We start from the raw sequence: 144179 nt of genomic DNA, 5'->3' as shown, positions 1-144179 counted from the left end.
TTGACCTAACAATCATAGATGATTGTAAAGTGATTTTTCATGCGTAACAGGCTATATTTTTGTAAAAAATGACTTATGGATTGGAAGTCAAGACTTAGTTAATAATCGCCCGCCTCCCCCTTTTCCCGACGATTGCAAACCCTTATATATAAAAATGAAAAAGTGCTTATGATCCCTAAAAATTACAGACACTCTTTGCAATTATCTCTCTCTACATTTGTGCATTGTGCATTTCCATTTTAGATGTACACTTTTTCCTTAAATCAGAACTTTGAGGTTTCGCTCTCCCTTCATCCCGTAAACAGAAAAGGCAAATAGATCACAACAAAATAAAAAGTTTATAGATGATGTGTGGAATAAATTTAAAACAATAACTAATTTAAATAAAAAATATTTATTCACACACCACAAATGAACACAAAAATTTTGTTATCCAAGTTTGGGAAATTCCATTAGTCTAGCCCTAATAGCTTGGAATTTTACCTGAAGAATCTTTTTTCTTCACATGTTTGAAAAATGGATATGCATGCTTGAAACATGGTAAAGATTCAAATGACCTATGGATCCAAAGCTTTTAAATAGAGTAACAAGCGCTCATTAAATTCTCAAGTGAACATGCAGTGGGATATTTGCCCGAGTCAAACAAGCCATTATTTTGCCCATTTTCAAAAAGTTGACCTAACGAGCATAGATGATTGTAAAGTGATTTGTCATGCGTAACGGGCTATATTTTTGTAAGAGATGACTTATGGAATGGAAGTCAACACTCAGTTAAAAATCGCCTGCCTCCCTCTTTTCCCGACGATTGCAAAACCTTAGATATAAAACCGAAAAAGTGCTTACGATCCCTAAAAATTACAGACACTCTTTGGAATTATCTCTCTCTACATTTTTGCATTGTGCATTTCCATTTTAGATGTAAGCTTTTTTCTTAAATCAGAACTTTGAGTTTTCGCTCTCCCTTCATCCCGTAAACAGAAAAGACAAATAGATCACAATAAAATAAAAATTTTGTAGTTGATGTGTGGAAAAAATTTAAAACAATAACTAATGTAAATAAAAATATTTATTCACACACCACAAATGAACACAAAAGTTTTGTTATCCAAGTTTGGGAAATTCCATTAGTCCAGCCCTAATAGCTTGGAATTTTACATGAAGAAGATTTTTTCTTCACATGTGTTAAAAATGGATATGCATGCTTGAAACATGTTAAAGATTCAAATGACCTATGGATCCAAAGCTTTTAAAGAGAGTAACAAATGCTCATTAAATTCTCAAGTGAACGTGCGGTGGGATATTTGCCCGAGTCAAACAAGCCATTATTTTGCCCATTTTCAAAAAGTTTACCTAACAATCATAGATGATTGTAAAGTGATTTCTCATGCGTAACGGGCTATATTTTTGTAAGAAACGACTTCTGGATTGCAATTCAACACTCAGTTAAAAATTTTCCGCCACCCATTTTTCCCGACGATTGCAAAACCTTAGATATAAAAACTAAAAAGACCTTACAATCCCTAAAAATTACAAACATTCTTTGGAATTATTTCTCTCTACATTTTTTCATTGTGCATTTCCGTTTTAGATTTACACATTTTTCTTAAAATCAAAACTTCTTTTTTTCGCTCTCCCTTCACCCCGTAAACAAAAAAGGCAAATAGATCACAACAAAATGAAAATTTTATAGTTGATGCACGAAAAAAATTTAAAACAATAAAAAAGTAAATAAAGAAAATTTATTCACACCCAACAAATGAACACAAAAGTTTTGTTATCCAAGTTTCGGAAATTCCACTAGTCCAACACTAATATCTTGGAATTTTACATGAAGGAAATTTTTTCTACACATGTTTTAAAAATGGATTTGCATGCCAGAAACATGTTAAAGATTCAAATGACCTATGGATCCAAAGCTTTTAAAGAGAATAACAAACGCTCATTAAATTCTCAAGTGAACGTGCGGTGGGATATTTGCCCATTTTCTAAAAGTTGACATAACAATCATAGATTATTGTAAAGTGATTTGTCATGCATAATGGACTATATTTTTGTAAGACAAGACTTATGGATTGGAAGTCAGCACTCAGTTAAAATTCGCAAGGCTCCCTCTTTTCCCGACGATTGCAAAACTTTACATATAAAAATGAAAAAGTGCTTACGATCCCTAAAAATTACAGACACTCTTTGGAATTATCACTCTCTACATTTGTTCATTATGCATTTCCATTTTAGATGTACACTTTTTTCTTAAATCTTAACTTTGAGTTTTCGCTTTCCCTTCATCCCGTAAACTGAAAAGGCAAATAAATCACAAAAAAATAAAAATTTTATAGTTGATGTGTGGAAAATATTTAAAACAACAACTAATGTAAATAAAAAAATATTTATTCACATACCACAAATGAACACAAAAGTTTTGTTATCCCAGTTTGGGAAATTCCATTAGTCCAGCCATAATAGCTTGGAATTTTACATGAAGGAAATTTTTTCTACACATGTTTAAAAAACTGATATGCGTGCTTGAAAAATGTTAAAGATTCAAATGACCTATGGATCCAAAGAATTTAAAGAGAGTAACAAACGCTCATTAAATTCTCAAGTGAACGTGCGGTAGGATATTTGCCGGAGTCAAACAAGCCATTATTTTTCCCATTTTCAAAAAGTTGACCTAACAATCATAGATGATTGTAGAGTGATTTGTCTTGCGTAATGGGCTTTATTTTTGTAAGAAATGACTTATGGATTGGAAGTCAACACTCAGTTAAAAATCGTCCACTTCCCCCGTTTCCCAACGACTGCAAAACCTTATATATAAAAACGAAAAAGTTCTTACGATCCCTAAAAATTACAGACACTCTTAGGAATTATCTCTCTCTACATTTGTGCATCGTGCATTTCCATTTTGAATTTACACTTTTTTCTTAAATCAAAACTTTGAGTTTTCGCTCTCCCTTCATCCCGTAAACAAAAAAGGCAAATATATCACAACAAAATAAAAATTTTGTAGATGATGTGTGGAAAAAATTTAAAACAATAACTAATGTAAATAAAAAATATTTATTCACACACCACAAATGAACACAAAAGTTTTGTTATCCAAGTTTTTGAAATTCCATTAGTCTAGCCCTAATAGCTTGGAATTTTACATGAAGGAGATTTTTTCTACACATGTTTTAAAAATGGATATGCATGCTTGAAAAATGTTAAAGATTCAAATGACCTATGGATCCAAAGAATTTAAAGAGAGTAACAAACGCTCATTAAATTCTCAAGTGAACGTGCGGTGGGATATTTGCCCGAGTCAAACAAGCCATTATTTTTCCCATTTTCAAAAAGTTGACCTAAAAATCATAGATGATTGTAGAGTGATTTGTCATGCGTAATGGGCTTTATTTTTGTACGAAATGACTTATGGATTGGAAGTCAACACTCAGTTAAAAATCGCCCACTTCCCCCTTTTCCCAACGATTGCAAAACCTTATATATAAAAACGAAAAAGTTCTTACGATCCCTAAAATTTATAGACACTCTTAGGAATTATCTCTCTCTACATTTGGGCATTGTGCATTTCCATTTTAGATGTACACTTTTTTCTTAGATCAGAACTTTGAGTTTTCGCTTTCCCTTCATCCCGTAAACAGAAAAAGCAAATAGATCACAACAAAATAAAAATTTTATAGTTGATGTGTGGAAAAAATTTAAAACAATATTTAATATAAATAAAAAATATTTATTCACACACCACAAATGAACACAAAAGTTTTGTTATCCAAGTTTGGGAAATTCCATTAGTCCAGCCCTAATAGCTTGGAATTTTACATGAAGGAGATTTTTTCTACTCATTTTTTAAAAATGGATATGCATGCTTGAAACATGTTAAAGATTCAAATGACCTATGGATCCAAAGCTTTTAAAGAGAGTAACAAACTCTCATTAAATTCTCAAGTGAACGTGCGGTGGGATATTAACCCAAATCTAACAAGTCATTATTTTGCCCATTTTAAAAAATTTGACCTAACAATCAGAGATGATTGTAAATTGATTTATCATGCGTAACGGGCTATATTTTTGTATGAAATGACTTATGGATTGCAATTCAACACTCAGTTAAAAATCCTCCGCCACCCACTTTTCCCGACGATTGCAAAATCTGAAATATAAAAATAAAAAGAGCTTACAATCCCTAAAAATTACAGACGCTCTTCAGTATTATCTCTCTCCACATTTGTGCATTGTTTTTTTCCATTTTGGATGTACACTTTTTCTTAAATCAAAACTTTGAGTTTTCGCTCTCCTTTCATCCCGAAAACAAAAAAGGCAAAAAGCTCACTTCAAAACAAAAATTTTATAGTTGATGTATGGAAAAAATTTAAAACAATAACAAATGTAAATAAAGAAAATTTATTGTCACAACACAAATGAACACAAAAGTTTTGCTATCCAAGTTTGTGAAATTCCACTAGTTTAACCCTAATAGCTTGGAATTTTACAAGAAAGAGATTTCTTCGACACATGTTTTAAAAATGGATATGCATGTTTGAAACATGTTAAAGATACAAATGAGCTATGGATGCAAAGATTTTAAAAAGAATATCAAACCATCATTAAATTCTCAAGTGAACGTGCGGTGGGATATTTGCCCGAGTCAAACAGGCCATTATTTTTCCCATTTTCAAAAAGTTGACCTAAAAATCATAGATGATTGTAGAGTGATTTGTCATGCGTAATGGGCTTTATTTTTGTACGAAATGACTTATGGATTGGAAGTCAACACTCAGTTAAAAATCGCCCACTTCCCCCTTTTCCCAACGATTGCAAAACCTTATATATAAAAACGAAAAAGTTCTTACGATCCCTAAAATTTATAGACACTCTTAGGAATTATCTCTCTCTACATTTGGGCATTGTGCATTTCCATTTTAGATGTACACTTTTTTCTTAGATCAGAACTTTGAGTTTTCGCTTTCCCTTCATCCCGTAAACAGAAAAAGCAAATAGATCACAACAAAATAAAAATTTTATAGTTGATGTGTGGAAAAAATTTAAAACAATATTTAATATAAATAAAAAATATTTATTCACACACCACAAATGAACACAAAAGTTTTGTTATCCAAGTTTGGGAAATTCCATTAGTCCAGCCCTAATAGCTTGGAATTTTACATGAAGGAGATTTTTTCTACTCATTTTTTAAAAATGGATATGCATGCTTGAAACATGTTAAAGATTCAAATGACCTATGGATCCAAAGCTTTTAAAGAGAGTAACAAACTCTCATTAAATTCTCAAGTGAACGTGCGGTGGGATATTAACCCAAATCTAACAAGTCATTATTTTGCCCATTTTAAAAAATTTGACCTAACAATCAGAGATGATTGTAAATTGATTTATCATGCGTAACAGGCTATATTTTTGTATGAAATGACTTATGGATTGCAATTCAACACTCAGTTAAAAATCCTCCGCCACCCATTTTTCCCGACGATTGCAAAACCTGAAATATAAAAATAAAAAGAGCTTACAATCCCTAAAAATTACAGACACTGTTCAGTATTATCTCTCTCCACATTTGTGCATTGTGTTTTTCCATTTTAGATGTACACTTTTTCTTAAATCAAAACTTTGAGTTTTCGCTCTCCTTTCATCCTGAAAACAAAAAAGGCAAAAAGCTCACTTCAAAACAAAAATTTTATAGTTGATGTATGGAAAAAATTTAAAACAATAACAAATGTAAATAAAGAAAATTTATTCTCACAACACAAATGAACACAAAAGTTTTGCTATCCAAGTTTGTGAAATTCCACTAGTTTAACCCTAATAGCTTGGAATTTTACAAGAAAGAGATTTCTTCGACACATGTTTTAAAAATGGATATGCATGTTTGAAACATGTTAAAGATACAAATGAGCTATGGATGCAAAGATTTTAAAAAGAATATCAAACCATCATTAAATTCTCAAGTGAACTTGCGGTGGGATATTTTCCCGAGTCAAACATGCCATTATTTTGCCCATTTGTAAAAAGTTGACATAATAATCATAGATGATTGTAAAGTGTTTTATCATGCATAACGGGCTATATTTTTTGCAAGAAACGAATTTTGTATTGGGAGTCAACACTTAGTTAGAAATTCCCCGCCTCCCTCTTTTCCTGACGATTGCATAATCTAAGATATAAAAACGAAAAAGTGCTTACAATGCCTAAAAATTACAGACACTCTTTGGAATTATTTCTGTCTACATTTGTGCATTGTACATTTCCGTTTTAGATGTATACATTTTTCTTAAATCAAAACTTTGAGTTTTTCGCAGTCCCTTCATCCTGTAAACAAAAAAGCCAAATAGATCACAACAAAATGAAAATTTTATAGCTGATGTACGAAAAAAATTTAAAATAAATAAAAAAGTAAATAAAAAAAATTTATTCACACACAACAAATGAACACAAAAGTTTTGTTATCAAATTTTGGGAAATTCCACTAGTCTAACACTAATATATTGGAATTTTACATGAAGGACATTTTTTCTACACATGTTTTAAAAATTGATTTGCATGCTAGAAACATGTTAAAGATTCAAATGACCTATGGATTCAAATATTTTAAAGAGAATAACTAACGCTCATTAAATTCTCAAGTGAACGTGCGGTGGGATATTTGCCCGAGTCAAACAAGCCTTCATTTTGCCCATTTTCAAAAAGTTGACCTAACAATCATAGATGATTGTAAAGTGATTTGTCATGCGTAACAGGCTATATTTTTGTAAGAAATGACTTATGGATTGGAAGTCAACACTCAGTTAAAAATGGGCCGCCTCCCCTTTTCCCGACAATAGTAAAACCTTAGATATAAAATGAAAAATTGCTTACGATCCCTAAAAATTACAGACACTCTTTGAAATTATCTCTCTCTACATTTGTGCATTGTGCATTTCCATTTTAGATGTACATTTTTTTCTTAAATAAGAACTTTGACTTTTCGCTCTCCCTTCATCCCGTAAACAAAAAAGGCAAATAGATCACAACAAAACAAAAATTTTATAGTTGATTGTGTGGAAGAAATTTAAAGCAATAACTAATGTAGATAAAAAATATTTATTCACACACGACAAATGAACACAAAAGTTTTGTTATCCAAGTTTGGGAAATTCCATTAGTCCAACCCTAATAGCTTCGAATTTTAGATGAAGGAGATTTTTTCCACACATGTTTTAAAAATGGATATCCATGCTAGAAACATGTTAAAGATTCAAATGCCCTATGGTTCCAAAGGTTTTAAAGAGAATAACAAACGCTCATTAAATTCTCAAGTGAACATGCGGTGGGATATTTGCCCGAGTCAAACATGCCATTATTTTGCCCTTTTTCAAAAAGTTGACCTAACAATCATAGGTGATTGTAAATTGATTTGTCATGCGTAACAGGCTATATTTTTTTAAGAAATGACTTATGGAATGGAAGTCAACACTCAGTTAAAAATCGCTCGCCTCCCTCTTTTCCCGACGATTGCAAAACCTTATATATAAGAACGAAAAAGTGCTTACAATCCCTAAAAATTACAGACACTCTTAGGAATTATCTCTCTCTACATTTGTGCATTGTGCATTTCCATTTTAGATGTATAATTTTTTCTTAAATCTGAACTTTGAGTTTTCACTCTCCCTTCATCCCGTAAACAGAAAAGACAAATAGATCACAACAAAATAAAAATTTTATAATTGATGTGTGGAAAAAATTTAAAACAATAACTAATGTAAATAAAAAATATTTATTCACACAGCACAAATGAACACAAAAGTTTTGTTATCCATGTTTGGGAAATTCCATTAGTCCAGCCCTAATTGCTTGGAATTTTGCATGAAGAAGATTTTTTCTACACATGTTTTAAAAATGGATATGCATGCTTGAAACATGTTAAAGATTCAAATGACCTACGGATCCAAAGCTTTTAAAGAGAGTAACAAACGCTCATTAAATTCTCAAGTGAACGTGCGGTGGGATATTTGCCAGAGTCAAACAAGCCATTACTTTGCCTATTTTCAAAAATTTGACCTAACAATCATAGGTGATTGTAAAGTGATTTGTCACGCGTAACGGGCTTTATTTTTGTAAGACATGACTTATGGATTGGAAGTCAACACTCAGTTAAAATTCGCCCGCCTCTCCCTTTTCCCGACGATTGCAAAACCTTATATATAAAAATGAAAAAGTGCTTACGATCCTTAAAAATTACAGACACTCTTTGGAATTATCTCTCTCTACATTTGTGAATTGTGCATTTCCATTTTAGATGTACACTTTTTTCTTTAATCAGAACTTTGAGTTTTCACTCTCCCTTCATCCCGTAAACAGAAAAGGGAAATAGATAATAACAAAATAAAAATTTTATAATTGATGTGTGGAAAAAATTTATAACAATAACTAATGTAAATAAAAAATATTTATTCACACACCAAAAATGAACACAATAGTTTTGTTATACCAGTTTGGGAAATTCCATTAGTCCAACCCTAATAGCTTGAAACATGTTAAAGATTCAAATGGCCAATGGATTCAAAGCTTTTAAAGAGAGTAACAAACGCTCATTAAATTCTCCAGTGAAAGCGCAGTCGGATTTTTGACCGAGTCAAACAAGCCATTATTTTGCCAATTTTCAAAAAGTTGACCAAACAATCTTAGATGATTGTAAAGTGATTTGTCTTGTGTAACGGGCAATATTTTTTTAAGAAATGACTTATGGAATGGAAGTCAACACTTAGTTAAAAATCACCTGCCTCCGTTTTTTCCCGACGATTGCAAAACCTTAGATATAAAAACGAAAAAAGTGCTTACGATCCCTAAAAATTACAGACACTCTTTGGAATTATCTCTCTCTACATTTGTGCTTTGTGCATTTCCATTTTTGATGTACAATTTTTTCTTAAATCAGAACTTTGAGTTTTCGCTCTCCCTTCATCCTCTAAATAGAAAAGACAAAAAGATCACAACAAAATAAAAATTTTGTAGTTGATTTGTGGAAAAAATTTAGAACAATAACTAATGTAAATAAAAAATATTTATTCACACACCACAAATGAACACAAAAGTTTTGTTATCCAAGTTTGGGAAATTCCATTAGTCCAACCCTAATTGCTTGGAATTTTACATGAAGAAGATTTTTTCTACACATGTTTTAAAAATGGATATGCATGCTTGAAACATGTTGAAGATAAAAATGACCTACGGATCCAAAGCTTTTAACGAGAGTAACAAACGCTCATTAAATTCTCAAGTGAACGTGCGGTGGGATTTTTACCCGAGTCAAACAAGCCATTATTTTGCCCATTTTCAAAAAGTTGACCTAACAATCATAGATGATTGTAAAGTGATTTGTCATGAGTAACGGGCTATATTTTTTTAAGAAATGACTTATGGAATGGAAGTCAACACTCAGTTAAAAATCGTCCGCCTCCCTCTTTTCCCGAGGATTGCAAAACCTTGGATATAAAAATGAAAAAGTGCTTACGATCCATGAAAATTACTAACACTCTTTGGAATTATCTCTATCTACATTTGTGCATTGTGCATTTCCATTTTAGATGTACACTTTTTTATTAAATCAAAACTTTGAGTTTTCGCTCTCCCTTCATCCCGAAAAGAAAAGACAAATAGATCACAACAAAATAAAAATTTTGTAGTTTATGTGTGGAAAAAATTTAAAACAATAACTAATGTAAATAAAAAATATTTATTCGCACACAACAAATGAACACAAAAGTTTTGTTATCCAAGTTTGGGAAATTCCATTAGTTCAGCCCTAATAGCTTGGAATTTTACATGAAGAAGATTTTTTCTACACATGTTTTAAAAATGGATATGCATGCTTCAAACATGTTAAAGATTCAAATGACCTACAGATCCAAAGCTTTTAAAGAGAGTAACAAACGCTCAGTAAATTCTCAAGTGAACGTGCGGTGGGATATTTGCCCGAGTCAAACAAGCCCTTATTTTGCCCATTTTCAAAAAGTTTACCTAACAATCATAGATGATTGTAAAGTCATTTGTCATGCGTAATGGGCTATATTTTTGTAAGAATTGACTTATGGATTGGAAGTCAACACTCAGTTAAAATTCGCCCGCCTCCCTCTTTTCCCGACGATTGCAAAACCTTATATATAAAAACGAAAAAGTGCTTACGATCCTTAAAAATTACAGACACTCTTTGGAATTATCTCTCTCTACATTTGTGAATTGTGCATTTCCATTTTAGATGTACACTTTTTTTTTAAATCAAAACTTTGAGTTTTCACTCTCCCTTCATCCCGTAAAAAGAAAAGGCAAATATATCACAACAAAATAAAAATTTTGTAGATGATGTGTGGAAAAAATTTAAAACAATAACTAATGTAAATAAAAAATATTTATTCACACACCACAAATGAACACAAAAGTTTTGTTATCCAAGTTTTGGAAATTCCATTAGTCCAGCCCTAATAACTTGGAATTTTACATGAAAGAGATTTTTTCTACACATGTTTTATAAATGGATATGCATGCTTGAAACATGTTAAAGACTCAAATGACCTATGGATCCAAAGCTTTTAAAGAGAGTACAGAACGCTCATTAAATTTGCAAGTGAACGTGCAGTGGGATATTTGCCCGAGACAAACAAGCCATTATTTTGCCCACTTTCAAAAAGTTTACCTAACAATTATAGATGATCCTAAAGTGATTTGCCATGCGTAACGGGCTATATTTTTGTAAGAAATGACTTATGGATTGGAAGTCAACACTCAATTAAAAAACACCCGTTTCCCCCTTTTCCCGATGATTGCAAAACCTTATATATAAAAACGAAAAAGTGCTTACGATCCTTAAAATTTACAGACATTCTTTAGAATTATCTCTCTCTACATTTTGGCATTTTCCATTTCCATTTTAGATCTACGCTTTCACTTCATCCCGTAAACAGAAAAGGCAAATAGATCACAACAAAATAAAAATTTTATAGTTGATGTGTGGAAAAAATTTAAAACAATAACTAATGTAAATAAAACATATTTATTCACACACCACAAATGAACACAAAAGTTTTGTTATCCAACTTTGGGAAATTCCATTAGTCCAGCCCTAATAGCTTGGAATTTTACGTGAAGGAGATTTTTTCTACTCATGTTTTAAAAATGGATATGCATGCTTGAAACATGTTAAAGATTCAAATGACCTATGGATCCAAAGCTTTTAAAGAGAGTAAGAAACTCACATTAAATTCTCAAGTGAACGTGCGGTGGGATATTTACCCGAATCTAACAAGTCATTATTTTGGCCCATTTTCAAAAATTGACCGAACAATCATAGATGATTGTAAATTGATTTATCATGCGTAACGGGCTATATTTTTGTATGAAATGACTTATGGATAGCAATTCAACACTCAGTTAAAAAGCCTCCGCCACCCATATTTCCCAACGATTGCAAAACCTGAGATATAAAAATAAAAAGAGCTTACAATCCCTAAAAATTACAGACACTCTTCAGAATTATCTCTCTCTACATTTGTGCATTGTGTTTTTCCATTTTAGATGTACACTTTTTTCTTATATCAAAACATTCAGTTTTCGCTCTCCCTTCATCCCGAAAACAAAAAAGGCAAAAAGCTCACTTCAAAACAAAAAATTTATAGTTGATGTATGGAAAAAATTTAAAACAATAGCAAATATAAATAAATAAAATTTATTCTCACTACACAAATGAACACAAAATTTTTGTTATCCAAGTTTGTGAAATCCCACTAGTTTAACCCTAATAGCTTGGAATTTTACAAGAAAGAGATTTCTTCGACACATGTTTTAAAAATGGATATGCATGTTTCAAACATGTTAAAGATGCAAATGAGCTATGGATGCAAAGCTTTTAAAAAGAATAACAAACCCTCATTAAATTCTCAGGTGAACTTGCGGTGGGATATTTTCCCGAGTCAAACATGCCATTATTTTGTCCATTTGCAAAAAGTTGACATAATAATCATAGATGATTGTAAAGTGATTTATCATGCATAACAGGCTATATTTTTTGCAAGAAACGACTTTTGGATTGGGAGTCAACACTCAGTTAAAAATTCCCCGCCTCCCCCTCTTCCCGACGATTGCAAAATCTGAGATATAACAATAAAAAAGTGCTTACAATGCCTAAAAATTACAGACACTCTTTGGAATTATTTCTCTCTACATTTGTGCATTGTGCACTTCCGTTTTAAATGTACACATTTTTCTTAAATCAAAACTTCGAGTTTTTGGCTGTCCCTTCATCCTATAAACAAAAAAGGCAAATAGATCAGAACAAAATGAAAATTTTATAGTTGATGTACGAAAAAATTTTAAAATAATAAAAAATTAAATAAAGAAATTTATTCACACAGAACAAATGAACACAAAAGTTTTGTTATCCAAGTTTTGGAAATTCCACTAGTCCAACACTAATATCTTGGAATTTTACATGAAGGAGATTTTTTCTACACATGTTTAAAAAATGGATTTGCATGCTAGAAACATGTTAAAGATTCAAATGACCTATGGATTCAAATCTTTTAAAGAGAATAACAAACGCTCATTAAATTCTCAAGTGAAGTGACCTAACAAAAAGTTGACCTAACAAACGCCCATTTTCAGAAAGATGACCTAACAAACATAGATGATTGTAAAGTGATTTGTCATGCGTAACACGCTATATTTTTGTAAGAAATTACTTATGGATTGGAAGTCAACACTCAGTTAAAATTCGTCTGCCTCCCCTTTTCCCGATGATTGTAAAACCTTAGATATAAAAACGAAAAAGTGCTTACGATCCCTAAAAATTACAGAAACTCTTTGGAATTATCTCTCACTACATTTGTGCATTGTGCATTTCCATTTTAGATGTACACTTATTTCTTAAATCAGAACTTTGAGTTTTCGCTCTCCCTTCATCCCGTAAACAGAAAAGGCAAATAGATCACAACAAAATAAAAATTTTATAGTTGATGTGTGGTAAAAATTTAAAACAATAACTAATGTAGATAAAAAAATATTTATTCACATACCACAAATGAACACAAAAGTTTTTTTATCCAAGTTTGGGAAATTCCATTAGTCCAGCCCTAATAGATTGGAATTTTACATGAAGGAAATTTTTTCTACACTTGTTTCAAAAATGGATATGCATGCTTGAAACATGTTAAAGATTCAAATGACCAATGGATCCAAAGGTTTTAAAGAGAGTAATAAACGCTCATTAAATTCTCAAGTGAACGTGCGGTGGGATATTTGCCCAAGTCAAACAAGCCATTATTTTGTCCATTTTCAAAAAGTTGACCTAACAATCATAGGTGATTGTAAAGTGATTTGTCATGCGTAACGGGCTATATTTTTGTAAGAAATGACTTATGGATTGGAAGTCAACACTCAGTTAAAATTCGCCGGCCTCCCCCTTTTCCCGACGATTGCAAAACCTTATATATAAAAACGAAAAAGTGCTTACAATCCCTAAAAATTACAAAAACTCTTTGGAATTATCTCTCTCTACATTTGTGAATTGTGTATTTCCATTTTAGATGTACACTTTTTTCTTAAATCAGAACTTTGAGTTTTCGCTCTCCCTTCATCCCGTAAGCAGAAAAGGGAAATAGATAACAACAAAATAAAAATTTTATAATTGATGTGTGGAAAAAATTTAAAAAAATAACTAATGTAAATAAAAAATATTTATTCACACACCAAAAATGAACACAAAAGTTTTGTTATCCCAGTTTGGGAAATTCCATTAGTCCAGGCCTAAAAGCTTGGAATTTTACATGAAGGAGATTATTTCTACACATGTTTTAAAAATGGATATGCATGCTTGAAACATGTTAAAGATTCAAATGACCAATGGATCCAAACCTTTTAAAGTGAGTAACAAACCTCATTAAATTCTCAAGTGAATGTGCAGTGGGATTTTTGCCCGAATCAAACAAGCCATTATTTTGCCCATTTTCAAAAAGTTGACCTAACAATCATAGATGATTGTAAAGTGATTTGTCATGCGTAACGGGCTATATTTTTTTAAGAAATGACTTATGGATTGGAAGTCAACACTCAGTTAAAAATCGCTCGCCTACCCCTTTTCCCGACGATTGCAAAACATTATATATAAAAAAGAAAAGTGCTTATGATCCCTAAAAATTATAGACACTCATCAGAATTATCTCTCTCTACATTTGTGCATTGTGCTTTTCCATTTTAGATGTACACTTTTTTCTTAAATCAAAACTTTGAGTTTTCGCTCTCCCTTCATCTCGAAAACAAAAAAAGCCAAAAGCTCACAACAAAACAAAAATTTTATAGTTGATGTATGGAAAAAATTTAAAACAATAAAAAATGTAAATAAAAAAAATTTATTCACATAACACAAATGAACACAAAAGTTTTGTTATCCAAGTTTGTGAAATTCCACTAGTTTATCCCTAATAGCTTGGAATTTTACAAGAAAGAGATTTCTTTGACACATGTTTTAAAAATGGATACACGTGTTTGAAACATGTTAAAGATGCAAATGAGCTATGGATTCAAAGCTTTTAAAAAGAATAACAAGCCCTCATTAAATTCTCAAGTGAACTTGCGATGGGATATTTTCCTGAGTCAAACATGCCATTATTTTGGCCATTTGCAAAAAACTGACATAATAATCATAGATGATTGTAAAGTGATTTATCATGCGTAACGGGCTATATTTTTTGCAAGAAATGACTTTTTGATTGGGAGTCAACACTCATGTAAAAATCCCCAGCCTCATCCTTTTCCCGACGATTGCAAAATCTGGGATATAAAAACGAAAAAGTGCTTACAATCCCTAAAAATTACACACACTTTTGGGAATTATTTATCTCTACATTTGTGCATTGTGCATTTCCGTTTTAGATGTACACATTTTTCGTAAATCAAAACTTCGAGTTTTTCGCTCTCCCTTCATTTCGTAAACAAAAAAGGCAAATAGATCACAACAAAATGAAAATTTTATAGTTGATGTACAAAAAAAATTTAAAACAATAAAAAAGTAAATAAAGAAAATATATTCACACACAAAAAATGAACAAAAAATTTTTGTTATCCAAGTTTTGGAAATTCCACTAGTCCAACACTAGTATCTTGGAATTTTACATGAAGGAGATTTTTTCTACACATGTTTTAAAAATGGATTTCCATGCTAGAAACATGTTAAAGATTCAAATGACCTATGGATCCAAAGCTTTTAAAGAGAATAAAAAACGCTCATTAAATTCTCAAGTGAACGTGCGGTGGGATATTTCCCCGGGATATTTCCCCGAGTCAAACAAGCCTTTATTTTGCCCATTTTCAAAAAGTTGACCTAACAATCATAGATGGTTGTAAAGTGATTTGACATGCATAACGGGCTATATTACCCTAAGAAATGACTTATGGATTGGAAGTCACCACTCAATTAAAAATGGCCCGCCTCCCCCTTTTCCCGACGATTGCAAAACCTTAGATATAAAAATGAAAAAGTGCTTACGATCCCTAAAAATTAAAGACACTCTTTGGAATTATCTTTCTATACATTTGTGCATTGTGCATTTCCATTTTAGATGTACATTTTTTTCTTAAATCGGAACTTCGAGTTTTCGCTCTCCCTTCTTCCCATAAACAGAAAAGGCAAATAGATCACAACAAAATAAAAATTTTATATTTGATGTGTGGAAAAAATTTCAAACAATAAATAATGTAAATAAAAAATATTTATTCTCACACCACAAATGAACACAAAAGTTTTGTTATCCAAGTTTAGGAAATTCCATTAGTCCAGCCCGAATAGCTCGGATTTTACATCAAGGAGATTTTTTCTACACATGCTTTAAAAATTGATATACATGCTTGAAACATGTAAAAGATTCAAATGACCTATGGATCCAAAGCTTTAAAGAGAGTACAAATGATCATTAAATTCTCAAGTGAACGTGCGGTGGGATATTTGCCCGAGTCAAACAAGCCATTATTTTGCCCATTTTCAAAAAGTTGACCTAACAATCATAGATGATTGTAAAGTGATTTGTCATGAGTAACTGGCTATATTTTTTTAAGAAATGACTTGTGGATTGGAAGTCAACACTCAGTTAAAAATCTCCCGCCTCCCCCTTTTCCCGACGATTGCAAAACCTAATATATAAAAACGAAAAAGTGCTTACAATCCCTAAAAATTACAGACACTCTTTGGAATTATCTCTCTCTACATTTGTGCATTGTGCATTTCCATTTTAGATGTACACTTTTTTCTTAAATTAGAACTTTGAGTTTTCGCTCTCCCATCATCCCGTAAACTGAAAAGGCAAGTAGATCACAAAAAAATAAAAATTTTAAAGTTGATGTGTGGAAATAAATTTAAAACAATAACTAATGTAAATAAAAATATTCATTCACACACCACAAATGAACACAAAATTTTTGTTATCCCAGTTTGGGAAATTCCATTCGTCCAACCCTAATAGCTTGGAATTTTACATGAAGGAGATTTTTTCCACACATGTTTTAAAAATGGATATGCGTGCTTGAAACATGTTAAAGATTCAAATGACCTATGGATCCAAAGCTTTTTAAGTGAATTACAAACGCTCATTAAATTCTCGAGTGAACGTGCTGTGGGATATTTACCTGACTCTTACAACTCATTATTTTGCCCATTTTTAAAAATTTGACCTAACATTCATAGATGATTGTAAAGTGATTTATCATGCTTAACGGGCTATAATTTTGTATGAATTGACTTATTGATTGCGATACTACACTCAGTTAAAAATCCTTCGCCACCCATTTTTCCTGACGATTGCAAAACCTCAGATATAATTACTAAAAGGAGCTAACAATCCCTAAAAATTATAGACACTCTTCAGAATTATCTCTCTCTAAATTTTTGCATTGTGCTTTTCCATTTTAGATGTACACTTTTTTCTTAAATCAAAACTTTGAGTATTCGCTCTCCCTTCATCCCGAAAACAAAAAAGGTAAAAACTTCGCGACAAAACAAACATGTTATAGTTGATGTATGGAAAAAATTTAAAACAATAACAAATGTTAATAAGGAAAATTTATTCACACAACACAAATGAACACAAAAGTTTTGTTATCCAAGTTTGGGAAATTCCATTAGTCCAGCCCTAATAGCTTGGAATTTTATATGAAGGAGAATTTTTCTACACATGTTTTAAAAATGGATATGCATGCTTGAAGCATGTTAAAGATTCAAATGACCTGTGGATCCAAAGCTTTTAAAGAGAGTAACAAACGCTCATTAAATTCTCAAGTGAACGTGCAGTGGGATATTTGCCCGAGTCAAACAAGCCATTATTTTGCCCACTTTCAAAAAGTTCACCTAACAATCATATTTGATTGTAAAGTGATTTGTCATGCGTTACGGGCTATATTTTAGTAAGAAATGACTTATGGATTGGAAGTCAACACCCAGTTAAAATCCGCCCGCCTCCCCCTTTTCCCGACAATTGCAAAACCTTATATATAAAAACGAAAAAGTGCTTACAATCCCTAAAAATTATAGACACTCTTTGGAATTATGTCTCTCTAAATTAGTGCATTGTGCATTTTCATTTTAGATGTACACTTTTTTCTTAAATCAGAACTTTGAGTTTTCGCTCTCCCTTCATCCCGTAAACAGAAAAGGCAAATAGATCACAACAAAATAAAAATTTTATAGTTGATGTGTGGAAAAGATTTAAAACAATAACTAGTGTAAATAAAAAATATTCATTCACACACCACAAATGAACACAAAAGTTTTGTTATCCAAGTTTGGGAAATTCCATTTGTCCAACCGTAATAGCTTGGAATTTTACTTAAAGGATATTTTTTCCACACATGTTTGAAAAATGCATATGCATGCTTGAAACATGTTAAAGATTCAAATGACCTATGGATCTCAAGTCATTATTTTGCCCATTTTCAAAAATTTGACCTAACAATCATAGATGATTGTAAAGTGATTTATCATGCGTAACTGGCTATATTTTTGTATGAAATGACTTATGTGTTGCAATTCAACACTCAGTTAAAAATCCTCCGCCACCCATTTTTCCCGACGATTGCGAAACCTGAGATATAAAAACTAAAAAGAGCTTACAATCCCTAAAAATTACAGACACTCTTCAGAATTATCTCTCTGTACATTTGTGCGTTGTGGTTTTCCATTTTAGACATACACATTTTTCTTAAATCAAAACATTGAGTTTTCGCTCTCCCTTCATCTCGAAACCAAAAAAGGCAAAATGCTCAAAACAAAACAAAAATTTTATAGTTGATGTATGGAAAAAAAGTAAAAAAATAACAAATGTAAGTAAATAAAATTTATTCACACAACACAAATGAACACAAAAGTTTTGTTATCCAAGTTTGTGAAATTCCACTAGTTTAACCCTAATAACTTGGAATTTTATAAGAAAGAGATTTCTTCTACACATGTTTTAAAACTGGATATGCATGTTCGAAACATGTTAAAGATGCAAATGAGCTATGGATGCAAAGCTTTTAAAAAGAATAACAAACGTTCATTAAATTCTCAAGTGAACTTGCGGTGGGATATTTTCCTGAGTCAAACATGCCATTAATTTGCCCATTTGCAAAAAGCTGACATAATAATCATAGATGATTGTAAAGTGATTTATCATGCGTAACGGGCTATATTTTTGTAACAAATGACTTTTGGATTGGGAGTTAACACTCAGTTAAAAATCCCCCGCCTCCCCCTTTTCGCGACGATTGCAAAATCTGAGATATAAAAACGAAAAAGTGCTTACAATCCCTAAAAATTACAGACAGTCTTTGGAATTATTTCTCTCTACATTTGTGCATTGAGCATTTCCGTTTTAGATGTACGCATTTTTCTTAAATCAAAACTTCGAGTTTTTCGGTCATCCTTCATCCCGTAAACAAAAAAGGAAAATAGATCACAACAAAATGAAAATTTTAAAGTTGATGTACAAAAAAAAATTGAAACAATAAAAAAGTAAATAAAGAAAATTTATTCACACACAACAAATGAACACAAAAGTTTTTTTATCCAAGTTTGGGAAATTCTACTAGTCCAACACTAGTACCTTGGAAATTTCCATGAAGGAGATTTTTTCTACACATGTTTTAACCATGGATTTGCATGCTAGAAACATGTTAAAGATTCAAATGACCTATGGATCCAAAGCTTTTCAAGAGAATAACAAACGCTCATTAAATTCTCAAGTGAACATGCGGTGGGATATTTCCCCGAGTCAAACAAGCCTTTAGTTTGCCCACTTTCAAAAAGTTGACCTAACAATCATAGATGGTTGTAAAGTGATTTGACATGCGTAACGGGCTACATTTTTGTAAGAAATGACTTATGGATTGGAAGTCACCACTCAGTTAAAAATCGCCCACCTCCCCCTTTTCCCGACGATTGCAAAACCTTGGGTATAAAAACGTAAAAGTGCTTACGATCCCTAAAAATTATAGACACTCTTTGGAATTATCTCTCTATACATTTGTGCATTGTGCATTTCCATTTTAGATGTACACTTTTTCCTTAAATCGAAACTTTGAGTTTTCGCCCTCCCTTCTTACCATAAAAAGAAAAGGCAAATAGATCACAACAAAATAAAAATTTTATACTTGATGTGAGGAAAAAATTTAAAACAATAAAAAAGTAAATAAAGAAAATTTATTCACACACCACAAATGAACACAAAAGTATTTTTATCCAAGTTTGGGAAATTCCATTAGTCTAGCCCGAATAGCTCGGATTTTACATCAAGGAGATTTTTTCTACACATGTTTTAAAAATGGATATACATGCTTGAAACATGTTAATGAATCAAATGACCTATGGATTCAAAGCTTTTAAAGAGAGTAAAAAACGCTCATTAAATTCTCAAGTGAACGTGCGGTGAGATATTTGCCCCAAGTCAAACAAGCCTTTATTTTGCCCATTTTCAAAAAGTTGACCAAACAATCATAGATGATTGTAAAGTGATTTGTCCTGAGTAACGGGCTATATTTTTGTAAGAAATGACTTGTGGATTGGAAGTCAACACTCAGTTAAAAATCGCCCGCCTCCCCCTTTTCCCGACGATTGCAAAACCTTGTATATGAAAATGAAAAAGTGCTTACGATCCCTAAAACTTATAGATACTATTTGGAATTATATCTCTCTTCATTTGTGCATTGTGCATTTCCATTTTAGATGTACACTTTTTTCTGATATCAGAACTTTGAGTTTTCGCTTTCCCTTCATCCCGTAAACAGAAAAGGCAAATAGATCACAACAAAATAAAAATTTTATAGTTGATGTGTGGAAAAAATTTAAAACAATAACTAATGTAAATAAAAAATATTTATTCACACACCAGAAATGAACACAAAAGTTCTGTTATCCAAGTTTGGGAAATTCCATTTGTCCAACGTTAATAGCTTGGAATTTTACATGAAGGAGATGTTTTCCACACATGTTTTAAAAATGGATATGCATGCTTGAAACATGTTGAAGATTCAAATGACCTATGCATCCAAAGCTTTTCAAGAGAATAACAAACGCTCATTAAATTCTCAAGTGAACGTGCGGTGGGATCTAACAAGTCAATATTTTGTCAATTTTCCAAAATTTGACCTAACAATCATAGATGATTGTAAAGTGATTTATCATGCGTAACGGGCTATATTTTTGTATGAAATGACTTATGGATTGCAATTCAATACTCAGTTAAAAATCCTCCGCCACTCATTTTTCCCAACGATTGCAAAACCTGAGATATAAAAACTAAAAAGAGCTTACAATCCCTAAAAATTACAGGCACTCTTCAGTATTAGCTCTCTCTACATTTGTCCATTGAGCTTTTCCATTTTAGATGTACACTTTTTTCTAGAATCAAAACCTTGAGTATTCGCTCCCCCTTCATCCCGAAAACAAAAAAGGCTAAAAACTCACAACAGAACAAAAATTTTATAGTTGATGTATAGAAAAAATTTAAAACAATAAAAAATATAAATAAAGAAAATTTATTCACACAACACAAATGAAGACAAAAGTTTTGTTATCCAAGTTTGTGAAATTCCACTAGTTTAAACCTAATGGCTTGGAATTTTTCAAGAAAGAGATTTCTTCTACACATGTTTTAAAAATGGATATGCATGTTTGAAACATGTTAAAGATGCAAATGAGCTATGGATGCAAAGCGTTTAACAAGAATAACAAACGCTCATTAAATTCTCAAGTGAACTTGCGGTGGGATATTTTTCGAGTCAAACATGCCATTATTTTGCCCATTAGCAAAAAGCTGACATGATAATCATAGATGATTTTAAAGTGATTTATCATGCGTAACGGGCTATATTTTTTGCAAGAAATGACTTTTGGATTGGGAGTCAACACTCAGGTAAAAATCCCTCGCCTCACCCTTTTCCCGACGATTGCAAAATCTGAGATATAAAAACGAAAATGTGCTTACAATCGCTAAAATTTACAGACACTCTTTGGAATTATTTCTCTCTACATTTCTGCATTGTGCATTTCCGTTTTAGATGTACACATTTTTCTTAAATCAAAACTTCGAGTTTTTCGCTCTCCCTTCATCCAGTAAACAAAAAAGGCAAATAGATCACAAGAAAATAAAAATTTTATAGTTGATGTACGAAAAAAATTTACAACAATAAAAATGTAAATAAAGAAAATTTATTCACACACAACAAATGAACACAAAAGTTTTGTTATCGAAGTATGGGAAATTCCACTAGTCCAACACTAATATCTTGGAATTTTACATGAAGGAGATTTTTTCTACACATGTTTTAAAAATGGATTTGCATGCTAGAAACAAGTTAAAGATTATAATGACCTATGGATCCAAAGCTTTTAAAGAGAATAACAAACGCTCATTAAATTCTCAAGTGAACGTGCGGTGCGATATTTACCCGAGTCAAACAAAGCCATTATTTTGCCCATTTTCAAAAAGTTGACCTAACAATCATAGATGATTGTAAAGTGATTTGTCATACTTAACGGGCTATATTTTTGTAAGAAATGACTTATGGATTGGAAGTCAACACTCAGTTAAAAATCGCCCGCCTCCCCCTTTTCCCGACGATTGCAAAACCTTATATATAAAAACGAAAAAGTGCCTACAGTCCCTAAAAGTTAAAGACACTCTTTGGAATTATCTCTCTCTACATTTGTGCATTGAGCATTTCCATTTTAGATGTACACTTTTTTCTTTAATCAGAACTTTGAGTTTTCGCTCTCTCTTCATCCCATAAACAGAAAAGGCAAGTAGATCACAACAAAATAAAAATTTTAAAGTTGATGTGTGGAAAGAAATTTAAAAAAATAACTAATGTAAATAAAAAATATTCATTCACACACCACAAATGAATACAAAAGTTTTGTTATCCCAGTTTGGGAAATTCCAATCGTCCAACCCTAATAGCTTGGAATTTTACATGAAAGAGATTTTTTCCACACATGTTTTAAAAATGGATATGCATGCAAGAAACATGTTAAAGATTCAAATGACCTATGGATCCAAAGCTTTTAAAGAGAATAAAAAAATCTCATTAAATTCTCGAGTGAACGTGTTGTGGGATATTTACCCGAATCTTACAACTCATTATTTTGCCCATTTTTAAAAATTTGACCGAAAAATCATATATGATTGTAAAGTGATCTATCATGCGTAACAGGCTAAAATTTTGTATGAATCGACTTATCGATTGCAATTCAACACTCAATTAAAAATCCTTCGCCACCCATTTTTCCCGACGATTGCAAAACCGGAGATATAAAAACTAAAAAGAGCTAACAATCCCTAAAATATATAGACACTCTTCCGAATTATCTCTCTCTACATTTTTGCATTGTGCTTTTGCATTTTAGATGTGCACTTTTTTCTTAAATCAAAACATTGAGTATTCGCTCTCCCTTCTTCCCGAAAACATAAAAGACAAAAACCTCACAACAAAACAAAAATTTTATTGTTGATGTATGGAAAAAATTTAAAACAATAACAAATGTAAATAAATAAAATTTATTCACACAACACAAATGAACAAAAAAATTTTGTTATCCAAGTTTGGGAAATTCCACTAGTCCAGCCTTAATAGCTTGGAATTTTATATGAAGGAGACTTTTTCTACACATGTTGTAAAAATGGATATGCATGCTTGAAACATGTTAAATATTCAAATGACCTATGGATCCAAAGCTTTTAAAGAGAGTAACAAACGCTCATTAAATTCTCAAGTGAATATTTGCCCGAGTCAAACAAGCCATTATTTTGCCCATGTTCAAAAAGTTGACCTAACAATCATAGATGATTGTAAAGTGATTTGTCATGCGTTATAGGCTATATTTTAGTAAGAAATGACTTATGGATTGGAAGTCAACACCCAGTTAAAATCTGCCCGCCTCCCCCTTTTCCCGACGATTGCAAAACCTTATATATAAAAACGAAAAAGTGCTTACGATCCCTAAAAATTATAGACACTCTTTACGATCCCTAAAAATTATAGACACTCTTTGGAATTATCTCTCTCTAAATTAGTGCAATGTGCATTTTCATTTTAGATGTACACTTTTTTCTTAAATCAAAACTTTGAGTTTTCGCTCTCCCTTTATCCCGTAAACAGAAAAGGCATTTAGATCACAACAAAATAAAAATTTTATAGTTGATGTGTGGAAAAAATTTAATACAATAACTAATGTAAATAAAAAATATTCATTCACACACCACAAATGAACACAAAAGTTTTGTTATCCATGTTTGGGAAATTCCAATCGTCCAACCCTAATAGGTTGGAATTTTACTTAAAGGAGATTTTCTCCACACATGTTTTAAAAATGCATATGCATGCTTGAAACATGTTAAACATACAAATTACCTTTGGATCCAAAGCTTTGAAAGAGAATAACCAACGCTCATTACATTCTCAAGTGAACGTGCGGTGGGATATGTACCCGAATCTAACAAGTCATTATTTTGCCCATTTTCAAATAAATGACCTAACAATCATAGATGATTGAAAGTGATTTATCAAGTGTAACGGGCTATATTTTTGTATGGAATGGCTTATGTATTGCAATTCAACACTCAGTTATAAATCCTCTGCCACCCATTTTTCCCGACGATTGCAAAACCTGATATATAAAAACTAAAAAGTGCTTACAATCCCTCAAAATTACAGACACTCTTCAGAATTATCTCTATCTACATTTGTGCATTGTGCTTTTCAATTTTAGACGTACACTTTTTTCTTAAATCAAAACTTTGAGTTTTCGCTCTCCCTTCAACTTGAAACCAAAAAAGGCAAAAAGCTCACAACAAAACAAAAATTTTATAGTTGATGTATGGAAAAAATTTAAAACAATAATAAATGTAAATAAAAAAATTTATTCACACAACACAAATGAAGACAAAAGTTTTGTTATCCAAGTTTGTGAAATTCCACTAGTTTAACCCTAATGGCTTGGAATTTTTCAAGAAAGAGATTTCTTCTACACATGTGTTAAAAATGGATATGCATGCTTGAAACATGTTAAAGATGAAAATGAGCTATGGATGCAAAGCGTTTAAAAAGAATAACAAACGCTCATTAAATTCTCAAGTGAACTTGCGGTGGGATATTTTCCCGAGTCAAACATGCCATTATTTTGCCCATTTGCAAAAAGCTGACATGATAATCATAGATGATTTTAAAGTGATTTATCATTCGTAACGGGCTATATTTTTTGCAAGAAATGATTTTTGGATTGGGAGTCAACACTCAGGTAAAAATCCCCCGCCTCACCCTTTTCCCGAGGATTGCAAAATCTGAGATATAAAACGAAAATGTGCTTACAATCGCTAGAAATTACAGACACTCTTTGGAATTATTTTTCTCTACATTTGTGCATTGTGCATTTCCGTTTTAGATGTACACATTTTTCTTAAATCAAAACTTCGAGTTTTTCGCTCTCCCTTCATCCAGTAAACAAAAAAGGCAAATAGATCACAAGAAAATAAAAATATTATAGTTGATGTATGAAAAAAATTTACAACAATAAAAATGTAAATAAAGAAAATTTATTCACACACAACAAATGAACACAAAAGTTTTGTTATCGAAGTATGGGAAATTCCACTAGTCCAACACTAATATCTTGGAATTTTACATGAAGGAGATTTTTTCTACACATGTTTTAAAAATGGATTTGGATGCTAGAAACAAGTTAAAGATTATAATGACCTATGGATCCAAAGCTTTTATATAGAATAACAAACGCTCATTAAATTCTCAAGTGAACGTGCGGTGGGATATTTACCCGAGTCAAACAAGCCATTATTTTGCCCATTTTCAAAAAGTTGACCTAACAATCATAGATGATTGTAAAGTGATTTGTCATACGTAACGGGCTATATTTTTGTAAGAAATGACTTATGGATTGGAAGTCAACACTCAGTTAAAAATCACCCGCCTCCCCCTTTTCTCGACGATTGCAAAACCTTATATATAAAAACGAAAAAGTGCCTACAGTCCCTAAAAGTTAAAGACACTCTTTGGAATTATCTCTCTCTGCATTTGTGCATTGTGCATTTCCATTTTATATGTACACTTTTTTCTTTAATCAGAACTTTGAGTTTTCGCTCTCTCTTCATCCCGTAAACAGAAAAGGCAAGTAGATCACAACAAAATAAATATTTTAAAGTTGATGTGTGGAAAGAAATTTAAAACAATAACTAATGTAAATAAAAAATATTCATTCACACACCACAAATGAACACAAAAGTTTTGTTATCCCAGTTTGGGAAATTCCAATCGTCCAACCCTAATAGCTTGGAATTTTACATGAAAGAGATTTTTTCCACACATGTTTTAAAAATGGATATGCATGCAAGAAACATGTTAAAGATTCAAATGACCTATGGATCCAAAGCTTTTAAAGAGAATAAAAAAAGCTCATTAAATTCTCGAGTGAACGTGCTGTGGGATATTTACCCGAATCTTACAACTCATTATTTTGCCCATTTTTAAAAATTTGACCGAAAAATCATAGATGATTGTAAAGTGATTTATCATGCGTAACGGGCTATAATTTTGTATGAATCAACTTATCGATTGCAATTCAACACTCAATTAAAAATCCTTTGCCACCCATTTTTCCCTACGATTGCAAAACCGGAGATATAAAAACTAAAAAGAGCTACAATCCCTAAAATATATAGACACTCTTCCGAATTATCTCTCTCTACATTTTTGCATTGTGCTTTTGTATTTTAGATGTGCACTTTTTTCTTAAATCAAAACATTGAGTATTCGCTCTCCCTTCTTCCCGAAAACATAAAAGACAAAAAGCTCACAACAAAACAAAAATTTTATAGTTGATGTATGGAAAAAATTTAAAACAATAACCAATGTAAATAAATAAAATTTATTCACACAACACAAATGAACAAAAAAGTTTTGTTATCCAAGTTTGGGAAATTCCACTAGTCCAGCCCTAATAGCTTGGAATTTTATATGAAGGAGACTTTTTCTACACATGTTTTAAAAATGGATATGCATGCTTGAAACATGTTAAATATTCAAATGACCTATGGATCCAAAGCTTTTAAAGAGAGTAACAAACGCTCGTTAAATTCTCAAGTGAATGTGCGGTGGGATATTTGCCCGAGTCAAACAAGCCATTATTTTGCCCATGCTCAAAAAGTTGACCTAACAATCATAGATGATTGTAAAGTGATTTGTCATGTGTTATAGGCTATATTTTAGTAAGAAATGACTTATGGATTGGAAGTCAACACCCAGTTAAAATCTGCCCGCCTCCCGCTTTTCCCGACGATTGCAAAACCTTATATATAAAAAGGAAAAAGTGCTTACGATCCCTAAAAATTACAGACACTCTTTGGAATTATCTCTCTCTAAATTAGTGCAATGTGCATTTTCATTTTAGATGTACACTTTTTTCTTAAATCAAAACTTTGAGTTTTCGCTCTCCCTTTATCCCGTAAACAGAAAAGGCATTTAGATCACAACAAAATAAAAATTTTATAGTTGATGTGTGGAAAAAATTTAAAACAATAACTAATGTAAATAAAAAATATTCATTCACACACCACAAATGAACACAAAAGTTTTGTTATCCATGTTTGGGAAATTCCAATCGTCCAACCCTAATAGCTTGGAATTTTACATGAAAGAGATTTTTTCCACACATGTTTTAAAAATGGATATGCATGCAAGAAACATGTTAAAGATTCAAATGACCTATGGATCCAAAGCTTTTAAAGAGAATAAAAAAATCTCATTACATTCTCAAGTGAACGTGCTGTGGGATATGTACCCGAATCTTACAACTCATTATTTTGCCCATTTTTAAAAATTTGACCAAAAAATCATAGATGATTGTAAAGTGATTTATCATGCATAACGGGCTATAATTTTGTATGAATCGACTTAACGATTGCAATTCAACACTCAATTAAAAATCCTTCGCCACCCATTTTTCCCGACGATTGCAAAACCGGAGATATAAAAACTAAAAAGAGCTAACAATCCCTAAAATATATAGACACTCTTCCGAGTTATCTCTCTCTACATTTTTGCATTGTGCTTTTGCATTTTAGATGTGAACTTTTTTCTTAAATCAAAACATTGGGTATTCGCTCTCCCTTCTTCCCGAAAACATAAAAGACAAAAAGCTCACAACAAAACAAAAATTTTATAGTTGATGTATGGAAAAAATTTAAAACAATAACAAATGTTAATAAATAAAATTTATTCACACAACACAAATGAACACAAAAGTTTTGTTATCCAAGTTTGGGAAATTCCACTAGTCCAGCCCTAATAGCTTGGAATTTTATATGAAGGAGACTTTTTCTACACATGTTTTAAAAATGGATATGCATGCTTGAAACATGTTAAATATTCAAATGACCTATGGATCCAAAGCTTTTAAAAAGAGTACCAAACGCTCATTAAATTCTCAAGTGAATGTGCGGTGGGATATTTGCCCGAGTCAAACAAGCCATTATTTTGCCCATGTTCAAAAAGTTGACCTAAGAATCATAGATGATTGTAAAGTGATTTATCATGCGTTACAGGCTATATTTTAGTAAGAAATGACTTTTGGATTGGAAGTCAACACCCAGTTAAAACCTTATATATAAAAACGAAAAAAGTGCTTACGATCCCTAAAAATTACAGACACTCTTTGGAATTATCTCTCTCTAAATTAGTGCATTGTGCATTTTCATTTTAGATGTACACTTTTTTCTTAAATCAGAACTTTGAGTTTTCGCTCTCCCTTTATCCCGTAAACAAAAAAGGCATTTAGATCACAACAAAATAAAAATTTTATAGTTGATGTGTGGAAAAAATTTTAAAGAATAACTAATGTAAATAAAAAATATTCATTCACACAACACAAATGAACACAAAAGTTTTGTTGTCCATGTTTGAGAAATTCCATTTGTCCAACCCTAATAGCTTGGAATTTTACTTAAAGGAGATTTTCTCCACACATGTTTTAAAAATGCATATGCATGCTTGAAACATGTTAAACATACAAATGACCTATGGATCCAAAGCTTTGAAAGAGAATAATAACAAACGCTCATTACATTCTCAAGTGAACGTGCGGTGGGATATGTACCCGAATCTAACAAGTCATTATTTTGCCCATTTTCAAAAAAATGACCTAACAATCATAGATGATTGGAAAGTGATTTATCAAGCGTAACGGGCTATATATTTTTATGAAATGGTTTATGTATTGCAATTCAACACTCAGTTATAAATCCTCCGCCACCCATTTTTCCCGACGATTGCAAACCTGATATATAAAAACTAAAATGAGCTTACAATCCCTCAAAATTACAGACACTCTTCAGAATTATTTCTATCTACATTTGTGCATTGTGCTTTTCCATTTTAGACGTACACTTTTTTCTTAAATCAAAACTTTGAGTTTTCGCTCTCCCTTCAACCTGAAACCAAAAAAGGCAAAAAGCTCACAACAAAACAAAAATTTTATAGTTGATGTATGGAAAAAATTTAAAACAATAACAAATGTAAATAAATAAAATTTATTCACACAACACAAATGAACACAAAAGTTTTGTTATCCAAGTTTGGGAAATTCCACCTGTTTAACCCTAATAGCTTGGAATTTTACAAGAAAGAGATTTCTTCTACACATGTTTTAAAAATGGATATGCATGTTTGAAACATGTTAATGATGCAAATGAGCTATGGATGCAAAGCTTTTAAAAAGAATAACAAACGCTCTTTAAATTCTCAAGTGAACTTGCGGTGGGATATTTTCCCAAGTCAAACATACCATTACTTTACCCATTTGCAAAGGGCTGACATAACAATCATAGATGATTGTAAAGTGATTTATCATGCATAACGGGATATATTTTTGGAAGAAATGACTTTTGGAATGGTAGTCAACACTCAGTTAAAAATCCCCCGCCTCCCCCTTTTCCCGACGATGGCAAAACCTGAGATATAAAAACGAAAAAGTGCTTACAATCCCTAAAAATTACAGACACTCTTTTGGAATTATCTCTCTCTACATTTGTGCATTGCGCATTTCTATTTTAGATGTACACTTTTTTCTTAAATCAAAACTTTAAGTTTTTCGCTCTCTCTTCATCCCGTAAACAAAAAAGGTAAATAGATCACAACAAAATGAAAATTTTATAGTTGATGTATGAAAAAAATTTAAAACAATAAAAAAAGTAAATAAAGAAAATTTATTCACACACCACAAATGAACACAAAATATTTGTTATCCAAATTTGGGAAATTCCACTAGTCCAACTCTAATAGCTTAGAATTTTACATGAAAGAGATTTTTTCTACACATGTTTTAAAAATGGATATGCATGTTTGAAACAAGTTAAAGAATCAAATGACCTATGGATCCAATGCCTTTAAAGAGAATAACAAACGTTCATTAAATTCTCAACTGAACGTGTAGTGGGATACTTACCCGAGTCCAACAAGTCATTATTTTGCCCATTTTCAAAAAGTTGACCTAACAATCATAGATGATTGTAAAGTGATTTATCTTGCGTAACGGGCTATATTTTTGTAAGAAATGACTTATGGATTGCAATTCAACACTCAGTTAAAAATGCCCCGCTGCCCACTTTTCCAGACGATTGCGAAGCCTGTGATATAAAAACTAAAAAGAGCTTACAATCCCTAAAAAATACAGACACTCTTTGAAATTTTCCCTCTCCACATTTGTGCATTGTGCTTTTACATTTTAGATGTACACTTTTTTTCTTAAATCAAAACTTTGTATTTTCGCTCTCCCTTCATCCCGAAAACAAAAATGGTAAAAAGCTCACAACAAAATGAAAATTTTATCATTGATGTATGGAAAAAATTTAAAACAATAAGAAATGTATATAAAGAAAATTTTTCACACTCCACCAATGAACACAAAAGTTTTGTTATCCATGTTTGGGAAATTCCACTAGTTTAACCCCAATAGCTTGGAATTTTACAAGAAAGAGATTTCTTCTACACATGTTTTAAAAATGGATATGAATGTTTCCAACATGTTAAAGATGCAAATGAGTTATGGATGCAAAGCTTTTAAAGAGAATTACAAACGCTCTTTAAATTCTCCAGTGAACTTGCGGTAAGATATTTACTCAAGTCAAACTTGCCATTATTTTGCCCATTTGTAAAAGGCTGACATAACATTCATAGATGATTGTAAAGTGATCTATTATGTGTAACGGGCTATATTTTTGTAAGAAATGACTTTCGGATTGGGAGTCAACACTCAGTTAAAAATCCCCCGATTCCCCCTTTTCCTGACAATTGTAAAACCAGAGATATAAAAACGAAAAAGTGCTTACAATCCCTAAAAATTACAGACACTCTTTGGAATTATCTCTCTCAACATTTGTGAATTGTGCATTTCCATTTTAGATGTACACTTTTTTCTTAAATCAAAACTTTGGGTTTTTCACTCTCCCTTCATCCCGTAGACAAAAAAGGCAAATAGATGACAACAAAATGAAAATTTTTTAGATGATGTATGGAAAAATTTTACAACAATAAAAAAATTTAAAAAAGAAAATTTATTCACACAACAAAAATGAACAAAAGTTTTGTTATCAAAGTTTGGGAAATTCCACTAGTCCAACCCTAATATCTTGGAATTTTACATGAAGAAGATTTTTTGTACACATGTTTTAAAAATGGATATGCATGCTAGAAACAAGTTAAAGATTCAAATGACCTATGGATCCAAAGCTTTTAAAGAGAATGACAAAAGCACATTAAATTCTCAAGTGAACGTGTTGTGGGATATTTGCCCGAGTCAAACAAGCCATTACTTTGCCCATTTTCAAAAAGTTGACCTAACAATCATAAATGATTGTAAAGTGATTTATCATGCGTAACGAGCTATATTTTTGTAAGAAATGACTTATGGATTGGAAGTGAACACTCAGTTCAAAATCCCCCGCCTCCCCCATTTCCCGACAATAGATAACCTTCGATATAAAAACGAAAAAGTGCCTACATCCCCAAAAAATTACAGTCATTCTTTGGAATTATCTCTCTCTACATTTATGCATTGTGCATTTCCATTTTAGATGTACACTTTTTTCTTAAATCAGAACTTTGAGTTTTCGCTCTCCCTTCATCCCGTAAACAAAAAAGGCAAATAGATCACAACAAAATAAATATTTTATAGTTGATGTATGGAAAAAATTTAAAACAATAACAAATGTAAATAAATAAAATTTATTCAACCACCACAAATGAACACAAAAATTTTGTTATCCAAGTTTGGGAAATTCCACTAGTCCAACCCTAATAGCTTGGAATTTTACGTGAAGGAGATTTTTTCTTCACATATTTTAAAAATGGATATGCATGCTTGAAACATGTTAAAGATTCAAATATCCTATGGATTCAAAGCTTTTAAAGAAAATAACAAACGCACATTAAATTCTCAAGTGAACGTGCGATGGGATATTTACCCTAGTCTAACAAGTCATTATTTTGCCCATTTTCAAAAGGTTGACCTAACAATCATAGTTGATTGTAAAGTGATTTATCATGCGTATCGGGCTATATTTGTGGAAGAAATGACTTAAGGATTGCAATTCAGCACTCAGTTAAAAATCCCCTGCCTCCCCCTCTTCCTAACGATTGCAAAACCTTAGATATAAAAACTAAAAATAGCTTATAATCCCTAAAAAATACAGACTCTCATTGGAATTATCTCTCTCTACATTTGTGCATTGTGCTGATCCATTTTAGATGTACACTTTTTTCTTCAATCAAAACTTTAAGTTTTCGCTCTCCCTTCATCCCGTAAACAAAAAAGGCAAAAAGCTCACAACAAAATGAAATTTTATAGTTGATGTATGAAAAAAATTTAAAACAATAAAAATGTAAATAAAGAAAATTTATTCACAGACCACAAATGAACACATAAATTTTGTTATCCAAGTTTGGGAAATTCCACTAGTTTAACCCTAATAGCTTGGAATTTTACAACAAAGAGATTTCTTCCACAAATGTTTTAAAAATGGATATGCATGATTGAAACAGGTTAAAGATGCAAATGAGATATGGATGCAAAGCTTTTAATTAGAATAACAAACGCTCATTAAATTCTCAAGTGAACTTGCGGTGGGATATTTACCCAAGTCAAACATGCCATTATTTTGCCCATTTGCAAAAGGCTGACATAAAAATCATAGATGATTGTAAGGTGATTTATCATGCGTAATGGGCTCTATTTTTTTAAGAAATGACTTTTGGATTGGGGGTCAACACTCAGTTAAAAATCCCCCGCCCCCTTTTCCCGACGATTGCAAAACCTTAGATATAAAAATGAAAGAGTGCTTAAAGTCCATAAAAATTACAGACCCTCTTTAGAATTATGTCTCTCTCCATTTGTGCATTGTGCCTTTCAATTTTAGATGTACAATTTTTTCTTAAATCAAAACTTTGAGTTTTTCGTTCTCCCTTAATCCCGTAAACAAAAAAGGTAAATGGATCACAACAAAATGAAAATTTTATAGTTGATGTATAGAAAAAATTTAAAACAATAAAAAAATTAAAATGAAGAAAATTTATTCACACACCACAAATGAACACAAAAGTTTTGTTATCCAAGTTTGGGAAATTCCACTAGTCCAACCCAAACTGCTTGGAATTTTACTTGTAGGAAATTGTTTCTACAAATGTTTTAAAAATGGATATGCATGCTTGAAACATTTTAATGATTCAAATGACCTATGGATCCAAGGCTTTTAAATAGAAAAATAAATGCTCATGAAAGTCTCAAGTGAACGTGCGGTGGGATATTTACCCAAGTCTAACAAGTCATTAGTTTGCCCATTTTCAAAAAGTTGACCTAACAATAATAGCTGATTGTATAGTGATTTATCATGCGTAACGGGTTATATTTTTGTAAGAAATGACTTATGTATTGAAATTAAACACTCAATTAAAAATCCCTCGCCTCCCCCTTTTCCCGATGATTGCAAAACCTTAGATATAAAAACTAAAAAAAGCTTACAATCCCTAAAAAGTACAGACAATCTTTGGAATTATCTCTCTCTATATTTGTGCATTGTGCTTTCCCTTTTAAGATGTACACTTTTTTCTTAAATTAAAACTTTAAGTTTTCGCTCTCCCTTCATCCCGAAAAAAAAGGCAAAATGCTCACAACAAAATGAATATTTTATAGTTGATGTATGGAAAAAAATCAAAAGTTCAAGTTTTTCGCTCTCCCTTCATCCCGTAAACAAAAATGGCAAATAGATGACAAAAAAATGAAAATTTTATTGTTGATGGCCGGAAAAAATTTAAAACAATAAAAAAAGTAAGTAAAGAAAATTTATTCACACACCACAAATGAACACAAAAGTTTTGTCATCCAAGTTTGGGAAATTCCACTAGTTCAACACTAATATCTTGGAATTTTACATGAAGGAGATTTTTTCTGCACAAGTTTTAAAAATGGATATGCATGCTAGAAACATGTTAAAGGTTCAAATGACCTATGGATCCAAAGCTTTTAAAGAGAATAACAAATGCTCATTAAATTATCAGGTGAACGTGAGGTGGGATATTTTCCCGAGTCAAACAAGCCATTATTTTGTCCATTTTCAGAAAGTTGACCTAACAATCATAGATGATTGTAAAGTGATTTTTCATGCATAACGGGCTATATTTTTGTAAGAAATGACTTACGGATTGGAAGTCAACACTCAGTTAAAAATCCCCCGCCTCCCCCTTTTCCAGACAATTGCAAAACCTTAGATATAAAAACGAAAATGTGCTTACGATTCCTCAAAATTACAGACACTGTTTTGAATTATCACTCTCTACATTTGTGCATTGTGCATTTCCATTTTAGATGTACACTTTTTTCTTAAATCAGAACTTTAAGTTTTCGCTCTCCCTTCATCCTGTAAACCGAAAAGGCAAATAGATCACAACAAAATAAGAAATTAAAACAATAACTAAAGTCAATAAATAAAATTTATTCACACACCACAAACGAACACAAAAGTTTTGTTATCCAAGTTTTGGAAATTCCACTTGTCCAACTCTAATAGCTTGGAATTTTACTTGAAGTAGATTTTTTTTACACATGTTTTAAAAACTGATATGCATGCTTGAAACATGTTAAAGATTCAAATGACCTATGGATCCAAAGCTTTTAAAGAGAATAGCAAACGCTCATTAAATTCTCAAGTGAACGTGCGGTGGGATATTTGCCCAAGTCAAACAAACCATTATTTTGCCCATTTTCAAAAAGTTGACCTAACAATCATAGATGATTGTAAAATGATTTGTCATGCGTAACGGGCTATATTTTTGTAAGAAAAGACTTATGGATTGGAAGTCAACACTCAGTTAAAAATCCCTCGCCTGCCCCTTTTCCCGACAATTGCAAAACTTTAGATATAAAAAATAAAAAGTGCTTACGATCGCTAAAAGTTATAGACACTCTTTGGAATTATCTGTCTCTACATTTGTACATTGTGCGTTTCCATTTTAGATGTACACTATTTTCTTAAATGAAAACTTTGAGTTTTTGCTCTTCATTCATCCCGTAAACAAAAAAGGCAAATAGATCACAACAAAATAAAAATTTTATAGGTCATGTGTGGAAAAAATTTAAAACAATAACTAATGGCAATAAAAATTTTTATTCACACACCACAATTGAACACAAAAGTTTTGTTATCCAAGTTTGGGAAATTCCACTTGTCCAACCCTAATAGCATGGAATTTTACATGAAGGAGATTTTTTCTAGACATGTTTTAAAAATGGATATGCATGCTTGAAACATGTTAAAGATTCAAATGACCTACGGATCCAAATATTTTACAGAGAATAACAAACGCTCATTAAATTCTCAAGTGAACATGCGGTGGGATATTTGCCTGAGTAAAACAAGCCATTATTTTGCCCATTTTCAAAAAGTTGACCTAACAATCATAGATGATTGTAAAGTGATTTGTCATGCGTAACGGAATATATTTTTTTAAGAAATGACTTATGGATTGGAAGTCAACACTCAGTTAAAAATCCCTCGCCTTCCCCTTTTCTCGACAATTGCAAAACCTTAGATATTTAAAAAAAAAAGCGCTTATGATCCCTCAAAATTACAGACACTCTTTGGAATTATCTCTCTCTACATTTATTCATTGTGCATTTCCATTTTAGATGTACACTTTTTTCTTAAATCAGAACTTTGAGTTTTCGCTCTTCCTACATTTCGTAAACAGAAAAGGCAAATAGATCACAACAAAAGAAAAATTTTATAGTTGATGTGTGAAAAAAGTTTAAAACAATAACTAATGTAAATGAAGAAAATTTATTCACACACCACAAATGAACACAAAAGTTTTGTTATCAAAGTTTGGGAAATTCCACATGTCCAACCCTAATAGCTTGGAATTTTACATGAAGGAGATTTTTTCGACACATGTTTTAAAAATGGATATGCATGTTTGAAACATGTTAAAGATACAAATGAGCTATGGATGCAAAGATTTTAAGAGAATAGCAAACGCTCATTAAATTCTCAAATGAACTTGCAGTGGGATATTTACCAGAGTCAAACAATCCATTATTATGCCCATTTGCAAAAAGCTGACATAACAATCATAGATGATTGTAAAGTGATTTATCATGTGTAACGGGCTATAGTTTTGTAAGAAATGACTTATGGAATTGGAGGCAACACTCAGTTAAAAATCCCCGCCTCCCCCTTTTCTAGAAGATTGCAAAACCTAAGGTATGAAAATGAAAAAGTGGTTACAATCCCTAAAAATTAAAGATACTCTTTGGAATTATCTCTCTCTAAATTTGTACATTGTGCATTTCCATTTTAGATGTACACTTTTTTCTAAAATTAAAAGTTCGAGTTTTTCGCTCTCCATTCATCCTGTAAAAAAAATGGCAAATAGATCACAACAAAATGAAAATTTTATTGTTGATGTACAGAAAAAATTTTAAACAATGAAAAACTTAACAAAGAAAATTTATTCTCACACCACAAAAGAACCCAAAAGTTTTATTATCCAAGTTTGGGAAATTCCACTAGCCCAACACTAATATCTTGGAATTTTACATGAAGGAGATTTTTTCTACCCTTGCTTTAAAAATGGATATGCATGCTAGAAACATGTTAAAGATTCAAATGACCTATGTATCAAATGCTTTTAAAGAGAATAACAAACGCTCTTTAAATTCTCAAGTGAACATGCAGTGGAATATTTGCCCGAGTCAAACAAGCCATTATTTTCCCCATTTTCAGAAAGTTAACCTCACAATCATAGATGATTGTAAAGTGATTTGTCATGCATAACAGGCTATATTTTTGTAAGAAATGATTTATGGATTGGAAGTCAACACTCAGTTAAAAATCCCGCGCCTCCCCCTTTTCCCAACGATTGCAAAACCTTAGATATAAAAACAAAAAAGTACTTACGATCCCTAAAAATTATAGACAATCTTTGGAATTATCTCTCTCTACATTTGTGCATTGTGCATTTCCTTTTTAGATGTACACTTTTTTCTTAAATCAGAACTTTGAGTTTTCGCTCTCCCTTCATCCCGTAAACAAAAAAGGCAAATAGATCACAAAAAAATAAAAATTTTATAGTTGATGTGTGGAAAAAATATAAAGCAATAACTAATGTCAATAAAGAAAATTTATTCACACAACACAAATGAACACAAAAGTTTTGTTATCCAAGTTTGGAAAATTCCTCTTGTCCAACCCTAATAGCTTGGAATTTTACATGAAGGATAATTTTTCTACACATGTTTTAAAAATGGATATGCAAGCTAGAAACATGTTAAAGACTCAAATGTCCAATGCATCCAAAGATTTTAAAGAGAATAACAAATGCTCATTAAATTCTCAAGTGAATGTGCGGGGGGATATTTACCCGAGTCTAACAAGTCGTGATTTTGCCTATTTTCAAAAAGTTGACCTAACAATCATAGATGATTGTAAAGTGAATTATCATGCGTAAGAGTCTATATTTTAGTAAGAAATTACTTATGGATAGCAATTCAACACTCAGTTAAAAATCACCCGCCACACCCTTTTCCCGACGATTGCAAAACCTGAGATATAAAAACTAAAAAGAGCTTACAATCCCTAAAAAATACAGAAACTCTTTGGAATTATCTCTCTCTACATTTGTTCATTGTGCATTTCCATTTTAGATGTACACTTTTTTCTAAAATCAAAACTTTGAGTTTTCGCTCTCCTTTCATCCCAAAAACAAAAGGCAAAAAGCTCACAACAAAAATGAACTTTTATAGTTGATGTATGGAAAAAATTTAAAACAATATCAAATTTAAATAAAAAAAATTTATTCACACAATACAAATGAAGACAAAATTTTTGTTATCCAAGTTTGGGAACTTTCACTAGTTTAACCCTAATAGCTTGGAATTTTACAAGAAGGAGATTTTTTCTACACATGTTTTAAAAATGGATATGCGTTCTTGAAACATGTTAAAGATTCAAATGAGCTATGGATGCAAAGCTTTTAAAGAGAATAACAAACGCTCATTAAATTCTCATGTGAACTTGCGGTGGGATATTTACCCAAGTCAAACAATCCATTATTTTGCCCATTTGCAAAAAGCTGACATAACAATCATAGATGATTGTAAAGTGATTTATCATGCGTAACGGGCTATATTTTTGTTAGAAATGACTTTTGGATTGGGAGTCAACACTCAGTTAAAAATCCCCGCCCTCCCCTTTTCCCGACGATTGCAAAACCTAAGATATAAAACGAAAAGGTGCTTACAATCCCTAAAATTACAGACACACTTTGGATTTATCTCTCTATACATTTTTGCACATTTACAGTTTTTTCTTAAATCAAAAGTTTGATTTTTTCGCTCTCCTTTCATCCCGTAAACAAAAAAGGCAAATAGATCACAACAAAATAAAAATTTTATTGTTCATGTACGGAAAAAATTTAAGCCAGTAAAAAAATTAAATAAAGAAAATTAATTCACACACCACAAATGAACACAATTTTTTTGTTATCCATATTTTTGAAATTCCACTTGTCCAACAATAGTATCGCAGAATTTTACATGAAGGAGATTTTTTCTACAAATGTTTTAAATATGGATATGCATGCTAGAAACATGGTAAAGATTCAAATGACCTATGGATCCAAAACTTTTAAAGAGAATAACAAACGCTCATTAAGTTCTCAAGTGAACGTGAGGTGGATTATTTGCCCGAGTCAAACAAGCCATTATTTTACCCATTTTCAAAAAGTTGACCTAACAATCATAAATGATTGTAAAGTTATTTGTCATGTGTAACGGGCTATATTTTTGTAAGAAATGACTTATGGATTGGAAGTCAACACTCAGTTAAAAATCCCCCGCCTCCCCCTTTTCCTGACGATTGGAAAACCTTAGATATAAAAACAAAAAAGTGCTTACGATCCCTAAAAATTACAGACACTCTTTGGAATTATCTCTCTCTACATTTGTGGATTGTGCCTTTCCATTTTAGATGTACACTTTTTTCTTAAATCAGAACTTCAGTTTCCGCTCTCCCTTCATCCCGTAAACAAAAAAGGCAAATAGATCACAACAAAATAAAAATTTTATAGTTGATGTGTGGAAAAAATTTAAAACAATAACTAATGTCAATAATGAAAATTTATTCACACACCACAAATGAACACAAAAGTTTTGTTATCCAAGTTTGGGAAATTCCACTTGTCCAACCCTAGAAGCTTGGAATTTTACATGAAGGAGATTTTTTCTACACATGTTTTTAAAATGGATATGCATGCTTGAAACTTGTTAAAGATTAAAATGACCTATGGATCCAAAACTTTAAAAGAGAATAACAAACGCTGATTAAATTCTCAAGTGAACGTGCGGGGGATATTAACTCGATTCTAACAAGTCTTTATTTTGCCCATTTTCAAAAATTTGACCTAACAATCATAGATGATTGTAAAGTGATTTTTCATGCATAACGGGCTATATTTTTTTAAGAAATGACTGATGGATTGCTATTCAACAATCAGTTAAAAATCCCCCACCACCCCCTTTTCCCGATGATTACAAAACTTGAGATATAAAAACTAAAACGAGCTTACAATCGCTAAAAAATACAGAAACTCTTTGGGATTATCACTCTCTACATTTTTACATTGTGGTTTTCCATTTTAGATGTACACTTTTTTCTTAAATCAAACCTTTCAGTTTTCGCTCACCCTTTATCCCGAAAAGAAAAAAGGCAAAAAGCTCAGAACCAAAGGACAATTTTATAGTTGATGTATGGAAAAAATTTAAAACAATAACAAATATAAATAAAGAAAATTTACTCACACAACACAAATGAACACAAAAGTTTTCTTATCACAGTTTCGGAAATTCCACTAGTTTAACCCTAATAGCTCTGAATTTTACAAGAAGAAGATTTCTTCTACACATGTTTTAAAAATGGATATGCATGCTTGAAACATGGTAAAGATTCAAATGAGCTATGGATGCAAAGCTTTTAAAGAGAATCACAAACACTCATTACATTCTCAAGTGAACTTGCGGTGGGATATTTAACCGAATCAAACAATCCATTATTTTGCCCATTTGCAAAAAGCTGACAAAACAATCATAGATGATTGTAAAGTGATTTATCATGCGTAACGGGCTATATTTTTGTAAGAAATGACTTTTGGATTGGGAGTCAACACTCAGTTAAAAATCCCCTACCTCATCTTTTCACGACGATTGCAAAACCTGAGATATAAAGACGAAAATGTGCTTCCGATTCCTAAAAATTACAGACACTCTTTGGAATGTCTCTCTCTACATTTGTGCATTGTGCATTTCCATTTTAGATGTACACTTTTTTCTTAAATCAGAACTTGAAGTTTTCGCTCTCCCTTCATCCCGTAAACAGAAAAAGGCAAATAGATCACAACAAAATATAAATTTTATAGTTGATGTGTGGAAAAAATTTAAAATAATAACTAATGTCAATAAAGAAAATTTATTCACACACCACAAATGAACACAAAAGTTTTGTTATCCAAGTTTGGGAAATTCCACTTCTACAACTCTAATAGCTTGGAATTTTTCTTGAAGGAGATTTTTTCTACACATGTTTTAAAAATGAATATTCATGCTTGAAACATGTTAAAGATTCAAATGACCTATGGATCCAAAGCTTTTAACGAGAATAACAAAGGGTCATTAAATTCTCAAGTTAACGTGCGGTGGGATATTTGCCCGAGTCAAACAAGCCATTATTTGGCCCATTTACAAAAAATTGACCTAACAATCATAGATGATTTTAAAGTGATTTGTCATGCGTAACGGGCTATATTTTTGTAAGAAATGACTTATGGATTGGAAGTCAACAGTCAGTTAAAAATCCCCCGCCAACCCCTTTTCCCGACGATTGCAAAACCTTAGATATAAAAACAAAAAAGTGCTTACGATCCCTAAAAATTATAGACACTCTTTGGAATTATCTCTCTCTACATTTGTGCATTGTGAATTTCCATTCTAGATGTACACTATTTTCTTAAATAAAAACTTTGAGTTTTCGCTCTCCCTTCATCCCGTAAACAAAAATGCCAAATAGATCACAATAAATTAAATTTTTATAGTTGATGTGTGGAAAAAATTTAAAACAATAACTAATGCCAATAAAGAAAATTTATTCACACACCACAAATGAACACAAAAGTTTTGTTATCCAAGTTTGGGAAATTTCACTTCTCCAACCCTATAGCTTGAAATTTTATATGAAGGAGATTTTTTCTACACATGTTTTAAAAGTGGATATCCTAGTTTGAAACATGTTAACGATTCAAATGACCTATGGATCCAAAGCTTTTAAACAGAATAACAAACGCTCATTAAATTCTCAAGTGAACGTCGGGGGGGGGGGGGATATTGCCCGAGTCAAACAAGTCATTATTGTGCCCATTTTCAAAAAGTTGACCTAACAATCATAGATGATTGTAAAATGATTTGTCATGCGTAACGGGCTTCATTTTTGTAAGAAATGACTTATGGATTGGAAGTCAACACTTAGTTAAAAATCCCCCGCCTCCCCTCTTTTCCCGACGATTGCAAAACCTTTGATATAAAAACGAAAAAGTGGTTACGATCTCTAAAAATTACAGACACTCGGAATTATCTCTCTCTACATTTGTGCATTGTGCATTTCCATTGTAGATGTACACTTTTTTCTCAGATCAGAACTTTGAATTTTCGCTCACCCTTCATACGGTAAACAAAAAGGGCAAATAGATCTCAACAAAATAAAAATTTTCTAGTTGATTTGTAGAAATTTTTTTAAAAAATAACTAGTGTCAATAAAGAAAATGTATTCACACACCACAAATGAATACAAAAGTTTTGTTATCCGAGTTTGGGAAATTCCACTTGTCCAACCCTAATAGAATGGAATTTTAAATGAAGGAGATGTTTTCTACACATGTTTTAAAAATGGATATGCATGCTTGAAACATGTTAAAGATTCAAATGACCTATGGATCCAAAGCTCTTAAAGAGAATAACAAACGCTCATTAAATTCTCAAGTGAACGTGCGGTGGGATATTTACCCGTGTCTAACAAGTTATTATTTTTCCCATTTTCAAAAAGTTAACCTAACAATCATAGATGATTGTAAAGTGATTTGTCATGCGTAACATGCTATATTTTTGTAAGAATTGATTTATGGATTGGAAGTCAACACTCAATTAAAAATCCACCGCCTCCTCCATTTTCCGAGGATTGCAAAACCTTAGATATAAAAATGAAAAAGTGCTTACAATCCCTAAAAATTACAGACACACTTTGGAATTATCTCTCTCTACATTTGTGCATAGTGCATTTCCATTTTAGGTGTACAATTTTTTCTTAAATCAGAACTTTGAGGTTTCACTCTCCCTTCATCCCGTAAAAAAAAAACGCAAATAGATCACAAATAAATAAAAATTTTATAGTTGATGTGTGGAAAATTAAAACAATAACTAATGTCAATAACGAAACTTTTTTCTCACAGCACAAATGAACACAAAAGTTTGTTATCCATGTTTGGGAAATTCCACTTGTCCAACCCTAATAGCTTCGAATTTTACATAAAGGAGATTTTTTCTACACATGTTTTAAAATTTGATATGCATGCTTGAAACATGTTAAAGATACAAATGACTTACGGATCCAAAGATTTTAAAGAGAATAACAAACGCTCATTAAATTCTCAAGTGAACGTGCGGTGGGATATTTATCCAAGTCCAACAATCCATTATTTTGCCCATTTGCAAAAAACTGACCTAACAATCATAGATTATTGAAAAGTGAATTATCTTGCGGAACGGGCTATATTCTTGTAAGAAATGACTTATGGATTGTAATGCAACACTCAGTTATAAATTCCCCGCCGCCCACTTTTCTCGATGATTGCAAAACCTGAGATATAAAAACTAAAAAGAGCTTACAATTCCTAAAAAATACAGACACTCTTTGGAATTATCTCTCTCTACATATTTGCATTGTGCTTTTCCATTTTATATGTACATTTTTCTCTTAAATCAAAACATTGAGTTTTCGCTTTCCCTTCATCCCGAAAACAAAAAAGGCAAAAACCTCACAAAAAAATGAAAATTTTATAGTTGATCTATGGAAAAAATTTAAAACAATAACAAATTTAAATAAAGAAAATTTATTCACACAACACAAATGAACACAAAAGTTTTGTTATCTAAGTTTGGGAAATTCCACTAGTTTAACCATAATAGGTTGGAATTTTACAAGAAAGAGATTTCTTCTACACATGTTTTAAAAATGGATATGCATGTTTGCAATATGTTAAAGATGCAAATTAGCTATGGATGCAAAGCATTTAAAGAGAATAACAAACGTTCATTGAATTCTCAAGTGAACTTGTGGTGGGATATTTACCCGAGTCAAACAATCCATTATTTTGCCCATTTGCAAAAAGCCGATATAACAATCATAGATGATGTAAAGTGATTTATCATGTGTAACGGGCTATATTTTTGTAAGAAATGACTTTTGGATTGGGAGTCAACACTCAGTTAAAAAGCCCCCACCTCCCCCTTTTCCCGATTATAGCAAAACCTGAGATATAAAAACAAAAAAGTGCTACAATCCCTAAAAATTTCAGACACTCTTTGGATTTATCTCTCTCTACATATGTGCATTGTGCTTTTCGATTTTAGATGTATACTTTTTTCTTAAATCAAAACTTTGAGTTTTCGCTCTCCCTTCATCCCGAAAACAAAAAAGGCAAAAAGCTCACAACAAAATGAAAATTTATAGTTGATGTATGGAAAAAATTTAAAACAATAATGAATGTAAATGAAGAAAATTTATTCACACAACTCAAATGAACTCAATAGTTTTGTAATCCTAGTTTGGGAAATTCCACTAGCTTAACCCTAATAGGTTGGAATTTTACAAGAAGGAGATTTTTTCTGCACATGTTTAAAAAATGGATATGCATGCTTGAAACATGTTAAAGATTCAAATGAGCTGTGGATGCAAAGCTTTTAAAGTGAATAAAAAATGCTCATTAAATTCTAAAGTGAACTTGCGGTGGGATATTTACCCGAGTCAAACAAACCTTTATTTTCCCTTTTGCAAAAGGCTGATATAACAATCATAGATGATTGTAAAGTGATTTATCATGCGTAACGGGTTATATTTTTGTAAGAAATGACTTTTGGATTGGGATTCAACACACAGTTACAATTCCCCGGCCTCCCCCTTTTCCCGATGATTGCAAAACCTAAGATACAAAAACGAAAAAGTGCTTACAATCCCTAAAAATTACAGACACTCTTTGGAATTGTCTCTCTCTCTATATTTGTGGATTGTGCATTTCCCTTTTAGATTTGCACGTTTTTCTTAAATCAAAACTTCCAGTTTTTGGCTCTCCCTTCATCCCGTAAACATAAAAGGCAAATAGATCACAACAAAATAAAAATTTTATTGTTTATGTACGAAAAAAAATTAAAACAATAAAAAAGTAAATAAAGAAAATTTATTCAAACGCCACAAATGAATGCAAAAGTTTTGTTATCCAAGTTTGGGAAATTTCATTACTCCAACACTAATATCTTGGAATTTTACTTGTAGGAGATTTTTTCTACACATGTTTTAAAAATGGATATGCATGCTATAAATATGTTAAAGATTCAAATGACCTATGGATCCAAATCTTTTAAAGAGAATAACAAACGGGCATTAAATTCTCAAGTGAACGTGCGGTGGGATATTTGCCCAAGTCAAACAAGCCATTATTTTGCCCATTTTCAAAAAGTTGACCTAACAATCAGAGATGTTTGTAAAGTGATTTGACATGCATAACGGGCTATATTTTTGTAAGAAATGACTTATGGATTGGAAGTCAACACTCAGTTAAAAACCCACCACCTCCCCCTTCTCCCGACGATTGCAAAACCTTGGCTATAAAAACGAAAAAGTGCTTACGATCCCTAAAAATTACAGACACTCTTTGGAATTATCTCTCTCTACATTTTTGCATTGTGCATTTCCATTTTAGATGTACATTTTTTCTTAAATCAGAACTTGAAGTTTTCGCTCTCCCTTCATCCTGTAAACAAAAAAGGGAAATAGACCACAACAAAATAAAAATTTTATAGTTGATGTGTGGAACAAATTTAAAATAATAACTAATTTAAATAAAGAAAATTTATTCACACACCACAAATGAACACAAGTTTTGTTGTCCAAGTTTGGGAAATTCCACTTGTCCAACCCAAGTAGCTTGGAATTTTACATGAAGGAGATTTTTTCTACACATGTTTTAAAAAAGGATATGCATGCTTGAAGCATGTTAAAGATTCAATTGAACTATGGATCCAAAGATTTTAAAGAGAATAACAAACACTCATTAAATTCTCAAGTGAACGTGCGGTGGGATATTTTCACGAGTCTAACAAGTCATTATTTTCCCATTGTCAAAAATTTGACCTAACAATCATAGATTATTGTAAAGTAATTTATCATGCGTAACGGGCTATATTTTAGTAAGAAATGACATATGGATTGTAATTCAACACTCAGTTAAAAATCCCCCGCCACCCCATTTTCTCGACGATTCCAAAACCTGAGATATAAAAACTAAAAAGAGCTTACAATCCCTAAAAAATACAGACACACTTTGGAATTATCTCTCTCTACATTTGTGCATTGTGCTTTTCCATTTTAGATGTACACTTTTTTCTTGAATCAAAACTTTGAGTTTTCGCTCTCCCCTCATCCGGAAAACAAAAAAGTCAAAAGCTCACAACAAAATGAAAATTTTATAGTTAATGTATGGGAAAAATTTAAAACAATAACTAATGTAAATAAAGAAAATTTATTCACACAGCACAAATAACCACAAAAGTTTTGTTATCCATGTTTGGGAAATTTCACTAGTTTAACCCTAATAGCTTGGAATTTTACAAGAAAGAGATTTCTTCTACACATGTTTTAAAAATGGATATGCATATTTGAAACATGTTAAAGACTCAAATGAGCTATGGACGCAAAGCTTTTAAAGAGAATAACAAACGCTTATTAAATTCTCAAGTGAACTTGCGGTGGGATATTTACCCGAGTCAAACAATCCATTATTTTGCCCATTTGAAAAAATCTGATATAAAAATCATAGATGATTTTAAAGTGATTTATCATGCGTAACAGGCTATATTTTTGTAGAAATGTCAGAATCAACACTCAGTTAAAAATCCCCCGCCTCCCCCTTTTCCCGACGATTGGAAAACCTGAGATATAAAAACGAAAATGTGTTTACAATCCCTAGAAATTAAAGACACTCTTTGGATTTATCTCTCTCTACATTTTTGCATTGTACATTTCCATTTTAGATGTACAGTTTTTTCATAAGTCAAAACTTCGAGTTTTTCGCTCTCCCTTCATCCCGTAAACAAAAAAGGCAAATAGATCGCAACAAAATGAAAATTTTATTGTTGATGGACGAAAAAAATTTAACACAATAAAAAAATAAATAAATAAAATTTATTCACACACATAAATTAAAACAAAAGTTTTGCTATCCAAGTTTGGGAAATTCCACTAGTTTAACCCTAATAGCTTGGAATTTTACAAGAAAAAGAATTCTTCTACACATGTTTTAAAAATGGATATGCATGTTTGAAACATGTTAAAGATGCAAATGAGCTATGGATGGAAAGCTTTTAAAGAGAATAACAAACTCTCATTAAATTCCCAAATGAACTTGTGGTGGGATATTTACCCGAGTCAAACAATCCATTATTTTTCCCATTTGCAAAAAGCTGACATAACAATCATAGATGATTGTTAAGTGATTTAACATGCGTAACGGGCAATATTTTGTAAGAAAAGACTTTTGGATTGGGGGTTAACACTCAGTTAAAAATCCCCCTCCTCCCCCTTTTCCCGACAATTGCATTTCTATTTTAGATGTACATTTTTTTCTTAAATCAAAACTTTGATTTTTTCGCTCTACCTTCATCCCGTAAACCAAAAAGGCTAATAGATCACAACAAAATGAAAATTTTATTGCTGATGTACGGAAAAAATTAAAAATAAAAAAAAAGTAAATTAAGAAAATTTATTCACACATCACAAATGAACACAAAAGTTTTGTTATCCAAGTTTGGGAAATTCCACTAGCCCAACACTAATATCTTGGAATTTTACACGAAGGAGATTTTTTCTACAGATGTTTTAAAAATGGATATGCAAGCTAGAAACATGTTAAAGATTCAAATGATCTATGGATCCAAAGCTTTTAAAGAGAATATCAAACGCTCATTAAATTCTCAAGTGAAGGTGCGGTGGGATATTTACCCGAGTAACACAAGCCATTATTTTGCCCATTTTCAAAAGGTTGACCAAACAATCATAGATGATTGTAAAGTGATTTGTCATGCGTAATGGGCAACATTTTCGTAAGAAATGACTTATGGATTGGAAGTCAACACTTTGTTAAAAATCCCCAGCCTCCCCCTTTTCCCGACGATTGCAAAACCTTAGATATAAAAACGAAAAAGTGCTTACGATCCCTAAAAATTACAGACACTCCTTGGAATTATCTCTATCTACATTTGTGCATTGTGCATTTCCATTTTAGATGTACACTTTTTTCTTAGATCAAGACTTTGAGTTTTCGCTCGCCCTTCTTATGGTAAACAAAAAGGGCAAATAGATCACAACAAAATAAAAAATTTCTAGTTGATTTGTAGAAAATTTTTAAAAAAATAACTAATGTCAATAAAGAAAATTTTTCACACACCACAAATGAACACGAAAGTTTTGTTATCCAAGTTTTGGAAATTCCACTTGTCCAAGCCTAATAGATTGGAATTTTACATGAAGGAAATTTTTTCTACTCATGTTTTAAATATGGATATGCATGCTTGAAACATGTCAAAGATTCAAATGACCTATGGATCCAAAGCTCTTAAAGAGAATAACAAACACTCATTAAATTCTCAAGTGAACGTGCGGTGGGATATTTACCCGAGTCGTAAAGTGATTTGTCATGCGTAACAGGCTATATTTTTGTAAGAATTGACTTATGGATTAGAAGTCAACACTCAGTTAAAAATCCCCCGCCTCCTCCTTTCCCGACGATTGCAAAACCTAAGATATTAAAATGAAAAAGTCCTTACGATCCCTCAAAATTATAGACACTCTTTGGAATTATCTTTTTCTACATTAGTGCACTGTGCATTCCCATTTCGCTCTCCCTTCATCCCGTAAACAAAAATGGCAAATAGATCACAAGAAAATAAAAACTTTTATAGTTGATGGGTGGAAAAATTTAAAACAATAACTAATGTCAATAAAGAAATTTATTCACACACCACAAATGAACACAAAAGTTTGTTATCCATGTTTGGAAAATTCCACTTGTCCAACCCTAATAGCTTGGAATTTTACATGAAGGAGATTTTTTCTACACATGTTTTAAAAATTGATATGCATGCTTGAAACATGTTAAAGATAAAAATGAGCTATGGATCCAAAGATTTTAAAGAGAATAAAAAACGCTCATTAAATTTTCAAGTGAACGTGCGGTGGGATATTTACCCGAGTCAAACAATCCATTATTTTGCCCTTTTGCAAAAAGCTGACCTAACAATCATAAATGATTGTAAAGTGATTTATCATGTGTAACGGGCTATATTCTTGTAAGAAATGACTTATGCATTGCAATTAAATACTCAATTATAAATTCCCCGCCACCCCCCATTCTCGACGATTGCAAAACCTGAGATATAAAAACTAAAAAGAGGTTACAATCCCTTAAAAATATAGACACTCTTTGGAATTATCACTCTCTATATATGTGCATTGTGCTTTTCCATTTTAGATGTGCACTTTTTTCTTAAATCAAAACTTTGATTTTTCGCTGTCCCTTCATCCTGAAAACAAAAAAGGCAAAAAGCTCACAACAAAATGAAAATTTTATAGTTCATGTATGGAAAAAATTTAAAAAAATAACTAACATAAAAAAAAAAGACAATTTATTCACACAACACAAATGAACACAAAAGTTTCGTTATCCATGTTTTGGGAAATTCCACTAGTTTAACCCTAATAGCTTGGAATTTTACAAGAAAGAGATTTCTTCTACACATGTTTTAAAAATGGATATGCATGTTTGAAACAAGTTAAAGATGAAAATGAGCTATGGATGCAAAGCTTTTAAAGAGAATAGCAAACGCTCATTAAATTCTCAAGTGAACTTGTGGTGGGATATTTACCCGAGTCAAACAATCCATTATTTTGCGCTTTTGCAAAAAGCTGACATAACAATCATAGATTATTTTAAAGTGATTTATCATGCGTAACGGGCTATATTTTTGTAAGAAATGAATTATGGATTGGGAGTTAACACTCATTTAAAAATCACCTGCCTCCCCCTTTTCATAACGATTGCAAAACCTGAGAAATAAAAACGAAAAAATGCTTACAATCCTAAAAATTAAACACCCTCTTTGGAATTATCTCACTCTACATTTGTGCATTGTGCATTTCAATTTTAGATGTACACTTTTTTCTTAAATCAAAACTTTGATTTTTTCGCTCTACCTTCATCCCGTAAACAAAAAAGGCTAATAGATCGCAACAAAATGAAAATTTTATTGTTGATGTACAGAAAAAATAAAAAAAATAAAAAAAGTAAATTAAGAAAATTTATTCGCACACCACAAATGAACACAAAAGTTTTGTGAGCCAAGTTTGGGAAATTCCACTAGTCCAACACTAATATGTTGGAATTTTACACGATGGAGATTTTTTCTACACATGTTTTAAAAATGGATATGCATGCTAGGAACATGTTAAAGATTCAAATGATCTATGGATCCAAAGCCTTTAAAGAGAATAATAAACGCTCATTAAATTCTCAAGTGAACGTGCGGTGAGATATTTGCCCGAGTCAAACAAACCATTATTTTGCCCATTTTCAAAAGGTTGAGCTAACAATCATAGATGATTGTAAAGTGATTAGTCATGCGTAACGGGCTACATTTTTGTAAGAAATGACTTATGGATTGGAAGTCAACACTTAGTTAAAAATCCCCCGCCTCCCCCTTTTCCGGACGATTGCAAAACCTTAGATATAAAAATGAAAAGTGATTATGATCCCTAAAAATTACAGACTGTCCTTGGAATTATCACTCTCTACATTTGTGCATTGTGCATTTCCATTTTAGATGTACACTTTTTTCTTAGATCAGAACTTTGAATTTTCGCTCGCCTTCATATGGTAAACAAAAAGGGCAAATAGATCACAACAAAATAAAAAAAATTTAGTTGATTTGTAGAAAAATGTTAAAAAATAACTAATGTCAATAAAGAAAATTTATTCACATGTTTGGGAAATTCCACTTCTCCAACCCTAATAGATTGGAATTTTAAATGAAGGAAATTTTTTCTACACATGTTTTAAATATGGATATGCATGCTTGAAACATGTTAAAGATTCAAATGACCTATGGATCCAAAGCTCTTAAAAAGAATAACAAACGCTCATTAAATTCTCAAGTGAACGTGTGGTGGGATATTTACCCGAGTCTAACAAGTCATTATTTTGCCCATTTTCAAAAAGTTGACCTAACAATCATAGATGATAGTAAAGTGATTTGTCATGCGTAACATGCTATATTTTTGTAAGAATTGACTTATGGATTGGAAGTCAACACTCAGTTAAAAATCCCCCGCCTCGTCCTTTTCTTGATGATTGCAAAACCTTAGATATAAAAAGGAAAAAGTGCTTACCATCCCTCAAAATTACAGACACTCTTTGGAATTATCTCTCTCTACATTTTTGCATTGTGCATTTCCATTTTAGATATACATTTTTTTCTTAAATCAGAACTTTGAGGTTTCGCTCTACCTTCATCCCGTAAACAAAAAAGGCAAATAGACCACATCAAAATAAAAAATTTTATAGTTGATGTGTGGAAAAAATTTAAAACAACAACTAATGTCAATAAAGAAATTTATTCACACACCACAAATGAACACAAAACTTTGTTATCCATGTTTGGGAAATTCCACTTGTCCAACCCTAATAGTTTGGAATTTTACATGAAGGAGATTTTTTCTACGCATGTTTTAAAAATTGATATGCATGCTTGAAACATGTTAAAGATACAAATGACCTATGGATCCAAAGATTTTAAAGAGAATAACAAACGCTCATTAAATTCTCAAGTGAACGTGCAGTGGGATATTTACACGAGTCAAACAATCCATTATTTTGCCCATTTGCAAAAAGCTGACCAAACAATCATTGACGATTGTAAAGTGATTAATCATGCGTAACGGGCTATATTCTTGTAAGAAATGACTTATGCATTGCAATTCAACACTCAGTTATAAATTCCCCGCCACCCCCTTTTCTCGATGATTGCAAAACCTGAGTTATAGAAACTAAAAAGAGCTTAGAATCCCTAAAAAATACGGACACTCTTTGGAATTATCTCTCCCTACATATGTGCATTGTGCTTTTTCATTTTTTTTGTACACTTTTTTCTTAAATCAAAACATTGAGTTTTCGCTCTCCCTTCATCCCGAAAACAAAAAGGCAAAAAGCTCACAACAAAATGAAAATTTTATAGTTGATGTATGGAAAAAATTTAAAACAATAACAAATGTAAATAAATAAAATTTATTCACATAACACAAATGAACACAAAAGTTTTGTTATCCAATTTTGGGAAATTCCACTAGTTTAACCATAATAGCTTGGAATTTTACAAGAAAGAGATTTCTTCTACACATGTTTTAAAAATGGATATGCATGTTAGAAACATGTTAAAGATCCAAATGAGCTATGGATGCAAAGATTTTAAAGAGAATAACAAACACTCTTTGAAGTCTCAAGTGAACTTGCGGTGGTATATTTACCCGAGTCAAACAATCTATTATTTTGCCCTTTTGCAAAAAGCTGACATAACAATCATAGATGATTGTAAAGTGATTTATCATGCGTAACGAGCTATATTTTTGTAAGAAATGACTTTTGGATTGGTACTCAACACTCAGTTAAAAAGCCCCCTCCTCCCCCGTTTCCCGTTTATTGCAAAACCTGTGATTTAAAAACGAAAAAGTGCTACAATCCCTAAAAATTACAGACACTCTTTGGAATTATCTCTCTCTACATATGTGGATTGTGCTTTTCCATTTTAGATGTACACTTTTTTCTTAAATATAAACTTTGAGATTTCGCTCTCCCTTTATCCCGAAAACAAAAAAGGCAAAAAGCTCACAACAAAATGAAAATTTTATAGTTGATGTATGGAAAAAATTTAAAACAATAACTAACGTAAAAAAAAAGAAAATTTATTCACACAACACAAATGAACACAAAAGGCAAATAGATCACAACAAAATGAAAATTTTATTTTTTATGGACGGAAAAAATTTAAAACAATAAAAAAATTAAATAAAGAAAATTTATTCACACACCACAAATGAACGGAAAAGTTTTGTTATCCAAGTTTGGGAAATTCCACTAGTCCAACACTAATATCTTGGAATTTTACATGAAGGTGTTTTTTTCTACACATGTTTTAAAAATTGGATATGCATACTAGAAACATGTTAAAGATTCAAATGACCTATGGATCCAAAGCTTTTAAAGAGAATAACAAACGCTCATTCAATTCTCAAGTGAACGTGCGGTGGGATATTTCCCAAGTCTAACAAGCCATTATTTTGCCCATTTTCAAAAATTTGACCTAATAATCAGAGATGATTGTAAAGTTATTTATCATGTGTAATGGGCTATATTTTTGTAAGAAATGACTTATAGATTGCAATTCAACACTCAGTTAAAAATCCCCCGCCACCCCCTTTTCCCAACGATTGCAAAACCTAAGATATAAAAACTAAATGAAGCTTACATTACCTAAAAAATATAGACACTCTTTGGTATTATCACTCTCTACATTTGTCCTTTGTGCTTTTCCATTTTAGACGTACACTTCTTTCTTAAATCAAAACTTTGAGTTTTCACTCTCCCTTCATCCCGAAAACAAAAAAGGCAAAAAGCTCACAACAAAATAAAAATTTATAGTCTATATATGGAAAAAATTTAAAACAATAACAATTGTAAAAAAAGAAAATTTAATCACACAACACAAATGAACACCAAAGTTTTTTTTATCCATGTTTTGGAAATCCACTAGTTTAACCGTAATATATTGGAATTTTAAAAGAAATAGATTTCTTCTACACATGTTTTAAAAATGGATATGCATGTTTGAAACATGTTAAAGTTGCAAATGAGCTATTGATGCAAATATTTTAAAGAGAATAACAAAAGCTCATTAAATTCTCAAGTGAACTTGCGGTGGGATATTTACCCGAGTCAAACAATCCATTATTTTTCCCATTTGCAAAAAGCAGACATAACAATCATAGATGCTTGTAAAGTGATTTATCTTGCGTAACAAGCTATATTTTTTTAAGAAATGACTTTCGGATTGGGAGTCAACACTCAGTTAAAAATCCCCCGCCTCCCCCTTTTCCCGTCTTTTGCAAAACCTTAGATATAAAAACGAAAAAGTGTTTACGATCCCTAAAAATTACAGACTCTCTTTGGAATTATCTCTCTCTACATTTATGCATTGTGCATTTTTATTTTAGATGTAAACTTTTTTCTTAAATCAGAACTTTGAGTTTTCACTCTCCCTTCATCCCGTAAAAAAAAAGGGAATTAGACCACAACAAAATAAAAATTTTGTAGTTGATGTGTGGAAAAAATTTTAAACAATAACTAACAAGTCATTAATTTGCCCATTTTTAAAAATTTGACCTAACAATCATAGATGACTGTAAAGTGATTTATCATGCGTAACGGGCTATATTTTTGTAAGAAATCACTTATGGATTGCAATTCAACACTCAGTTAAAAATCACCCGCCACCCCTTTTCCCAACAATTGCAAAACCTTAGATATAAAAACAAAAAATTGCTTACGATCCCTAAAAATTATAGACACTCTTTGGAATTATCTCTCTCAACATTTGTCCAATGTACATTGCCATTTTAGATGTACACTTTTTTCTGAAATCAGAACTTTGAGTTTTCCCTCTCCCTTCATCCCGTAAACAAAAAAGGAATATAGATCAACACAAAATAAAAATTTTATAGTTGATGTGTGGAAGAAATTTAAAACAATAACTGGTATCGATAAAGAAAATTTATACACACACCATAAATGAACACAAAAGTTTTGCTATCCAAGTTTGGGAAATTGCACTAGTCCAACCCTAATAGCTTGGAATTTTACATGAAGGAGATTTTTTCTACACATGTTTTAAAAATGGATATGCATAGTTGAAACATGATAAAGATTCAAATGACCTATTGATCCGAAGATTTTAAAGAGAATAACAAACGCTCATTAAATTCTCAAGTGAACGTTCGGTGGGATATTTACTCGAGTCTAACAAGTCATTATTTTGCCCATTTTCAAAAATTTGACCTAACAATCATAAATGATTGTAAAGTGATTTATCATGCTTAACGGGCTATATTTTTGTAAGAAATGACTTATGGATTACAATTCAACACTCAGTTAAACACCCCCCCCCCCCCCCCCCCCTTTTCCCGACAATTGCAAAACCTGTGATATAAAAACTAAAAAAAGCTTACAATCCCTAAAAAATACAGACACTCTTTGGAAATTATCTCTATCTACATTTGTGCATTATGCTTTTCCATTTTAGATGTACACTTTTTTCTTAATTCAAAACTTGGAGTTTTCACTCTCCCTTTATCCCGAAAACCAAAAAGGCAAAAAGCTCACAAGAAAATGAAAATTTTATAGTTGATGTATGGAAAAAATTTAAAACAATTACAAATGTAAGTAAAGAAATTTTTTTCACACAACACAAATGAACACAAAAGTTTTGTTATCCAAGTTTGGGAAATTCCACTTGTTTAACCCTAATAGCTTGGAATTTTACAGGAAAGAGATTTCTTCTACACATGTTTTAAAAATGGATATGCATGTTTGAAACAAGTTAAAGATGCAAATGAGCTATGGATGCAAAGCTTTTAAAGAGAATAACAAACGCTCATTAAATTCTCAAGTGAACTTGGGGTGGGATATTTACCCGAGTCAAACAATCCATTATTTTGCCCATTTGAAAAAAAAGCTCACATAACAATCATAGATGATTGTAAAGTGATTTATCAAGCGTAACGGACTATATTTTTTTAAGAAATGACTTTTGGATAGGGATGTAACACTCAGTTAAAAATCCCCCGCCTCTCCCTTTTCCCGACGATTGCGAAACCTGAGATATAAAAACGAAAAAAGTGCTTAAAATCCCTAAAAATTACAGACACTCTTTGGAATTATCTCTCTCTATATTTGTGCATTGTGCATTTCTATTTTAGATGTACAGTTTTTTCTTAAATAAAAACATCGAGTTTTTCGTTCTCCCTTCATCCTGTAAATAAAAAAGGCAAATAGATCACAACAAAAAGAAAATTTTATTGTTTATGTGTGGAAAAAATTTAAAACAATAAAAAAAGTAAATTAAGAAAATTTATTCACACACCACAAATGAACACAAAAGTTTTTTATCCAAGTTTGGGAAATTGCACTAGTCCAACACTAATTTCGTGGAATTTTACACGAAGGAGATTTTTTCTATACATGTTTTAAAAATGGATATGCATGCTAGAAACATGTTAAAGATTCAAATGATCTATGGATCCAAAGCTTTTAAAGAGAATAACAAACGCGCATTAAATTCTCAAGTGAATGTGCGGTGGGATATTTGCCCGAGTCAAACAAGCCATTATTTTACCCATTTTCAAAAGTGTACCTAAAAATCATAGATGATTGTAATGTGATTTGTCATGGTTAACGGGCTATATTTTTGTAAGAAATGACTTATGGATTGCAATTCAACACTCAGTTAAAAATCTCTCCCTCCACCCCCCCCAACCCCCTTTTCCCTACGATTGCAAAACCTGTGAAATAAAAACTAAAAAGAGCTTACAATCCATAAAAAATACAGACACTCTTTGGAATTATCTCTCTCTACATTTGTGCATTGTGTTTTTCCATTTTAGATGTACACTTTATTTTTAATTCAAAACTTGGAGTATTCGCTCTCACTTCATCCCGAAAACAAAAAAGGCAAAAAGCTCACAACAGAATGAAAATTTTGTAGTTGATGTATTGAAAAAATTTCAAACAATAACTAATTTCAATAAAGAAAATTTATTCACACAACACAAATGAACACAAAAGTTTTGTTACCCAAGTTTGGGAAATTCCACTAGCTTAACCCTAATAGCTTGGAATTTTACAAGAAAGAGATTTCTACTACACATGTTTCAAAAATTGATATGCACGTTCGAAACATGTTAAAGATGCAAATGAGCTATGGATACAAAGCTTTTAAAAGAGAATAACAAACGCTCATTAAATTCTCAAGTGAACTTGCGGTGGGATATTTACCTGAGTCAAACAATCCATTATTTTGCCCATTTACAAAAATCTCACATAACAAACATAGATGATTTTAAAGTGATTTATCGTGCGTAACGGACTATATTTTTGTAATAAATGACTTTTGGATTGGTAATCAACACTCAGTTAAAAATCCCCCGCCTCCCCCTTTTCCCGTCGATTGGAAAACCAAAGGTATAAAAACGAAAAAGTGCTTACAATCCCTAAAAATTACAGACTATCTTTGGAGTTATCTCTCTCTACATTTGTGCATTGTCCATTTCCATTTTAGATGTACACTTTTTTCTTAAATCAAAACTTTGAGTATTTCACGCTCCCTTCATCCCGTAAACAAAAAAGGCAAATAGATCGCAACAAAATGAAAATTTTATCGTTGATGTACGGAAAAAATTAAGACAATAAAAAATTAAATAAATAAAATTTATTCTCACACATAAATGAACACAAAAGTTTTGTTATCCAAGTTTGGGAAATTCCACTAGTTTAACCCTAATAGCTTGGAATTTTACAAGAAAGAGATTTCTTCGACACGTTTTAATAATGGATATGCATGTTTGAAACATGTTAAAGATGCAAATGAGCTATGGATGGAAAGTTTTTAAAGAGAATAAAAAACGCTATTTAAATTCTCAAGTGAACTTGTAGAGGGATATTTACCCGAGTCAAACAACCGATTATTTTGCCCATTTGCAAAAAGCTGACATAACAATCGTAGATGATTATAAAGTGATTTATCATGCGTAACGGGCTATATTTTTGTAAGAAATAACTTATGGATTGGAAGTCAACACTCAGTAAAAAATCCCCCACCTCCCCCTTTTCCCGACGATTGCAAAACCTGAGATATAAAAGCAAAAAACTGCTTACAATCCCTAAAAATTATAGACACTCTTTCGAATTATCTCTCTCTACATTTGTGCATTGTGAATTTCTATTTTAGATGTACACTTTTTTCTTAAATCAAAACTTTGAGTTTTTAGCTCTACCTTCATCCCGTAAACAAAAACGGCTAATGGATCACAACAAAATGAAAATTTTATTGTTGATGTACGGAAAAAATTTAAAACAATAAAAAAAGTAAATTAAGAAAATTTATTCACACACCACAAATGAACACAAAAGTTTTGTTATGCAAGTTTGGGAAATTCCACTAGTCCAACACTAATGTCTTGGAATTTTACACGAAAGAGATGTTTTCTACAGATGTTTTAAAAATTGATATGCATGCTAGAAACATCTTAAAGATTCAAATGATATATGGATCCAAAGCTTTTAAAGAGAATAACAAACACTCATTAAATTCTCAAGTGAACGTGCAGTGGGATATTTGCCTGAGTCAAACAAGCCATTATTTTGCCCATTTTCAAAAAGTTGACCTAACAATCATAGATAATTGTAAAGTGATTTTTCATGCGTAACAGGCTATATTTTTGTAAGAAATGACTTATGGATTGGAAGTCAACACTCAGTTAAAAATCCCCAGCCTGCCCCTCTTCTCTCTCAACGTTTGTGCAGTGTGCATTGCCATTTTAGATGTACACTTTTTTCTGAAATCAGAACTTTGAGTTTTCGCTCTCCCTTCATCCTGTAAACAAAAAAGGCAAATAGATCAACACAAAATAAAAATTTTATAGTTGATGTGTGGAAACACTTTATAACAATAACTAATGTCAATAAAGAAAATTTATTCACACACCACAAATGAACACAAAAGTTTTGTTATCCAAGTTTGGGTAGTTGCACTAGTCAAACCCTAATAGCTTGGAATTTTACATGAAGGAGATTTTTTCTACACATGTTTTAAAAATGGATATGCATGGTTGAAACATGTTAAAGATTCAAATGACCTATTGATCCAAAGCTTTTAAAGTGAATAACAAACGCTCATTAAATTCTCAAGTGAACGTACGGTGGGATATTTACCCGAGTCTAATAAGTCATTATTTTGCCCATTTTCAAAAATTTGACCTAACAATCATAGATGATTGGAAAGTGATTTATCATGCGTAACGGGCCATATTTTTGTAAGAAATAACTTATAGATTGCAATTCAACACTCAGTTAAAAATCCCCCCAACACCCCCCCCCCCCCCCCCCCCCCCCCCCCCCCCCCCCCCCCCTTTTCCTGACGATTGCAAAACCTATGATATAAAAACTAAAAAGAGCTTACAATCCCTAAAAAATACAGACACTCTTTGGAATTATCTCTCTCTACATTTGTGCATTGTGCTTTTCCATTTTAGATGTACACTTTTTTCTTAATTCAAAGCATTGTGCTTTCACTCTCCCTTCATCCTGAAAACAAAAAAGGCAAAAAGCTCACAACAAAATGAAAATTTTATAGTTGATGTATGGAAAATATTTAAAACAATTGCATATGTAAATAAAGAAATTTTTTTCACACAACACAAATGAACACAAAAGTTTTGTTATCCATGTTTGGGGAATTCCACTAGTTTAACCCTAATAGCTTGGAATTTTACAAGAAAGAGATTTCTTCTACACAAATTTTAAAAAGGGATATGCATGTTTGAAACATGTTAAAGATACAAATGAGCTATGGATGCAAAGCTTTTAAAGAGAATAACAAACCCTCATGAAATTCTCAACTGAACTTAAGTTGGGATATTTACACGAGTCAAATATTCCATTATTTTGCCCATTACAAAAAAAAAGCTCACATAACAATCATAGATGATTTTATTGTGATTTATCAAGCGTAACGGGCTATATTTTTGTAAGAAATGACTTTTGGATTGGGAGTTAACACTGAATTAAAAATCCCCCGCCTCTCCCTTTTCCCGACGATTGCAAAACCTGAGATATAAAAACGAAAAAGTGCTTACAATCCCTAAAAATTACAGACACTCTTTGGAATTATCTCTCTCTAAATTTTTGCATTGTGCATTTCTATTTTAGATATACACTTTTTTCTTAAATAAAAACATCGAGTTTTTCGCTCTCCCTTCATCCCGTAACAAAAAAGGCAAATAGATCACAATAAAATGAAAATTTTAATGTTTATGTACGAAAAAAATTTAAAACAAGAAAAAAATTAAATTAAGAAAATTTATTCACACACCACAAATGAACATAAAAGTTTTGTTATCCAAGTTTGGGAAATTCCACTAGTCCAACACTAATTTCTTGGAATTTTACACGAAGGAGATTTTTTCTACACATGTTTTAAAAATGGATTTGCATGCTAGAAACATGTTAAAGATTCAAATGATCTATGGATCCAAAGCTTTTAAAGAGAATAACAAACGCTCATTAAATTCTCAAGTGAATGTGCAGTGGGATATTTTCCCGAGTCAAACATGCCATTATTTTGCCCACTTTCAAAAAGAATACCTAACAATCATAGATGATTGTAATGTGATTTGTCATGCGTAATGGGCTATATTTTTGTAAGAAATGACTTATGGATTGCAATTCAACACTCAGTTCAAAATCCTCTGCCACACCTTTTCCCGACGATTGCAAAACATGAGTTATAAAAATTAAAAAGACTTGAAAATCCTTAAAAAATACAGACACTCTTTGGAATTATCTCACTCTATATTTGTGCATATTGCTTTTCCATTTTAGATGTACACTTTTTTCTTATATCAAAACTTTGAATTTTTGCTCTCCCTCATCCCGAAAACAAAAAAGATAAAAAGCTCAAAACAAAATGAAAATTTTATAGTTGATGTATTGAAAAAATTTAAAACAATAAAAAATGTAAATAAAGAAAATTTATTCACACAACACAAATGAACACAAAAGTTTTGTTATCCAAGTTTGGGAAATTCCACTAGTTTAACCCTAATAGCTTGGAATTTTACAAGAAAGAGATTTCTTCGACACATGTTTTAAAAATGGAGATGCATGTTTGAAACATGTTAAAGATGCAAAAGATCTATGGATGGAAAGCATTTAAAAGAGAATAACAAACGCTCATTAAATTGTCAAGTGAACTTGTGGTGGGATGTTTACCCGAGTCAAACAATCCATTATTTTGCCCATTTGCAAAAATTTGTCATAACAAACATAGATGATTTTAAAGTGATTTATCATGCGTAACGGGCTATATTTTTGTAGGAAATGACTTTGGGATAGGTAATCAACACTCAGTTCAAAATCCCCCGCCTCCCCCTTTTCCCGACAATTGCAAAACCTGAGAAATAAAAACGAAAAAGTGCTTACAATCCCTAAAAATTACAGACACTCTATGGAATTATCTCTCTCTACATTTGTGCATTGTGCATTTGCATTTTAGATGTACACTTTTTTCTTCAATAGAAACTTATGAGTTTTTTGCGCTCCCTTCATCTCGTAAACAAAAAACGCAAATAGATCACAACAAAATGAAAATTTTATCGTTGATGTACGAAAAAAATTTAAAACAATAAAAAATTAAATAAATAAAATTTATTCACACACATAAATGAACACAAAAGTTTTGTTATCCAAGTTTGGGAAAATCCACTAGTTTAACCATAATAGCTTGGAATTTTACAAGAAAGAGATTTCTCCTACACATGTTTTAAAAATGGATATGCATGTTTGAAACATGTTAAAGATGCAAATGAGCTATGGATGCAAAGCTTTTTAATAGAATAACAAATGCTCATTAAATTCTCAAGTGAACTTTTAGTGGGATATTTACCCAAGACAAACAGTCCATTATTTTTCCCATTTGCAAAAAGCTGACATAACAATCATAGATGATTGTAAAGTGATTTTTCATGTGTAACGGGCTATATTTTTTTATTAAATAACTTATGGATTGGAAGTCAACACTCAATAAAAAATCCCCCGCCTCCCCCTTTTGCCAACGAATGCAAAACCTGAGATATAAATGCAAAAAAGTGCTTACAATCCCTAAAAATTATAGACACTCTTTGGAATTATCTCTCTCTACATTTGTGCATTGTGAATTTCTATTTTAGATGTACACTTTTTTATTAAATAAAAACTTCGAGTTTTTCGCTCTACCTTCATCCCGTAAACAAAAAAGGCTAATAGATCACAACAAAATGAAAATTTAATTGTTGATGTACGGAAAAAATTTAAAACAATAAAAAAAATAAATTAAGAAAATTTATTGACACACCACAAATGAACACAAAAGTTTTATTATCCAAGTTTGGGAAATTCCACTAGTCCAAAAACTAATATCTTGGTATTTTACCCGAAGGAGATTTTTTCTACACATGTTTTAAAAATTCATATGCATGCTAGAAACATGTTAAAGATTCAAATGATCTATGGATCCAAAGCTTTTAAAGAGTATAACAAACGCTCATTAAATTCTCAAGTGAACGTGCGGTGGGATATTTGCCCGAGTCAAACAAGCCATTATTTTGCCCATTTTCAAAAAGTTGACCTAACAATCATAGATGATTGTAAAGTGATTTGTCATGCGTAACGGGCTATATTTTTGTAAGATATGACTTATGGATTGGAAGTCAACACTCAGTTAAAAATCCCCCGCCAGCCCCTCTTCCCGACGATTGCAAAACCTTTGATATAAAAAAAAAAAATTTCTAACGATCCCTAAAAATTACAGACACTCTTTGGAATTATCTCTCTCAACATTTGTCCTGTGCGCATTGCCATTTTAGATGTACACTTTTTTCTGAAATCAGAACTTTGAGTTTTCGCTCTCCCTTCATCCCGTAAACAAAAAAGGAATATAGATCAACACAAAATAAAAATTTTATAGTTGATGTGTGGAAGAAATTTAAAACAATAACTAGTGTCAATAAAGAAAATTTATACACACACCATAAATGAACACAAAAGTTTTGCTATCCAAGTTTGGGAAATTGCACTAGTCCAACCCTAATAGCTTGGAATTTTACATGAAGGAGATTTTTTCTACACATGTTTTAAAAATGGATATGCATAGTTGAAACATGTTCAAGATTCAAATGACCTATTGATCCAAAGTATTTAAAGAGAATAACAAACGGTCATTAAATTCTCAAGTGAACGTATGGTGGGATATTTACTGGAGTCTAACAAGTCATTATTTTGCCCATTTTCAAAAATTTGACCTAACAATCATAGATGATTGTAAAGTGATTTATCATACGTAACGGGCTATATTTTTGTAAGAAATGACTTATGGATTACAATTCAACACTCAGTTAAACACCCCCCCCCCCCCCCACCCCCTTTTCCCGACGATTGCAAAACCTGTGATATAAAAACTAAAAAGAGCTTACAATCCCTAAAAAATACAGACACTCTTTGGCAATTATCTCTATCTACATTTTTACATTATGCTTTTCCATTTTAGATGTACACTTTTTTCATAATTCAAAACTTGGAGTTTTCACTCTCCCTTCATCCCGAAAACAAAAAAGGCAAAAAGCTCAAAAGAAAATGAAAATTTTATAGTCGATGTATGGAAAAAATTTAAAACAATTACAAATGTAAGTAAAGAAATTTTTTTCACACAACACAAATGAACACAAAAGTTTTGTTATTCAAGTTTGGGAAATTCCACTAGTTTAACCCTAATAGCTTGGAATTTTACAAGAAAGAGATTTCTTCTACACATGTTTTAAAAATGGATATGCATGTTTGAAACAAGTGAAAGATGCAAATGAGCTATGGATGGAAAGCTTTTAAAGAGAATAACAAACACTCATTAAATTCTCAAGTGAACCTGGGGTGGGATATTTACCCGAGTCAAACAATCCATTATTTTGCCCATTTGAAAAAAAAGCTCACATAACAATCATAGATGATTGTAAAGTGATTTATCAAGCGTAACAGACTATATTTTTTTAAGAAATGACTTTGGGATAGGGAGTTAACACTCAGTTAAAAATCTCCCGCCTCTCCCTTTTCTCGACGATTGCGAAACCTGACATATAAAAACGAAAAAAGTGCTTAAAATCCCTAAAAATTATAGAAACTCTTTGGAATTATCTCTCTCTACATTTGTGCATTGTGCATTTCTATTTTAGATGTACACTTTATTCTTAATTCAAAACTTGGAGTTTTCGTTCTCACTTCATCCCGAAAACAAAAAAGGAAAAAAGCTCACAACAGAATGAAAATTTTGTAGTTGATGTATTGAAAAAATTTAAAACAATAACTAATGTAAATAAATAAAATTTATTCACACGACACAAATGAACACAAAAGGTTTGTTATCCAAGTTTGGGAAATTCCACTAGTTTAACCCTAATAGCTTGGAATTTTACAAGAAAGAGATTTCTTCTACACATGTTTTAAAAATTGATATGCATGTTTGAAACATGTTAAAGATGCAAATGAGCTATGGATACAAAGCTTTTAAAAGAGAATAACAAATGCTCATTAAATTCTCAAGTGAACTTGCGGTGGGATATTTACCCGAGTCGAACAATCCATTATTTTGCCCATTTGCAAAATCTCACATAACAAACATAGATGATTTTAAAGTGATTTATCATGCGTAACGGACTATATTTTTGTAAGAAATGACTTTTGGATTGGTAATCAACACTCAGTTAAAAATCCCCCGCCTCCCCCTATTCCCGACGATTGGAAAACCAAAGATATAAAAACGAAAAAGTGCTTACAATCCCTAAAAATTACAGAATATCTTTGAAATTATCTCTCTCTACATTTGTGCATTGTGCATTTCCATTTTAGATGTACACTTTTTTCTTAAATCAAAACTTTGAGTTTTTCACACTCTCTTCATCCCGTAAACAAAAAAGGCAAATAGATCACAACAAAATGAAAATTTTATCGTTGATGTACGGAAAAAAATTAAAATAATAAAAAAGTAAATAAATAAAATTTATTCACACACATAAATGAACACCAAAGTTTTGTTCTCCAAGTTTGGGAAATTCCACCAGTTTAACCCTAATAGCTTGGAATTTTACAAGAAAGAAAATTCCTCGACTCGTTTTAAAAATGGATATGCATGTTTGAAACATGTTAAAGATGCAAATGAGCTATGGATGGAATGTTTTTAAAGAGAATAACAAACGCTATTTAAATTCTCAAGTGAACTTGCAGTGGGATATTTACCCGAGTCAAACAGTCGATTATTTTGCCCATTTGCAAAAAGCTGACATAACAATCATAGATGATTGTAAAGTGATTTATCATGCGCAACGGGCTATATTTTTGTAAGAAATAGCTTATGGATTGGAAGTCAACACTCAGTAAAAAATTCCCCACCTCCCCCTTTTCTCGACGATTGCAAAACCTGAGATGTAAAAGCAAAAAAGTGCTTACAATCCCTAAAAATTACAGACACTCTTTGGAATTATCTCTCTCTACACTTGTGCATTGTGCATTTCTATTTTAGATGTACACTTTTTTCTTAAATCAACACTTCGAGTTTTTCGCTCTACCTTCATCCCGTAAACAAAAAAGGCTAATAGATCACAACAAAATGAAAATTTTATTGTTGATGTACGGAAAAAATTTGAAACAATAAAAAAAGTAAATTAAGAAAATTTTTTCACACACCACAAATGAACACAAAAGTTTTGTTATCCAAGTTTGGGAAATTCCACTAGTCCAACTCTAATATCTTGGAATTTTACACGAAAGAGATTTTTTCTTCAGATGTTTTAAAAATATATATGCATGCTAGAAAAATCTTAAAGATTCAAATGATCTATGGATCCAAAGCTTTTAAAGAGAATAACAAACGCTCATTAAATTCTCAAGTGAACGTGCGGCGGGATATTTGCCCGAGTCAAACAAGCCATTATTTTGCCCATTTTCAAAAAGTTGACGTAATAATCATAGATGATTGTAAAGTGATTTGTCATGCGTAACGGGCTATATTTTTGTAAGAAATGACTTATGGATTGGAAGTCAACACTCAGTTAAAAATCCCCCGCCTGCCCCTCTTCCCAATGATTGCAAAACCTTAGATATAAAAACAAAAAATTGCTTACGATCCCTAGAAATTACAGACACTCTTTGGAATTATCTCTCTCAACGTTTGTGCAGTGTGCATTGCCATTTTAGATGTACACTTTTTTTCTGAAATTAGAACTTTGAGTTTTCGCTCTCCCTTCATCCCGTAAACAAAAATGGCAAATAGATCAACACAAAATAAAAATTTTATAGTTGATGTGTGGAAAAAATTTAAAACAATAATGAATGTCAATAAAGAAAATTTATTCACACACCACAAATGAACACAAAAGTTTTGCTATCCAAGTTTGGGAAGTAGCTCTAGTCAAACCGTAATAGCTTGGAATTTTACATGAAGGAGATTTTTTCTACGTGTTTTAAAAATGGATTTGCATGGTTGAAACATGTTAAAGATCAAATGACCTATTGATCAAAAGCTTTTAAAGTAAATAACAAACGCTCATTAAATTCTCAAGTGAACATTTAGTGAGGTATTTATCCGAGTCTTACAAGTCATTATTTTGCCCATTTTCAAAAATTTGACCTAACAATCATAGATGATTGGAAAGTGATTTATCATGCGTAAAGGGCCATATTTTTGTAAGAAATGACTTATGGATTGCAATTCAACACTCAGTTAAAAATCCCTCCAACTCCCCCCCACACCCCCCCCACCCCCCCCACCCCCCCCCCCCCCCCCCCCCCCCCTACCCCCTTTTCCTGATGATTGCAAAACCTATGATAAAAAACCTAAAAAGAGCTTACAATCCCTAAAAAATATACACACTCTTTGGAATTATCTCTCTCTACATTTGTGCATAGTGCTTTTCCATTTTAGATGTACACTTTTTTCTTAATTCAAAACTTTGTGCTTTCACTCTCCCCTCATCCCGAAAAAAAAGAGGCAAAAAGCTCACAACAAAATGAAAATTTTATAGTTGATGTATGGAAAATATTTAAAACAATTACATATGTAAATAAAGAAATTTTTTTCACACAACACAAATGACCACAAAAGTTTTGTTATCCAAGTTTGGGAAATTCCACTAGTTTAACCCCTAATAGCTTGAAATTTTACAAGAAAGAGATTTCTTCTACACATGTTTTAAAAATGGATACGCATGTTTGAAACATGTTAAAGATTCAAATGAGGTATGGATGCAAAACTTTTAAAGAGAATAACAAACGCTCATTAAATTCTCAAGTGAATTTGCGTTGGGATATTTACCCGAGTCAAATATTCCATTATTTTGCCCATTTGAAAAAAAAGCTCACATAACAATCATAGATGATTTTAAAGTGATTTATCAAGCGTAACGGGCTATATTTTTGAAAGAAATGACTTTTGGATTGGGAGTTAACACTGAATTAAAAATCCCCCGCCTCTCCCTTTTCCCGATGATTGCAAAACCTGAGATATAAAAACAAAAAAGTGCTTACAATCCGTAAAAATTACAGACACTCTTTGGAATTATCTCTCTCTACATTTGTCCATTGTGCATTTCTATTTTAGATATACACTTTTTTCTTAAATAAAAACATTGAGTTTTTCGCTCTCCCTTCATCCTGTAACAAAAAAGGCAAACAGATTACAACAAAATGAAAATTTTAATGTTTATGTACGGAAAAAATTTAAAACAAGAAAAAAAGTAAATAAAGAAAATTTATTCACACACCACAAATGAACATAAAAGTTTAGTTATCCAAGTTTAGGAAATTCCACTAGGCCAACACTAATTTCTTGGAATTTTACACAAAGGAGATTTTTTCTACACATGTTTTAAAAATGGATTTGCATGCTAGAAACATGTTAAAGATTCAACTGATCTATGGATCCAAAGCTTTTAAAGAGAATAACAAACGCTCATTAAATTATCAAGTGAATGTGCGGTGGGATATTTGCCCGAGTCAAACAAGCCATTATTTTGCCCATTTTCAAAAAGTATACCTATCAATCATAGATGATTGTAATGTGATTTGTCAAGCGTGACGGGCTATATTTTTCTAAGAAATGACTTATGGATTGTAATTCAACACTCAGTTCAAAATCCTCTGCCACCCCTTTTCCCGACGATTGCAAAACATGAGTTATAAAAATTAAAAAGACTTTACAACCCTTAAAAAATACAAACACTCTTTGGAATTATCTCACTCTAAATTTGTGCAAATTGCTTTTCCATTTTAGATGTAAACTGTTTTCTTAAATCAAAACTTTGAGTTTTCGCTCTCCCTCTTCCCGAAAACAAAAAAGACAAAAACTCACAACAAAATGAAAATTTTATAGTTGATGTATATAAAAAATTTAAAACAATAACTAATGTAAATAAAGAAAATTTATTCATACAACACAAATGAACACAAAAGTTTTGTTATCCAATTTTGGGAAATTCCACTAGTTTAACCCTAATACCTTAGAATTTTACAAGAAAGAGATTTCTTCTACACATGTTTTAAAAATGGATATGCATGTTTGAAACATGTTAAAGATGCAAAAGATCTATGGATGCAAAGCTTTTAAAAGAGAATAACAAACGCTCATTAAATTGTCAAGTGAACTTGCGGTGGGATATTTACCCGAGTCAAACAATCCATTATTTTGCCCATTTGCAAAAACCTGACATAACAAACATTGATGATTTTAAAGTGATTTATCATGTGTAACGGGCTATATTTTTGTAAGATATGACTTTTGGATTGGTAATCAACACTCAGTTCAAAATCCCCCGCCTCCCCCTTTTCCCGACGATTGCAAAACCTGAGATATAAAAACTAAAAAGTGCTTACAATCCCTAAAAATTGCAGACACTCTATGGAATTATCTCTCTCTACATTTGTGCATTGTGCATTTCCATTTTAGATGTGCACTTTTTTCTTAAATCAAAACCTACGAGTTTTTCGCACTCCTTTCGTCCCGTAAACAAAAAAGGCAAACATATCATAACAAATTGAAAATTTTATCGTTGATGTACGGAAAAAATTTAAAACAATAAAAAATTAAATAAAGAAAATTTATTCACACACATAAATGAACACAAAAGTTTTGTTATCCAAGTTTGGGAAATTCCACTAGTTTAAACCTAATAGCTTGGAATTTTACAAGAAAGAGATTTCTTCTACACATGTTTTAAAAATGGATATGCAGGTTTGAAACATGTTAAAGATGCAAATGTGCTCTGGATGCAAAGCTTTTAAATAGAATAACAAACGCTCATTAAATTCTCAAGTTAACTTGCAATGGGATATTAAGCCAAGTCAAACAGTTGATTATTTTGCCCATTTGCAAAAAGCTGACATAACAGTCATAGATGATTGTAAAGTGATTTATCATGCGTAACGGGCTATATTTTTGTAAGAAATAACTTATGGATTGGAAGTCAACACTCAGTAAAAAATCCCCCGCCTCCCCCTTTTCCAGATGATTGCAAAACCTGAGATATAAAAGCAAAAAAGTGCTTACAATCCCTAAAAATTACAGATACACTTTGGAATAATCTCTCTCTACATTTGTGCATTATTTAATAAATCAAAACTTTGAGTTTTTTGCTCTACCTTCATCCTGTAAACAAAAAAGGGTATTAGATCACAACAAAATGAAAATTTTATTGTGTCTCTATGAAAAAAATTTAAAACAATAAAAAAAGTAAATTGAGAAAATTTATTCACACCACCACAAATGAACACAAAAGTTTTGTTATCCAAGTTTGGGAAATTCCACTAGTCCAACACTAATATTTTGGAATTTTACACGAAGGAGATTTTTTCTACACATGTTTTAAAAATTGATATGCATGCTAGAAAAATGTTAAAGATTCAAATGATCTATGGATCCAAAGCTTTTAAAGAGAATAACAAACGCTCATTAAATTCTCAAGTGAATGTACGGTGGGATATTAGCCTGAGTCAAATAAGCCATTATTTTTCCCATTTTCAAAAAGTTGGCCTAGCAATCATAGATGATTGTAAAGTGATTTGTCATGCGTAATGGGCTATATTTTTTGAAAGAAATGACTTATGGATTGGAAGTCAACACTCAGTTAAAAATCCCCTGCCTGCCCCTCTTCCCGATGATTGCAAAACCTTAGATATAAAAAAAAAATTGCTTACGATCCCTAAAAATTACAAACATTCTTTGGAATTATCTCTCTCAATATTTGTGCAGTGTGCATTCCCATTTTAGATGTACATTTTCTTCTTAAATCTGAACTTTGAGTTTTCGCTCGCCCTTCATCCCGTTAACAAAAAAGGCTACTAGATCAACACAAAATAAAAATTTTATAGTTGATGTGTGGAAAGAATTTAAAACAATAATGAATGTCAATAAAGAAAATTTATTCACACACCACAAATGAACACAAAAGTTTTGTTATCCAAGTTTGGGAAATTGCACTAGTCCAACCCTAATAGCTTGGAATTTTACATGAAGGAGATTTTTTCTACACATGTTTTAAAAATAGATATGCATGGTTGAAACATGTTAAAGATTCATAAGACCTATTGATCCAAAGTTTTTAAAGAGAATAAGAAACGCTCATTAAGTTCTCAAGTGAACGTCGGTGAGATATTTACCCGAGTCTAACAAGTCATTATTTTGCCCATTTTAGAAAATTTGACCTAACAATCATAGATGATTGGAAAGTGATTTATCATGCATAACGGGCTATATTTTTTTTTAAATGACTTATGGATTGCAATTCAACACTCAGTTAAAAATCCCCCGCCCCAACCCCTTTTCCCGACGATTGCAAAACCTATGATATAAAAACTGAAAAGAGCTTACAATCCCTAAAAAATACAGACACTCTTTGGAATTATCTCTCTCTACATTTGTGCATTGTGTTTTTGAATTTTAGATGTACATTTTTTTCTTAATTCAAAATTTCGAGTTTTCACTCTACCTACATCCCATAAACAAAAAAGGCTAATAGATCACAACAAAATGAAAATTTTACTGTTGATGTACGGAAAAAACTTAAAACAATAAAAAAATTAAATTAAGAAAATTTATTCACACACCACAAATGAACACAAAAGTTTTGTTATCCATGTTTGGGAAATTCCACTAGTCCAACACTAATATCTTGGAATTTTACCGGAAGGAGATTTTTTCTACACATGTTTTAAAAATTGATATGCATGCTAGAAACATGTTAATGATTCAAATGATCTATGGATCCGAAGCTTTTAAAGAGAATAACAAACACTCATTAAATTCTCAAGTCAACATGCGGTGGGATATTTACCCGAGTCAAACAAGCCATTATTTTGCCCATTTTCAAAAAGTTGACCTAACAATCATAGATGATTGTAAAGTGATTTGTCATGCGTAATGGGCTATATTTTTTTAAGAAATGATTTATGGATTGGAAGTCAAATCTCAGTTAAAAATCCCCCGCCTACCCCTCTTCCTGACGATTGCAAAACCTTAGATATAAAAACAAAAAATTGCTTACGATCCCTAAAAATTACAGACACTCTTTGGAATTATCTCGCTCAACATTTGTGCAGTGTGCATTGCCATTTTAGATGTACATTTTTTTCTTAAATCAGAACTTTCAGTTTTCGCTCTCCCTTCATCCCGTAAACAAAAAAGGGAAAAAGATCAACACAAAATAAAAATTTTATAGTTGATGTGTGGAAAAAAATTAAAACAATAACTAATGTCAATAAAGAAGAATTTATTCACACACCACAAATGAACACAAAAGTTTTGTTATCCAAGTTTGGGAAATTGCACTAGTCCAACCCTAATAGCTTGGAATTTTACATGAAGGAGATATTTTCTACACATGTTTAAAAAATGGCTATGCATGGTTCAACATGTTAAAGATTCAAATGACGTATTGATCTAAAGCTTTTAAAGAGAATAACAAACGCTCATTAAATTCTCAAGTGAACGTACGGAGGGATATTTACTCGAGTCTAACAAGTCATTATTTTGCCCATTTTCAAAAATTTGACCTAACAATCATAGATGATTGTAAAGTGATTTATCATGCGTAACGGGCTATATTTTTGTAAGAAATAACTTATGGATAGCAATTCTACACTCAGTTAAAAATCCCCCCCCCCCCCCCCCCCCCCCCACCCCCTTTTCCTGACGATGACAAAACCTATGAGATAAAAACTAAAAAGTGCTTACAATCCCTAAAAAATACAGACACTCTTTGGAATTATCTCTCACTACATTTGTGCATTGTGCTTTTCCATTTTAGATGTACAATTTTTTCTTAATTCAGAACATGGAGTTTTCACTCTCCCTTCATCCCGAAAAAAAAAGGCAAAATCACACAACAAAATGAAAATTTTATAGTTGATGTATGGAAAAAAATTTAAAAAAATACAAATGTAAATAAAGAAATTTTTTTCAGACAACACAAATGAACATAAAAGTTTTGTTACCCAAGTTTGGGAAATTCCACTAGTTTAACCCTAATAGCTTGAAATTTTACAAGAAAGAGATTTCTTCTACACATGTTTTAAAATTGGATATGCATGTTTGAAACATGTTAAAGATGCAAATGAGCTATGGATGCAAAGCTTTTAAAGAGAATACCAAATGCACAAGTGAACTTGCAGTACGATATTTACCCGAGTCAAACAATCCATTATTTTGCCTATTTGAAAAAAAAGTTCACATAATAATCATAGATGATTGTAAAATGATTTATCAAGCGTAACGGGCTATTTTTTTTGTAAGAAATGACTTTTATATTGGGAGTTAACACTCAGTTAAAAATCGCCTGCATCTCCCTTTTCCTGACGATTGCAAAACCTGAGATATAAAAACGAAAAAGTGCTTACAATCCCTAAAAATTACAGACACTCTTTGGAATTATCTCTCTCTACATTGTGCAATGTGCATTTCTATTTTAGATGTACACTTTTTTCTTAAGTAAAAACAACGAGTTTTTCACTCTCCCTTCATCCTGAAAACAAAAAAGGCAAATAGATCACAACAAAATGAAAATTTTATTGTTTATGTAGGGAAAAAATTTAAAACAATAAAAGAAATAAATTAATAAAATTTATTCACACACCACAAATGAACACAAAAGTTTTGTTATGCAATTTTGGGAAATTCCACTACTCCAACACTAATTTCTAGGAATTTTACACGAAGGAGATTTTTTCTACACATGTTTGAAAAATGGATATGCATGCTAGAAACATGTTAAAGATTCAAATGATCTATGGATCCAAAGCTTTTAAAGAGAATAACAAACGCTCATTAAATTCTTAAGTGAATGTGCGGTGGGATATTTGCCCGAGTCAAACAAGCCATTATTTTGCCCATTTTCAAAAAGTGTACCTAACAATTATAGATGATTGTAATGTGATTTTTCATGTGTAACGGGCTATATTTTTTGTAAGAAATGACTTATGGATTGCAATTCAAACTCAGTTAAAAATCCTCCGCCACCCCCCTTTTCCCGACAATTGCAAAACCCGAGATATAAAAATTCAAATAACTTTACAATCCCTAAAAAATATAGACACTCTTTGGAATTATCTCTCTGTACTTTTGCACATATTGCTTTTCCATTTTAGATGTACACTTTTTTCTTAAATCAAAACTTTGAGTTTTCGCACTCCCTCATCCCGAAAACAAAAAAGGCAAAAAGCTCACAACAAAATGAAAATTTTATAGTTGATGTATTGAAAAAATTTAAAACATTAACTAATGTAAATAAATAAAATTTATTCACACAACACAAATGAACACAAAATTTTTGTTACCCAAGTTTGGGAAATTCCACTAGTTTAACCCTAATAGCTTGAAATTTTACAAGAAAGAGATTTCTTCTACACATGTTTTAAAAATGGACATGCATGTTTGAAACATGTTAAAATTTCAAATGAGCTATGGATGCAAAGCTTTTATAGAGAATAACAAACGCTCATTAAATTCTCAAGTGAACTTGCGGTGGGATATTTACCCGAGTCAAACATACCATTATTTTGCCCATTTGAAAAAAAAAGCTCACATAACAATCATAGATGATTGTAAAGTGATTTATCAAGAGTAACGGGCTATATTTTTGTAAGAAATGACTTTTGGATTGGGAGTTGACACTCTGCTAAAAATTCCCCGCCTCTCCCCTTTCCCGACATTTGCAAAACCTGAGATATAAAAACAAAAAAGTGCTTACAATCCCTAAAAATTACAGACACTCCTTGGAATTATCTCTCTACATTTATGCATTGTGCATTTCTATTTTAGATGTACACTTTTTTCTTAAGTAAAAACAATGATTTTTTCACTCTCCCTTCATCCTGAAAGAAAAAAAGGCAAATAGATCACAACAAAATGAAAATTTTATTGTTTATGTAGGGAAAAAATTTAAAACAATAAAAGAAATAAATTAAGAAAATTTATTCACACACCACAAATGAACACAAAAGTTTTGTTATGCAATTTTGGGAAATTCCACTACTCCAACACTAATTTCTAGGAATTTTACACGAAAGAGATTTTTTCTACACATGTTTTAAAAATGGATATGCATGCTTGACACATGTTAAAGATTCAAATGATCTATGGATCCAAAGCTTTTAAAGAGAATAACAAACGCTCATTATATTATCAAGTGAATGTGCGGTGGGATATTTGCCCGAGTCAAACAAGCCATTATTTTGCCCATTTTAAAAAAGTATACCTAACAATCATAGATGATAGTAATGTGATTTATCATGCGTAACGGGCTATATTTTTGTAAGAAATGACTTATGGATTGCAAGTCAACACTCAGTAAAATATCCCCCGCCTCCCCCTTTTCCCGACGATTGCAAAAACTGAGATATAAAAGCAAATAAGTGCTTACAATTCCTAAAAATTACAAACACTCTTTGGAATTATCTCTCTCTACATTTGTGCATTGTGCATTTCTATTTTAGCTGTACACTTTTTTCTTAAATCAAAACTTCGAATTTTTCGCTCTACCTTCATCCCGTAAACAAAAAAGGCTACAAGATCCCAACAAATAGAACATTTTATTGTTGATGTACGCAAAAAATTTAAAAAAATAAAAAAAGTAAATTAAGAAAATTTATTCACACACCACAAATGAACACAAAAGTTTTGTTATCCAAGTTTGGGAAATTCCACCAGTCCAACACTAATATCTTGGAATTTTACACGAAGGAGATTTTTTCTACACATGTTTTAAAAATTGATATGCATGCTTGAAAAGTGTTAATGATTCAAATGATCTATGGATCCAAAGCTTTTAAAGAGAATAACAAACGCACATAAAATTCTCAAGTGAACGTGCGGTGGGATATTTGCCCGAGTCAAACAATCCATAATTATGCCTTTTTGCAAAAATCTGACATAACAAACATAGATGATTTAAAAGTGATTTATCAAGCGTAATGCACTATATTTTTGTAAGAAATGACTTTTGGATTGGTAATAAACACTCAGTTAAAAATCCCCTGCCTCCCCTTTTTCCCCACGATTGCAAATCCTGAGATATAAAAATGAAAAAGTGCTTACAATCCCTTAAAATTACAGACACTCTTTGGAATTATCTCTCTCTAAATTTGTGCATTGTGCATTTCCATTTTAGATGTATACTTTTTTCTTAAATCAAAACTTCGAGTTTCTCGCGCTCACTTCATCCGGTAAACAAAAAAGGCAAACAGATCACGACAAAATGAAAATTTTATCGTTGATGTACGGAAAAAATTTAAAACAATAAAAAATTAAATAAAGAAAATTTATTCACACACATAAATGATCAAAAAAGTTAGTTCTCCAAGTTTGGGAAATTCCACTAGTTTAACCCTAATAGCTTGGAATTTTACAAGAAAGAGATTTCTTCTACACATGTTTTAAAAATGGATATGCATGTTTGAAGCATGTTAAAGATGCAAATGAGCTATGGATGCAAAACTTTTAAAGAGAATAACAAACGCTCATTAAATTCTCAAGTGAACTTGCAGTGGGATATTTACTCGAGTCAAACAGTCTATTATTTTGCCCATTTGCAAAAAGCTCACATAACAATCATAGATGATTTTAAAGTGATTTATCATACATAACAGGCTAGATTTTTGTAAGAAATAACTTATGGAATGGAAGTCAACACTCAGTAAAAAGTCCCCCGCCTCCCCCTTTTCTTGACGATTGCAAAACCTGAGATATAAAAACAGAAAAGTGCTTACAATCCCTAAAAATTACAGATACTCTCTGGAATTATCTCTCTCTACATTTGTGTATTGTGCATTTCTATTTTAGATAGACAATTTCTCTTAAATCAAAACTTTGAGTTTTTCGGTCTACCTTCCTCACGTAAACAAAAAAGGCTAATAGATCACAACAAAATGAAAATTTTATAGTTGATGTATTGAAAAATTTATAAACAATAACTAATGTAAATAAAGAAAATTTATTCACACAACACAAATGAACACAAAAGTTTTGTTATCCAAGTTTGGGAAATTCCACTAGTTTAACCCTAATAGCTTGGAATTTTACAAGAAATAGATTTCTTCTACACATCTTTTAAAAATGGATATGCATGTTTGAAACATGTTAAAGCTGCAAATGAGCTATGGATTCAAAGCTTTTAAAAGAGAATAACAAACGCTCATTAAATTCTCAAGTGAACTTGCGGTGGGATATTTACCCGAGTCAAACAATCCATTATTTTGCCCATTTGCAAAAATTTGACATAACAAACATAGATGATTTTAAAGTGATTTATCATGCGTAACGGGCTATATTTTTGTAAGAAATGACTTTCGGATTGGTAATCAACACTCAGTTAAAAATCCCCCGCCTCCCCTTTTTCCAATGATTGCAAAACCTGAGATATAAAAACGAAAAAGTGCTTACAATCCCTAAAAATTACAGACACTCTATGGAATTATCTTTCTCTACTTTTGTGCATTGTGCATTTCCATTTTAGATGTACACTTTTTTCTTAAATCAAAACTTCGAATTTTTCGCGCTCCCTTCATCTCGTAAACAAAAAAGGCAAATAAATCACAACAAAATGAAAATTTTATCATTGATGTACGAAAAAAATTTAAAACAATAAAAAAGTAAATAAAGAAAATTTATTCACACACATAAATGAACACAAAAGTTTTGTTATCCAAGTTTGGGAAATTCCACTAGTTTAACCCTAATAGCTTGGAATTTTACGAGAAAGAGATTTCTTCTACACATGTTTTAAAAATGGATATGCATGTTTGAAACATGTTAAAGATGCAAATGAGCTATGGATGCAAAGCTTTTAAAGAGAATAACAAACGCTCATTAAATTCTCAAGTGAACTTGCAGTGGGATATTTACCCGAGTCAAACAGCCAATTATTTTGCCCATTTTCAAAAAGCTAACTTAGCAATCATAGATGAATGTAAAGTGATTTATCATGCGGAACTGGCTATTTTTTTTAAGAAATAACATATGGATTGGAAGTCAACACTCAGTAAAAAATCCCCCGCCTCCCCTTTTTCCCGACGATTGCAAAACCTGGATATAAAAGCAAAAAAGTGCTTACAGTCCCTAAAAATTACAAACACTCTTTGGAATTATCTCTCTCAAAATTTGTGCATTGGGCATTTCAATTTTAGATGTACACTTTTTTCTTAAATCAAAACTTCGAGTTTTTCGCTCTACCTTCATCCCGTAAAAAAAAAAAGGGTAATAGATCACAACAAAATGAAAGTTTTCTTGTTTATGGACGGAAAAATTTTAAAAAAATAAAAAAAGTAAATTGAGAAAATTTATTCACACACCACAAATGAACACAAAAGTTTTGTTATCCAAGTTTGGGAAATTCCACTAGTCCAACACTAATATCTTGGAATTTTACACGAAGGAGATTTTTTCTACACATGTTTTAAAAATTGATATGCAATCTAGAAACATGTTAAAGATTCAAATAATCTATGGATCCAAAGCTTTTAAAGAGAATAACAAACGCTCATTAAATTCTCAAGTGAACGTGCGGTGGGATATTTGCCCGAGTCAAACAAGCCATTATTTTTCCCATTTTCGAAAAGTAGACATAACAATCATAGATGATTGTAAAGTGATTTTTCATGCGTAACGGGCTATATTTTTGTAAGAAATGACTTATGGATTGGAAGTCAACACTCAGTTAAAAATCCCCCGCCTGCCCCTCTTCCCGATGATTGCAAAACCTTAGATATAAAAACAAAAAATTGCTTACGATCCCTAAAAATTACAGACACTCTTTGGAATTATCTCTCTGAATATGTATGCATTGTGCATTGCCATTTTAGTTGTACACTTTTTTCTTAAATCAGAACTTCGAGTTTTCGCTCTCCCTTCATCCCGTTAAAAAAAAAGGCAAATAGATCAACACAAAATAAAAATTTTATAGTTGATGTGTGGAAAAAATTTAAAACAATAACGAATGTCAATAAAAAAAATTTATTCACACACCACAAATGAACACAAAAGTTTTGTTATCCAAGTTTGGAAAATTGCACTAATCCATCCCTAATAGTTTGGAATTTTACACGAAGGAAATTTTTTCTACACATGTTTTAAGAATGGATATGCATGGTTGAAACATGTTAAAGATTCAAATGACCTATTGATCCAAAGCTTTTAAAGAGAATAACAAATGCTCATTAAATTCTCAAGTGAACGTACGGTGGGATATTTACCCGAGTCAAACAAGCCATTATTTTTCCCATTTTCGAAAAGTTGACCTAACAATCATAGATGATTGTAAAGTGATTTGTCATGCGTAACGGGCTATAGTTTTGTAAGAAATGACTTATGGATTCGAAGTCAACACTCAGTTAAAAATGCCCCGCCTGCCCCTCTTCCCAATGATTGCAAACCTTAGATATAAAACCAAAAAATTGCTTACGATCCCTAAAAATTACAGACACTCTTTGGAATTATCTCTCTCAATATGTTTGCATTGTGCATTGCCATTTTAGTTGTACACTTTTTTCTTAAATCAGAACTTCGAGTTTTCGCTCTCCCTTCATCCCGTTAAAAAAAAGGCAAATAGATCAACACAAAATAAAAATTTTATAGTTGATGTGCGGAAAAAATTTAAAACAATAACGAATGTCAATAAAGAAAATTTATTCACACACCACAAATGAACACAAAAGTTTTGTTATCCAAGTTTGGGAAATTGCACTAGTCCAACACTAATTTCTTGGAATTTTACACGAAGGAGATTTTTTCTACACATGTTTTAAAAATGGATATACATGGTTGAAACATGTTAAAAATTTAAATGACCTATTGATCCAAAGCTTTTAAAGAGAATAACAAATGCTCATTAAATTCTCAAGTGAACGTACGGTGGGATGTTTACCCGAGTCTAACAAATCATTATTTTGCCCATTTTCAAAAATTTGACCTAACAATCATAGATGATTGGAAAGTGATTTATCATGCGTAACGGGCTATATTTTTGTAAGAAAGGACTTATGGATTGAAATTCAACACTCAGTTAAAAATCCTCCGCCACCCCCTTTTCCCGATGATTGCAAAACCTGAGATATAAAAATTAAAAAGACTTCACAATCCTTAAAAAATACAGACACTCTTTGGAATTATCTCTCTCTACATTTGTGCATATTGCTTTTCCATTTTAGATGTACACTTTTTTCTTAAATCAAAACTTTGAGTTTTCTCTCTCCCTCATCCGGAAAACAAAAAAGGCAAAAACCTCACAACAAAATGAAAATTTTATAGTTGATGTATTGAAAAATTTTCAAACAATAACTAATGTAAATAAAGAAATTTTATTCACACAACCCAAATGAACACAAAAGTTTAACCTTAATTGCTTGGAATTTTACAAGAAAGAGATTTCTTCTACACATGTTTTAAAAATGGATATACATGTTTGAAACATGTTAAAGATGCAAATGAGCTATGGATGCAAAGCTTTTAAAAGAGAATAACAAGCGCTCATTAAATTCTCAAGTGAACTTGCGGTGGGATATTTACCCGAGTCAAATTATCCATTATTTTGACCATTTGCAAAAATCTGACATAACAAACATAGATGATTTTAAAGTGATTTATCTAGCGTAATAGGCTATATTTTTGTAAGAAATGACTTTTGGATTGGTAATCAACAATCAGTTAAAAATCCCCCGCCTCCCCCTTTTCCTCACGATTGCAAAACCTGAGATATAAAAACGAAAAAGTGCTTACAATCCCTAAAAATTACAGACACTCTTTGGAATTATCTCTCTCTACAATTGTGCATTGTGCATTTTCATTTTAGAAGTACACTTTTTCTTAAATCAAAACTTCGTGTTTTTCGCGCTCCCTTCATTCCATAAACAAAAAAGGCAAATAGATCACAACAAAATGAAAATTTTATCGTTGAAGTACGGAAAAAATTTAAAACAATAAAAAATTAAATAAAGAAAATTTATACACACACATAAATGAACAAAAAAGTTTGTTCTCCAAGTTTGGGAAATTCCACTAGTTTAACCCTAATAGCTTGGAATTTTACAAGAAAGAGATTTCTTCTACACATGTTTTAAAAATGGATATGCATGTTTGAAACATGTTAAAGATGCAAATGAGCTATGGATGCAAAGCTTTTAAAGAGAATAACAAACGCTCATTAAATTCTCAAGTGAACTTGCAGTGGGATATTAACCCGAGTCAAACAATCGATTATTTTGCCCATTTGCAAAAAGCTGACATAACAATCATAGATGATTTTAAAGTGATTTATCATGCGTAACGGGCTATATTGTTTTAAGAAATAACTTATGGATTGAAAGTCAAGACTCAGTAAAAAATCCCCCGCCTTCCCCTTTTCCTGACGATTGCAAAAACTGAGATATAAAAGCAGAAAAGTGCTTACAATCCCTAAAAATTATAGATACTCTCTGGAATTATCTCTCTCTACATTTGTGCATTGTGCATTTCTATTTTGGATATACAATTTTTTCTTAAGTCAAAACTTCGAGTTTTTCGCTCTACCTTCATCCCGTAAACATAAAAGGCTAAGAGATCACAACAAAATGAACATTTTATTGTTAATGTACGGAAAAAATTTAAAACAATAAAAAAAGTAAATCAAGAAAATTTATTCACACACCACAAATGAACACTAAAGTTTTGTTATCCAAGTTTGGGAAATTGCACAAGTCCTACCCTAATACCTTGGAATTTTACATGAAGGAGATTTTTTCTACACGTGTTTTAAAAATGGATACGCATTGTTGAAACATGTTAAAGATTCAAATGACGTATTGATCCAAAGATTTTAAAGAGAATAACAAACACTCATAAAATTCTGAAGTGAACGTACGGTGGGATATTTACCCGAGTCTAACAAGTCATTATTTTGCCCATTTTCAAAAATTTGACCTAACAATCATAGATGATTGTAAAGTGATTTATCATGCGTAACAGGCTATATTTTTGTAAGAAATGACTTATGGATTGCAATTCAACACTCAGTTAAAAATCCCCCCACCCCCCCCCCCCCCCCCCCCCACCCCCTTTTCCCGACGATTGCAAAACCTATGATATAAAAACTAAAAAGAGCTTACAATCCATAAAAATACCTAAAAACCTATGATATCTCTCTCTACATTTTTGCATTGTGCTTTTCCATTTTAGATGTACACTTTTTTCTTAATTCAAAACTTGGAGTTTTCACTCTCCCTTCATCCCGAAAACAAAAAAGGAAAAAAACTCACAACAAAATGGAAATTTTATAGTTGATGTATGAAAAAAATTTAAAACAATTACAAATGTAAATAAAAATTTTTTTTTCACCCAACACAAATGAACACAAAATTTTTTTTATCCAAGTTTGGGAAATTCCGCTAGTTTAACCCTAATAGCTTGGAATTTTACAAGAAAGAGATTTCTTCTACACATGTTTTAAAAATGGATATGCATGTTTGAAACATGTTAAAGATGCAAATGAGCTATGTATGCAAAGCTTTTAAAGAGAATAACAAACGCTCATTAAATTCTCAAGTGAACTTGCGGTGGGATATTTACCCGAGTCAAACAATCCATTATTTTGCCCATTTCAAAAAAAAGCTCACATAGCAAATGACTTATGGATTGCAATTCAACACTCAGTTAAAAATCCTCCGCCACCCCCTTTTCCCGATGATTGTAAAACATGTGATATAAAAATTAAAAAGACTTTACAATCCCTAAAAAATACAGACACTCTTTGGAATTATCTCTCTCTACATTTGTGCATATTGCATTTCCATTTGAGATGTAGACTTTTTTCTTAAATCAAAACTTTGAGTTTTCGCTCTCCCTCATCCCGAAAACAAAAAAGGCAAAAAGCTCACAACAAAATGAAAATTTTATAGTTGATGTATTGAAAAAAATTAAAACAATATCTAATGTAAATAAAGAAAATTTATTCACACAACACAAATGAACACAAAAGTTTTGTTATCCAAGTTTGGGAAATTCCAGTAGTTTAACCCTAATAGCTCGGAATTTTACATGAAAGAGATTTCTTCTACACGTTTTAAAAATGGATATGCATGTTTGAAACATGTTAAAGATGCAAATGAGCTTTGGATGCAAAGTTTTAAAAGATAATAACAAACGATCATTAAATTGTCAAGTGAACTTGCGGTGGGATATTTACCCGAGTCAAACAATCCATTATTTTGCCTATTTGCAAAAATCTGACATAACAAACATAGATGATTTTAAAGTGATTTATCATGCGTAACGGGCTATATTTTTGTAAGAAATGACTTTTGGATTGGTAATCAACACCCAGTTAAAAATCCCTCGCCTCCCCCTTTTCCCGACGATTGCAAAACCTGAGATATAAAACGAAAAAGTGCTTAAAATCCCTTAAAATTATAGACACTCTATGGAATTATCTCTCTCTACATTTGCATTGTGCATTTCCATTTTAGATGTACACTTTTTTCTTAAACTCTACCGTCATCCGGTAAACAAAAAAGGCTAATAGATCACAACAAAATGAAAATTTTATTGTTGATGTACGGAAAAAATTTAAAACAATAAAAAAAGTAAATTAAGAAAATTTATTCACACACCACAAATGAACACGAAATTTTTGTTATCCATGTTTTGGAAATTCCACTAGTCCAACACTAATATCTTTGAATTTTACATGAAGGAGATTTTTTCTTCACATGGTTTTAAATTTTATATGCATGCTAGAAACATGTTAAAGGTTCAAAGGATCTATGTATCCAAAGCTTTTAAAGAGAATAACAAATGCACATTAAATTCCCCGCCAGCCCCTCTTCCCGACGACTGCAAAACCTTAGAAAAAAAAAAAAATTGCTTACGATCCCTAAAAATTACGGACAATCTTTGGAATTATCTCTCTCAACATTTGTGTAGTGTGCATCGCCATTTTAGATGTACACTTTTTTCATAAATCACAACTTTGAGTTTTCGCTATCCCTTCATCCGTAAACAAAAAAGGCAAATAGACCAACACAAAATAAAAAATTTATAGTTGATGTGTGGAAAAAATTTAAAACAATAACTAATGTCCATAAAGAAAATTTATTCACACACTACAAATGAACACAAAAGTTTTGTTATCCAAGTTTGGGAAATTGCACTAGTCCAACCTTAATAGCTTGGAATTTTACATGAAGGAGATTTTTTCTACACATATTTTAAAAATGGATATGCATGGTTGAAACATGTTAAAGATTCAAATGACCTATTGATCCAATGCTTTTAAAGAGAATAACAAACGCTCATTAAATTCTCAAGAGAACTTGCGGTGGGATATTTACCCGAGTCAAACAATCCATTATTTTGCCCATTTGCAAAAATCTGACATAACAAACATAGATGATTTTAAAGTGATTTATCATGCGTAACTGGCTATATTTTTGTAAGAAATAACTTTTGGATTGGTAATCAACACCCAGTTAAAAATCCCTCGCCTCCTCCTTTTCCCGACGATTGCAAAAACTGAGATATAAAAACAAAAAAGTGCTTACAATCCCTAAAAATTACAGACACACTTTGGAATTATCTCTCTCTACATTTGTGCATTGTGCATTTCCAGTTTAGATGTACACTTTTTTCTTAAATCAAAACTTTGAGTTTTTCGCGCTCCCTTCATCCTGTAAATTAAAAAGGCAAATAGATCATAACAAAATGAAAATTTTATCATTGATGTTAGGAAAAAATTTAAAAAAATAAAAAAGTAAATAAAGAAAATTTATTCACACACATAAATGAACACAAAAGTTTTGTTATCCAAGTTTGGGAAATTCCACTAGTTTAACCCTAATAGCTTGGAATTTTACAAGAAAGAGATTTCTTCTACACATGTTTTAAAAATAGATATGCATGTTTGAAACATGTTAAAGATGCAAATGAGCTATGGATGCAAAGCTTTTAAAGAGAATAACAAAAGCTCACTAAATTCTAAAGTGAACTTGCAGTGGGATATTTTCCCGAGTCAAACAGTCCATTATTTTGCCCATTTGCAAAAAACTTAGATAATAATCATAGATGATTGTAAAGTGATTTATCATGCGTAACAGGCTATATTTTTATAAGAAATAACTATTGGATTGGAAGTCAACCCTCAGTAAAAAATCCCCCGCCTCCCCATTTTCCCGACGTTTGCAAAAATTGAGATATAAAAGCAAAAAAGTGCTTACAATTTCTAAAAATTACAGACACTCTGTCGAATCATCTCTCTCTACATTTGTGCATTGTGCATTTCTGTTTTAGATGTACACTTTTTTCTTAAATCAAAACTTTGAGTTTTTCGCTCTACCTTCATCCCATAAACAAAAAAGGCTAATAGATCACAACAAAATGAAAATTTTATTGTTGATGTACGGAAAAAATTTAAAACAATAAAAAAAGTTAATTAAGAAAATTTATTCACACACCACAAATGAACAAAAAAGTTTTGTTATCAAAGTTTGGGAAATTCCACTAGTCCAACACTAATATCTTGGAATTTTACACGAAGGAGATTTTTTCTACACATGTTTTAAAAATTGATATGCATGCTAGAAACATCTTAAAGATTCAAATGATCTATGGATCAAAGCTTTTAAAGAGAATAACAAACGCTCATTAAATTCTCAAGTGAACATTCGGTGGGATATTTTCCCGAGTCAAACAAGCCATTATTTTGCCAATTTTCAAAAATTTGACCTAACAATCATAGATGATTGTAAAGTGATTTGTCATGCGTAACGGGCTATATTTTTGAAAGAAATCACTTATCGATTGGAAGCCATCACTCAGTTAAAAATCCCCCGCCTGCCCCTCTTCTGGATGATTGCAAAACCGTAGATATAAAACACAAAATTGCTTACGATCCCTAAAAATTACAGACACTCTTTGGAATTATCTCTCTCAACATTTGTGCAGTGTGCATCGCCATTTTAGATATACACTTTTTTCTTAAATCAGAACTTTCCGTTTTCGCTCTCCCTTCATCCCGTAAACAAAAAAGGCAAATAGATCAACACAAAATAAAAATTTTATAGTTGATGTGTGGAAAAAATTTAATACAATAACTAATGTCAATAAAGAAAATTTATTCACACACCACAAATGAACACAAAAGTTTTCTTATCCAAGTTTGGGAAATTGCACTAGTCCAACCTTAATAGCTTGGAATTTTACATGAAGTAGATTTTTTCTACACATATTTTAAAAATGGATATGCATGGTTAAAACATGTTAAAGATTCAAATGACCTATTGATCCAATGCTTTTAAAGATAATAACAAACGCTCATTAAATTCTCATGTGAACGTACGGTGGGATATTTACCTGAGTCTAACAAGTCATTATTTTGCCCATTTTCAAAAATTTGACCTAACGATCATAGATGATTGTAAAGTGATTTATCATGCGTAACGGGCTATATTTTTGTAAGAAATGACTTATGGATTGCAATTCAACACAAAGTTAAAAATCCCCCCCCCCCCCCCCCCCCCCCCCCCCCCACCCCCTTTTCCTGACGATCAAAAAACCTATGATATAAAAACTAAAAAGAGTTTACAATCCCTAAAAAATACAGACACTCTTTGGAATTATCTCTATCTATATTTGTGCATTGTGCTTTTCCATTTTAGATGTACACTTTTTTCTTAATTCAAAACTTCGAGTTTTCACTCTCCCTTCATCCCAAAAACAAAAAAGGAAAAAAGCTCACAACAAAATGAAAATTTTATAGTTGATGTATGGAAAAAATTTAAAAAAATTACAAATGTAAATAAAGAAATTCTTTTCACACAACACAAATGAACACAAAAGTTTTGTTATCCAAATTTGGGAAATTCCACTAGTTTAACCCTAATAGCTTGGAATTTTACAAGAAAGAGATTTATTCTACACATGTTTTAAAAATGGATATGCATGTTTGAAACATGTTAAAGATGCAAATGAGCTATGGATGCAAAGCTTTTAAAGAGAATAAAAAACGCTCTTCAAATTCTCAAGTGAACTATTGGTGGGATATTTACCCGAGTCAAACAATCCATTATTTTGCCCATTTGAAAAAAAAGCTCACATAACAATCATAGATGATTGTAAATTGATTTATCAAGCGTAACGGGCTATATTTTTTGTAAGAAATGACTTTTGGATTGGGAGTTAACACTCAATTAAAAATCCCCCGCCTCTCCCTTTTCCCAACGATTGCAAAACCTGAGATATAAAAACGAAAAAGTGCTTACAATCCCTAAAAATTACAAACACTCTTTGGAATTAGCTCTCTCTACATTTGTGCATTGTGCATTTCTATTTTAGGTGTACACTTTTTTCTTAAATAAAACATCGAGTTTTTCGCTCTCCCTTCATCCCGTAAACAAAAAAGGCAAATAGATCACAACAAAATGAAAATTTTATTGTTTATGTACGGAAAAAATTTTAAACAATAAAAAAATTAAATTAAGAAAATTTATTCACACACCAGAAATGTACACATGTTTTGTTATCCAAGTTTGGGAAATTCCACTAGTCCAACACTAATTTCTTGGAATTTTACACGAAGGAAATTTTTTCTACACATGTTTTAAAAATGGATAAGAATCCTAGAAACATGTTCAACATTCAAATGATCTATGGATCCAAAGATTTTAAAGAGATTAACAAACGCTCATTAAATTCTGAAGTGAATGTGCGGTGGGATATTTGCTCGAGTCAAACAAGCCATTAGTTTGCCCATTTTCAAAAAGTATACCTAACAATCATAGATGATTGTAATGTGATTTTTCATGCGTATCGGGCTATATTTTTTTAAGAAATGACTTATGGATTGCAATTCAACACTCAGTTAAAAATCCTCCACCACCCCCTTTTCCCAACGATTGAAAAATCTGAGATATAAAAATTAAAAAGACTTTACAATCCCTAAAAAATTCAGACACTCTTTGGAATTATCTCTCTCTACATTTGTGCATATTGCTTTTCCATTTTAGATGTACACTTTTTTCTTAAATCAAAACTTTGAGTTTTCGCTCTCACTTCATCCCGAAAACAAAAAAGGTAAAAAGCTCACAACATAATGAAAATTTTATAGTTGATGTATAGAAAAAATTTCAAGCAATAACTAATGTAAATAAAGAAAATTTATTCACACAACCCAAATGAACACAAAAGTTTTCCTATCCAAGTTTGGAAAATTCCACTAGTTGAACCCTAATAGCTTGGAATTTTACAAGTAAGATTTTTTCTACACATGTTTTAAAAATGGATGTGCATGCTAGAAACATGTTAAAGATTCAAATGATCTGTGGATGTAAAGCTTTTAAAGATAATAACAAATGCTCATTAAATTCTCAAGTTTCTCAAGTTAACTTGCAGTGGGATATTTACCCGAGTCAAACATGCCATTATTTTGCCCATTTTCAAAAGGCAAACATAACAATCATAGATGATTGTAAAGTGATTTATCATGAGTAACGGGCAATATTTTGGTAAGAAATGACTTTTGGATTAGGAGTCAACAGTCAATTAAAAATCGCCCGCCTCCCCCGTTTCCCGACGATTGCAAAACCTGAAATATAAAAATGGAAAAGTACTTACAATCCCTAAAAATTACAGACACTCTTTGGAATTATCTGTCTCTACATTTGTGCATTGTGCATTTCATTTTTAGATGTAAAATTTTTTCTTAAATCAAAACTTCGAGTTTTTCGCTCTCCCTTCATCCCGTAAACAAAAAAAGAAAATAGATCACAACAAAATAAAAATTTTATACGTAATGTGTGGAAAAAATTTAAACAATAACTAATGTCAATAAGGAAAATTGATTCACACACCACAAATGAACACCAAAGTATTTTTATCCAAATGTGGGAAATTCCACTTGTCCAACCCGACTAGCTTGGAATTTTACATGAAGGTGATTTTTTGTACACATGTTTTAAAAATGGATATGCAAGGTTGAAACATGTTAAAGATTCAAATGACCTATGGATCCAAAGCTTTTAAAGAGAATAACAAACACTCATTAAATTCTCAAGTGAACGTGCGGTGGGATATATTCCTGAGTCTAACAAGTCATTATTTTGCCCATTTTTAAAAATTTGACCTAACCATTATAGATGATGGTAAAGTGATTTATCATGCATAACGGGCTATATTTTTTTAAGGAAATACTTATGGATTGCAATTCAACACTCAGTTAAAAATCCCCGACCACCCCGTTTTCCCGACGATTGCAAAACTGACATATACAAATATAAAAGTGCTTACAATACCTAAAAAATACAGACACTCTTTGGAATTATCTCTCCCTACATTTGTGCATTGTGTTTTTCCATTTTATATGTACACTTTTTTCTTAAATCAAAACTTTGAGTTTTCTCTCTCCCTTCATCCCGAAAACATAAAAGGCAAAAAGCTCACAACAAAATGAAAATTTTATAGTTGATGTATGGAAAAGATTTAAAACAATAACGAATGTAAATAAAGAAAATTTATATACACAACACAAAAGTTTTGTTATCCAAGTTTGGAAAATTCCACTACTTTAACCCTAATAGCTTGGAGTTTTACAAGAAATAGATTATTTCTAGACATGTTTTAAAAATGGATATTCATGTTTGAAACATGCTAAAGATGCAAATGAGCTATGGATGGAAAACTTTTAAAGAGAATAACAAACGCTCATTAAATTCTCAAGTGAAGTTTTGGTGTGTATTTTACCCGAGTCAAACAATCCATTATTTTACCCATTTGCAAAAAGCAGACATAAAAATCATAGATGATTGTAAAGTGATTTATCCTGCGTAACGGGCTATATTTTTGTAAGAAATGACTTTTAGATTGGGAGTCAACACTCAATTAAAAATCGCCCGCCTCTCCCGTTTCCAGACGATTGCAAAACCTGAGATATAAAAATGGAAAAGTGCTTACCATCCCTAAAAATTACAGACACTCTTTGGAATTATCTCTCTCTACATTTGTGCATTGTGCATTTCATTTTTAGATGTAAAATTTTTTCTTAAATCAAAACTTCGAGTTTTTCGCTCTCCCTTCATCCCGTAAACAAAAAAGGCAAATAGATCACAACAAAATGAAAATTTTATAGTTGATGTACATAAAAAATTTAAAACAATAAAAAAATTAAATAAATAAAATTTATTCACACACCACAAATGAACAAAAAAGTTTTGTTATCCAAGTTTGGGAAATTCCACTAGTCCAACACTAATATCTTGGAATTTTACATGAAGGAGATTTTTTCTACACATGTTTTAAAAATGGATATGCATGCAAGAAACATGTTAAAGATTAAAATGACCTATGTATCCAATGCTTTTAAAGAGAATAACAACCGCTCATTAAATTCTCAAGTGAACGTGCGGTGGGTTATTTGCCAGAGTCAAACAAGCCATTATTGTGCCCATTTTCAAAAAGTTGACTTAACAATGATAGATGATTGCAAAGGGATTTGTCATGCGTAACGGGCTATATTTTTGAATGAAATGGCTTATGGATTGGAAGTCAACACTCAGTTAAAAATCCCCCGCCTCCCCCTTTTCTCGACGATTTCAAAACCTTAGATAAAAAAACGAAAAACTTCTTACGATACCTACAAATTACAGACACTCTTTGGAATTATCTTTCTCTACATTTGTACATTGTGCATTTCCATTTTAGATGTATAGTTTTTTTATTAAATTAGAACTTTGAGTTTTCACTCTACCTTCATCACGTAAACAAAAAAGGCAAATAGATCACAACAAAATAAAAATTTTAAAGTTGATGTGTGGAAAATATTTAAAACAATAACTAATGTCAATAAAGAAAATTTATTCACACACCACAAATGAACACAAAATTTGTGTTATCCAAGTTTGGGAAATTCCACATAACCAACCCTAATAGCTTGGAATTTTACATGAAGGAGATTTATTCTACACATGTTTTAAAAATGGATATGCGTGCTTGAAACTTGTTAAAGATTCAAATGACCTGTGGATCCAAAGCTTTTAAAGAGAATAACAAACGCTCATTAAATTCTAGAGTGAACGTGTGGTGGGATATTTACCCGAGTCTAACAAGTCATTATTTTGCCCATTTTCAAAAATTTGCCCTAACAATCATTGATGATTGAAAAGTGATTTCCCTTGCGTAAAGGGCTATATTTTTGTAAGAAAAGACTTATGGATTGCAATTCAACACTCAGTTAAAAATCCCCCGCCACCTCCGTTTCCCGATGATCGCAAAACTTGAGATAAAGAAACTATAAAGAGCTTACAATACCTAAAAAATATAGACAATCTTTTGAATTATCTCTGTCTAAATTTTTGCATTGTGCTTTTCAATTTTAGATGTACACTTTTTTCTTAAATCAAAACGTAGAGCTTTCGCTCTACCTTCATCCCGTAAACATAAAAGGCAAAAAGCTCACAACAAAATGAAAATTTTGTAGTTGATGTATGGAAAAAATTTAAAACAATAACTAATGTAAATAAAGAAAATTTATTCAGACAATACCAATGAACAGAAAAGTTTTGTTATCCAAGTATGGGAAATTCCACTAGTCCAACTCTAATATCTTGGAATTTTACAAGAAGGAGATTTTTTCAACACATTTTTTAAAAATGGATATGCATGCTAGAAACATGTTAAAGATTCAAATGACCTATGGATCCAAAGCTTTTAAAGCGAATAACAAATGCTTATTAAATTCTCAAGTGAACGTGCGGTGGGATATTTGCCAGAGTCAAACAAGTCATTATTGTGCCCATTTTCAAAAAGTATACCTAACAATCATAGATGATTGTAAAGTGATTTTTCATGCATAACGGGCTATATTTTTGAAAGAAATGACTTATTGATTGGAATTCAACACTCAGTTAAAAATCCCCCACCTTCCCCTTTTCCCGACGATTGCACAACCTTAGATATAAAAATGAAAAAGTGCTTACGGTCCCTAAAAATTACAGACACTCTTTGGAATTATCTCTCTCTACATTTGTGCATTGTGCATTTCCATTTTAGATGTACACTTTTTTCTTAAATCAGAACTTTGAGTTTTTTCTCTCCCTTCAACCCGTAAACAAAAAAGGCAAATAGATCACAACAAAATAAAAATTTTATAGTTGATGTGTGGAAAAAATTTAAAACAATAACTAATGTCAATAAAGAAAATTTATTCACACACCACAAATGAACACAAAGGTTTTTTTATCCAAGTTTGGGAAATTCCACTTGTCCAACCCTAATAGCTTGGAATTTTACATAAAGGAGATTTTTTCTACACATATTTTCAAAATCGATATGCATGCTTGAAACATGTTAAAGATTCAAATGACCTATGGATCCAAAGCTTTTAAAGAGAATAACAAACGCTCATTAAATTCTCAAGTGAACGTGCGGGTGGATATTTACCCGAGTCTAACAAGTCATTATTTTTCCCATTTTCAAAAATTTGACCTAACAATCCTAAATGATTGTAAAGTGATTTATCATGCCGAACGGGCTATATTTTTGTAAAAAATGACTTATGGTTTGCAATTCAATACTCAGTTAAAAATCCTCCGCCACCACGTTTTCCCGACGATTGCCAAACCTGAGATATAAAAATTAGAAAGAGCTTACAATCCCTAAAAAATACAGAAACTCTTTGGAATTATCTCTCTCTACATTTGTGCATTTTGGTTTTCCATTTTAGATGTACACTTTTTTCTTAAATCAAAACTTTGAGTTTTCGCTCTCACTTCATCCCGAAAACAAAAAAGGCAAAAAGCTCACAACAAAATGATAATTTTATAGTTGATGCAAAGCTTTTAAAGAGAATAACAAACGCTCATTAAATTCTCAAGTGAACTTACGGTGGGATATTTACCCGAGTCAAACATTCCATTATTTTGCCCATTTAGAAAAAGCAGACATAACAATCATAGATGATTGTAAAGTGATCTATCATGTATAACAGGCTATTTTTTGTAAGAAATGACTTTTGGATTGGGAGTCAACACTCAATTAAAAATCCCCTGCCTCCCCCTTTTCCCGACGATTGCAAAACCTGAGATATAAAAACGAAAAAGTGCTTACAATCCCTAACAATTACAGACACTCTTTGGAATTATCTCTCTCCACATTTGTGCATTGTGCATTTCCATTTTAGATGTACACTTTTTTCTAAAATCAAAACTTTGAGTTTTTCACTCTCCCTTCATCTTGTAAACAAAAAAGGCAAATAGATCACAACAAATTGAAAATTTTTGTGTTGATGTACGGAAAAAATTTAAAACAATAAAAAAAATAAATGAATAAAATTTATTCATGCACCACAAATGAACACAAAAGTTTTATTATCCATGTTTTGGAAATTCCACTAGTCCAACACTAATACCTTGGAAATTTACATGAAGGAGATTTTTTCTACACATGTTTTAAAAATGGATATGCATGCTAGAAACAAGTTAAAGATTCAAATGACCTATGGATCCAGAGCTTTTAAAGAGAATAACAAACGCTCATTAAATTCTCAAGTGAACGTGCGGTGGGATATTTGCCCGAGTCAAACAAGCCATTATTGTGCCCATTTTCAAAAACTTGAGCTAATAATGATAGATGGTTGTTAAGTGATTTATCATGCGTAATGGGCTATATTTTTGTAAGAAATGAATTATGGATTGGAAATCATCACTCAGTTAAAAATCCCCCGCCTCCATCTTTTCTCGACGATTGCAAAACCTTATATATAAAAATGATGGATGATTGTAAAGTGATTTTTCATGCGTAACAGGCTATATTTTTGTAAGAAGTGACTTATGGATTGGAAGTCAACCCTCAGTTCAAAATCCCCCGCCCCCTCCTTTTCCCGACTATTGCAAAACCTTAGATATAAAAACGAAAAAGTGCTTACGATCCATAAAAATTACAAACACTCTTTGGAATTATCTCTCTCTACATTAGTGCATTGTGCATTTCCATTTTAGATGTACACTTTTTTCTTAAATCAGAACTTTGAATTTTCGCTCTCCCTTCATCCCGTAAACAAAAAAGGCAAATAGATCACAACAAAATGAAAATTTTATTGTTGATGTACGGAAAAAAATTTAAACCATAAAAAGGTAAATAAAGAAAATTTATTCACACACCACAAATGAACACAAAAGTTTTGTTATCCAAGTTTGGGAAATTCCTCTAGTCCAACACTAATATCTTGGAATTTTACATGAAGGACATATTTTCTACACATGTTTTAAAAATGGATATGCATGCTGGAAACATGTTAAAGATTCAAATGACCTATGTATCCAAAGCTTTTAAAGAGAAAAAAAAACGCTCATTAAATTCTCAAGTGAAAGTGCGGTGGGATATTTGCCCGAGTCAAACAAGCCAGTATTGTGCCCATTTTCAAAAAGTAGACCTAACAATCATAGATGATTGTAAAGTGATTTTTCATGCGTAACGGGCTACATTTTTGTAAGAAATGAGTTTTGGATTGGGAGTCAACACTCAGTTAAAAATCGCCCGCCACACCCTTTTCCCGTCGATTGCAAAACCTGAGATACAAAAATGGAAAAGTGCTTACAATCCCTAAAAATTACAGGCACTCATTGGAATTATCTCTCTCTACATTTTTCCATTGTGCATTTCAATTTTAGAAGTACACTTTTTCTTAAATCAAAACTTTGAGTTTTTCGCTCTCCCTTCATCCCATATACAAAAAAGGCAAATAGATCAACACAAAATAAAAATTTTATGGCTGATGTATGGAAAAAACTTAAAACCATAAAAAAATTAAATAAAAAAAATTTATTCACACACCACAAATGAACACAAAAGATTTGTTATCCAAGTTTGGGAAATTCCACTACTCCAACACTAATATCTCGGAATTTTACATGAAGGAGATTTTTTCTACATATGTTTTAAAAATGGATATGCATGCTAGGAAGATGTTAAAGATTCAAATGACCTATGGATCCAAAGCTTTGAAAGAGAATAACAACCGCTCATTAAATTCTCAAGTGAACGTGCGGGGGGATATTTACCCGAGTCAAACAAGCCATTATTGTGCCCATTTTCAATAAGTTGACCTAACAATGATGGATGATTGTAAAGTAATTTTTCATGCGTAACGGGCTAAATTTTTGTAAGAAATGACTTATGGATTGGAAGTCAACCCTCAGTTAAAAATCCCCCGCCTCCCCATTTTCCCGACGATTGCACAACCTTAGATATAAAAATGAAAAAGTGCTTACGATCCATAAAAATTACAGACACTCTTTGGAATTATCTCTCTCTACATTAGTGCATTTTGCATTTCCATTTTAGATGTACACTTTTTTCTTAAATCAGAACTACGAATTTTTGCTCTCCCTTCTTCCAGTAAACAAAAAAGGTAAATAGATCACAACACAATAAAAATTTTATAGTTGATGTGTGGAAAAAATTTAAAACAATAACTAATGTCAATAAAGAAAATTTATTCACCCACAACAAATGAACACAAAATTTTTGTTATCCAAGTTTGGGAAATTCCACTTGTCCAACCCTAATAGCTTGGAATTTTACATGAAGGAGATTTTTTCTACACATGTTTTAAAAATGGATATGCTTGTTGGAAACATGTTAAAGATTCAAATGACCTATGGATCCAAAGCTTTTAAAGAGAATAACAAACGCTCCTTAAATTCTTGAGTGAACGTGCGATTGGATATTTACCCTAGTTTAACAAGTCTTTATTTTGCCCATTTTCAAAATTTTGACCTAACAATCATAGATGATTGTAAAGGGATTTATCATGCGTAACGGGCTATATTTTTGTAAAAAATGACTTACGGATTGCAATTCAACACTCAGTTAAAAATCCCCCCGCCACCCCCTTTTCCTGACGATTGCAAAACTTGAGATATAAAAACTAAAAAGTGCTTACACTACCTAAAAAATACATATCCTCTTTGGAATTATCTCTCTCTACATTTTTGCATTGTGCTTTTCCATTTTAGATGTACATTTTTTTCTTAAATCAAAACTTTTAGTTTTTCGGTCTCCCTTCATCACGTAAACAAAAAAGGCAAATAGATCACAACAAAATGAAAATTTTATTGTTGATGTAGAGAAAAAAATTTAAACCATAAAAAATTAAATAAAGAAAATTTATTTACACACCAAAAATGAACACAAAAGTTTTGTTATCCAAGTTTGGGAAATTCCTCTAGTCCAACACTAATATCTTGGAATTTTACATGAAGGACATATTTTCTAAACATGTTTTAAAAATTGATATGCATGCTAGAAACATGTTAAAGATTCAAATGACCTATGGATCCAAAACTTTTAAAGAGAATAACAAACGCTCATTAAGTTCTCAAGTGAACGTGCGGTGGGATATTTGCCTGAGTCAAACAAGCCATTATTGTGCCCATTTTCAAAAAGTTGACCTAACAATCATAGATGATTGTAAAGTTATTTGTCATGCATAACGGGCTATATTTTTGTAAGAAATAACTTTTGGATTGGGAGTCATAACTCAGTTAAAAATCGCCCACCACCCCCTTTTCCCGTCGATTGCTAAACCTGAGATACAAAAATGGAAAACTGCTTACAATCCCTAAAAATTACAGATACTCTTTGGAATTATCTCTCTCTACATTTTTGCATTGTGCATTTCCATTTTAGAAGTACACTTTTTCTTCAATCAAAAAATTGAGTTTTTCGCTCTCCCTTCATTCCGTAAACAAAAATGGCAAATAGATCACAACAAAATAAAAATTTTATGGCTGATGTACGGAAAAAATTTAAAACCAAAAAAAAATTAAATAAAGAAAATTTATTCGCACCCCACAAAAGAACACAAAAGTTTTATTATCCAAGTTTGGGAAATTCCACTACTCCAACACTAATATCTTGGAATTTTACATGAAGGAGATTTTTTCTACATATGTTTTAAAAATGGATATGTATGCTTGGAAGATGTTAAAGATTCAAATGACCTATGGATCCAAAGCTTTTAAAGAGAATAAAAACCGCTCATTAAATTCTCAAGTGAATGTGCGGTGGGATATTTGCCCGAGTCAAACAAGCCATTATTGTGCCCATTTTCAATAAGTTGTCCTAACAATGAGGGATGACTGTAAAGTGATTTTTCATGCTTAACGGGCTATATTTTTGTAAGAAATGACTTATGGATTGGAAGTCAACCCTCAGTTAAAAAACCCCGCCTCCCCATTTTCCCGACGATTGCACAACCTTAGATAGAAAAACGAAAAAGTGCTTACGATCCATAAAAATTACAGACACTCTTTGGAATTATCTCTCTCTATATTAATGCATTGTGCATTTCCATTTTAGATGTACACTTTTTTCTTAAATTAGAACTTTGAATTTTCGCTCTCCCTTCATCCAGTAAACAAAAAAGGCAAATAGATCACAACAAAATAAAAATTTTATAGTTGATGTGTGGAAAAAATTTAAAACAATAACTAATATCAATAAAGAAAATTTATTCACCCACCACAAATGAACACAAAAGTTTTGTTATCCAAGTTTGGAAAATTCCACTTGTCCAACCCTAATAGCTTGGAATTTTACATGAAGGAGATTTTTTCTACACATGTTTTAAAAAATGGATATGCATGCTTGAAACATGTTAAAGATTCAAATGACCTATGGATCCATAGATTTTAAAGAGAGTAACAAACGCTCCTTAAATTCTTGAGTGAACATGCGGTTGGATATTTACCCGAGTTTAACAAGTCTTTATTTTGCCCATTTTCAAAAATTTGACCTAACAATCATAGATGATTGTAAAGTGATTTATCATGTGTAACGGGCTATATTTTTGTAAGAAATGACTTATGGATTGCAATTCAACATTCAGTTAAAAATCCCCCCACCACCCCCTTTTCCCGACGATTGCAAAACTTGAGATATAAAAACTAAAAAGAGCTTACAATACCTAAAAAATACATACACTCTTTGGAATTATCTCTCTCTACATTTTTGCATTGTGCTTTTCCATTTTAGATGTACAGTTTTTTCTTAAATCAAAACTTTTAGTGTTTTGCTCTCCCTTCATCCCGTAAACAAAAAAGGCAAATAGATCACAACAAAATGAAAATTTTATTGTTGCTGTACGGAAAAAAATTTAACTCATAAAAAAGTAAATAAAGAAAATTTATTCACACACCACGAATGAACACAAAAGTTTTGTTATCCAAGTTTGGAAAATTCCTCTAGTCCAACACTAATATCTTAAAATTTTACATGAAGGACATTTTTTCTACACATATTTTAAAAATGGATGTGCATGCTAGAAACAAGTTAAAGATTCAAATGACCTATGGATCCAAAGCTTTTAAAGAGAACAACAAATGCTCATTAAATTCTCAAGTCAACGTTTGGTGGGATATTTGCCTGAGTCAAAGAAGCCATTATTGTGCCCATTTTCAAAAATTCGACCTAAAAATCATAGATGATTGTAAAGTGATTTGTCAAGCGTAACGGGCTATATTTTTGTAAGAAAAGACTTTTGGATTGGGACTCAACACTCAGTAAAAAATCGCCCGCCACCCCCTTTTCCCGTCAATTGCCAAACCTGAGATACAAAAATGGAAAAACGCTTACAATCCCTAAAAATTGCAGACACTCTTTGGAATTATCTATCTCTACATTTTTGCATTGTGCATTTCCATTTTAGAAGTACACTTTTTCTTAAATCAAAACTTTGAGTTTTTCGCTCTCCCTTCATCCCGTAAACAAAAAAGGCAAATAGATCACAACAAAATGAAAATTTTATTGTTGATGTACGGAAAAAATTAAAAACCATAAAAAAAGTAAATAAAGAAAATTTATTCACACCCCACAAATGAACAAAAAAGTTTTGTTATCCAAGTTTGTGAAATTCCTCTACTCCAACACTAATATCTTGAAATTTTACATGAAGGAGATTTTTTCTACACATGGTTTAAAAATGGATATGCATGCTAGAAACATGTTGAAGATTCAAATGATCTATGGATCCAAAGCTTTTAAAGAGAATAAAAAACACTCATTAAATTCTCAAGTGAACGTGTGGTGGGTATTTGCCCGAGTCAAACAAGCGATTATTGTGACCATTTTCAAAAAGTATACCTAACAATTATAGATGATTGTAAAGTGATTTGTCATGCGTAACGGGCTATATTTTTGTAAGAAATGACTTATGGATTGCAAGTCAACACTCAGTTAAAAATCCCCAGCCTCCCCCTTTTCTCGACAATTGCACAACCTTAGATATAAAAACGAAAAAGTGCTTACGATTCCTAAAAATTACAGACACTCTTTGGTATTATCTCTCTCTACATTTGTGCATGGTCCATTTCCAATTTAGATGTACACATTTTTCTTAAATCAGAACTTTGAGTTTTTGCTCTCCCTTCAATCCGTAAACAAAAAAGGCAAATAGATCACTTCAAAATAAAAAATTTATAGTTGATGTGTGGAAAAAATTTAAAACAATAACTAATGTCAATAAAGAAAATTTTTTCACCCACCACAAATGAACACAAACATTTTTTTATCCAAGTTTGCGAAATTCCACTTGTCCAACAATAATAGCTTGGAATTTTACATGAAGGAGTTTTTTTCTACACATGTTTTAAAAATGGATATGTATGCTTGAAACATGTTAAAGATTCAAATGACCTATGGATCCAAAGCTTTTAAAGAGAATAACAAACGCTCATTAAATTCTCAAGTCAACGTGCGGTGGGATATTTACCAGAGTCTAACAAGTCATTATTTTGCCCTTTTTCAAAAATTTGACCTAACAATCATAGATGATTGTAAAGTGATTTATCATGCCTAACGGGCTATATTTTTGTAAGAAATGACTTATGGATTGCAATTCAACACTCAGTTAAAAATCCTCCGCCACCCCCTTTTCCCGATGATAGCAAAACCTGAGATATAAAAATTAACAAGAGCTTACAATCCTTAAAAAATACAAACACTCTTTTGAATTATCTCTCTCTACATTTGTGCATTGTGTTTTTCCTTTTTAGATGTACACTTTTTTCTTAAATCAAAACTTTGAGTTTTTCGCTCTCACTTCATCCCGAAAACAAAATAAGGCAAAAAGCTCACAACAAAATGAAAATTTTATAGTTGATGTATAGAAAAAATTTCAAGCAATAACTAATGAAAATAAAGAAAATTTAATCACACAACACAAATGAACACAAAGGTTTTGTTATCCTAGTTTGGGAAATTCCACTAGTTTAACCCTAATAGCTTGGAATTTTACAAGAAAGAGATTTCTTCTACACATGTTTTAAAAATGGATATACATGTTTGAAACATTTTAAAGATGCAATTGAGTTATGGATGCAAAGCTTTTAAAGACAATAACAAACGCTCATTAAATTCTCAAGTGAACTTGCAGTGGGATATTTACCCGAGTCAAACAAGCCATTATTGTGCCCATTTTAAATAAGTTGACCTAACAATGATGGATGATTGTAAAGTGATTTTCATGCATAACGGGCTATATTTTTGTAAGAAATGACTTATGGATTGGAAGTCAACCCTCAGTTAAAAATCCCCCGCCTCCCCCTTTTCCCGATGATTGCAAAACATTAGAAATAAAAATGAAAAAGTGCTTACTATCCATAAAAATTACAGACACTCTTTGGAATTATCTCTCTCTACATTAGTGCATTGTGCATTTCCATTTTAGATGTACACTTTTTTCTTAAATCAGAACTTTGAATTTTCGCTCTCCCTTCTTCCCGTAAACAAAAAAGGCAAATAGATCACAAGAAAATAAAAATTTTATAGTTGATGTGTGGAAAAAATTTAAAACAATAACTAATGTTAATAAAGAAAATTTATTCACCCACCACAAATGAACACAAAAGTTTTGTTATCCAAGTTTGGGAAATTCCACTTGCCCAACCCTAATAGCTTGGAATTTTACATGAAGGAGAATTTTTCCACACATATTTTAAATATGGATATGCATGCTTGAAACACGTTAAAGATTCAAATGACCTATGGATCAAAAGCTATTAAAGTGAATAACAAACGATCCTTAAATTCTTGAGTGAACGTGCGGTGTGATATTTACCCGACTTTAACAAGTCTTTATTTTGCCCATTTTCAAAAATTTGAACTAACAATCATAAATGATTGTAAAGTGATTTATCTTGCGTAATGGGCTATATTTTTGTAGGAAATGACTTATGGATTGTAATTTAACACTCAGTTAAAAATCCTCTCGCCACCCTCTTTTCCTAACGTCATTTGAAGCCTAAGTTAAAAATCCCCCGCCTCCCCCTTTTCCCGGCGATTGCAAAACCTTAGATATAAAAACGAAAAAGGGTTTACGATCCCTAAAAATTGCAGACACTCTTTGGAATTATCTCTCTCTACATTTGTGCGTTGTGCATTTCCATTTTAGATGTACACTTTTTTCTTAAATAAGAACTTTGAGTTTTCGCTCTCCCTTCATCCCGTAAACAAAAAAGGCAAATTGATCACAACAAAATAAAAATTTTATAGTTGATGTGTGGAAAAAATTTAAAACAATAACTAATGTCAATAAAGAAAATTTATTCACACGCCACAAATGAACACAAAAGTTTTGTTATCCAAGTTTGGGAAATTCCACTTGTCCAACCCTAATAGCTTGGAATTTTACATGAAGGAGATTTTTTCTACACATGTTTTAAAAATGGATATGCATGATTGAAACATGTGAGAGATTCAAATGACCTATGGATCCAAAGCTTTTAAAGAGAATAAAAAACGCTCATTAAATTCTCAAGTGAACGTGCGGTGGGATATTTACCCGAGTCTAACAAGTCATTATTTTTGCCCATTTTCAAAAATTTGACCTAACAATCATAGATGATTGTAAAGTGATTTATCATGCTAAATGGGCTATATTTTTGTAAGAAATGACTTATGGATTGCAATTCAACACTCAGTTAAAAATACACCGCCACCCCCTTTTCCCGACGATAGAAAAACCTGAGATATAAAAATTAAAAAGAGCTTACAATCCCTAAAAAATACAGACACTTTTCAGAATTATCTCTTTCTACATTTGTGCATTGTGCTTTTCCATTTTAGATGTACAATTTTTTCTTAAATCAAAACTTTGAGTTTTCGCTCTCACTTCATCCCAAAGCCAAAAGAGACAAAAAGCTCACAACAAAACGAAAATTTTATAGTTGATGTATAGAAAAAATTTCGAACAATAACTAATGAAAAAATTAAAATTTATTAACATAGCACAAATGAATACAAAAGTTTTAATATCCAAGTTTGGGAAATTCCACTAGTTTAACCCTAATAGCTTGGAATTTTACAAGAAAGAGATTTCCTCTACACATGTTTTAAAAATTGATATGCATGTTTGAAACATGTTAAAGATGCAATTGAGCTATGGATGCAAATCTTTTAAAGACAATAACAAACACTCATTAAATTCTCAAGTGAACTTGCGGTGGGATATTTACCTGAGTCAAACATGTCATTATTTTGCCCTTTTGCAAAACGCTGACATAACACTAACAGATGATTGTAAAGTGATTTATCATGTGCAACGGGCAATATTTTTGTAAGAAATGACGTTTGGATTGGGAGTCAACACTCAGTTAAAAATCCCCCGCCTCCCCCTTTTCCCGACGATTGCAAAACCTGAGATATAAAAACAAAAAAGTGCTTAAAATCCCTAAAAATTACAGACACTCTAGGAATTACTTCTCTCTACATTTGTGCATTGTCCATTTCCATTTTAGGTTTACACTTTTTTTTTTAAATCAAAACTTCGAGTTTTCGCTTTCCCTTCTTCCTGTAAACTAAAAAGGCAAATAGATCACAACAAAATTAAAATTTTATTGTTGATGTACGGAAAAAATTTAAAACAATAAAAAAAGTAAATAAAGAAAATTTATTCACACACCACAAAAGAACACAAAAGTTTTGTTATCCAAGTTAGGGAAATTCCACTAGTCCAAACACTAATATCTTGGAATTTTACAAGAAGCAAATTTTTTCTACACATGTTTTAAAAATGGATATGCATGCTAGAAACATGTTAAAGATTCAAATGACCTATGGATCCAAAGCTTTTAAAGAGAATAACAAACGCTCATTAAATTCTCAAGTGAACGTGCGGTGGGATATTTGCCCCTGTCAAACAAGCCATTATTGTGTCCATTTTCAAAAAGTTGACCTAACATTCATAGATGATTGTAAATTGATTTGTCATGCGTAACGGGCTATATTTTTGTAAGAAATGAATTTAGGATTGGGAGTCAACACGCAGGTAAAAATCGCCCGCCTCCCACTTTTCCCGACGATTGCAAAACCTCAGATATAAAAATGGAAATGTGCTTACAATCCCTAAAAATTACAGACACTCTTTGGAATTATCTCTCTCTATATTTGTGCATTGTGCATTTCCATTTTAGATGTACACTTTTTTCTTCAATCAAAACTTCGAGTTATTCGCTCTCCCTTCATCCCGTAAACAAAAAACTCAAATAGATCACTACAAAATGAAAATTTTATTGTAGATGTACGGAAAAAATTTAAAACAATAAAAAAAGTAATTAAAGAAAATTTATCCACACACCACAAATGAACACAAAAGTTTTGTTAACCAAGTTTGTGAAATTCCACTAGTCCAACCCTAATAGCTTGGAATTTTACAAGAAAGCGATTTTTTTCTACACATGTTTTAAAAATGGATATGCATGATTGAAATATGTTAATGATTCAAATGACCTATGGATCCAAAGCTTTTAAAAAGAATAACAAATGCTCATTAAATTCTCAAGTGAACGTGTGGTGGGATATTTGCCCGAGTCATAATAGCCATTATTTTGCTCATATTCAAAAAGTTGACCTAACAATCATAGATGATTTCAAAGTGATTTATCATGTGTAACGAGCTATATTAATGTTAGCAATGACTTATGGATTGCAATTCAACACTCAGTTATAAATCCCCCGCCTCCCCCTTTTCCCGAGGATTGCAAAACCTGAGATATAAAAACGGAAAAGGGCTTACAACCCCTAAAAAATACTGACACTCTTTGGAATTATCTCTCTCCACATTAGTGCATTGTGCTTTACCATTTTAGATGTACACTTTTTTCTTAAATAAGAACTTTGAGTTTCGCTCTCCCTTCATCCCGTAAAAAAAAAACGCAAATTGATCACAACAAAATAAAAATTTTATAGTTGATGTGTGGAAAGAATTTAAAACAATAACTAAGGTCAATAAAGAAAATTTATACACACGTCACAAATGAACACAAAAGTTTTGTTATCCAAGTTTGGGAAATTCCACTTGTCCAACCCTAATAGCTTGGAATTTTACATGAAGGAGATTTTTTCTACACATGTTTTAAAAATGGATATGCATGGTTGAAACATATTATAGAATCAAATGACCTATGGATCCAAATCTTTTAAAGAGAATAACAAACGCTCATTAAATTCTCAAGTAACGTGCGGTGGGATATTTACCCAAGTCTAACAAGTCATTATTTTGCCCATTTTCAAAAAGTTGACCAAACAATCATAGATAATGGTAAAGTGATTTATCATGCGTAATGGGCAATATTTTTGTAAGAAATGACTTATGGATTGCAATTCAACACTCAGTTAAAAATTCCCCGCCACCCCCTTTTTCCCGACAATTGCAAATTCTGAGATATAAAGACTAAAAAGAGCTTACAATCTCTAAAAATACATACCCTCTTTGGAATTATCTCCCTCTACATTTGTGCTTTCTGCTTTTCCATTTTACATGTACACTTTTTTCTTCAATCAAAACTTCGAGTTTTTCACTCTCCCAACATCCTGTAAACAAAAAAGGCAAATAGATCACAACAGAATGAAAATTTTATTGTTGAAGTACGGAAAAAATTTAAAACAATAAAAAAAGTAGATAAAGAAAATTTATTCACACAGCACAAATGAACACAAAAATTTTGTTATCCAAGTTTGGGAAATTCCACTAGTCCAACACTAATGTCTTGGAATTTTACATGAAGGAGATTTTTTCTACACATGTTTTAAAAATGGATATGCATGCTAGAAACATGTTAAAGATTCAAATGACAAATGGATCCAAAGCTTTTAAAGAGAATAACAAACGCTCATTAAATTCTCTAGTGAACGTGCGGTGGGATATTTGCCCGAGTCAAACAAGCCATTATTGTGCCCAATTTCAAAAAGTTGACCTAACAATCATAGATGATTGTAAAGTGATTTGTCATGCGTAACGGCCTATATTTTTGTAAGAAATGACTTATGGATTGGAAGTCAACACTTAGTTAAGAATCCCCCGTCTCTCCCTTTTCCCGAAGATTGCAAAACCTTAGATATAAAAATGAAAAGGTGCTTACGATCCCTAAAAATTACAAACACTCTTTGGAATTATCTCTCTCTACATTTGTGCATTGTGCATTTCCAGTTTAGATGTACACATTTTTCTAAAATCATAACTTTGAGTTTTGGCTCTCCTTTCATCCCGTAAACAAAAAAGGCAAATAAATCACAAAAAAATTAAAATTTTATAGTTGATATGTGGAAAAAATTTAAAAAAAATTACTAATGTCAATAAAGAAAATTTATTCACACACCACAAATGAACACAAAAGTTTTGTTATCCAAGTTTGGGAAATTCCACTTGTCCAACCCTAATAGCTTGGAATTTTACATGAAGGAGATTTTTTCTACACATGTTTTAAACAAGGATATGCATGGTTGAAACATGTTAAAGATTAAAATGACCCATGGATAACAGACGCTCATTAAAGAGAATAAGAAACGCTCATTAAATTCTTAAGTGAACGGGCGGTGGGATATTTACCCGAGTCTAACAAGTCATTATTTTGCCCATTTTCAAAAATTTGACCTAACAATCATAGATGATTCTAAAGTGATTTATCATGCGTAACAGGCCATATTTTTGTAAGATATGACTTATGGATTGCAATTCAACACTCAGTTAAAAATCCGCCGCCACCCCCTTTTCCCGACGATTGCATAACCTGAGATATAAAAACTAAAAAGAGCTTACAATCCCTAAAAAATACATACACTCTTTAGAATTATCTCTCTCTACATTTGTACATTGTGGTTTTCCGTTTTAGATGTACACTTTTTTCTTCAATCAAAACATCGAGTTTTTCGCCCTCCCTACATCCTGTAAACAAAAAAGGCAAATAGATCACTACAAAATGAAAATTTTATCGTTGAAGTACGAAAAAAATTTATAACAATGAATAAATTAAATAAATAAAATATATTCACACACCACAAATGAACACAAAAGTTTTGTTATCCAAGTTTAGTAAATTCCACTTGTCCAACACTAATATCTTGGAATTTTACATGAAGGAGATTTTTTCTACCCATGTTTTAAAAATGGATATGCATGCTAGAAACATGTTAAAGATTCAAATGACCAATGGATCCAAAGCTTTTAAAGAGAATAACAAACGCTCATTAAATTCTATAGTGAACGTGCGGTGGGATATTTGCCCGAGTCAAACAAGCCATTATTGTGCCCATTTTCAAGAAGTTGACCTAACAATCATAGATGATTGTAAAGTGATTTGTCATGCGTAACGGCCTATATTTTTGTAAGAAAAGATTTATGGATTGGAAGTCAACACTCAGTTAAGAATCCCCCGTCTCTCCCTTTTCCCGAAGATTGCAAAACCTTAGATATAAAAATGAAAAAGTGCTTACGATCCTTAAAAATTACAAACACTCTTTGGAATTATCTCTCTCTACATTAGTGCATTGTGCATTTCCAGTTTAGATGTACACCTTTTTCTTATATCAAAACTTTGAGTTTTCGCTCTGCTTTCATCCTATAAACAAAAAAGGTAAATAAATCACAAAAAAAATAAGATTTTATTGTTGATATGTGGAAAAAATTTAAAACAATAACTAATGTCAATAAAGAAAATTTATTCACACACCATAAATGAACACAAAATTTGTGTTATCCAAGTTTGGGAAATTCCACTTGTCCAACCCTAATAGCTTGGAATTTTACATGAAGGAGATTTTTTCTACACATGTTTTAAAAATGGATATGCATGGTTGAAACATGTTAAAGATTAAAATGACCTATGGATCCAAAGCTTTAAAAGAGAATAACAAACGCTCATTAAATTCTCAAGTGAACGTGTGGTGGGATATTTACTGGAGTCTAACAAGTCATTATTTTGCCCATTTTCAAAAATTTGACCTAACAATCATAGATGATTCTAAAGTGATTTATCATGCGTAACGGGCTATATTTTTGTAAGATATGACTTATGGATTGCAATTCAGCACTCAGTTAAAAATTCGCTGCTACTCCCTTTTCCCTACGATTGCATAACTTGAGATATAAAAACTAAAAAGAACTTACAATCCCTAAAAAATACATACACTCTTTGGAATTATCTCTCTCTACATTTGTGCATTGTGCTTTTCCATTTTAGATGTACACTTTTTTATTAAATCAAAACTTCGCGTTTTTCGCTCTCCCTTCATCCCGTAAACAAAAAAAGGCAAATAGATCACAACAAAATGAAAATTTTATTGTTGATGTACAGAAAAATTTAAAACCATAAAAAAAGTAAATAAAGAAAATTTATTCAAACACCACAAATGAACACAAAAGTTTTGTTAACCATGTTTTTGAAATTCCACTAGTCCAACACTAATATCTTGAAATTTTACATGAAGGAGATTTTTTCGACACATGTTTTAAAAATGGATATGCATGGTAGAAACATGTCATAGATTCAAATGACCTATGGATCCAAAGCTTTTAAAGAGAATAACAAACGCTCAATAAATTCTCAAGTGAACGTGCAGTGGGATATGTTCCCGCGTCAAACAAGCCATTATTGTGCCCATTTTCAAAACGTATACCTTACAATCATATATGATTGTAAAGTGATTTATCATGCATAACGGGCTATATTTTTCTAAGAAATGACTTATGGATTTGAAGTCAACACTCAATTAAAAATCCCCCGCCTTCTTCTTTTCCCGACGATTGCAAAACCTTAGATATAAAAAGGAAAAAGTGCTTAGGATCCCTAAAAATTACAGACACTCTTCGGAATTATCTCTCTCTACATTTGTGCATTGTGCATTTCCAATTTAGATGTACACTTTTTTCTTAAATAAGAACTTCTAGTTTTTGCTCTCCCTTCAACCCGTAAACAAAAAAGGCAAAGAGATCACAAGAAAATAAAATTTTTATAGTTGATGTATAGAAAAAATTTAAGCAATAACTAATGTAAATAAAGAAAATTTATTCACACAACACAAATGAACACAAAAGTTTTGTTATCCAAGTTTGGGAAATTCCACTAGTTTAACCCTAATAGCTTGGAATTTTACAAGAAAGAGATTTCTTGTACACATGTTTTAAAAATAGATATGCATGTTTGAAACATGGTAAAGATGCAATTGAGCTATGGATTAAAATCTTTTAAAGATAATAACAAACGCTCGTTAAATTCTCAAGTTAACTTGCGGTGGGATATTTACCCGAGTCAAACATCCCATTATTTTGCCCATTTGCAAAAAGCTGACACAACAATCATATATGATTGTAAAGTGATTTATCATTCGTAATGGGCTATATTTTTCTGAGAAATGACTTTTGGATTGGGAGTCAACACTCAGTTAAAAATTCCCTGCACCTCCTTTTCCTTATAATTGCAAAACCTGAGATATAAAATCGAAAAACTGCTTACATTCCCTAAAAATTACATACATTCTTTGGAATTACCTCTCTCTACATTTGTGCATTGTGCATTTCCATTTTAGATATACACTTTTTTCTTAAAACAAAACTTCGAGTTTTTCGCTCTCCATTCCTCCTGTAAACTAAAAAGGCAAATAAATCACAAAAAAATAAAAATTTTATTGTTGATGTACGAAAAAAATTTAAAACAATAAAAAAAGTAAATAAAGAAAATTTATTCACACACCACAAATGAACACAAAATTTTTGTTATCCAAGTTTGGGAAAATCCACATGTCCAACACAAATATCTCTAAATTTTACATGAAGGTGATTTTTTCTGCACATGTTTTAAAAATGGATATGCATGCTAGAAACATGTTAAAGATTCAAATGACCTATGGATCCAAAACTTTTAAAGAGAATAACAAATGCTCAATAAATTCTCAAGTGAACGTGCTGTGGGATATTTGCCCGAGTTAAACAAGCCATTATTGTGCCCATTTTCAAAAAGTTGACCTAACAATCATAGATGATTGTAAAGTGATTTGTCATGCGTAATGGGAAATATTTTTGTAAGAAATGACTTATGGATTGGAAGTCAACACTCAGTTAAAAATCCCTCGCCTCCCCCTTTTCCTGACGATTGCAAAACCCTAGATATAAAAATGAAAAAGTGCTTACGATCCCTCAAAATTACAGACACTCTTTGGAATTATCTCTCTCTACATTTGTGCATTGTGCATTTCCATTTAGATGTAGACTTTTTTCTTAAATCAGAACTTTGAGTTTTCGCTCCCCCTTCATCCCGTAAACAAAAAAGGCAAATTGATCACAACAAAATAAAAATTTTATAGTTGAAGTGTGGAAAAAAATTAAAACAATAACTAATGTCCATAAAGAAAATTTATTCACACACCACAAATGAACACAAAAGTTTTGTTATCCAAGTTTGGGAAATTCCACTTGTCCAACCCTAATAGCTTGGAATTTTACAAGAAGGTGATTTTCTCTACACATGTTTTAAAAATGGATATGCATAGTTGAAACATGTTAAAGATTTAAATGACCTATGGATCCAAAGGTTTTAAAGAGAATTAAAAACGCTCATTAAATTCTCAAGTGAACGTGCGGTGGGATATTTACCCGAGTCGAATAAGTCATTATTTTACCCATTTTCAAAAATTTGACCTAACAATCATAGATGATTGTAAAGTAATTTAGCATGCATAATGGGCTATATTTTACTAATAAATGACTTATACATTGCAATTCAACACTAAGTTAAAAATCCCCTACCACCCCTTTTCCCGACGATTGCAAAACCTGAGATATAAAAACTAAAAAGAGCTTACAATCCCTAAAAAATACATACACTCTTTGGAATTATCTCTCTCTACATTTTTGCATTGTGCTTTTCCATTTTAGATGTACACTTTTTTCTTAAATCAAAACTTTGAGTTTTTCACTCTCCCTTCGTCTCGTAAACAAAAAAGGCAAATAGATCACTACAGAATGAAAACTTTGTTGTTGATATACGGAAAAAATTTAAAACCATAAAAAAAGTAAATAAATAAAATTTATTCACACACCACAAATGAACACAAAATTTTTGTTATCCAAGTTTATGAAATTCAACTATTCCAACACTAATATCTTGGAATTTTACATGAAGGAGATTTTTTCCACACATGTTTTTAAATGGATATGCATGATAGAAACATGTTAAAGATTCAAATGACCTATGGATCCAAAGCTTTTAAAGAGAATAACAAATGCTCATTAAATTCTCAAATGAACGTGCGGTGGGATATTTACCCGAGTCGAATAAGTCATTATTTTGCCCATTTTCAAAAATTTGACCTAACAAACATAGATGATTGTAAAGTAATTTATCATGCATAATGGGCTATATTTTACTAAGAAATGACTTATGCATTGCAATTCAACACTCAGTTAAAAATCCCCTGCCACCCCTTTTCCCGACGATTGCAAAACCTTAGATATAAAAACAAAAAAGTGCTTAGGATCCCTAAAAATTACAGTCACTCTTTGAAATTATCTCTCTCTACATTTGTGCATTGTGCATTTCAAATTTAGATGTACTCTTTTTTCTTAAATCAGAACTTTGAGTATTTGCTCTCCTGCAACCCGTAAACAAAAAAGGCAAATAGATCACAACAAAATAAAAATTTTATAGTTGATGTGTGGAAAAAAATTAAAACAATAACTAATGTCAATAAAGAAAATTTTTTCACACACCACAAATGAACACAAACGTTTTTTTATCCAAGTTTGGGAAATTCCACTTGTCCAATCCTAATAGCTTGGAATTTTACATGAAAGAGATTTTTTCTATACATGTTTTAAAAATGGATATGCATGCTTGAAACATGTTAAAGATTCAAATGACCAATGGATACAAAGCATTTAAAGAGAATAACAAACGCTCATTAAATTCTCAAGTGAACGTGCGGTGGGATATGTACCCGAGTCTAACAAATCATTATTTTGCCCATTTTCAAAAATTTGACCTAAAAATCATAAATGATTGTAAAGTGATTTATGATTCCTAACGGGCTATATTTTTTTAAGAAATGACTTATGGATTGCAATTCAACACTCAGGTAAAAATCCTCCACCACCCCCTTTTCCCGACGATTGTAAAACCAAAGCTATAAAAATTAAAAGGAGCTTACAATCCCTAAAAAATATAGGCACTCTTTGGAATTATCTCTCTCTACATTTGTGAATTGTGCATTTCCATTTTAGATCTACACTTTTTTCTTAAATCAAAACTTTGATTTTTCGCTCTCACTTCATCTCGAAAACAAAAAAGGCAAAAAGCTCACATCAAAATGAAAATTTTATAGTTGATGTATAGAAAAATTTTAAGCAATAAATAATGTAAATAAAGAGAATTTATTCACACAACAAAAATGAACACAAAATTTTTGTTATCCAAGTTTGGGAAATTCCACTAGTTGAACCCTAATAGCTTGGAATTTTACAAGAAAGAGATTTCTTCTACACATGTTTTAAAAATGGATATGCATGTTTGAAACATGGTAAAGATGCAATTGAGCTATGGATTCCAATATTTTAAAGAGAATAACAAACGCTCATTAAATTCTCTAGTGAACTTGCGGTGGGATATTTACCCGAGTCAAACATCCCATTATTTTGCCCATTTGCAAAAAGCTCACATAACAAACATAGATGATTGTAAAGTGATTTATCATGCATAATGGGCTATATTTTTGTAAGAAATGACTTTTGGATTGGGAGTCAACACTCAGTTAAAAATCCCTCGCCTCCTCCTTTTCCCGATTTTGTAAAACCTGAGATAAAAAAATGAAAAAGTGCTTACAATCCCTAAAAATTACAAACACTCTTTGGAAATACCTCTCTCTACATTTGTGCATTGTGCATTTCAATTTTAGATGTACGTTTTTTTCTTAAATCAAAACTTCGAGTTTTTCGCTTTCCATTCATCCTGCAAACTAAAAAGGAAAAGAGATCACAACAAAATGAAAATTTTATTGTGGATGTGCGGAAAAAATTTAAAACAACAAAAAAAGTAAATAAAGAAAATTTATTCACACACCACAAATGAACACAAAAGTTTTGTTATCCAAGTTTGGGAATGTCCACTTGTCCAACACTAATATCTTGGAATTTTACATGAAGGAGATTTTTTCTACACATGTTTTAAAAAGGGATTTGCATGATAGAAACATGTTAAAGATTAAAATGACCTATGGATCCAAAGCTTTTAAAGAGAATAACAAACGCTCAATAAATTCTCAAGTGAACGTGCGGTGGGATATTTGCTCGAGTCAAACAAACCATTATTGTGCCTATTTTGAAAAAGTTGACCTAAAAATCATAAATGATTGTAAAGTGATTTGTCATGCGTAACGGGCTATATTTTTGTAAGAAATGACTTAAGGAATGCAAGTCAACACTCAGTTAAAAATCTCCCGCCTCCCCCTTTTCCCGACGATTGTAAAACCCTAGATATAAAATGAAAAAGTGTTTATGATCCCTAAAAATTAGAGACACTCTTTGAAATTATCTCTCTCTACATTTGTGCATTGTGAATTTCCATTTTTGATGTACACTTTTTTCTAAAATCAGAACTTTGAGTTCTCGCTCTCCCTTCATCCCGTAAACAGAAAAGGCAAATTGATCACAACAAAATAAAAATTTTATAGTTGATGCATGGAAAAACTTTAAAACAATAACTAATGTCAATAAAGAAAATTTATTCACACACCACAAATGAACTCAAAATTTTTGTTATCCAAGTTGGTAAATTTCACTAGGCAAACCCTAATAGCATGGAATTTTACATGAAGGAGATTTTATCTACACATGTTTTAAAAATGGATATGCATGGTTGAAACAAGTTAAAGATTCAAATGACCTATGGATCCAAAGCTTTTTAAAAAGAATAACAGATGCTCTTTAAATTCTGAAGTGAACATGCGGTGGGATATTTACCCAAGTCTAATAAGTCATTATTTTGCCCATTTTCGAAAATTTAACCTAACAATCATACATTATATTGTAAAGTTATTTATCGTGCATAATGGGCTATATTTTGTTAAGAAATGACTTATGGATTGGAATTCAACACTCAGTTAAAAATCCATACCACCCCCTTTTCCTGACGATTGCTAAACCTGAGATATAAAAACTAAAAAGAGCTTACAATCCCTAAAAAATACATACACTCTTTGAAATTATCTCTCTCTATATTTGTGCATTGTGCTTTTCCATTTTAGATGTACACTTTTTTCTTAAATCAAAACTTTGGGTTTTTCGCTTTCCCTTCATCCCGTAAACAAAATAGGCAAATAGATCAATGTACGAAAAACATTTAAAACCATAGAAAAAGTAAATAAATAAAATTTATTCACACACCACAAATGAACACAAAAGTCTTTTTATCCAAGTTTGGGAAATTCCACTAGTCCAACACTAATATCTTGGAATTTTACATGAAGGAGATTTTTTCTACACATGTTTTAAAAATGGATATGCATGCTAGAAACATGTTAAAGATTCAAATGACCTATGGATCCAAAGCTTTTAAAGAGAATAACAAACGCTCATTAAATTCTCAAGTGAACGTGCGGTGGGATATTTGCCAGAGTCAAACAAGCCATTATTCTGCCCATTTTCAAAAAGTTGACCTAACAATCATTGATGATTGTAAAGTGATTTGTCATGCGTAACAGGCTATATTTTTGTAAGAAATGACTTTTGGATTGGGAGTCAACACTCAGTTAAAAATCGCCCACCTCCCCCTTTTCCCGACGATTGCAAAACCTGACATATAAAAATGGAAAAGTGCTTACAATCCCTAAAAATTACAGACACTCTTTGGAATTATCTCTCTCTACATTTTTGCATTGTGCATTTCCATTTTAGAAGTACACTTTTTCTTAAATCAAAACTTCAAGATTTTCGCTCTCCCTTCATCCCGTAAACAAAAAAGGCAAATAGATCACAACAAAATGAAAATTTTAAATTAGATGTACGGAAAAATTTTAAAACAATAAAAAAAGAAAATAAAGAAAGTTTATTCACACACCACAAATGAACACAAAAGTTTTGTTATCCAAGTTTGGGAAATTCCACTAGTCCAACACTAATATCTTGGAATTTTACATGAAGGAGATTTTTTCTACATATGTTTTAATAATGGATATGCAATGTAGAAACATGTTAAAGATTAAAATGACATATGGATCCAAAGCTTTTAAAGAGAATGACAAATGCTCATTAAATACTCAAGTGAACTTATGGTGGGATATTTACTCGAGTCAAACAATCCATTATTTGCCCATTTGCAAAAAGCTGACATATAAATCATAGATGATTGTAAAGTGATTTATCACGCATAACGGACTATATTTTTGTAAGAAATAACTTTTTGATTGGGATTCAACACTCAGTTAAAAACTGCCCACCTCCCCCTTTTCCTGACGATTGCAAAACCCAAGGTATAAAAATGGAAAAGTGCTTACAATCCCTAAAAACTACAGACACTCTTTGGAATTATCTTTCTACATTTGTGCATTGTGCATTTCCATTTTTGATGTACAATTTTTTCTTAAATCAAAACTACGAGTTTTTCGCTCTGCCTTCATCCCGTAAACAAAAAAGGCAAATAGATCACAACAAAATGAAAATTTTACTGTTGATGTACGGAAAAAATTTAAAACAATAAAACAAGTAAAGAAAATTTATTCACACACCACAAATGAACACAAAAGTTTTGTTATCCAAGTTTGGGAAATTCCACTAGTCCAACACTAATATCTCTTAATTTTACATGAAGGAGATTTTTTCTACACATGTTTTAAAAATGGATATGCATCCTAGAAACATGTTAAAGATTCAAATGACCTATGGCTCCAAAGCTTTTAAAGAGAATGACAAACATTCATTAAATTCTCAAGTGAATGTGCGATGGGATAATTGCCCGAGTCAAACAAGCCATTATTGTGCCCAATTTCAAAAAGTTGACGTAACAATGATGGATGATTGTAAAGTGATTTGTCATGCGTAACAGGCTATATTTTTGTAAGAAAGGACTTATGCATTGGAAGTCAACACTCAGTTAAAAATCCTCTGCCTCCCCCTTTTCCCGACGATTGCAAAACCTTAGATATAAAAACAAAAATGTGCTTACGATCCATAAAAATTACAGACACTCTTTGGAATTATGTCTCTCTACATTTGTGCATTGAGAATTTTCATTTTATATATACACTTTTTTCTTAAATTAGAACTTTGAATTTTCGTTCTCCCTTCATCCCGTAAACAAAAAAGGCAAACAGATCACAACAAAATAAAAATTTTATTGTTGATGTGCGGAAAAAAATTTAAAACAATAACTAACATCAATAAAGAAAATTTATTCACACACCACAAATGAATACAAAATTTTTGTTATCCAAGTTTGGGAAATTCCACTTGTCCAACCCTAATAGCTTGGAATTTTACATGAAGGAGATTTTTTCTAAACATGTTTTAAAAATGGATATGCATGCTTGAAACATGTTAAAGATTCAAATGACCTATGGATCCAAAGCTTTTAAAAAGAATAACAAACGCTCCTTAAATTCTTGAGTGAACGTGCGGTGCGATATTTACCTGAGTCTAACAAGTCTTTATTTTGGCCATTTTAAAAAATTTGACCTAACAATTATATATGATTGTAAAGTGATTTATCATGCATAACGGGCTATATTTTTTTAAGAATTGACTTATGGATTACAATTCAACACTCAGTTAAAAATCCCCCACCACCCCCTTTTCCCGACGATTGTAAAACTTGAGATAAAAAAACTAAAAAGTGCTTACAAAACCTAAAAAGTACAGAAACTCTTTGGAATTATCTCTCTCTAAATTTGTGCATTGTACTTTTCCATTTTAGATGTACACTTTTTTCTTAAATCAAAACTTTGAGGTTTCGCTCTCCCTTCACCCCGAAAACAAAAAAGACAAAAAACTCACAACAAAATGAAAACTTTATAGTTGATGTATGGAAAAAATTTAAAACAATAACTAATTTAAATAAAGAAAATTTATTCACACAGCACAAATTTGGGAAATTCCACTAGTTTAACCCTAATAGCTTGGAATTTTACAAGAAAGAGATTTCTTCTACACAAGTTTTAAAAATGGATATGCATGTTTGAAACATGTTAAAGAAGCAAATGAGCTATGTATGCAAAGTTCTAAAAGAGAATAACAAACGCTCATTAAATTTTCAAGTGAACTTGTGGTGGGATATTTACCCGAGTCAAACCATCCTTTATTTTGGCCATTTGAAAAAAGCTGACATAACAAGCATAGATGATTGTAAAGTGTTTTAACATGTGTAACGGGTTATATTTTTGTAAGAAATGACTTTTGGATTTGAAGTCAACACTCAGGTAAAAATCGCCCGCCTCCCCCTTTTCCCGACGATTGCAAAACCTGAGATATAAAAATGGAAAAGTGCTTACCATCCCTACAAATTATACTCACTCTTTGGAAATATCTCTCTCTACATTTGTGCATTGCGCATTTCCATTTTAGACGTACACTTTATCTTAAATCAAAACTTCGAGTTTTTGCTCTCCCATCATCCAGTAAACAAAAAAGGCAAATGGATCACAACAAAATGAAAATTTTATTGTAGATGTGCTGAAAAAATTTAACACAATAAAAAAAGTAAGTAAAGAAAATTTTTCACACACCACAAATGAACACAAAATTTTTGTTATCCAAGTTTGGGAAATTCCACTAGTCCAACACTAATTTTTTGGAATTTTACATGAAGGAGATTTTTTCTAAACATGTTTTAAAAATGGATATGCATGCTAGAAACATGTTAAAGATTCAAATGACCTATGGATCCAAAGCTTTTAAAGAGAATAACAACCACTCATTAAATTCTCAAGTGAACGTGCGGTGGGATATTTGCCAGAGTCAAACAAGCCACTATTATGCCCATTTTCAAAAAGTTGACCTAACAATGATGGATGATTGTAAAATGATTTGTCACGAATAACGGGCTATATTTTTGTAAGAAATGACTTATGGATTGGAAGTCAACACTGAGTTAAAAATCCCCCACCTCCCCCTTTTCCCGACGATTGCGAAACTTTAGGTATAAAAACGAAAAAAGTGCTTACGATCCCTAAAAATTACTGACACTCTTTGGAATTATCTCTCTCTACATTTGTGCATTGTGCAATTCCATTTTAGATGGACACTTTTTTCTCAAATCAGAACTTTGAGTTTTCGCTCTCCGTTCATCCCGTAAACAAAAAAGGTAAATTGATCACAATAAAATAAAAATTTTATAGTTGATGTGTGGAAAAAATTTAAAACAATAACTAATGTCGATAAAGAAAATTTATTCATACACCACAAATGAACACAAAAGTTTTGTTATCCAAGTATGGGAAATTCCGCTTGTCCAACCCTAATAGCTTGGAATTTTACAAGTAGAAGATTTTTTCTATACATGTTTTAAAAATGGATATGCATGGTTGAAACATGTTAAAGATTGAAATGACCTATGGATCCAAAGCTTTTAAAGAGAATAACAAACGCTCATTAAATTCTCAAGTGAATGTGCGTTGGGATATTTACCCGAGTCTAACAAGTCATTATTTTGCCCATTTTCAAAAATTTGACCTAACAATCATAGGTGATTGTAAAGTTATTTACCATGCATAACAGGCTATATTTTTGTAAGAAATGACTTATGGATTGCAATTCAACATTCAGTTAAAAATCCCCCGCCACCCACTTTTCCCGACGATTGCAAAACCTGAGATATAAAAACTAAAAAGAGCTTATAATCCCTAAAAAATACATACACTCTTTGGAATTATCACTCTCTACATTTGTGCATTGTGGTTTTCCATTTTAGATGTACACTTTTTACTTAAATCAAAACTTTGAGTTTTTCGCTCTCCCTTTACCCCGAAAACAAAAAAGGCAAAAAGCACACAACAAAATAAAAATTTTTTAGTTGATGTATGGGAAAAATTTAAAACAATAAGAAATGTGAATAAAGAAAATTTATTCACACAACACAAATGAATACAAAAATTTTGTTATCCAATTTTGGGGAATTCCACTAGTTTAACCCTAATTGCTTGGAATTTTACAAGAAAGAGATTTCTTCTACACATGTTTTAAAAATAGATATGCATGTTTGAACATGTTAAAGTTGCAAATGAGCTATGGATGCAAAGCTTTTAAAGAGAATAACAAACGCTCATTAAATTCTCAAGTGAACTTGCGGTGGGATATTTACCCGAGTCAAACATGCAATTATTTTTCCCATTTGAAAAAAGCTGACATAACAATCATAGATGATTGTAAAATTATTTATCATGCATAACAGGCAATATTCTTCGTAAGAAATGACTTTTGGATTTGGAGTCAACAGTCAGTTAAACATCCCTCGCCTCCCCCTTTTCCTGATGATTGCAAAACCTGAGATTTAAAAACGAAAAACTTCTTACAATCCCTAAAAATTACAGACACTCTTTGGAATTATCTCTCTCTATATTTGTGTATTGTGCATGTCCATTTTAGATGTACACTTTTTTCTTAAATCAAAACTTCGAGTTTTGAGCTCTCCCTTCATCCCATAAACAAAAAAGGCAAATAGATCACAACAAAATGAAAATTTTAATGTTGATGTATGGAAAAAATTAAAAACAATAAAAAAATTAAATAACTAAAATTTATTCACACACCAAAAATGAACACAAAAGTTTTGTTATCCAAGTTTGGGAAATTCCACTAGTCCGACACTAATATCTTGGAATTTTACATGAAGGATATTTTTTCTTCACCTGTTTTAAAAATGGATATGCATGCTAGAAACATGTTAAAGATTCAAATGACCTATGGATCCAAAGCTATTAAAGAGAATAACAAACGCTCATTAAATTCTCAAGTGAACGTGCGGTGGGATATTTGCCCGAGTCAAACAAGCCATTATTTTGCCCACTTTGAAAAAATTGACCCAACAATCATAGGTGATTGTAAAGTGGTTTGTCATGCGTAACGGGCTGTATTTTTTTAAGAAATGACTTATGGATTGGAAATCAACAAACAAAAAAGGCAAATAGATCACAACAAAATGAAAATTTTATTGTTGATATACGGAAAAAAATTAAAACACTAAAAAAAGTAAATAAATAAATTTATTCACACACCACAAATGAACACAAAAGTTTTGTTATCCAAGTTTGAGAAATTCCACTAGTTCAACACTAATATCTTGGAATTTTACATGAAGGAACATTTTTCTACCCATGTTTTAAAAATGGATATACATGCTAGAAACATGTTAAATATTCAAATGACCTAAGGATACAAAGCTTTTAAAGAGAATAACAAACGCTCATTAAATTCTCAATTGAACGTGCGGTGGGATATTTACCCGAGTCTTACAAGTCATTATTTTGCCCATTTTCAAAAATTTGACCTAACAATCATAGATGATTGTAAAGTTATTTATCATGCGTAACAAGCTATATTTTTGTAAGAAATGACTTATGGATTGCAATTCAACATTTAGTTAAAAATCCCGCGCCACCCACTTTTCCCGACGATTGCAAAACCTGAGATATAAAAACTAAAAAAAGCTTATAATCCCTAAAAAATACATACACTCTTTGGAATTATCACACTCTACATTTGTGCATTGTGCTTTTCCATTTTAGATGTACACTTTTTTCTTAAATCGAAACTTTAAGTTTTTCGCTCTCCCTTTATCCCGAAAACAAAAAAGGCAAAAAGCACACAACAAAATGAAAATTTTTTAGTTGATGTGTGGAAAAAATTTAAAACAATAAAAAATGTGAATAAAGAAAATTTATTCACACAACACAAATGAACACAAAAGTTTTGTTATCCAAGTTTGGGGAATTCCACTAGTTTAACCCTAATAGCTTGGAATTTTACAAGAAAGAGATTTCTTCTACACATGTTTTAAAAATAGATATGCATGTTTGAAACATATTAAAGATGCAAATGAGCTATGGATGCAAAGCTTTTAAAGAGAATAACAAACGCTCATTAAATTCTCAAGTGAACTTGCGGTGGGATATTTACCCGAGTCAAACATGCCATTATTTTTCCCATTTGCAAAAAGATGACATAACAATCATAGATGATTGTAAAATTATTTATCATGCATAACGGGCTATATTCTTTGTAAGAAATGACTTTTGGATTTGGAGTCAACAGTCAGTTAAAAATCCCTCGCCTCCCCCTTTTCCTGATGATTGCAAAACCTGAGATTTAAAAACGAAAAACTTCTTACAATCCCTAAAAATTACAGACACTCTTTGGAATTATCTCTCTCTACATTTGTGCATTGTGCATGTCCATTTTAGATGTACACTTTTTTCTTAAATCAAAACTTCGAGTTTTGAGCTCTCCCTTCATCCCGTAAACAAAAAAGGTAAATAGATCACAACAAAATAAAAATTTTAATGTTGATGTATGGAAAAAATTAAAAACAATAAAAAACTTAAATAACTAAAATTTATTCACACACCAAAAATGAACACAAAAGTTTTGTTATCCAAGTTTGGGAAATTCCACTAGTCCGACACTAATATCTTGGAATTTTACATGAAGGAGATTTTTGCTACACCTGTTTTAAAAATGGATATGCATGCTAGAAACATGTTAAAGATTCAAATGACCTATGGATCCAAAGCTTTTAAAGAGAATAACAAACGCTCATTAAATTCTAAAGTGAACGTGCGGTGGGATATTTGCCCAAGTCAAACAAGCCATTATTTTGCCCACTTTGAAAAAATTGACCCAACAATCATAGGTGATTGTAAAGTGGTTTGTCATGCGTAACGGGCTATATTTTTGTAAGAAATGACTTATGGATTGGAAGTCAACAGTCAGTTAAAAATCCCCCGCCTCCCCCTTTTCCCGACGATGGCAAAACCCAGGATATAAAAATAAAAAAGTGCTTACGATCCCTAAAAATTACAGACACTCTTTGGAATTATCTCTCTCTACATTTGTGCATTGTGCTTTTCCATTTTAGATGTACACTTTTTTCTTAAACCAAAACTTTGAGTTTTCGCTCTCCCTTCATCTCGAAAAAAAAAGGCAAAAAGCTCACAACAAAATGAAAATTTTATAGTTGGTGTATGGAAAAAATTCAAAACAATAACTAATGTAAATAAAGAAAATTTATTTACAGAACAATAATGAACACAAAAGTTTTGTTATCCAAGTTTGGGAAATTCCACTAGTTTAACCCTAATAGCTTGGAATTTTACAAGAAAGATATTTCTTCTGCACATGTTTTAAAGATGGATATGCGTGTTAGAAACATGTTAGAGATTCAAATGAGCTATGGATGCAAAATTTTTAAAGAGAATAACAAACGCTCATTAAATTCTCAAGTGAACTTGGGGTGGGATATTTACCCGAGTCAAACAATCCATTATTTTGCCCATTTGCAAAAAGCTGACATAACAATCGTAGTTGATTTGTAAAGTGATTTATCATGTGTAACAGGCTATACTTTTGTAAGAAATAACTTTTTGATTGCGAGTCAACACTCAGTTAAAAATCGCCAGCCTCCCCCTTTTCCCGACGATTGCAAAACTTGAGATATAAAAATGGAAAAGTTCGTACAATCCCTAAAAATTACAGACACTCTTCGGAATTATGTCTCTCTAAAGTTTTGCATTGTGCATTTCCATTTTAGATGTACACTTTTTTTTTTAATCAGAACTTTGAGTTTTCGCTCTCCCTTCATCCTGTAAACTAAAAAGGCAAATAGATCACAACAACAAGAAAATTTTATTGTTGATGTACGGAAAAAATTTAAAACAATAAAAAAATTAAATAAAGAAAATTTATTCACACACCACAAATGAACACAAAAGTTTTGTTATCCAAGGCTTTTAAAGAGAATAACAAATGCTCATTAAATTCTCAAGTGAACGTGCGGTGGGATATTTGCCCGAGTCAAACAAGCCATTATTGTGCCCATTTTAAAAAAGTTGACGTAACAATCATAGATGATTGTAAAGTGATTTTTCAGGCGTAACGAACTATATTTTTTTAAGAAATGACTTATGGATTTGAAGTCAACACTCAGTTAAGAATCCCCCGTCTCTCCCTTTCAATGACGATTGCAAGACCTAATAAATAAAAATTAAAAAGTCCTTACGATCCCTAAAAATTACAGACACTCTTTGGAATTATCTCTCTCTACATTTGTGCATTGTGCATTTCCATTTTGGATGTACACTTTTTTCTTAACTCAGAACTTTGAGTTTTCGCTCTCCCTTCATCCCGTAAACAAAAAAGCAAATAGATCACAACAAAATAAAAGTCTTATAGTTGATGTGTGGAAAAATTTTTAAAAAATAACTAATGTAATTAAAGAAAATTCATTCACACACCACAAATGAACACAAAAGTTTTGTTATCCAAGTTCGGGAAATTCCACTTGTCCAACCCTAATAGCTTGGAATTTTACATGAAGGAGATTTTTTCGACACATGTTTTAAAAATGGATATGCATCCATAGCTTTTAAAGAGAATACCAAACGCTCATTAAATTCTCAAGTGAACGTGTGGTGGGATTTTTACCCGAGTCAAACAAGTCATTATTTTGCCCATTTTCAAAAATTTGACCAAAAAATCATAGATGATTGTAAAGTGATTTATCATGTGTAACGGGCTATATTTTTGTAAGAAATGACTTATGGATTGCAATTCAGCACTCAGTTAAAAATCCCCCGCCACCCCCTTTTCCCGACGATTGCAAAACCTGAGATATAAAAACTAAAAAGAGCCTACAATCCCTAAAAAATACATACACTCTTTGGAATTATCTCTCTCTACATTTGTGCACTGTGCTTTTCCATTTTAGATGTACATTTTTTTCTTAAATCAAAACTTCGAGTTTTTCGCTCTCCCTTCATCCCGTCAACAAAAAAGGAAAATAGATCACAACAAAATGAAAATTTTATTGTTGATGTATGGCAAAAATTTTAAACCATAAAAAAAAAATATAGAAAATTTATTCACACACCACATATGAACACAAAAGTTTGGTTTTCCTTGTTTGGGAAATTCCACTACTCCAACACTAATATCTTGGAATTTTACATATAGGAGATTTTTTCTTCACATGTTTTAAAAATGGATATGCATGCAAGAAACATGTTAAAGATTCAAATGGCCTATGCATCCAAAGATTTTGAAGAGAATAACAAACGCTCATTAAATTCTCAAGTGAACGTGCGGTGGAATAGTTGCCCGAGTCAAACAAGCCATTATTGTGCCCATTTTCAAAAAGTATACCTAACAATCAAAGATGATTGTAAAGTGATTTGTCATGCGTAACGGGCTATATTTTTGTAAGAAATGACTTATGGATTGGAAGTCAACACTTAGTTAAAAATCCCCAGCCTCCCCCTTTTCCCGACGATTGCAAAACCTTAGATATAAAAACGAAAAAGTGCTTACGATCCCTAAAAATTGCAGACACTCTTTGGAATTATCTCTCTCTACATTTGTGCATTGTGCATTTCCAATTTAGATGTAGACTTTTTTCTTAAATCTGAACTTTGTGTTTTTGCTCTCCCTTCAACCCGTAAACAAAAAAGGCAAATAGATCACAACAAAATAAAAATTTAATAGTTGATATGTGGAAAAAATTTAAAACAATAACTAATGTCAATAAAGAAAATTTATTCACACACCACAAATGAACACAAACGTTTTTTTATCCAAGTTTGGGAAATTCCACTTGTCCAACCCTAATAGCTTGAAATTTTAATTTAAGGAGATTTTTTCAACAGATGTTTTAAAAATGGATATGCATGCTTGAAACATGTTAAAGGTTCAAATGACCTATGGATCCAAAGCTTTTAAAGAGAATAACAAACGCTCATTAAATTCTCAAGTGAACGTGCGGTCGGATATTTACCCGAGTCTAACAAATCATTATTTTGCCCATTTTTATAAAATTTAAGCAAACTATCATAAATGATTTTAAAGTGATTTATCATGCCTAGCGGGCTATAGTTTTTGTGAGAAATGACTTAGGGATTGCAATTCAACGATTGCAAAACCTGAGATATAAAAACTAAAAAAGAGCTTACAATACCTTAAAAATACAGAGCTTTTCCATTAATGTACACTTTTTTCTTAAATCAAAACTTTGAGTTTTCGCTCTCCCTTCATCTCGAAAAAAAAAAAGGCAAAAAGCTCACAACAGAAAGAAAATTTTATAGTTGATGTATGGAAAAGATTTAAAACAATAACTAATGCAAATAAAGAAAATTTATTCACACAACACAAATGAACACAAAAGTTTTGTTATCCAAGTTTGGGAAATTCCACTAGTTTAACCCTAATAGCTTGGAATTTTACAAGAAAGATTTCTTCTACACATGTTTTAAAAATGGATATGCATGTTTGAAACATGGTAAAGATGCAATTGAGCTATGGATTCAATGCTTTTAAAGAGAATAACAAACGCTCATTAAATTCTCAAGTGAACGTGCGATGGGATATTTACCCGAGTCAAACATCCCATTATTTTGCCCATTTGCAAAAAGCTGACATAACCATCATAGATGATTGTAAAGTGATTTATCATGCGTAACGGGCTATATTTTGGTAAGAAATGACTTTTGGATTGGGAGTCAACACTCAGTTAAAAATCCCCCACCTCCTCCTTTTCCCGATGATTGCAAAACCTGAGATATAAAAATGAAAAAGTACTTACAATGCCTAAAAATTACAGACATTCTCAGGAATTACCTCTCTCTACATTTGTGCATTGTGCATTTCCAGTTTAGATGTACACTTTTTTCTTAAATCAAAACTTTGAGTTTTTCGCTCTCCCTTCATCCTATAAACTAAAAAGGCAAATAGATCACAAAAAAATGAAAATTTTATTGTTGAAGTACAGAAAATATTTAAAACAATAACAAAAGTAAATAAAGAAAATTTATTCACACACCTCAAATGAACACAAAAGTTTTGTGATCCAAGTTTGGGAAATTCCACTAGTCGAACACTAATATCTTGGAATTTTACATGCAGGAGATTTTTTCTACACATGTTTTAAAAATGGATATGCATGCTAGAAACATGTTAAAGATTCTAATGACCTATGGATCCAAAGCTTTTAAAGAGAATAACAAATGCTCAATAAATTCCCTAGTGAATGTGCGGTGGGATATTTGCCCGAGTCAAACAAGCCATTATTGTGTCCATTTTTAAAAAGTTGACCTAACAATTATAGATGGTTGTAAAGTGATTTGTCATGTGTAACTGGCTACATTTTTGTAAGAGATGACTTATGGATTGGAAGCCAACACTCAGTTAAAAATCCCTCGCCTCCCTCTTTTCCTAACGATTGCAAAACCATATAAAAACGAAAAAGTGCTTCTGATCCCTAAAAATTACAAACACTCTTTGGAATTATCTCTCTCTATATTTGTGCATTGTGCATTTTGAATTTTGTTGTAGACATTTTTCTTAAATCAGAACTTTGAGTTTTTGCACTCCCTTCATCCAGTAAACAAAAAAGGCAAATAGATCACAACAAAATAAAAATTTTGTAGTTGATGTGTGGAAAAAATTTAAAACAATAACTAATGTCAATAAAGAAAATTTATTCACACACCACAAATGAACACAAAAGTTTTCTTATCCAAGTTTGGGAAATTCCACTTGTCCAACCCTAATAGCTTGGAATTTTACATGAAGGAGATTTTTTCTACACATGTTTTAAAAATGGATATTCCTGCTTGAAACATGTTAAAGATTCAAATGACCTATGGATCCAAAGCTTTTAAAGAGAATAACAAATGCTCATTAAATTCTCACGTGCGGTGGGATATTTACCCGACTCTAACAAGTCCTTACTTTGCCCATTGTCAAAAATTTGACCTAACAATCATAGATGATTGGAAAGTGATTTATCATGCGTAACAGGCTATATTTTTGTAAGAAATTACTTATGGATTGCAATTCAACACTCAGTTAAAAATCCCTCGCCACCCCTGTTCCCGATGATTGGGAAACCTTAGATATAAAAACTAAAATGAGCTTACAGTAGCTAAAAACAACAGACACTCTTTGGAATTATCTCTCTCTACATTTGTTCATTGTGCTTTTCCATTTTAGATGTACAATTTTTCTTTAATCAAATCTTTGAGTTTTCGCTCTCCCTTTTTCCCAAAAACTAAAAAGGCAAAATGCTCACAACAAAATGAAAATTTTATAGTTGATGTATGGAAAAAATTTTACACATTAACTAATGTAAATAATGAAAATTTATTCACACAACACAAATAAACACAAAAGTTTTGTTATCCATGTTTGGGAAATTCCACTAGTTTAACCCTTATAGCTTGGAATTTTACAAGAAAGAGATTTTCTTCAACACATGTTTTAAAAATGGATATGCATGTTTGGAACATGTTAAAGATGCAAATGAGCTAAGGAGGCAAAGCTTTTCAAGAGAATAACAAACGCTCATTAAATTCTCAAGTGAACTTGCGGAGGGATATTTACCCGAGTCAAACAAGCCATTATTTTGCCCATTAGCAAAAAACTGACATAACAATCATAGATGATTGTAAATTGTTTTATCATGTGTAACGGGCTATATTTTTGTAAGAAATGACTTTTGGATTGGGAGTCAACAGTCAGTTAAAAATCCCCCGCCTCCCCCTTTTCCCGACGAATGCAAAACCTTAGATATAAAAACGAAAAAGTGCTTACGATCCCTAAAAATTATAGACACTCTTTGGAATTATCTCTCTCTACATTTGTGCATTGTGCATTTCCAATTTAGATGTACACTTTTTTCTTAAATCAGAACTTTGAGTTTTTGCTCTCCCTTCAACCCGTAAACAAAAAAGGCAAATATATCACAACAAAATAAAAATTTAATAGTTGATCTGGGGAAAAAATTTAAAACAATAACTAATGTCAATAAAGAAAATTTATTCACACCCCACAAATGAACACAAACGTTTTTTTATCCAAGTTTGGGAAATTCCACTTGTCCAACCCTAATAGCTTGGAATTTTACTTTAAGGAGATTTTTTCTACAGATGTTTTAAAAATGGATATGCATGTTTGAAACATGTTAAATATTCAAATGACCAATGGATCCAAAGCTTTTAAAGAGAATAACAAACGCTCATTAAATTCTCAAGTGAACGTGCGGTGGGATATTTAGCCGAGTCTAACAAGTCATTATTTTGCCCATTTTCAAAAATTGGACCAAACTATCATAAATGATTTTAAAGTGATTTATCATGTCTAACGGGCTATATTTTTTTAAGAAATGACTTATGGATTGCAATTCAACACTCAGTTAAAAATCCCACCATCCCCTTTTTCGGACGGTCGCAAAACCTGAGATATAAAAAATAAAAAGAGCTTACAATACCTTAAAAATATAGACACTCTTTGGAATTATCTCTCTCTATATTTTTGCTTTGTGCTTTTCCATTTTAGATGTACACTTTTTTCTTAAATCAAAACTTTGAGTTTTCGCTCTCCCTTCATCTCGAAAACAAAAAAGGCAAAAAGTTCACAACAAAATGAAAATTTTATAGTTGATGGATGGAAAAGATTTAAAACAATAACTAATGCAAATAAAGGAAATTTATTCACACAGCACAAATGAACACAAAAGTTTTGTTATCCAAGTTTGGGAAATTCCACTAGTTTAACCCTAATAGCTTGGAATTTTACAAGAAAGAGATTTCTTCTACACATGTTTTAAAAATGGATTTGCATGTTTGAAACATCGTAAAGATGCAATTGAGCTATGGATTCAAAGATTTTAAAGAGAATAACAAACGGTCATTAAATTCTCAAGTGAACTTGCGGTGGGATATTTACCCGAGTCAAACATCCCATTATTTTGCCCATTTGCAAAAAGCTGACATAACAATCATAGATGATTGTAAAGTGATTTATCATGCGTAACGGGCTATATTTTTATAAGAAATGACTTTTGGATTCGGAGTCAACACTCAGTTAATAATCCCCCGCCTCCCTCTTTTCCTGACAATTGCAAAACCTTAGATATAAAAACGAAAAAGTGCTACCGATCCTTAAAAATTACAGACACTCTTTGGAATTATCTCCCTCTATATTTGTGCATTGTGCATTTCGAATTTTTTTGTATACATTTTTCTTAAATCAGAACTTTGAGTTTTTGCTCTCCCTTCATCCCGTAAACAAAAAAGGCAAATAGATCACAACAAAATAAAATTTTTGTAGTTGATGTGTGGAAAACTTTTAAAATAATAACTAATGTCAATAAAGAAAATTTATTCACACACCACAAATGAACACAAAAGTCTTGTTGTCCAAGTTTGGGAATTTCCACCTGTCCAACCCTAATAGCTTGGAATTTTACATGAAGGAGATTTTTTCTACACATGTTTTAAAAATGGATATTCTTGCTTGAAACATGTTAAAGATTCAAATGACCTATGGATCTAAAGCTTTTAAAGAGAATAACAAACGCTCATTAAATTCTCAAGTGAACGTGCGGTGGGATATTTACCCAAGTCTAACAAGTCCTTATTTTGCCCATTCTCAAATATTTGACCTAACAATCATAGATGATTGGAAAGTGATTTATCATGAGTAACGGGCTATATTTTTGTAAGAAATGACTTATGGATTGCAATTCAACACTCAGTTAAAAATCCCCCGCCACTCCTTTTCCCTTCGATTGGGAAACCTGAGATATAAAAACTAAAAAGAGCTTACAATCGCTAAATAATACAGACACTCTTTGGATTTATCTCTCTCTACATTTGTGCATTGTGCTTTTCCATTTTAGATGTACACTTTTTTCTTTAATCAAATCTTTGAGTTTTCGCTCTCCCTTCTTCCCAAAAAAAAAAAATATGGCAAAAAGCTCCCAACAAAATGAAAATTTTATAGTTGATGTATGGAAAAAATTTAACACGTTAACTAATGTAAATAATGAAAATTTATTCCCACAACACAAATGAACACAAAATTTTTGTTATTCATGTTTGGGAAATTCCACTAGTTTAGCCCTTATAGCTTGGAATTTTACAAGAAAGAGATTTCTTCAACACATGTTTTAAAAATGGATATGCATGTTTGAAACATGTTAAAGATGCAAATCAGCTAAGGAGGCAAAGCTTTTAAAGAGAATAACAAACGCTCATTAAATTCTCAAGTAAACTTGCGGTGGGATATTTACGAGAGTCAAACAATCCATTATTTTTCCCATTAGCAAAAAGCTGACGTAACAATCATAGATGATTGTAAAGTGTTTTATCATGCGTAACGGGCTATATTTTTGTAAGAAATGACTTTTGGATTTGGAGTCAACACTCAATTAAAAATCCCTCGCCTCCCCCTTTTTCCGACGAATGCAAAACCTGCGATATAAAAACGAAAAAGTGCTTACAATCCCTAAAAAGTAAAGACACTCTTTGGAATTATCTCTCTCTACATTTGTGCAATGTGCATTTCCATTTTAGATGTACACAATTTTCTTAAATCAAAAGATCGAGTTTTTCGCTCTCCCTTCATCCCATAAACAAAATAGGCAAATAGATTAAAAAAAAAAAGAAAATATTATTGTTGATGTACAGAAAAAATTTAAAACAATAAAAAAATTAAATAAAGAAAATTTATTCACACACCACAAAGGAACACAAAAGTTTTGCTATCCAAGTTTGGGAAATTCCACTAGTCCAACACTAATATCTTGGAATTTTACATGAAGGAGATTTTTTCTACACATGTTTTAAAAATGGATGTGCATGCTAGAAACATCTTAAAGATTCAAATGACCTTTGGATCCAAAGCTTTTAAAGAGAATAACAAACACTCATTAAATTCTAAGTGAACGTGCGGTGGGATATTTGCCCGAGTCAAACAAGCCATTCTTTTGCCCATTTTCAAAAAGTTGACCTAACAATCATCGATGATTGTAAAGTGATTTGTCAGGCATAACGGGCTATATTTTTTTAAGAAATGACTTATGGATTGAAAGTCAACACCCAGTTAAAAACCACCCACCTCCCCCTTTTCCCGATGATTGCAAAACCTTAGATATAAAAACTCAAAAGTGCTTTCGGTCCCTAAAAATTACAGACACTCTTTGGAATTATATCTTTCTACATTTGTGCATTGTGCATTTCCATTTTAGGTGTACACTTTTTTCTTGAATCAAAACTTGGAGTTTTCGCTCTCCCTTCACCCCGTAAACAAAAAAGGCAAATAGATCACAACAAAATAAAATTTTTATAGTTGATGTGTGGAAAAGATTTAAAACAATAACTAATGTCAATAAAGAAAATTTATTCACACACCTCAAAAGAACACAAAAGTTTTGTTATCGAAGTTTGAGAAATTCCACTTGTCTAACACTAATAGCCTGGAATTTAACATGAAGGAGATTTTTTCTACACATGTTTTAAAAATGGATATGCATGCTTGAAACATGTTAAAGATTTAAATGACCTATGGATCCAAAGCTTTTAAAGAGAATAAAAAACGCTCATTAAATTCTCAAGTGAACGTGTGGTGGGATATTTACCCGAGTCTAACAAGTCATTATTTTTGCCCATTTTCAAAAAATTTACCTAACAAACATAGATGATTGTAATGTGATTTATCATGCGTAACGGGCTATAGTTTTGTAAGAAATGACTTATGGATTGCAATTCAACACTCAGTTAAAAATCCCCCACCACCCCCTTTTCCCGACGATTGCAAAACCTAAGATATCAAAACTAAAAAGAGCTTACAATCCCTAAAAAATACAAACACTCCTTGGAATTATCTCTCTCTACATTTTTGCATTGTGCTTTTCCATTTTAGATGTACACTTTTTTCTTAATCAAAATATTGAGTTTTCGCTCTCCATTCATCCCGAAAACAAAAAAGGCAAAAAACTCACAACAACATGTAAATTTTATAGTTGATGTATGGAAAAAATTTAAAACAATAACTAATGTAAATAAAGAAAATTTATTCACACAACACAAATGAACACAAAAGTTTTGTTATCCAAGTTTGGGAAATTCCACTAGTTTAACCCTAATAGCTTGGAATGTTACAAGAAAGAGATTTCTTCTACACATATTTTAAAAATGGCTATGCGTGTTTGAAACATGTTAAAGATTCGAATGAGCTATGGAGGCAAAGCTTTTAAAGAGAATAACAAATGCTCATTAAATTCTCAAGTGAACTAGCAGTGGGATATTTACCCTAGTCTAACAATCCATTATTTTGCCCATTTGCAAAAAGCTAACATAACAATCATAGATGATTGTAAAGTGATTTATCATGCGTAACGGGCTATATTTTTGTAAGAAATGACTTTTGGATTGGGAGTCAACACTCTATTAAAAATCCCACGCCTACCCCTTTTCCCGATGATTGCAAAACCTGAGATATAAAAACGAAAAGGTGTTTACGATCCCTAAAAATTACAAACACTCTTTAGAATTATCTCTCTCTGCATTTGTGCATTGTGCATTTCCATTTTAGTTGTAAATCAGAACTTTGAGTTTTCGCTCTCCCTTCATCCCGTAAACAAAAAAGGCAAATAGATCACTACAAAATAAAAAATTTATACTTGATGTTCGGAAAAAAATTAAAACAATAACTAGTGTTAATAAAAAAATTTTATTCACACACCACAAATGAACACAAAAATTTTGTTATCCTAGTTTGGGAAATTCCACTTGTCCAACCCTAATAGCTTGGAATTTTATACGAAGGATATTTCTTCCACACATGTTTTAAAAATGGATATGCATTATTGAAACATGTTAAAGATTCAAATGATCTATGGATCCAAAGCCTTTAAAGAGAATAACAAACGCTCATTAAATTCTCAAGTGAACGTGCGGTGGGATATTTACCCTAGTCAAACAAGTCATTATTTTGCCCATTTTGAAAAATTTGACCTAAAAATCATAGATGATTGTAAAGTGATTTATCATGCATAACGGGCTATATTTTTTTAAGAAATGACTTATGGATTGCAATTCAACACTCAGTTAAAATTAACCCGCCACCCCCTTTTCCCGACGATTGCAAAACCTGAGATATAAAAACTAAAAAGAGCTTACAATCCCTAAAAAATACACACACTCTTTGGAATTATCTCTCTCTACATTTGTCCATTGTGCTTTTCCCTTTTAGATGTACACTTTTTTTCTTAAATCAAAACTTTGTGTTTTCGCTCTCCCTTCTTCTCGAAAACAAAAAAGGCAAAAAAATCACAACAAAATAAAAATTATATAGTTGATGGATGGAAAAGATTTAAAACAAAAACAAATGTAAATAAATAAAACATATTCACACAACACAAATGAACACAAAAGTTTTGTTATCCAAGATTGGGAAATTCCACTAGTTTAACACTAATAGCTTGGAATTTTACAAGAAAGAGATTTCTTCTACACATGTTTTAAAAATGGATATGCATGTTTGAAACATGTTAAAGATGCAAATGAGCTATGGAGGAAAAGCTTTTAAAGAGAATAACAAACGCTCATTAAATTTTCAAGTGAACTTGCGGTGGGATATTTACCTGAGTCAAACAATCCATTATTTTGCCCATTTGCAAAAAGTTGACATAACATTCACAGATGATTGTAAAGTGATTTATAATTGTAATAGGCTATATTTTGGTAAGAAATGACTTTTGGATTGGGAGTCAACACTCAGATAAAAATCCCCCGCCTCCCCCTTTTCCCGACGATTGCAAAACCTGAGATATAAAAACGAAAAAGTGCTTGCGATCCCCAAAAATTACAGACACTCTTTGGAATTATCCCTCTCTACATTTTTGCATTGTGCAATTCCATTTTAGATGTAAATCAGAACTTTGAGTTTTCGCTCTCCGTTCATCCTTTAAACAAAAAAGGCAAATAGATGACAACAAAATCAATATTTTATAGTTGATGTACGGAAAAAATTTAAAACAATAAGTAATGTCAATAAAAAAAAATTTATTCACACACCAAAAATGAACACAAAAAATTTGTTATCCATGTTTTTTAAATTCCACTTGTCCAACCCTTATAGCTTGGAATTTTACATGGAGGTGATTTTTTCTACACATGTTTTAAAAATGGATATGCATGCTTGAAACATGTTAAAGATTCAAATGACCTATGAATCCAAAGCTTTTAAAGAGAATAACAAACGCTCATTAAATTCTGAAGTGAACGTGCGGAGGGATATTTACCCGAGTCTAACAAGTCATTATTTTTCCCCTTTTCAAAAATTCTAACTAACAATCATAGATGATTGTAAAGTGATTTATCATGCTTAACGGGCTATATTTTTTTAAGAAATGACTTATGGATTGCAATTCAACACTCAGTTAAGAATCCCCCGCCACCCCCTTTTCCCTACGATTGCAAAACCTGAGATATAAAAACTAAAAAGAGCATACAATCCCAAAAAAATACAGACACTCTTTGGAATTATCTCTCTCTACATTTGTGCATTTTACTTTTCCATTTTAGATCTACACTTTTTTCTTAAATCATAACTTTGAGTTTTCGCTCTCCCTTCATCCCGAAAACAAAAAAGGCAAAAAGCTCACAACAAAATGAAACTTTTATAGTTAATGTATGGAAAATTTTTAAAATAATAACAAATGTAAATAAAGAAAACTTATTCACACAACACAAATGAACACAAAAGTTTTTTTATCCAAGTTTGGGAAATTCCACTAGTTTTACCCTAATAGCTTGGAATTTTACTAGAAAGAGATTTCTTCTACACATGTTTTAAAAATGAATATGCATGTTTGAAACTTGTTAAAAATGCAAATGAGCCATGGAGGCAAAGCTTTTAAAGAGAATAACAAACATTCATTAAATTCTCAAGTGAACTTGTGGTGGGATATTTACCCGAGTCAATCAATCCATTATTTTTCCCATTTGCAAAAAGCAGAGATAATAATCATAGATGATTGTAAAGTGATTTATCATGTGTAATGGACTATATTTTTTTAAGAAATGACTTTTGGATTGGAGTGAACACTTAGTTAAAAATCCCCCGCCTCCCCCTTTTCCCGACGATTGCAAAACCTGAGATATAAAAATGAAAAAGTACTTACGATTCATAAAAATTACAGACACTCTTTGGAATTATCCCTCTCTACATTTGTGCATTGTGCATTTCCATTTAGATGTAAATCAACACTTAGACTTTTTCGCTCTCCATTCATCCCGTAAAAAAAAAAGGCAAATAGATCACAACAAAATAAAAATTTTATAGTTGATGTGCGGAAAAAATTTAAAACAATAACTAATGTCAATAAAAAAATTTATTCACACACCAAAAATGAACGCAAAATGTTTGTTATCCAAGTTTGGGAAATTCCACTTTGTCCAACCCTAATAGCTTGGAATTTTACATGAAGGAGATTTTTTCTACACATGTTTTAAAAATAGATATCATGCTTGAAAAATGTTAAATAATCAAATGACCTATGGATCCAAAGCTTTTAAAGAGAATAACAAACACTCGTTAAATTCTCAAGTGAACGTGTGGTGGGATATTTACCTGAGTCTAACAAGTAATTATTTTGCCCATTTTCAAAAATTTGACCTAACAATCATAAATGTTTGTAAAGTGATTAATCATGCGTAACGGGCTACATTTTTTGTAAGAAATGACTTATGGATTGCAATTCAACACTTAGTTAAGAATCCCCCGCCACCCCTTTTTCCCAACGATTGCAAAACCTGAGATATAAAAACTAAAAAGAGCTTACAATCCCGAAAAAATACCAACAATCTTTGGAATTATCTCTCTCTACATTTTTGCATTGTGCTTTTCCAGTTTAGATGTACACTTTTTTCTTAAATCAAAACTTTAAGTTTTCACTCTCCCTTCATTCCGAAAACAACAAACGCAAAAAGCTCACTACAAAATGAAACTTTTAAAGTTGATGTATGGAAAAAATTTAAAACAATAACAAATATAAATAAAGATAACTTATTCACACAACAAAAATGAACACAAAAAGTTTTTATCCAAGCTTGGGAAATTCCACAAGTTTAACCCTAATAGCTTGGAATTTTACAAGAAAGTGAATTCTTCAACACATGTTTTAAAAATGGATATGCATGTTTGAAACATGTTAAAGTTGCAAATGAGCTATGGAGGCAAAGCTTTTAAAGAGAATAACAAACGCTCATTAAATTCTCAAGTGAACGTGCGGTGGGATATTTACTCGAGTCTAACAAGTCATTATTTTGCCCATTTTCAAAAATTTGACCTAACAATCATAGATGATTGTAAAGTGATTTATCATGCGTAACGGGCTATATTTTTGTAAGAAATGACATATGGATTGCAATTCAACACTCAATTAAAAATCCCCCGCCACCCCCTTTTCCCGTCGATTGCAAAACTAGAGATATAAAAAATAAAAAGAGCTTACAATCCCTAAAAAATATAGACACTCTTTGGAAGTATCTCTCTCTACATTTTTGCATTGTTCTTTTTCATTTTAGATGTACACTTTTTTCTTAAATCAAAATTTTGAGTTTTCTCTCTTCCTTAATCCCGTTCATCCCGAAACCAAAAAGGCAAAAAGCTTGCAACAAAATGAAAATTTTATAGTTGATGTATGGAAAGAATTTTAAACAATAACAAATGTAAATAAAGAAAACTTATTCACACAATACAAATGAACACAAAAGTTTTTTTATCCAAGTTTGGGAAATTCCACTAGTTTAACCCTAATAGCTTGAAATTTTACAAGAAAGAGATTTCTTTTACACATGTTTTAAAAATGGATACGTATGTTTGAAACATGTTAAAGATGAAAATGAGCTATGGAGGCAAATCTTTTAAAGAGACTAAGCAACGCTCATTCAATTCTCAAGTGAACTTGCAGTGGGATATTTACCCGAGTCAAACAATCCTTTATGTCGCACATTTGAGAAAACCTGACCTAAAAATCATAGATGATTGTAAACTAATTTATCATGCGTAATGGGCTATATTTTTGTAAGAAATGACTTTAGGATTGGGAGCCAACACTCAGTTAAAATTCCCATGCTCCCCCTTTTCCCGATGATTGCAAAACCAGAGATATAAAAACAAAAAAGTATCTCTCTCAACATTTTTGCATTGTACATTTCCATTTTAGATGTACACTTTTTTCTTAAATCAGAACTTTGAGTTTTCGTTCTCCCTTCATCCCATAGAAAAAAAGGCAAATAGATGACAACAAAATAAAACATTTATAGTTGATGTGTGGAAAACATTTAAAACAATAACTAATGCCAATAAAGAAAATTTATTCGCACACCACAAATCAAGACAAAAGTTTTGTTATCCAAGTTTTGGAAATTCCACTTGTCCAACCATAATAGCTTGGAATTTTACATGAAGGAGATTTTTTCTACACTTGTTATAAAAATGTATATGCATGCTTGAAACATGTTAAAGATTCAAATGACCTATGGACCCAAAGCTTTTAAAGACAATAACAAACGCTCATTAAATTCTCAAGTGAACGTGGGTGGGATATTTACCCGAGTCTAACAAGTCATTATTTTGCCCATTTTCAAAAATTTTACCCAACAATCATAGATGATTGTAAAGTGATTTATCATGCGTAACTAGCTATATTTTTGTAAGAAATGCCTTATGGATTGCAATTCAACACTCAGTTAAAAATCCCCCGCCACCCCCTTTTCCCGACGATTGCAAAACCTAATGTATAAAAACTAAAAAAAGCTTACAATCCCTAAAAAATACAAACACTCTTCTGAAATATCTCTGTCAACATTTTGTGCATTGTGCTTTTCCATTTTAGATGTACACTTTTTTTTTTAATGAAAACATTGAGTTTTCGCTCTACCTTCATCCCGAAAAAAAAAAGGCAAAAAGCTCGCTAGAAAATGAAAATTTTATAGTTGACGTATGGAAAAATTTTAAAACAATAACAAATGTAAATAAATAAAATTTATTCACACAACACAAATGAACACATAAGTTTTGTTATCCTAGTTTAGGAAATTCCACTAGTTTAACCCTAATAGCTTGCAATTTTACAAGAAAGAGATTTCTTTTAAAAATGTTTTAAAAATGGATATACATGTTTGAAACATGTTAAAGATGCAAATGAGCTATGGATGCAGAACTTCTAAAGAGAATAACAAAACGCTCATTAAATTCTCAAGTGAACTTGCGGTGGGATATTTACCCGAGTTAAACATGCTATTATTTTTCCCATTTGCAAAAAGCTGACATAACAATCATAGATTATTGTAAAGTGATTTATCATGCGTTACGGGCTATATTTTTGTAAGAAATGACTTTTGGAATGGGAGTCAACAATCAGTTAAAAATCCCCCGCCTCGCCCTTTTTTCGACGATTGCAAAACTTGAGATACGAAAACAAAAAAATGCTTACAATCCCTAAAACTTACAGATACTCTTTGGAATTATCTCTCTCTACATTTTTGCATTATGCATTTCCATTTTAGATGTACACTTTTTTCTTAAATCAAAACTTCGAGTTTTTCGCTCTCCCTTCATCCCGTAAACAAAACAGGCAAATAGATCACAACAAAATAAAAAGTTTATTATTGATCTACGGAAAAAATTTAAAACAATAAAAAAGTGAATAAATAAAATTTAATCACACACCAAAAATGGACACAAAAGTTTTGTTATCCAAGTTTGGGAAATTCCACTAGTCTAACACTAATATCTTGGAATTTTACATGAAGGAGATTTTTTCTACACATGTTTTAAAAGTGGATATGCAAGCTAGAAACATGTTAAAGATTCAAATGACCTATGAATCCAAAACTTTTAAAGAGAATAACAAACGCTCATTAAATTCTCAAGTGAACGTGCAGTGGGATATTTGCCCGGGTCAAAGAAGCCATTATTTTGCCCAATTTCAAAAAGTTGACCTACCAATCATAGATGGTTGTAAAGTGATTTGTCATGCGTAACGGGCTATATTTTTTTAAGAAATGACTTATGGATTGGAAGTCAACACTCAGTTAAAAATCACCTGCCTCCCCCCTTTCTTCACTATTGCAAAACATTAGATATAAAAAATGTAAACGTACTTACGATCCCTAAAAATTACAGACACTCTTCTCTACATTTGTGCATTGTGCGTTTCCATTTTAGATGTACACTTTTTTCTTAAATAAAACATTGAGTTTTCGATCTCCCTTCATCTCGTAAACCAAAAAGGCAAATAGATCACAACAAAATAAAACTTTTATAGTTGAAGTGTGGAACAAAATTAAAACAATAACTAATGTCAATAAAGAAAATTTATTCGCACACCACAAATGAACACAAAAGTTTTGTTATCCAACTTTGGGAAATTCCACTTGTCCTACCCTAATAGTTTGGAATTTTACATGAAGGAGATTTTTTCTACACATGCTTTAAAAATGGATATGCATGCTTGAAACATGTTAAAAATTCAAATGACCCATGGATCAAAAGCTTTTAAAGAGAATAACAAACGCTCATTAAATTCTCAAGTGAACGTACAGTGGGATATTTACCCGAGTCTAACAAGTCATTATTTTGCCCATTTTCAAAAATTTGACCTAACAATCATAGATGATTGTTAAGTGATTTATCATGCGTAACGGGCTATATTTTTGTAAGAAATGACATATGGATTACAATTCAACACTCAGCTGAAAATCCCCCGCCACCCCCATTTCCCGACGATTGCAAAACCTGAGATATAAAAACAAAAAAGAGCTTACAATCCCTAAAAAATACAAACACTCTTTGGAATTATCTCTCTCTACATTTTGTGCATTGTGCTTTTCCATTTTAGATGTACACTTTTTTCTTAAATCAAAACTTTGAGTTTTTGCTCTCCCTTTCTATCGAAAACAAAAATTGCAAAAAGCTCACAACTAAATGAAAATTTTATAGTTGATGTATGGAAAAAATTTAAAACAATAAGAAATTTGAATAAATAAAATTTATTCACACAACATAAATGAACACAAAAGTTTTGTTATCCAAGTTTGGGAAATTCCACTAGTTCAACCCTAATAGCTTGAAATTTTACAAGAAAGAGATTTCTTCTACACATGTTTTAAAAATGGATATGCATGTTTGAAACATGTTAAAGATGCAAATGAGCTATGGATGCAAAGCTTTTAAAGAGAATAACAAACGCTCATTAAATTCTCAAGTGAACTTGTTGTGGGATATTTACCCGAGTCAAACAATCGATTATTTTGCCCTTTTGCAAAAAGATGACATAACAATGATTGATGATTGTAAAGTGATTTATCATGCGTAACGGGCTATATTTTTGTAAGAAATGACTTTTGGATTGGGAGTCAACACTCAATTAAAAATCCTCCGCCTCCCCCTTTTCCCGATGATTGCAAAACCGGAGATATAAAATCGAAAAAGTGCTTACAATCCCTAAAAATTACTGACACTCTGTGGAATTATCTCTCTCTACACTTTTTGCATTATGAATTTCAATTTTAGATGTACACTTCTTTCTTAAATCAAACCTTTGATTTTTTCGCTCTCCCTTTATTCCGTAATCAAAAAAGGCAAATAGATCCCAAATAATGAAAATTTTATTGTTGATGTACAGAAAAAATTTAAAACAATAAAAAAATAAATTAAAATAAATTTATTTACACACTAAAAATGAACACAAAAGTTTTGTTATCCAAGTTTGGGAAATTCCACTAGTCCTACACTTATAGCTTGGAATTTTACATGGAGGAGATTTGTTCAAAAATGGATATGAAACCTAGAAACATGTTAAATATTCAAATGACCATTGGATCCAAAGCTTTTAAAGAGAATAACAAACTTTCATTAAATTCTCAAGTGAATGTGTGGTGGGATATTTCCCCGAGTCAAACTAGCCATTATTTTTCCCATTTTAAAAAAGTTGATCTAACAATCATAGATGATTGTAAAGTGATTTTTCATGCATAACGAGCTATATTTTTGTAAGAAATGACTTATGGATTGGAAGTCAACACTCAGTTAAAAATCCCCCGCCTCCCACTTTTCCCGACGATTGCAAAACCTTAGATATAAAGACATAAAAACCAAAAAGTGCTTACGATCCCTAAAAATTACAGACACTCTTTGGAATTATCTCTCTGTACATTTGTGCATTGTGCATTTCCATTTTAGATGTACACTATTTTCTTAAATAAGAACTTTGAGTTTTCGCTCTCCCTTCATACCGTAAACAAAAAAGGCAAATAGATCACAACAAAATAAAACTTTTATAGTTGATGTGTGGAAAAAATTTAAAAGAACAACTAATGTCATTAAAGAAAATTTATTCACACACCAGAAATGAACACAAAAGTTTTGTTATCCAAGTTTGGGAAATTCCACTTGTCCAACCCTAATAGCTTGGAATTTTACATGAAGGAGATTTTTTCTACACACGTTTTAAAAATGGATATGCATGCTTGAAACATGTTAAAGATTCAAATGACCTATAGATCCAATGCTTTTAAAGAGAATAACAAACGCTAATTAAATTCTCAAGTGCACGTGCGGTGGGATATTTGCCCGAGTCAAACAAGCCATTATTTTGCCCATTTTAAAAAAGTTCACCTAACAATCATAGATGATTGTAAATTGATTTATCATACGTAACACGCTATATTTTTGTAATAAATGACTTATGGATTGCAATTCAATGCTCAGTTAAAAATCCCCCGCCACCCCCTTTTCCCGACGATTGCAAAACCTGAGATTTAAAAACTAAAAAGAGATTAAAATCCCTAAAAAATACAGTGACTCTTCTCAATTATCTCTCTCTACTTTTTGTGTAGTGTGCTTTTCCATTTTAGATGTCCACATTTTTCTTAAATCAAAATTTTTAGTTTTCGCTCTCCCTTTTTTCCCGAAAACAAAAAAAGCCATAAAGCTCACAACAAAATGAAAATTTGATAGTTGATGTATGGAAAAAATTTAAAACAATTAAAATTTTAAATAAAGAAAATTTATTCACACAACACAAATGAACACAAAAATTTTGTTATCCAAGTTTGGGAAATTCCACTAGTTTAACCCTAATCGCTTGGAATTTTACAAGAAAGATATTTCTTCTTCACATGTTTTATAAATTGATATGCATGTTTAAAACATGTTAAAGATGCAAATGACCTCTAGATCCAAAGCTTTTAAAGATAATAACAAACGATCGTTAAATTCTCAAGGGAACGTGAGGTAGGATATTTACCCGAGTCTAACAAGTGATATTTTGCCCATTTGCAAAAAATTGACATAATAATCATAGATGATTGTAAAGTGATTTATCATGCGTAAGGGCTATATTTTTCTAAGAAATGACTTTTGGATTGGGAGTCAACACTCAGTTAAAAATCCTCCGCCTCCCCCTTTCTCGATGATTGCAAAACCTGAGATATAAAAACAAAAAAGTGCTAACAATCCCTAAAAATTATAGACATTCTTTGGAATTATCTCACTCTACATTTGTGCATTGTGCATTTCCATTTTAGATGTACACTTTTTTCTTAAATCAGAACTTTGAGTTTTTGCTCTCCGTCATCTCGTAAAAAAAAAGGCAAATAGATCACAACAAAATTAAAATTTTATAGTTGTTGTGTGGAAAAAATTTAAAACAATAACTAATGTAAATGAAGAAAATTTATTCACACACCACTAATGAACAAAAAAGTTTTGTTATCCAAGTTAGGGAAATTCCAATAGTCCAACACTAATATCTTGGAATTTTACATGAAGGAGACTTTTTCCACACATGTTTTAAAAATGGATATGCATGCTAGAAACATGTTAAAGATTCAAATGACCTCTGGATCCAAAGCTTTTAAAGATAATAACAAAAGCTCATTAAATTCTCAAGTGAACGTGCGGTGGGATATTTACCCGAGTCTAACAAGTGACATTTTGCCCATTTGCAAAAAGCTGACGTAATAATCATAGATGATTGTAAAGTGATTTATCATGCGTAAGGGCTATATTTTTGAAAGAAATGACTTTTGGATTGGGAGTCAACACTCAGTTAAAAATCCCCTGACTCCCTCTTTTCCAAACATTTGCAAAACTTGAGATATAAAAACGAAAAAGTACATACAATTCCTAAAAATTACATACACTCTTTGGAATTATCTCTCTCTATATTTGTGCATTGTGCATTTACATTTAAGATTTACACTTTTTTCTTAAATCTAAACTTCGAGTTTTTCGCTCTCCTTTCATCCCGTAAACAAAAAGACAAATAGATCACAACAAAATGAAAATTTTATAGTTCATGTACGGAAAAAATTTAAAACAATAAAAAATGTAAATAAAGAAAATTTATTCACACACCACAAATGAACACAAAAGTTCCGTTATCCACGTTTAGGAAATTCCACTAGTCCAACACGAATATCATGGAATTTTACACGAAGGAGATTTTTTCTACACATTTTTTAAAAAAGGATATAAAGGCAAGAAACATGTTAAAGTTTCAAATGACCTATGCATCCAAAGCTTTTAAAGAGAATAACAAATGCTCATTAAATTTTCAAGTGACGTACGGTGGGATATTTGCCTCAGTCAAACAAGCCATTTTTTTGCCCATTTTCAAAAAGTTGACCTAACAATCATAGATGATTGTAAGGTTATTTATCATGCGTAACGGGCTATATTTTATTTTTAAGAAATGACTTATGGATTGCAATTCAACACTCAGTAAAAAATCCCCCACCACCCCCTTTTCCCGACGATTGCAAAACCTAAGATATAAAAAATAAAAAGAGCTTACAATCCGTAAAAAATACAGACACTCTTTGGAATTATCTCTCTCTACATTTGTGCATTGTGCTTTTCCATTTTAGATGTACACTTTTTTCTTAAATCAAAACTAAATCAAAACTTTAAGTTTTCGCTCTCCGTTCATCCCGAAAACAAAAAACGCAAAAAGCTCACAACAAAATGAAAATTTTATAGTTGATGTATGGAAAAAATTTAAAACAATAACAAACATAAATAAAAAAAATTTATTCACACAACACAAATGAACACAAAAGTTTTGTTATCCAAGTTTGGGAAATTCCACTTGTTTAACCCTAATAGCTTGGAATTTTACAAGAAAGAGATTTCTTCGACACATGTTTTAAAAATTGAGATGCATGTTTGAAACATGTTAAAGATGCAAATGATTTATCGATACAAAGCTTTTAAAGAGAATAACAAACACTCATTAAATTCTCAGGTTAAGTTCCGGTAGGATATTTACCCGAGTCAAACATGCCATTATTTCGCCCATTTGTAAAAAGCTGACAAAACAATCATAGATGATTGTAAAGTGATTAATCAGTCATAATGGGCTATATTTTTGTAAGAAATGACTTTTGGATTGGGAGTCAACACTAAGTTAAAAATCCCCCGCCTCCCCTTTTTCCCGATGATTGCATACCCTGAGATATAAAAAGAAAAGTGATTACAATCCTTAAAAATTACAGAAACTCTTTAGAATTATCTCTCTCTACATTTGTGCATTGTGCATTTCTATTTAAGATGTACACATTTTTCTTAAATCAAAACTTCGAGTTTTTCGCTCTCCCTTCATCCCGTAAACAAAAAAGGCAAATAGATCACAACAAAATGGAAATTTTGTAGTTGATGTACGGAAAAATTTTAAAAATTCATTCACCAGAAATGAACACAAAAGTTTTTATCCGAGTTTAGGAAATTCCACCAGTCCAACACTAATATCATGGAATTTTACACGAAGGAGATTTTTTCTTCACATGTTTTAAAAATGGATATGAATGCTAGAAACATGTTAAAGATTCAGATGACCTATGGATCCAAAGGTTTTAAAGAGAGTAACAAACGTACATTAAATTATCAAGTGAACGTGCGGTGGGATATTTGCCTGAGTCAAAAAAGCCATTATTTTGCCTTTTTTCAAAAAGTTGACCAAACAATCATAGATGATTGTAAAGTGATTTCTCATGCGTAATGGGCTATATTTTTATAAGAAATGACTTATGGATTGGAAGTCAACACTCAGTTAAAAATCCCCCGCCTCCCCCTTTTCCCGACGATTGCAAATCCATAGATATACAAACGAAAAAGTGCTTATGATCCTTAAAAATTATAGACACTCTTTGGAATTATCTCTCGCTACATTTGTGCATTGTGGTTTTCCATTTTAGATGTACACTTTTTTCTTAATTAGATCTTTGAGTTTTCACTTGCCCTTCATCCCGTAAACTAAAAAGGCAAATAGATATCAACAATATAAAAATTTTATAGTTCATGTGTGGAAAAAATTTAAAACAATAACTTATATGAATAAAGAAAATTTTTTCAGACACCACAAATGAACACAAAAGTTTTGTTATCCAAGTTTTGGAAATTCCACTAGTCCAACCCTAATAGCTTGGAATTTTACACGAAGGAGATTTTTTCTACACATGTTTTAAAAATGGATATGCATGCTTGAAACATGTTAAAGATTCAAATGACCTATGGATCCAAAGCTTTTAAAGAGAATAACAAACGCTCATTAAATTCTCAAGTGAAGGTGCGGTGGAATATTCACTTGAGTGTAACAAGTAATTATTTTTCCCATTTTAAAAAATTTGACCTAACAATCATAGATGATTGTAAAGTGATTTATCATGTGTAACGGGCTATATTTTTGTAAGAAATGACATATGGATTACAATTCAACACACAGTTAAAAATCCCCGGCCACCCCTTTTTCTCGACGATTGCAAATCCTGAGATATAAAAACTAAAAAGAACTTACAATCCCTACAAAATACAGACACTCTTTGGAATTATTTCTCTCTACATTTGTGCATTTTGCATTTCCATTTTAGATGTACACTTTGTTCTTGAATCAAAACTTTGAGTTTTCGCTCTCCCTTCATCCCA

This window comes from Aristolochia californica, unplaced genomic scaffold (assembly GCF_029961685.1).
Source record: "Aristolochia californica isolate CCGP_79_NKW_82.1479 unplaced genomic scaffold, dmAriCali1.0.hap1 SCAF_7, whole genome shotgun sequence".
NCBI classification, from domain to species: Eukaryota; Viridiplantae; Streptophyta; class Magnoliopsida; order Piperales; family Aristolochiaceae; genus Aristolochia; species Aristolochia californica.
The sequence above is the reverse complement of the archived record's forward strand: the minus strand, read 5'-3'. Positions refer to the sequence as shown.